The sequence below is a fragment of the Dermacentor variabilis genome, chromosome 4, assembly GCF_050947875.1.
Source record: "Dermacentor variabilis isolate Ectoservices chromosome 4, ASM5094787v1, whole genome shotgun sequence".
In the NCBI taxonomy this organism is placed as follows: Eukaryota; Metazoa; Arthropoda; class Arachnida; order Ixodida; family Ixodidae; genus Dermacentor; species Dermacentor variabilis.
The window spans coordinates 35708096-35852274 of NC_134571.1; the positions used below are offsets into that span (position 1 = coordinate 35708096).

The 144179-nt window shown below is 46.2% G+C and overlaps 1 protein-coding gene across 1 annotated transcript; it reads left to right on the forward strand.

Moving 5' to 3' along the window:
* Window positions 1–20762: 20762 nt before the first annotated feature.
* On the forward strand, window positions 20763–103910 carry LOC142578183 (cell adhesion molecule Dscam1-like). The gene is made up of 3 exons (XM_075687584.1): window positions 20763–21261; window positions 101065–101412; window positions 103849–103910. Exons 1-3 carry the CDS (start codon window positions 21186–21188, stop codon window positions 103908–103910), a joined length of 486 nt encoding a protein of 161 aa, XP_075543699.1. The 5' UTR covers window positions 20763–21185.
* The last annotated feature ends 40269 nt before the right edge of the window (window positions 103911–144179 follow it).

Sequence of the window (144179 nt, forward strand, 5' to 3'; positions counted from 1 at the left end):
TTTCTAATTTTAGCACTTGGTGCGCTACCTGGCAAATGACATCCGTAAAACTGTTGTTATGAATTTCACTAATAAAACGACGTCTTCGGCTTTCCCTTGCAAAGTTAATAATACTCCAATTCAGAGCATCAGTGAATATAAATACATTGGTCTTGTTTTCACACCCAGTATGTCTTGGTCGAAACACAAAGATTTAATAACCTCAAAAGCACTGAAAAAGTTAGGCTATCTGCGCCACACATTGACCACAGCCCCAAGGGATACTAAACTAATTATGTATAGATCACTAATCCGGCCTGTATTAGAATATGCTTCTCCCGTCTGGAATCCACACAAACAGTGCGACATTAATCAGATTGAGGCCATCCAAAAGAAACCGATCCGCTTCATATGGCGTAGGTACGATAGGGATTTTTCACCGTATACAGCGCTTTCATGCCTAGGCTTATAACCGCTCTCAGATGGCCGACGCACGGAATCACTGAAGTTTTTCCATTGCATTATTAACTCTTCTTGCCGTATATCTTCAGATAACTACCTAACTCCTGCAAAACCATCTAATACTGGAAGTCACCTTCACCTAAACATCGCACCTTATTTTGCCCGTACGGACACATTTAAATACAGGTTATTTCCCTGTGTAATCGAGTACTGGAATTCTTTGCCTGGTCGTACTCGTTCTCTTCCTTTAAGCTTATTCTTGGCGGCCACTAAATAGTTTTGGTTTGTATTGGTTTGTATTGTTCGTATTGCCTGTATTACTTATTATTTTCATCGCTCTGCCTTTCACACCCACTCCTGCAATAGCCTGATCGGGCTGCAGCATGCACAAATAAATTCATAAATAAAAAGCCTCCGAGTTTCTATGATACCTTAAAGTCGCTCCCGCAGTCAGTCAGTCATTCAGTCAGTCAGTCAGTCAGTCAGTCAGTCAGTCAGTCAGTCAGTCAGTCAGTCAGTCAGTCAGTCAGTCAGTCAGTCAGTCAGTCAGTCAGACCGACCGACCGACCGTCGACCGACCGACTGACTGACTGATTGACTGATGCTCTTGTTTTGAGAATGAAATGCACTTTGAAAAAACAAATGAAAATAATCCGAAGTTCCTCTGATGCCTTGAAGTGGCTCCCACCGTCAGTCGGTCGGTCGGTCGGTCGGTCGGTCGGTCGGTCGGTCGGTCGGTCGGTCGGTCGGTCGGTCGGTCGGTCGGCCGGTCGGTCGGTCGGTCGGTCGGTCAAAATCAAAGTCAAGCCAGTCAGTCAGTCAGTCAGTCAGTCAGTCAGTCAGTCAGTCAGTCAGTCAGTCAGTCAGTCAGTCAGTCAGTCAGTCAAACCTACTGACAAAAAAGATAAGACATGCACAAGGCGCTGCTGCGTTCGTGGTATCTTTGCGCTAAAATTGTTTGGTCGTGGAACGCCAATCAACCCGACTGGTGTTCGGAATGTAATGAAATCGAATTCTTTTCAGTGGCGCTCATGGATGCAGGTTGGTGCCCCTTTACTTCATCTCGCTTTGCTTTTGTTCGACTTGTTTAGCGATTAATGACGTAGGACGCTGTTCAATATTGATACTTTGTGACATCACTCAATGAGAATTATGTCTTACAACATCATAAATTTTAGCGAGACCCGAGAATACTGCGGAAGTTTTTCCAGACATGCAAAAACTACGTCACTGTGCCAACTAGGCAGAAACTGTGTTAGAGTTGATTATAAGCGGTTTTTCACCTTTGCCAAGGTACATTACTACAAGCACTTAGAAGTTTCACTAAGCGGCGAATAAATTTTCATTTTCTGTACAGCATAACGAAGCCTCTTTAACTAAATTCTAGTGAAGTTTCATTGCAACATGGCGCGGAGTTGTTACGTTTACCTGAAACCTGAAAGAAGTTCTCACATTAATTTTCGTGCACCTCGAGGAAGAAGAGCTTCAGTGGTTCGAATTTCTTTTAACATCCATAGCACTACATATAATTATTCAACAATATTGTAATTTTTCTTAAAAACGAAAAACTAACGTTCGTTTTAATATACCATTTTGTTTTTCTGTCACTTTACGTGTCGCACGACGCAGAAATGTTGCTTTTAATGGGCATGTTGTCACCTATAATAAGACCGTAGTTAATTAGTCTCCTTAAAGGCTATGTATTAAAATTAACTAGCTCGATCATGTCTAAAAAGAAGCTGTCACGAAGATATTAGAATGGTCTGAATCTTTGCGCTTCAGGAAACACTGCAGTGAAATGGTAATTTGTTACTATAAGTTTACTCAAGATATTCGTCGCACCATGCGAATATCGTAAGGCACGCTGCCAAACATTTATTGAAACAATAATGAAGTGAGCAAAGTACTACAGAGTTCGTGGACACACGACCTCATTGCACGATAAGAAAATTGATTTTATATATCTGGCTAAAGCGCTAAAAAACGTGCAGAAAATGAGCGCTCCTTTCCAGCGCCGCTAACACGAAACAGGGAACTTCCACAAGTGATGAATGTTCACCGTATAGACACAGGAGCCGTCCACTTAGAGTGCTTCCTAGGTTTTGTAATTTGCAGATCCCCAAGTCCAGGTTTCAACATCCACCAGGGCCACGCCAGCCTGATGCATTCGAACGCAAGCTTCCTCCGCTCAGGAGAGATATCGAGGAAAGGAAGCAGACAAGCGACCATATAAGTACACGTGTGTGAAGTCAGGAAAATGAAGGTCTGGGCTTGGAGAAGAACTTGAGGGTCAAGGGTAAGTCAGGCTATATGGTTTACAGATTAAGATGATGAGGGACCCATTTAGTCGGCCAGGTGTTGAACAGACTCCCACTTTGTCCCCGAATCTAAGGCACCGTAATGATGAAGTTTGACGACTTCTTTAGATTAAGTATTCGTTGGGAAATTCGGAGTGAGTTTGTACCTTTCTTCAGTTCCTTCAATGAAAGAGGGCGGAAGCAAGCACTTAGCGAGTATGTGTAGATGTTAAACTTTGTAACCTTTGTTAACGCGCTGACACGCTCGATAGCATCCCCTATGGCTTGTAGCTCAAGTGACAAGCAAGGGATCCGGCGTTTCAGTTGTTTATGTGCGTGTGTATAAATCTCCTTCTGGTATGACCGATCCATCCGTGTACATCATACAATGGCCAGTAGTTCTACAAGCTTGCTTATTATGTCGGCGATTACCAGTTGATTTGTTTCTTGTAAAAGGTAGTTCGGTGACTCCGGCTCATGGTCGGAGCGGGCCCACCATTGAAATGCTTTCAAGTTACGTGCGATAAATGAAAACTGTGTGAGTTACGTGTTAGATAAGTGAAGGCGGGAGATGAAAATTCAGAACGATTTTATTTTTATTTTATTTATTTATACATACTGCAGTCCTAAGAGGGATATCGCAGGAGCGGGGCACAAAATCAAGGGTGCCACACACACAGCAAACGAGGGTACACAAATCAAAGGTACAAAGCAGTAGTGTAAGAAATATGTTAAAAAAGAAAAAAAATGTCCCAATGTGTACATATAATAATAATAATAATAATAATAATAATAATAATAATAATAATAATAATAATAATAATAATAATAATAATAATAATAATATGAAATAATAATAATAACAATGTTTATTTCCCATCAAGAAACATGGAGAAGGCTGCAGGTAAAAGCTGCACGAACAGACGGCAGCTTGACAGGGGCCCGCAGCCCCCTCTACAAGGCGGCAGTAATAACGGTTACAAAAAGGAACGCCGAACACATACATAGGACCGAAATGGACACGAGAAATGAACACAAAAATCATCCAATCAGAAAGGCTAGATACCTTATACATAGTGTTGCCGTATTTCAGCATTAGATATTTTTAATATATCAGTGGTACTTTTGTTGTAATTATTCAGGAGAGTGGGCAGGGTGAAGGACAGTTTTTCTGTGCAGTAGTTAGCCCGAGGGGTATAACAATCCAATTTTCTTTGTGACGGGTAATGTGTACGGAAATGTTCTCTTTTAGGGATGATAAGTCGCGTAGAAACATTCTATTTTCAAGTACTTCGCGTTTGAAGGCGAGTTTTAGCTTTCAGTTATAAAGATTTCTTACTGGTTTAAGGTTAGTTTTTTGAAAAAAAAAGGCTGTTTGTATGGCTGTTATATGGTAAGTCATAAAGCAGTCTAACAATTTTTTTTCTGGAGGGCAAGAAGTTTCTGTAAGTTAGTTTGAATAGTTGTGCCCCAAACCAACAAACTGTAATTTTTATGAGAGTAAAAAAGCGAATTATAGAGAAGTTTGACTTTGAATGGCAGATATGTTCTTAGGCGAGATAAGACGCCGACTACACAGGTTAACTTTGTCAAAGGAGTGTCAGTGTGGTTGTCCCAAAGCAGATTATTGGAAAAAGTTACGCCAAGAATTTTAATGTGATCAGTTATTTCCAGTGGTTCGCCCCCATACGTTAAGTTTACTGAAGCGTTGAACTGCTTCGATTTCGGCCTAAATATAACAACTTTTGTTTTATTAACATTTATTTTCAGCTGGTTTGCTATTGACCATTTTTTCAGGTTTATAAGGAGGGAGTTTGCTGCACTTACGAGTTGATTACAATCTGGAGCTGGTATAGAAATACTGGCGTCATCCACATATAAAATATATTTTGGTTTTGTACAGATATTTGTAAGGTCGTTGATATAGATAATAAACAGCAGTGGACCCAGAATGCTCCCTTGGGGAACACCCCTAATAATATATTTTAAGTCAGATTGATATGACACAATTTTTACAAACTGTTACCGGCAACTAAGGTATGATGAATTAGTTGCAGGAAATGTCCGCGGATTCCACATATTTCAAGTTTTTTAAGTAGTGTATAGTGATGAATACGAAGACTTTAGAGAAATCCACATAAATATTCAGTACTAACGTTTGTTTTTCAATATGTGATAAAATAAATTCCTTCTGTTCAAGTAACGCCATTTTTGTAGATTTGTTTTTGCTGAATCCAAACTGTGCACGTGAGATGAAATTGTATTTATCAAGGAAGCTGGACATTCGAATTCGGATAAGTTTTCTAATACGTTAGAGAATATGGGTAATGCAAAAACTGGCTGATAATTACCCATATCATTCGCATCACCTTTTTTGAACAGTACAGTCACTTTTGCAATTTGCATTAGTTTCAGAAATGAGGCGCTCGACAAGCAGATGTTAAAAATATGTTATATAGGGACACAGAATGCGAAGAACATATTTAATTGGACGAATTTGCATAAGTTCTGCGTCACAGCTTGAACTATTTTAAGAGAGAAAAAAACTGACATCACCTAATATCTGGTTACTGGACTGAGAAAAGCACAGCATTGGTTGTGAGCAGGCATGTAGTCGATGAACTCGATAAGTACTCCACAATCAAAATCCTGAAGGCAGTGATCATTAAAGGAGTTGGCAAGTGCGTTGCCGCTTACTTCCCTGCCATCCAATTACAATTTCCAGATAAGTGGTGTCGATTTTCTAGGCTCCATAAAGGTATGTAGATTTTTCCACAGTTGATCACTTCTGTATAAACAACTCTCGAATTCAGAGTAAAGGTAACGAGATCTGCTCGTTTTACTCTCTTTGTTTAGCTTATTTCGATATGTTTTATATTTCTTGAGAAGATTCGCATCTTTTGTTTTAACAAAACTATGGTAAAGTGAGTTCTTATATATAGTTACTTTTGCTATGCAGTTCTGGTGCAATCCAGGGCTTATGAATATTTCTACCCAGTGTAAATGTTTTAGCAAGCAATGGTTCTTATAAATCTCCGTTATTTGATTTATAAACCTGTTGTATGCATCATCAGCATTTTCTATTTGCAGAAGCCATTTAAAGTCAGACTACAATAATTCGTTTCTAAAACTGTCTAGACCAGCCTTCGTAATGGGTTGACACACAACGCGCTGTGGCATGTTACGCGCTTGCATATTTTGGTTCTGTATAATGAGAATCATCGGTAGGTGATCACTAAGATAGGATGATACAAGTGCCATCGTGATGTTCGTTTTGTCAATGTTTGTTATGAAAAGGTCAAGTAATGTTTCACAGTCTTTTGTTACTCGTGTGGGTAATGTAACTGTATTCTCACACCCATTTGAGGTAATGAGCGTTTCCATTGTTTTTGCAGATTAGTATTTGCCAGCATATCAATATCAAAATCACCGCCCGAAATCACATAGTAACCCTTGTTAGAAATGAACTGCGGAATTGCTCAAAAAGAGGAAGAGGAATTGCTCATAAAAGTGAAAGAAATTTGCAGCATTTCCATCAGGAGGCCGATAGCAAACAGAAAATACGTGTTTGTTCACATGTGCTGAGAGTATTTCAAAGTCATTACAAACAACACAAAACGAATGAAGCAGTTCACAATTGACACCCGGCTTTATCAGCAACATAACACCACCACCACGACGCGTGGATTGATTTAACGAAAACGACTGATAAGAGTTGGATGTGTAGTTATTTTGGCCGTCTTTACACCAACTTTCCGTCAACATGACGACATCAAACAAAAAGGAAATGCTAGAGATGAAAGTTTCGACTTCGGTTTCCTTGTTAGACAGTGAACGGGTGTTTAAGTGAAGACATTTGAGGGAACTTTTGTTATAGCTTGCTACAACTGTGCTTACCTCATCAGGAAGAAGGTAACTGCGATTAGCCATGGCAACCATCAAATATAGCTTTCAGACACATGGAATAAACGTAATAGGGAGAATTATGTAGGAAGATCACGTGCACTCCCACTGCAATCACTGCATCACCATTGGCTTTCCGCATCAAAATTTTACCATTTCTGTGCCAGACGTACTGGTGCGAATTTTGCTTCGCCCAGTATTTTGTTTGTTGTTGCAAGTGAGGGTTATGGTTTGTCATGTTTCCTAAAATGGAAGCGCTACATTCTCACTCCTTCAGTTTATGCCTCTTTCCAAACCGCAGATTCCTCACTGCTTGCCTGGCGTATCTGACAATAATTCCAGGAGTCTTATCAAGTTTAGACGGTAATTTGTGAATAGCGTCACAGATTACTGTATTTTCAAGCCTGGGCACACCAATCACGTCGGCCACAGAATTCACTTTTCTTAACAGATCTTCATAACTGGATACCTGAATTCCGTGAAATTCAAGGTTTAGCCTTCTGCCTCGCCCCCCAAGGTCGGTAATTTCGCTTCCTAGTTTTTGATTTTCTGCTTCTGTTCTCTGTGCTTTTAGTTGAAGGGCCTCCAGTCTCTTGTGGATTTCTTCTGCGTCCTTTTCTTGAGTGGCGAGTCGCTCTAAAACTTCTTCATATTTTTCTCACATCAGCTGCACTTATCTTTTTATGTTTGGCACAGTCTCTTTCAGTGGCATCAATTCGGTGCCACTAAACGATTTTCGTTTATGCTAACTAGGATTGATCTGATGTCGGCTGCCTCCTCATTAGCCATCTTTTCATTCCTGCAGGTTCCCTGCTTTCCGCTTCATATTTTTGCACGTGTCGCAAACCCATTCCTGTTTTGCTAACTTTTTCTATTGTTTTTCTGTTAGCGCAGCACACGTTCCAACATGGTATGGGTGGTTACAGTCATCATATAATACAAAACTTTCAGCTGACGCGAACCTATCCTTACAGGAAAAGCAGACATCTGTGGTCATCGTACACTTTGGTTGCAAAAACAAATTACTTAAAGCACACATACAGCAGGAATATAATTTGGTTGCAAGAACAAAGTACTTAAAGAGAGCACACACAGCATGTATATAAGGGTGGCAGCAGCGGCAGCTTACACATGTTCAAAAACCAAGCGCGAGAGGAAACACCAGCCTACAAAAAGCAGAGTCGCAGTTTAGCGTGGTTCGTTCCTGCCGCTGCTGCCGCCAAGTGCGGTATGGTCCGCGCTGTCCACCTTTTATCTTGCCAGTCGTCGGCCTGAAGCGCCACGGGGGGTTTGGAGCAGCTGAATGATTTGGTGCGGTGTGATGATTCTGCGCAGATGGGTCCCAGGTACCGCTCAGACAGTTTCAATGAATGCAGCGATGCGGCAGAGTAGACGAAGCTGCAAAAAGCAAAGTCGCAGTTTACTGTGGTTCTTTCCTGCGGCCTCTGCCGCCAAGTGTCAAGCGCCATAATACATGGTTCTAGGAATCACAGGCATCAACTAGGGATTGCCTTAACAAAATTAACAAATATCAATTTTCGTATATTAAGGGGGAAGCTGGTTCCACAATTCAATGAATCGGGAAAAAAACTACATTCTAATTTGTCACTGCAAGCGTACAGTAGTGTTATATTTTGAGAGTGAAAATTTCGTGTGTTGGACGCTTTAGCAAACTTGATGTATTCCAAATATGAGCAACATCCAGAGTTAACAGTGGTGTAAAACAGTTTAAGACTTTCTACATTACGCCACTCTGCTAGCGAGGAGAGGTTGAACGAGGGAAGGTTAGGAGAAGGGGAGAAGTCCTTGTCGTAACGCGGCGATAATCAAGGCGACATAAAAAGACAGGTCTACTTGTCAAAATGCTTGCTCCCGCTTTTTTCTTGTTCTCGCTTTGCTCATGGTGGATAAGTGAGCATCATATGCCTTTGACAAGGTAACCGGCGCTACCTACTTTCATTGAACGTACTTATTGAAAATTCAATGTTCTAATATTTAAATTATTGCTATTTTTGTAACCTATCAAGGAATATAATACAGGCTATTGTAGAAACTTTGCTTCGTTAAAGTCAGCTCATTTAACATTTATCTGTATTGCAAGAAACTCAGACAGAGAGAGAGAGAGAGAAGTCGGTAGGGAAAAGTACGGAAGTTAACCAGGCTGAGCGCGGTACGCTACAGTGCACTGGACAACCTCCAGTGTGGTTGCCCAGCTGCCTAAGACAAGTAGACTCCCCTTGGTACAGTATTTAGGGTGCTTAAATGACCGGCCTTTCATAGAAGAGAAGAACTTGGAACCACGGCCTCGTGCGTCTGCTACCTACAAAGCCACCACAAAAGCGCTGCTGTGTTTCTTGAAATGCGCCAGCCTATATATGTCCGCTTACGATTGATTCAACGATGAACCCTCGATTGTGTGTGTACCAATGCAAAATGTTAAATTCTCTCTTCCTTCTCAACAAACTCAACGTGGGTGATGCTTTTACGTGTAAGGTTAAATCTTGGTAACGCTGTCTAGCCGCAGGTATGCGTTGAATATATTGAATGTTGAATATATAGTTGATGTTGAATATATTGAAGGGTTAAATAAAAAAAATCCAGACTTCCAGTATAACATTACTCTCTGGGAAAAGCGTCTAGACTCCTCCTTTCTCAAACGCGAAAATGAGGGATTTCTCGTTCTCGTGTCGCCAAGCAGTGTTGGAGTTAGTGAGCGTGAATGAATCTTTCTTGTGTTGAATAGCAAACAGGCTTACTTGCCACTGCAGTTCGTCTAGCGCTCTTGCGTCCATTGCAGTGCTGCTCTGTTAGTTCGGCGACCGTTTTCTAATTCAATATAAACAATTTAAGCGTCGTTCTTGTATTAAAAAATTTTTGAACTTCTATAAGCCGACCTTAATGAACCATTCACGGCGCAGTCGGATTATCTTGACCTATTGAAATGCAAATTCCTTATTTACTGAGCTCTTGCAGCATGACCAGCTTTCTTTGAAACAGCCATGTATGCTTAGAATTACCATTCACGAAGACCTTTAGAATTTACTCTTGCACGCTTTTTGCGCAGCAGATAAATTAGGGTTCTATGGTAACGAGATTAAAGTTTGTGTAGGCGACTTCTTTCCTCCCGTTCGGTATTCAACAACATATAATGGGAATAGAAACAAACAAAATCGAAAATTTCTTCTGGTCTAGTCTTGTGAAGCTTGCCACGTGGCTTCGTTGGCTGGTTGTCGCAATCAAGCTGCTGACCACAGATTGCAGCTGCAGGCTACATATTAAGCAAAGCGGGCTAGCACTGCAAAGTGTGTATATGACAGAAATACGAATATAAGAAAATGCCATAGGTGCCAGGGCCTGCTTTTGCAGAATGCAAAATCATATGAAAGGGTTCTTGTGAGTTTTGGCATTATACGTCGTTATTCGTAGCTGTACTAGCGGAATAGTTGAGAGAGAGAGAGAGAGAGAGAGAGAGAGGGGAAGGAAATCAAGGCAGGGAAAGTAAGTATGAGGTGACACGAGAGTGCCGTTGTTAAATGCTGTACTTAAATGATATTTGCGAGTTCTTACTGAACATTCGAGTTCTTACAGAATGACCTGGCAACATTATCTCAAATTTTGATCACGTGACCTCACTTGATGGCAATGCAAAGCAATTTTACTTGCTGCGCTAAAATAACGCCAATATTAAGCTTATTCCAATCAGCTAGTAAAAAGATACTCGAGAGCCCCTCGGATAAGAGTGAATATGCAGTCAGGGTTAGACAACGGGGCATCGTTTGTTCATGTGGCTTTTGTCATTGGCCGCGGGGTGGGTTAGGTTAACTGCCTCAATTTTTTCTTTTTTTGAAATTTACGACGCCTATCTTTTTTGGGGGATTATTGGCTGCATTAAGGCGATGATGAATATTTGTAATGGTGGGTGTCTAATTGGTGATGGGGGAGGAGTGTATATATATTGTATGTTAGGGTGAGTATTACGATGATTATTGTGATGATTATAATTATAGAAGTAACAAGACACAGAAAGATAGAGACAGAAGAAAGGGGAAAGGCAGGGAGGTTAACTAGTTCATACAGATCATTCATTTTTAAAAATATAAATCAAGCTGAAAGAACTCAACCTAACTAAGCAGTGACAAAGAGACTTTTACTGACATGACTGCTGCTTTTTTTGACCCTCTCAATTATAGCGCAATAATTGATGTAAAAACAATATGTGAGAATGTTCACGTGATGTCTGGCAGCCGAACGCATTGCGGCTATAGCTCCTGTTAGCTGCAAAGGCAGGAATGTTTTGTTGGGAGCTGTTGCAAAGAAAGCCTCAGGCGCAAGTCAAAACAGCGACAGCTCCTCCGACATCGACTACGACAATGACTAAGAAAAGTACAACGTCGGTCACGCCGCAAAATAAGGTAACAAAGACGAGGATTCCGTGATGACGGCGCGACACAACCGGACGATGGCGATGAAAACGCCGACAACGGTACAACAGGGCTTCGCGGATCCGATTTCAATTCCTTGTTAGTTACTAGGGAGCTCTCGTTGTGTCCTCTCCCCTTCCACTCTCTCTTTTTATCTCCTTGCCCCTTACCCGTCCAAAATAGCCAACCAAAACTACGTCTGGTTAAACACTCTGCCTTTTTATGCATCCGTTTTGTCTACCTCCTTCTCTTGCGCAGAAACCAAGACTGCGATAGACTTGTCTTGTGTACGTTTCTCGGCTTACGTTCTTGTTTCACTGCAATCATAATGAAGGAAGGAAAGAGAAAAGCAGAAGGCAGGGAGGTTAACCAGAATCACGTCCGTTTGGCTACCCTACACCGGGCGAATGGGAAACGGGAAAACAAAGATGACACGGAGAGAGAGGAGGGAGAGAAAGAAGGAACTTAGCGGTGAGTTCGCTGACGCGTGAGGGCTAATGGTATTTGCACTAGTAGTCACAGACGTTCCCACAAGTCTGTCGTCCTCAAGAAGCACAAAAGTGCCTTCATCGCTTTATGGGCCGACGAGCGATGGGGGCGGTGTTGCAGCAGCACCTGCACAGAAAGCGGCCGACTGTCCAGTTTTTGGAGATCGTTAGCAAGTTCTTGTCTTTCTGTGGCATATCGTGGACAGTGGCACAGCAGGTGGTCGATAATTTCTTTGGTGCTGCCGACCTCGCATGCTGCACTGTCGCTCGCTCCAATTAAAGTAGAGTATGCCTCTGTGAAGGCAACTCCTAACCAAAAGCGACAGAGAAGCGTAGCTTCACGTCGAGGAAGTCCGAATAGAAGTCGGAGTTCATTGAGGGGTTTAATCGATGCAGTCGTGTAAGTCTAAAGTTTGGCGAGTTCCACTCGGTCAGTGCAATCATAATGAATGAGATGATAACAGCGACAGACGCCAGCAAGTTTGCGTGAAGTAATCATAACCTCCAGTTCTGTAAAATAAAACCCAAGTAAATGCGAGTCTAGGTTAATCTCCTCAGAATAAATGGTCTCGGGAGCCGAGATGTCTCCAAATGGGAGAACGAAATGGGAGAACGAAATGGGAGAACGAAATGGTCGACATACAGCGAAACACGCGTAGACTAATAGGCGTAGAGAACATCCGCGCCCACTCGAGGCGCAAATGTGTTCTAGTTGACCCGACCTACTTTGTTCTTCGGCACGCCTCACTTTCGTTTCGGTGTAACACCTACATGCGACACACCCGCCATCGACCATTCTGTTCTCACGCGCCTGATTGAAAACTATTTGATAGGTGGGCATGGTAGGCGGCCTTCGAAAACATCAGTTCACTGCTCACTAAGTAAGCTTTCTCGATGTTTTTGCTTCACATGATTTCCCCAAATTTTGTTCTCTAATAATGTATACACTTGAATAAGGGCTGTCTTCGAGACCCGGACCTCCTCAAGATCGCGGTTCTTGCATAAGCCTAGACGACATTCGCTATAATTTGCCGACCACGAGAAATTAAAGATTGATTATTGATACGATTGAATTCTGGAGGATGGGTTGAATAGGGAACTGAACACTTCATTTACAGTACACAAAAGTGGCTTATTAGGTATAGAAACAATGGTTAAAATTCAGCGTGAGGAATCTTCCAAATTTTTGTGATGTTGGCTAGTACTTTCTATATACTCTTCCGTTAAGGTGAATAATAGTGCTAAAAACCAACCGACGTTCATAAACAGAAAAGAAATAGCGAGGAAAAAACAGGGCATTCGCACCACCTAACTCATTTTACGAGTAGGCATTATATTGTGTCCCTGTTGACTGCGAGCTTTTGTTGGCGGTGTGGCGGTGGCATTAAAGGTGATAGGAGAGCTGCAGGTAAGTTTAACCTGGTAATTTACGGCGGCGGTTTCTCCACTTCGACGTCTCTTGCATTATCTCTGAGCAATGATTCATCGAATCAATCGCACATTAGACATGAAGACATGATTAGACGATGTACTTGTCTGAGAACGAATTACGGCGGTCCTTTCCTGACACATTAGGTGGCGCGTAGATTTATGTGGTGTGGCCAGCCTCGTTGGCTATGAAGTGAATTTGCAGATGGTAAGATTTCTGCTGCGCGATATGCATATTTTGAGTGCTTCTCTGCTTGCTTCAAGTGTACGACAGTGAATTCGCTCCGTATCATTATTTATTGTTCACTCGAATGCTATTTGTGCTGAAGGCGTTCTGCGAAATTTCCTAGGAAATCACTTAAATACAGAGGCAAGCTGCGCATTCAGCGGGTGGAGAGATCGGAGTGCCATAACGCACGACCTAGGTGAGATTGAGTGATATTTGTTTTCAGTGGATTGTGCACGCCACTAATCACGGCTGGAGTGTAACACCATTGTGAGTGAATCCCTGCATGAGCGAACGACCACGCGGTTGCAACTAGTCGCTAGCCGAGCCACTGCCTGGACCGATCGCTTCAAGTGACTGCTCTGTTCCCCTCTGCTCTTGCACTGTTCTAGCATCGTTCTTGCTCTGCTGAAGGAGAGATGACTAGGCTCATCTTCTCAGCTTACAATTGATGCGCGAAGCGGTATGTATTTCTGTGCCTGTGATTTCTCCCCTCGGCGAAAATTTTCTTAGCAGGCGGGAAATAAAACGACGACGCTCTTGAGCTTTCGTCTCGCTGTGGTCAAGTGCGTCAAGTTGTCGCTGCGTGTGCTGATATACACACGTCGTGAGAGGGCCGAATTATGCTAAGAAGCTGCGTCATAAGCCTCTTTGAAGTTTTCTCTGTCTAACTGAGTAATCGTTGCTTCCATTTTCATATTCTATGGCAATTTTGTTTGCATGTTCTGAACCTAATGACACTCACTAACTAAGACCGATTGCTGAATAATTAAATAAAAACAAAGCCACGTAAAAGCCTACCGACGCACGGAAACAATTACTTTAGAAATACCATTCGACGAAGATAACATAAGAAGCAAAAAAATCACATGAAACTGATGAGGGAATGAGTGTAAAGCAGAATTTGAGAGGGAAGTCTTGCGACAAGTGTGTTACGTTATTTGGGCTGATACACAACTCGGATACCTTGCCGTCTTTTTGCTTCTTCATTTCTGCGCTTTGTCCATTTAAAATTCCGCGCCACGTCTGTCTTCCCAAAATTATTCTTCAGAATGGTATTTTTTGGTGCCTATAGACCATTGGCAGGTAAACAAAAGCTAATGTACTTGGGCTTTAACAACGCAATACTGCGGAGTGCGTTTTGAAAAACGTCGTCGTATAGGGCTTTGGAACAGTTAAGAAAACGTGAGGGTGTTCACGGGCACCAGCAGCACGGTACGCGTGCTGGACCGTTCTTACATTTCACCTCGACCAGAATGCGGCCGCTATGGCTGGGAATCGAATCCACAATCTCGTGCTCTGCAGTAGAACGCTATAGTCCTTTAAGACTAAGAAGTCCAGCGGAGCGGGACTCAATTACCAGTGGCTGAAGTGTCACTATTTCTTTTAGATTTTTTTCTTGACCAATTAGGACGGCTAGCTGAGCTTTCCCTTGATTGAGTCATTGCTCAATAAATAAAGATTCGCATAGATCACATCATATGCGTGAACAACTTGTATTATAAGCATAAGTTCAACCGCGACCTATTCCGAAACTGTTCCATGCTTTCTCACGTTTCCAGGTTCACCTGCCTTTGTATCAGAGGCTTAGGTCGGACTTCAAAACATACACCTGCGAATACTTCCTACTTGAAGACTGTCCAGAGAGGGATCGCACATCGCACTTTGATGTAATTACACCTGAAAATCATTGTGATAATTTATTTTTAGATCGTGTTTCAGCTTATGCTGGTGGAACACATACGTGGTCAGGGGCACAAGCGAATGCTTGCTATGTTCGTTAGCTTGCTGGAAACGTGCACTGCATTCAGGCACCACATTCCTTTAAATCTTCCGTAGTCAATGCTTAGTGGGCGAGTAAAACCCCGCGTTGCATTTTGTTTACTCCAGCTTATGGAGGAGGAAGAGGGGTGTTGCTTGCCGCAGAGGGCCCTAGCCATGCAAAGGTTGCCGGCAATTGCTCCGCCTGAACGCCACCTATGAACTGTGATATGGTATGAAACATTTCGTGGTACAACCAGATACGCCAGGTATCAAAAACAAGACGTGGAGCCCAATACGTTGCTCTTTTTCCGAACCACGATGACCCATATGGCTCTCCAGCCACTTGCCAGCCCTGTATCACGAATGAGCTTTAGGAAGAGTCAAAGCACCTCCCTTCTAACTATCCAATGCCCTCATGGCAACCAAATATCACTTGCATCTGAGTGTGGTGCCGTCTTGCGCTTGAGTTCATCTATTTTTTTATTCTTCCGTTCTGCTTCAAATTCAGGACACTTAGTATGTAATGTTCAATGCCGCCAAAAACTTGACGATGCACAAACGATGATGGTGGGCCAAGTCATGTCTTGCACCTCCAAGCTGTAGTTTGTGCTAGCCCTGTACGGATGCGATATCGGCTTAGCAGGCAACGAAGCCGCTGACAGTCTGGCGCGAATAGCGCTGCAATTTAAGCCAACGAAAAAGGCTCCACAGAGCGCAGAGACAAACTAGAAGGAGGCCATAGTAAGCCACTCCCGTTCGTGGTGCTCTCCACCGCATCAATTTTGTGTGATTAGAAGACTCCATAGAACTGATTCGGCCAACTTATATCACAGATTGCCTTGTACAACTCGCAATTAGATAACCATGTTTACCTTTCTATCCGCCTACACGGATTTCACAACCTGAGACATTGGACACAGTGCCCCCTATTTCGGCCTACTTAAGTCTCTCCTTTAACTCTCCCCTTTAAGTATTATTCATCAGTCACCACGTTAGCATTCAGTGATCCTTCTACTGCTTTCGTTAACCTGCTCGTGGGCCCTGGCTCACCCAATTGGCCCTGACATTTCAGAAATTGCTTTGCCGCAGTGACGCAGTTATCGCAGTGAAGTAAGCTTTACCAAAAGAAAATTAAAGGAGAGGTGAGCATTTTTTTTATATGCCCAGAGAAATTGGGACACTTTCGCCCCTTTTCGTAACTCTGCTGCTGTTTAACGTGGAACACGAATTACGTAACTCTAAGTAAAAACAGCTTTGTTTCTCTTGGCTTAAAAGACTGTCATAGAGCGGCCTTCAAATGGTGTTTTACTTTTTCATTCAGTAATGTCTTTTTCACAGTTTTCATTAGCCGCCCCATTCAGAAGTTGGCCTCAGTTTTCTGTTTCCTACATTTTCCTTTTTAAACGAAACAAAAAGGAACACCCTGACCCAAGAAGTGCTGCCAGAACCTGCCTTTTCAACTGCTATCAAGATCTCGCTCTCGATCTCAATGAGACGTTGAACTACCGAAAGGTTCTGATTCAGTTTCACTGTAGTTTTGTTCCGTTTGCCCCCTGGCCAAAGTTTAACATTGATTTACGTTCGATCATAAAATGTGTCTGTAAGTCGACGCTTCAAGCACGGCCGTGACGAAGTTACGCCGCACAGAGTTTGAGCAGTTTTCATTTTCGTCGACCGAATTAAACGACCGTGTCTAAGCCCTTGCTTGGACCTTCTGCTGCTCTCTGGCAGCTTCCTTTCCTTTTCCTATTTTTCTCCGAGAAAATATAAAAGAAACATTGAACGTCCAAGTCTTTCAGTGAGGGAGCCACTTCATTTTGATCCCGCTTGTTTGCATCGTGATGTCTGCTCATTTTCTCGGTGCTTGTTTTTATATCTTAGCCTGTGCTCGCGACAGAATGAGCCTGATAGCGACGCCTGCTCGCTTTGTCGTTGAACTACGTCACTAAGTGAAATTCTGTATCCGACATAGCAAAATTACATCGCCTCTGTTCTTTTTTCGAGCGTATCCCAGTTCCGCCATTTTTGTTCGTTCGTTCTTAGTCGCTCTATCTTTAATTTTTTTTCGCGCGTTACACCCGTTTCCCTCTAGCGCTTTTGCTGATAGCAAGGAACAGAGAGCCAACGTCGCTGTTCCACACAACAACGCAAACTGCTTCTACCACTTCTTTCAGCGTTCTTTCTATCTCGCAGTTCTCAACCGTGGCAGCCTCCCAGCGCCTCAGGCTCAAAGTCGAGCGCGCGCTCTCACTGATTTTCTTCGTTTCTTCGCTTTCCCGCTTCTTTATTTTGCTCACGTGGTTTGATGTTTTCGCTCACCAGCCTTTCATTCCCGTGGGTCGTACTCAACGCTCTTCGCTGGAATCCATTTGCTCCTTTTAGGCGTCTGCCGTCGCAAGTGGCAGGCCTTCGAATGCTCCTCCCTCGACCATCTCCTCTCTGCCTCCTCTACGGCTTCTTTTGCGCGGCAATTCTATTTTCCACTCTCGCCTCTCCACACTATAGTTGCTGGAAACGCAAACGTGTAACTTCAGTGTAACGTTCAAGGAACTCGAGCAAAAGAAACCACTGTGTTTTCTCGGTGGAACATCGAAAGCGCCCTGTACGGCTTTTCTTCCCAGCGCCCTGGGGCTGCTCCTGGTACGACCGGTTAAGGAGGTATAAAAGCGGCGTCTCAGGCGGAAAGTGGGATTTTTCTGCTTTTCGTGGCTTTTTGTTTCCGAAGATGCAATGCGTCTCAGGCAGTTTCTGAGTCGTGCGAATTGTTTTGACGTTTCTAGGCTTGAATTCTTCTTCTTTATCTAGGCATAGCACAAATTATGATTGTCTTCTGTAACGCATATATGCAAGATTTTTCAATCAAATAATATAACCGCACCCGTGACATATATGTGGTCAGTTCTTGGTTTATTTTATCAGCCCAACAATGGTGGGACAACAAGCCGCTGAAATAAAATTTGACAGAGACACTTAAGACTGCTTACGTGAGGGAATGCAAAACATTAGAGTTCCTTTGCTGAAATGTTTTCGATCGATATGTTCTGCATGCATTAAAGTTCTTTCTGGTGATTCGGTTTGTGTTTCTGCGTATATATTGGTCACAAAGCAGCTAATTTTTATACACTCACGACGCGGCGTCGACAGGCTATCGCAGTAAACACAACACCGATGAGAACCGAAGAGCAAGTGATGCGCGGCAGGCAGCGCGCTCATTATATACGCTCATGACGTGGCGCCACCTCCTCCCCATTGGCTGCGACGCGACGTGTGCAATGACGCACGTAGTAGGCGCACCTTTAGAGTCAGCCAGAACCGCAGAGACGCCGTGGAGTCGGGAAGCTTGCTCGCCTCGCGCCCACCTAGGACCAATTTGTACGAAATTTCTTCTCAAAGCCATTCATTACCTTCGTTTACAGGAACCTCCCAGAGAAATGTGACGTCAACCCGAGCATTTTTGACGTGTTTTTTGCTCTTTACGCCAGTAGCCCGTTTTGGGACCATCGATCGGTCACGCCGACGACGCTGACGAATTTTCGTGTAATGGGGCATGTAATGCTTTCGCATTAAGATAACTCAAAAATATATCGAACGGGGTTAAAAAATTAATTTGTTCACATATACGGGACTTAAGTTTGACATGTGCATTTCATGATCAGGCCCATTAGTGGGTCGCATGCACTTCAACGTCTTCATTTTTTTCGGCTTATAGCACACAAGTATGGGTTGTTCTTTATTCTTTTTTTTTAAATTCATGAAGCTACATTTGAGAACGAGCTTCCCTTTGCTAATTAACTGATCACCTTCACTATTTTATGTCAATGTTATTTTATTTTATTTCCGAGCGTCTCTTTGTTGCTATTTGAGCATATACGTGCCTTTTCGTTATTAATATACAATAGTGACAATTTCATTTCTGTGAATGGCCCCACTACTGGCCAATGCTTGGGGGTCAAACAATGCATGGAAACATTTGTACTTCAATTTGTAAATTATTTCAAATAATTAAATTCAAACAACCTTAATTTTCTTCCTATTCGGTCCGCCTACTAGGTCTACTTCACCAAATCGACGCTGGTATGTATGTAAGCAAGTATGTATCTATGTACGTGCGCATCCAAACCTGGTGTTCAGCCATAATTGCATACATACATACATACATACATACATACATACATACATACATACATGCATGCATGCATGCATGCATGCATGCATACATACATACATACATACATACATACATACATACATACATACATACATACATACATACATACATACATACATACATACATACATACATACGTACATACGTACATACGTACATACGTACATACATACATACATACATACATACATACATACATACATACATACATACATACATACATACATACATACATACATACATACATACATACATACATACATACATACATACATACATACCAGCGTCGATTTATGATACGTAGACCTAATGGACGCACAGAATAGGAAGAAAAGTAAGCGCGTTTGAATTTAATTATACGTATGTAAATACGTATCCAATTATGGCAGACCACCATATTTGGATTATTCACAATGACTCAACTTCTCACACGTTGCTCACATTAAACAAAAGCATTGAAAATGCTTGAGAAAGCTTTATCGCATGACAAGGTTTGGAACTGAAACATGCATACAAACTTTCTTGGAAAGCCCAAGCGACCAACGTGCAAATACAGCGGTACCACAACATTCTTTTTTCTTCTTTGTTCGTTTCTTTTTAACTTGAGCAAAAACAAAGGTGTGTACAACGCGCGAAAGTAGCCTATGGAGAAATGGAGTGGCATGACCAAAATGGTCATATTCAGCCATGAATAAGTTGGCCAGGGTCTACTTCGCTATTTTACGTTACCACTTGGTGAACATCATTGTTTGTGAATAACAGAAGGGGTTTAAAGGAAGGTTTTGGTTTCTGGGCGCAGTAATGAAGAAAGCCCTAAAATGAGCACGCACGCATCACAATATTGTGCAGTGGATTGCAATGTAGCACGTCTGCATTTGAGTACGACCGAATAAACAATTAGAGCAACGGTGACTTCCTTCACAAGCTAACTACAATCCACGACGATCACCCACGATCACTACGTCCACGTCTGTCTCACGATCCACCACTGCACCCCCCCCCCCCTCTTCCCTATAGGTCCCGCTCAAGTTCACTCCAGCAACACCACAATACGACATTTCATTGTTTCGCAGCATGCACGTTTCACAACACTTGCCTCCGTCTGCGCGTAGCTCAATGGTGTATCCGCGTGTTAGCATCTTCAAGAGGAGTCTCAGTGTGTTCCGCCGAGAGTCATGAGGGGGAAAGAAATGTTATGGGGGTTTACATGCCAAAACCACGGTCTGATTTTGAGGTACGTCGAAGTGGGGGACTCCGGAATAATTTGGACTAGCTGGGGTTCTTTAACGTGCACCTAAATCTAAGTACACGGGTGTTTTCGCATTTCGTCCCCATCAATATGCGGCCGCCGTGGCCGGGATTTGATCCCGCGACCTCGTGCTTAGCAGGCCGAGACCGTAGCCGCTTAGCTAGCACGGCGGGTAGTTATGAGGGAGAGAACAGGCGAGGAAGTGCTCTCCCGCGCGCTGTGGGGCTCGTTTTCGCCACAAGGGAGCACTCTGGGCGTGTTCCGAACGACCACGTGACGACGCCTCCTCGTCGTAGAGGGAAAGAGGGAGGGTCTCGAGACCGGAGCTCCTCTCAGAAGCAGACGACGTTCGGGGTCGTCTGCCACGGCACGCGGTGTTTGAACTCCAAGGCAGCGCTGCAAGCCGCGTGCGACCGGCGTTGTCCTCGAAGTGGTACCCCACCTTATCGACGACATGTCACCTATTTAAGCGCACTTGTAGGCCATCCCAGTTCTGTGGCTCCTTTCATTTCCTAATTTTGTTCTAAGTCATTCTCAGTCCACCTACCTTGGTGTTTCTGAAAAGAGATGCGTGCTCCTTTGCCGCGCAAGACGACTGAGTCGCGCTTTTCGGCAATGGGCTACAATTGCAAATAAAAGCTGTGAACTACTTTTGTTCTTCTAGTGGATTAACTGCATTGACGTCGTTGGACTTAGGTGACGGTGGAAAAGACCTGACTGTCAGTTTTTGGACGAACCACCTTGTGATGCGACTTTGCGTGTAACGTCTCCTAAAGGAAGCCACCGGCTAGGGAGACAGAATGGGACCACCACTATTCGCCATCAAGGACTGTACGCCACCTTCGAAGCTTCTTTGTATCACCCGGTTTCTTATTGGTGAGTCTATCAGTTTCTAGTCTCTCGATAGTCTGTTTTGTAATGAACGTTGTCGGCACGAGCAATAAATGTGCCGTTCTTGAATACATAAAGGTGCAGTTCCTATAGTAAACACTCTTTTTTGTGATGGAACTAGTAAATTAAACCTTATCTTCTTTGCTATATTGATAAAAATGTTTTATGCATATTGCAATGCTAGCTCTGCCTGCAGCTAGCAGCACAATTCCTACTCCTGATACGAGAAACGCGGTAACTTATATATCGTCTAACCTTGCGTCACATTATCTTGCTTTGTTTAATCTTCATTGCGTGCACAAGCCATACAACAATATGAAAAAGTAAAATTTAAATTGACATGAAACATTTTGTTTTCCTAGCAAGACTGAAAAACCTGCTGTCACTAACAAAGCACACATCTTATGTTAGTGTTCTTTTTTTTTTCAAACGCAAATGTAGGCGAGAATCAAGCGTTGTAACATTCAATTGATCACACACAACTGCTGCTCCTAACTGCTTTCGCGTTAACTTAAAATAGGGAAGCTGTAAGAAAGTGAATTACTTATAATCTAGATGACACTTCCTTATTTCAGTGTATAAGAAAAATGTGCTGATCTGCTAGACGGAGTCTATTAGGCACGAAATGCCGCCATAACAGTACTGAATAGCGGGGCAGCAGCTTAATGCTCGACGACTAAGTATTTAGAAAAATATATTGATGCTTAGCGTAGCGCACAATAACACCTACCGTCAACCGCAAAAGCTTACGAGACGCCGGACCTTCCAAGAAACTGGATTCTGGTGGTGCGGGCTCACACAGCCACGGATTAAATGTTCAAGCACGTAGTAGCCTTCGCCACCAACACAGGGATTCCGTAAATTAGAAGTGTCATGCCTTAACAAGGCAGTAATTCACATTTGCAGGGGAAACCGTATCCCGTAGAATTTTGCTGTAGACTGTCCCGATAACAAATATCATTTAACGCTGAGCAGATTACTCTGTGACTCTCATCGTACTCTTTGCTTGAAAGTGTTTGCTGCATATGTTTCACGATGTTTTAACATAGGCCATTCTGCCAGCCGAAACGTAGACAATAAACGTCCTCAAGTGAAGCGGAATATGCCTTTCATCAAGAAAAAGCAATATTTTGCGTACAGTAAATAAGGAATAAAAGAAAGCGACAAGACAAAGAACTTAGTCATCTTATTTCCTTTCTTGTGGATTGCGCCCAAGATAACCACCCGTCCTGTCATATGTGTTCCTATCGCCTTCTTCTTTAGAGAATTTTTACGAAAGAAGCTTTTCCTAGATGAAAAATATTTCACCAACCAACCTCTGTTACGAAATATACTTTTTTTTTTATTTCGCAAAATACTGTCGCAGGGACCAAATACAACACGATTTCATAATGAGACATACAAAGGGAAAACATTTCTGCAGAAATGCGCACTGTAACTAGCTTATTTCCCGTGCTATGCTTGACGTAGTCCTATGTCACTTTATGCTGTCTTACGAGCGTAGAAGAGCGAATAGTTTAATCCGAGAACGGTTAAGGTGCTTCCTTGAATAGCGCGATGCGCGCAAGATGAGTAACATGAAAATTATCCAACTAAGATAAGCACACATTGCTTACTCTGAACTAGTTGCTACACTAAGCAACCACCAGGCTCGGGCTATCGTGAAAAAAAAAGCAGGGTCATATACTCTGTTTCCTATACATCACTACCTTTGAGTGACACTGCCTATTACCGCTGGATTGTGTGCTCCGGACATTACATTGTTTGTTCTCCTCTCATCCCTTTCTCTATTCATCCCCTTCCCCCCGTGCAGTCTAGCCAACTAGAACCGCCTCTGGTTAACCTCTCTGCCCTTTTAAACACCCTTTTTTTTGTCTCTCTCTGTCTAAATCTTGAGTGCTTTAGTTTTCTACGTCCGTAATTGTCCATTGTAGAATATTTACAAGTTGGCACATGGAGTGTTGCGAAGCACACAAAGCAATGTGAGAATATCTGGATAATATACACTATTTCTTTAGAAAATGACTGATACCCAATCCGCAAAGCTATTTATTCGTAAATGTGGTCTGCTACTGCTCGACTGCCTTCACCGTTATGCCCAACGAGACGACTGATTTGAATCCACTCTTACGAACAGTTCTAGCGCATGAATATGTTTCTGAATACAGGCAGCGGATTTTAAGCATTGGAACACACTTCGAACCTAAAAAAAGGATGTTTAACAAACTACAAGTTTATTGTCAATATTGGTTTAGCCTATAGTCCTGTAACTTATTGATAATACTGGCTCGGCTGACGCTAGAGAGGCGTAACTGGCGATTTGTGAAGGAATCGTACGTACAGCAGTGAACTTTGTGAATAAGGCTCCCGTGGGGGAGCCAGAACGTTAACAAAAAATTTCAAATCTCTTTTGGGGGGTAGAGGGGGGTCCTGACTTTCGCCTTTAAAATGTTGACAGCCTTTATTATGCCGACCAGAGTTGGGCGCTTAGAGTGACGACGTAGGTTCCACAATATTTTTTGTGGCGCTAAGATTTTTTATGGTACTTCGAGCACTTTCCGGCAACTATCTTTCTTTATTTATATCTGTGTATATATATGTATGTTTGTATCTAGCCGTTATCGCGCCTACCTGGGTCACTGGGAAGTCTGTGGTTGAATGGATAGCTCACCGGGCTGGTGTCCTGAGGGAACAGGGTTTGAGACGAACCACCGGACCAACCATCGGCCGGAACTTAAATTTGTGGTTCATACGTGAAGACAGATAGTGTGCAGGCTGGAGATAATTGGATCCATTAATTCTGGTTTATTTGTTGTAAATTGAATAAAACGATTGAAGTGGAAGAGTTGCTTTCTTTAACTCAGCCAGCGCCATTGAAGGCCTGGCTTCATCTTTCGGGAACTTGAATATCAGTCGTACGTTCCCAGAACAAATATTCCTCCGAGAGTCTGAATACATAATACGCTCAAGGACATAAACATGTACCACGCGAAAAGGTTTCCACACAGGGCCAGACATGTTCGAGTATGGGCCTAATATACGCTAGATAGCTCGACCTCGCCAACCCAGGGCTTCTGGAGCGTTCGCGTTCAAATACGCTATCTGCAGCGTACGCTCACCCCTCATTAATATTTACAGGGCCCCTTCATCTGCATCGCTGATGTAGTCTGATGCATTGCAAGAGGCGCTGGTCTGCTCGTTGCTAACGCATAAAATCCATCCAGCAGCGCGACAGAATGCAACGACCGCAGAGTTAGTCTACACCTTTTGGTCGGATTGGCTTCGGCAGCGAGAAAGCAAGCAAGCGCTAAACCGCTTCACGACCATGGTTGAACGGCGGAATGGCCTGTTAAACAGCATGTTCCGGTAGTCCGTGCACTGAACGCTTCTTACCAGATTTCGAATTTTATTGAGAACTAAACGCGAAATAACCGGAGAACTGCTTTCATCGCCTAGTTGGCGTTTGCTATTGGCCGCCTTTGAGAGGCGCATGCAAAAAGGAAGAGACAGGTGTCGTGAATGCGTCTTCCTTTTCTTTTTCTTTTTTTGCGTCTGTCCTCTCGGCGGCGAATGTGTCGTTCAGCGACATGAGAAAGCAAACACTCATTCTAATACGCGTAGGTGAAATGAGACTGAATTCAAGAGTGCTTCTCACTTGCCTTGCTATCCTTGACGTGTATTCACGAAAAAATAAAGTTATTGCGCTTGAAACCGTTCGTGGCGGTAGAGGTTGTTTAATCCTGATATTGCGTATAATATAAGCGAAGTCGATCGGCTAGCGGCAAACAGATTTTACGAATTTGAATACTTGCGAATTCACACTCTACTAATAACATGTACGAGGTCAACATTTGCATGGCACCTGCTCTTCTCTGCTCTCATGAGGAGTTCTGTGGTAAAAAGCTTTTTGTGAATGCGGGGTACCGATGATTACGTAGAACTGCGCAATTGTTAGACACAAGAGGGGGGAGGGGGGCGCAGGAAAGGCGTCTATTCTGGCAGATGTGAACCACATTTAGCTTTTCGGACACAAGATAACAAGATTAATAAGGATTCCACGTCCGGATAACCTACTAGAAGATAACTTTACTAAGAGCTGCATGATTCTTTTCATTCTAGACTTTTTATACTTCCATTCTTTGTTCAGAATTGCCGTACAAAAGTCTCTCCTTTTTCGGCGACTGCAGTAAAATACGAAAGCAGAATTACAACCGAGCTAATCGCACAGTTTATGAAACTTTTTATCTATTTCTCTTCTGGGGCTTTACGCTCTGTCTTTTTCGTTCGCTCCCCTTACATCACTTGTTCGCCGTAGGGATTGATTCACCAAGTTTCAAAACAGAAAGCTTGTTGCCAGCGATAGTATGAAACGGAGCATGTCTGCAGCAGACCATCGCCCGCCTGATCACATTAAAATGGGTCTAGCGGTTTCTCTCTGGACAGTGGTCAGCGCTATGCTGTTTTCGCAATGTCGAATGGAGACTGCCTGTAGCGAGAATTTTGACTTTTGGTGCCTGCGGCTTTCTTCAGAAGGAGCCCGAAAGAGCACAGCGAACTCCTTAAAGTAATCGAAATGTTTTTCGAATGGACCGCCGACGTAACTCTGATGTACATGTACACTGTAGAAGTGGACTTTTTCTTTGAAGCATTGCTAACTTTAGCGTATCCTAACAGCATAACTTCTCAATCCTACCACTGGAATAATGTTTTCGTTCATAAAATTGTAAAGATGATATATGTAGTGTGATATTGCTTGAACTCTGTTGTTCCCACTGCAGTTTCGTTGCCACTGCAAAACATTAGTTGGTTTATCTAATATATTACATATATTTTTCTTCCAATTGAGCAAAAAGATGAACTCACGCTCCTTTTAGACAAAAACTTATATTTTTGGATCGAGAACAGCATTAATACATCAATTAACAGCCTTAAACTGACGAATAAAATATTCTTCCTACTATTCCCATAATGGCCATCTGCTGTTGAAGAGGTAATTATGTAAACTGCAACTTTTCGCACCACTGTCTGCAACACTGCATAAAATACTTATATTTGTAATGAAACTGACTTGCACCATAGGATTTTCTGCAGCTGTCATGAGTGCCAAATTCTAGCGCATAAAATAATATCACAGGAATCATGCAATTGCTTGTAACGACCTGACAATTACTTCACGAGAAGCACGTGTCCAAAGTATATTTGCATATATTTCTTCTAACAGTTTCTTATTTGTAAACATACGCATGTTTACCACGAACAACTATGACGAGGTCTGTTGAGTTATCCAGCGTTTGAAACTACTTCAGGAATTGCGCTGCTACTGCACACAGACATCACCAGCACCAGCCACATTAGCTTGTCTTCGCACATAAGCTGAGAACTGTAGAAGAGCGTTATAATTAGGAGTTAGGAGAAAGCTTGCAGTCTACCTATTTGAGGGTGCTGTACCATCAAATAGGTAGACTGCAAGCTTTCCATAAGGCTGAACTGAGATACGCGGTACCCATTTGATGTTGTGGTTCAGTTTCCATCAGACAAGAGTTTTCCAAAAAGTTTTGTAATGGCTTTAGTTTTACTTTAAAGCTGGAGTGGCGTTCATGCAACTATTTGAGTGTCGTCTTAAAAACACCGGGTGTCACCGCAGAGTTGTTCGAAAAAAAAAGAACAAATATGGAAGAGGGCGTCAGAAGCAGGTCCAGTCAAAAGCAAAATGGCACAAGCTTTCGGTCAATGCAAGTCAAGGTGAAAGTCTTCAAAAGCGCATCAGCCGCAAGGGTTCGACACTGAAAACTCGGCGCTTCCAACCTTTCCCACGTCGGCCACGCGCGCACGCTGCATTAAATGAGTTGTTGCGCTGTGTCGCTTCCATTACCGACCACAGCTGCGGAGAACAAACAAGGCGTAAAGAACGAAAACGACAACAAAACCAACTAGGGAGCCGCTCGTTCGCGTAGAAAAACGAACGCGATCAAAATACAAAAGGAAGAGGACGAAGAGGAAAGCCCACGTCTGCACTCGCACACATGCCTCCCCCCCCCCCTCCGCTCCCGTAAAGACGACAACCATGAGAGCCCACCACGCACATTTGCGAGAAAGAGTGCCCGGCCAAGGAAAAAGAAGGGGGTCTGGGGTGGCTGCGTTTGCGCCCTCCGCTTGTCGCTGCTGGCGAATTCGCGCGGCGCTAATCGAAATTAACGAGCGTCCATCGTGCCCGAACGCATGAGTGTGGCTAACCAGCCACATATTTGGGACCCCCGCCCACCCTACATTCCTCCGCCCCAGCACCCGGCCCTTACTAACCCACTCCCATCATGTTCCATCCCCACTACCTCTCAACTCGGTTCCTTACATTACTTGGATGGCCAGAGAATGGCAGAATACTGCTGGACAAGCTCACAGACTACAGGCGAAAAAAAATGAAGAAAAAGCGAAACAACAAAAGTTTTGGTAAGACCATGCAGGGGGCCACAAACAAAAGCAGAGACAGCGACAAAAAGAGGGGGGGGGGGGGGGGGGGGGGAATGACGGACATTACGCAAAGTCGCGAGCTGTTGCTTGAGGGCATGTAAGCGCTTAAAAGGCGAACGCTGTTATTTTAACTCGCGTCGACGCACTGAGAAGATGTGCGGTCGTCCGCGCGAGGGAGCGGCCGAGGGAGGAAAGACGCTGACGGCGGAAGCTGCCGTCCTTAGCGCTATTAGGACCAGCGGCGACGGCGGTGGTTGGGATGGCGGGCGAGTCGTTTAGGAGCGGGCCGCGCGCTTCCCTAAATAAATAAGGCGCCTAAGTGAACGTTGCCGGCCCGCACGGATTGAGATTTCGCGCGCTCTATACAGAAGAAGCGGCCCCTATAGGCGGAGCCAAATGAAAAGTTTAGGGACTGCGAGAGACGAATGCCTTACTTGCTGGGTAAGAGCGCGTCTTCGACTCGCTTTAGGCGAAGCTTTGTTAACGTTTTAGCAGGCACGAGGATATCAGTCTTGTTCATCATTTACAGCTTACGAGGTCCCCCCTCCGGCGTGCTCCGCGGTACGCAACAAGTGAAGAGCGCACTTTCCAGGCTCAGCGAAGCAGACTTCCCGCGTTTGAACGCGTGCGTTACGCTGTTATTCAGATTTGCAGTGATTAAGCTCGCTGGCTCGTTTAATTCTTTGACCCGGTTTTTTTTAAATCTTTTGACCCGGAGCGGCCGTTGATCACCAGCCAGGAGTCGCCACGAATTCCTGTAAAATCAGTTGTTTATGTGGCGTTTGCTGTTTTCTTAGTTCCTTACCCTACACTCCTGTACTTTTTAGCTGGGTAATTCTTGAAATGAAGTGTGTGATGACGCCTTGATTAGTTTCATTTCCTCGCGTCTCTTACGCCTATTCTCGTGAGCGTACAGGTATACGATACAGTTCGAAGCCGTCTTTCTATCGCGGCTGTTTCAATGAATTATGCTCTTTTAGCAAAGGCTCTTTAAGCGCCCCGCTTACTTCTTGGCTGGAACGCGACAGAATCAGTTATATGTGGTAGCAGTTAATCAAAACTCATGCCCGAAGCAATGCTTCAAGGTTCTTCGCTGAGCACGTATGCTCCTTGGCGTTGGGTAAAATCGCAACTCTGCGCTCCTCACGACTGCTGTGCCAACCTACTTTGGCGATAGCTGTATTACAGCTCGCTGAATGAATGCTCGTAAGCAGATGGATCTGTGGCCGCATTATTCGAGTACTTAATCATTCCGAGCCACCCGCATTGCCTCACTTAGGCGTATAGCGCTCAAAGTACGTCTCCTATTCCCGCTCTCTCTTCAATGTACTCCCTGGATGCGTGTTGCGCAGTGTAGGTGCACGTGAGGTGCAGAGCTCTTCCCTAATCATGTGTGTTTCGTCTCGCATGCATAACATTCCCGACTGCACTTATACGTTGTCCTACGCAGTCGGTTTCGTGTGCGTGATTGCTACCTGCATAGTCTCTGTTTGCTGCCATACCATGGATGTGGAAGGCTGGAGGTGATTTACCGTATACTAGCGCATGAATGAGGCCTTGCGCTTACTCCATTAAAGCGCACTTAATATTAAAAAGGTGCGTCGATAAAAACAACAATGACTCTAACGTACTACCAGGCAGTAATGGGCTGTATTGCCTCATATACAGTGACCCAGTAATCTTGACCGCAGTGTCTCCGACACTTTGTGCTAGAACCACCTTGTGTAATAGTCGTAGTCACTGTGCTCTGTCGAGCTTTTGTTTCTTTAGTAATATTGTTTAAGCTTTCGGTGCCCGAATATAACTTTGTAAATGTAAGTTGTAAGGAAATCGGGGCTGAGGAAAACCAAAAAAGCAGAAGGAGAACGACTGAAGCAGAAAAGCGGTCGTTGCCGGATAAATCTTCGAGCTTGTGCATTTTTTATTAATCTCGAAGCTTTTCTGAAGAAAATGCACAGGCTTCCTTTTTCAGCTTCGTGCTACTTTTTAGTGGATGAGGGTCTTCCCCTTCTGGAAAACTATCAGTGGTGTAATTAAGTGCCAACGAGTTATCGGCGTTGTTCTTTTCGCACCATGTCGCAGCTAGATGTTTTAATGCGGTCTTTTCTTTTCTTTTTCTTTTTTTTTGTGGGGGTAGGAGGAGGAGGTGTCGTACAGCATCGAATGGTTAGAATAAGATTGTTGGCGTAAATACAAGCCCTTGTTTGCTACAGGAGTGAAGTAAGGAACTACTTCACTTCAGACATACGTCGTCACAGCATCGTACCAAAAATTCTAAAACTAATTTGATATTTAATTTCAGATTTCGATATTCTGTCAAAAATTCTGACAGAAAATTAAGAGCAAGTGATTGACAGTTAGGTTCCTGAAGCAGTAGTCTGTTCATCTTGGCCAAATAGTCGCAGGAAACCCAGATTGTCAGACAACTCGACGGACGAATAGAAACCCGTTTGAGTGCACACAAATAGCAAATACTTCACAAACTGTCACAAACGGTGGCTTTCCAATGCCTTTGAAAAATCATATAATTCCTCTACGGGAGTTAAACTTCGAAGGCAACAAAGAAACTCCAGAAAATGCTGAAGACTACGCTACAAACGATGAAACAGAAAATATAGGCGTTCACATTAAGAAACATTGCTAACATGAAGAAAAAGAGAGATGGCAGTATATTGTACAGGGTGTTCAGAATTAAGCTTGATGGTTTTCTCAAAATAGGGCACTGGGAAGCACGCGAAGACCATCTGTGCAAATAAGTTACGTGGCCTGGGGGACACAAAGTGAGATGACAATTATCGCTGTCAGCAACCCAATTAACTCAAACTGAATAATAAACTTTTTGTTGACTGCAGTAAGTGGGCATGTTTCTATTGAAGAGTTAGAGGCAGTCGTGTTTCTACACACTATCAGTTGGAAGAATTCTTCTAGCGTTTCTATGCTCCGAGATATCCGACTCAAAATTTTAATTGTCATTCGCATGATTACGCGTGCAAGAGAGTTAGGATCGGCGCGAAGCTCCTCCCTGATGTGACGCGGCTGTTGCGTGCGGCGTTTAGTCTGACAACAAGGCAGAGGCATTGGCAATTAGATGATAACTGTCCCCCTTTGCCTCTCGGCTGGCGAAATAAATAATCGAAGAATGTGGAACCACTATCGTAACACGCAACTGCGCAGCCTGTAACGATGGCGGCAGCTGCCATGCCGAGATAATGGGGCGAGCGAAGAAGCCAGAGGGCAGTGCGCGTGCGTAATGGTGACTAGACGAGTGGGCGTGGTCCTTGCCTGGGCTACACAAATAAAGTGACTGCTGATTTTCAACTATTGTAAGTTTTTTTTTTTGTAATCAAGAGGAACAACTGCACGGCACACCGCGCTGCCATATCTTCATTTCGGCAGCCGAGAGGGGAAGGTGAACAGTTATCATCATTGCCTGTGCCTCCGCCCTGTTGTCAGACTAAACGCTGCACGCAACAGCCGCGTCACATCAGGGAGGAGCTATGTGCCGATTCTCACTCTCTTGCATGCGCAATCATAGGAACGACAATTAATATTTTGAGTCGGATATCTCGGAGCACAGACATGCTAGAAGAATTCGTCCAAGGAAAACTGTGTAGAAACACGACTGCCTCTAACTCTTGAATACAAACGTATGTGCCCACTGCAGTCAATAAAACATTAATTATCCAATTTTAGTTAATTGGGCTGCTGACCGCGATAATTGTCATCTCACTTTGTGTCCCCCTGGCCACATAACTCCTTTGCACAGGTGGCCTTCGCGTGCTTCCCAGTGCCTTACTTTAACAAAACCACCAAACTTAATTCTGAACACCCAGTATATTTGAGAGCAAGAGCGTGTGTTCGGCGTTCATAGTTGAGATTAGGGGGAAAAAAGTGCAGAAGTCGAAATTCTACCGAAATAGAGTCTGGTTAGAAAGGATATTAAAGAAAACAGACGAGCAATCGAGCAAAGCCAACAAATTATTAAAAGCTTGGCGTTTCGACCCCCGCACGGGGCTCTTGTTCGTGATAGAATGCGTAAGCACGACCGAACGAAGACGTAGAAAGAAACAGGTACACAGAGACAGTGCAGTCTCTGTGTATGTTTAATCGTCCTCGACCAGTCACGCTTACGCATTCTATCATGGATTCAAACCAGCTAGCCCGCCAACGTGTTTTAACCAAGTCTTGTTCACAAATTGCGCACAAGGCTGTCATGTGTGGACTGAAACGTCATGTTTTTAATAATGTCTTCAGCTTTGTCGGTGTTTGCTCTAATGTGTTTTTGGGCGCTTATATTATGCACCCTTTCCTGGATTGAGCGTCACCGTTACTCAACACAACCGCGCAAACGCGCTCCTGTCACTGCTCACGCCTACGTCGTCGTCCTCTTCCATAGCTGGCTCCAATGCCGCTCCCACAGCAACGTTCCTGTATACAGCTCCTCCCTCTGCCAAGGCACTGACGGCACTGGCCCGCTGCCAGCCGGTGTGGTGATTTCGGACTCAAATTATTTACCTAGATACATCACTCGCGCCTACGTCGTCGTCTTCTCCCACAGCTGGCTCCGATTGGATTGGATTGGATACACTTCATTAAAGGTCCTGCTGGACGCGCGTAAGGGCGCAGTGGGCATCCCCTACGCAGGGATCGCCAGGGAGTACCTGGCAGCTGCTGCGCGGTTCTGCTGGACGGCCCATCATTGGTCTTGGAGTAGCGGTTTTCGTCGGGTGCGAGTGTCACCGGGTTGCCGCACGAGGGGCACGCGTCGTCGAGGTAGACGTCCGGGTTGATGATGTGTAAAGTGACGGGGTTGAGATAGGTATGTGGCTGTAACAAGCGTAGCGTTAGCGCCTGCGGCCTGTTTAGTTTGGGGGTGCGGGGGCGGAAAGAGACGTCGTGCCAGGTAAAAGTGTTTAGTGCTTTCGTTTTACGCTACTGGGACGTCCCTGTTCGTCTCCAACTCGCTGAGACGTGGTTGCCCGGGGGCGACGGCGTGGTCGGTAAGCGCGCGTGCAGCGTCGTGGGCTGTCTCGTTGAGGTTGGGCGGGACGCACGGGATGCGACCCAGGCGGGCGGGAAACCAGATGACGGTGTGGGGCTGGAGGGTGCTCGGATCAGCGCCGCAGAGGACGCGTAATGCCTGGTCGGAGAAGACTCCTCTCACGAACGCTTTGACGGCCGGTCTCGAGTCGCTGAATATCACCTCTCGCTTGTCGTCGAGCATTGCCAGGGTTATGGTCACTTGCTCCGTCACCTCATGGTCGCGTGTGAGTACCGTGGCGGCGTTTAGGGGCTGCTGCAAGGACGAGACCCCGACAGCGGCGAAGGCTCGATTGCAGGGGTAGGCGGCGGTGTCTACGAACGTGACGTCATCGGCTTCCTTGTCTATGCACTTGACGAATGCGGTCGCCCGGGCTAGGCGCTTGCCCCGTTTGTGTTCCGAATGTACGTTTTGCGAAATTGGTGCGATCGAGATCAGGTCGCGGAGGTCGCGGGGAACAGGCGTAAACTCCGGTGGATCCAGGGTGGTCGTTGGGAATCAGCCGAGCTCGCGCAAGATGTGACGGCCCGTCTTGGTGATCATTAGTCGTATCAGCTGCGCTCTCTCCTGAGCCTCAGCGATCTCTTCGGGCGTACTGTGCACCCCGAGCGCGAGGAGTCGATGCGTCGGCGAGGTGATCGGGAGCCCGAGGGCCCTCTTCACTACCTTTCGTACCAGTGCATTGAGCTTGTCACGCTGCGATTGTTTCCGCTTGTACATTGCTGCGACGTAGGTAAAATGACATAGGACGAACGCGTGTACGAGACGCAACAGTTTGTCTTGATTGAGGCCGTGGTGACATTTGGCCACTTTTCGCACGAGTCGTAGCGCGTTCCCATACTTCCCCTCCTTCTGCGTAGGCGCTGACGACACTGGCCCACTGCCAGTCGGTGCCGTGATTTCGGTTTCAAGTTCTTTGCCTCAATATATCGCCAAATGAAAACACCTATACAGCTGCGCTGAAATTTCGCATGAGGGACTATCGCAATCGTCAGAGATCTTTCTTTTCGTTTTTTTTTCTTTTTAATATAGAAGTGCATTCGGGCAAGTCAAGCACTGCATGCGAAAGATAACCGCTTGTCTATCAGACAGCCTTAACGGGTTGCGAGTGAAGGGAAGAGCAGCTGGTAGGCGCCGCTCGCTGAAAGAGCACCAGCATCTGACCCCCCCCCCCCCCCCCTTTCCATTACCGTGTACTTCTCATAATCCCAGCGCACGCCGTTTCGTTTCGCATACTGTGTAGCTAACGGCAACTCCTAAGCGCGGACGAAAAAAAAAAAAAACAATTCGCTCGTGGTTTCACCGGGACGAGCGTCAGTGAGCACAGCCTCAGGGTGCGCAACCGCGAGGCGGTGTCCAGCCAGCGCTGTGCGTAAACAACTCGGCCACTCCTCCGTGTCCGGCGGGGCAGCACGGTCAGCGAAGGGAGTCGTTCGCGGCTTGAGGATGCGGATCGCGTCCTGCACCTCTCCAGGCGATGGCGAAGAGCCGGCGTATATATATTGGCCCTAATAACGCCCCGAGACCGCACGCACGGTGAGGCCCGTCGGGGGTTAAGCGAAAGCAATAGGACGCGGATACAAATGATGTGGGTGGTGCGCGCGCAAGGCCGCCGATATCTGTTTGCTTATTTATTTATTCCGCGCATTGAGATTCCGCTTCTCCTACTTCTTTTTTTTTTTCCCCGCGAAACTACTCACGCGCTCTTCTTGGGCCAATCGCAATACATCTATGTCGCTTGCTCATACGGCAACGAATGAATGAAACAGAGAAATAAATGTAACTCTCCCTTCCCGATTCATTCTTTCTCATTCTTTTTTCTGTTTTTCACTGATACTACGTTCTCTCTTCGGCTCAGTTCTTCCGATAGTCTGAGACTCACGCATAAGAACCAGATCACCGCTCGGTGATGGTTCGTTTGAGCGGGCCAAAACGGAGCATTGCGCTCTCTCTTTATTGGTCATTACTTGTGCTTTCTTTTTTTTTCTGGCACCCATCTTCGGGCCCCCTAATTCTCTGCCCTTTCTTTTCTTTCATCTTTCTTTCGTCATTACAAATCATGTTTGAATTTTGCGATGTCCGCCCTTCATTAAGAAAATGATCGCGAAGCGCCATATTCCCCCCCCTCCCCCCCCCCCCCCCCTCCTTTTGAGGAGCCGACCGCTGGTGTTGCATACGTAAGTTCGGCTCGCCATCTTTCGAGCGAAGAAATTGCGACTGTTTGAATAACAAGCGAGTATAGGCGGCGCATGCGCCTTCTCGTTATTTTCGACTCGGGCGGCTCAAAGTAAGAAAGGAATCTATCACGCGGTTGAACCTATATTTCTTCTTCCTTCTTCTTTTTGGCGTGCGCGGGAGATATGCGAATATTTGATTAAATTATTTAATGCGGCCTACAGTTTTGTTTTGAACTAATGTATTTGATTCCAGAGTTTGCTGGTCGAATTTGTCGAATATTCGATCTCGGCCAAATGTTGGGGTTTCCTTTGACTCCAGGAGTTCGCCCTGTTACGGAAGACGGTTTACACGTGTGCTCCACCGGCATTTTCGTGCGTTTCGCTCTGAACTAACCGGCAGCTGTCATGACACACCTCAGTGTGTTCGCGTAGAAGTTCGTCAGTCAAAAGCACTTCGAAATAGCTTTGCATACCTGCGTTGAAGGAGATAAGATAGAGACAGAATGATGAGGGAAAGGCCGGAAGGTTAATGAGGCTGAGGCCTGTTGGCTACCTCGCACTGGGAAAGGATATATAGAGGAAAGAAGAGGTTAGGAGAAGGACAGTAGAAAAGCTCACAAACGCACACACTCTCAAGTCCTTGTCGCCCTGTCCGTCATAAGTGCTCAGATAGACTTTGTAATGAACGAGAAGAAAGAGGGTTAACCGAGGGGTTAATCGTTCATTACATAACGAGGGTCTCGGATCCGGCAACATTGATGCCTTCAGATACCATGTGTGGGTTTACTGACCAGTTAGCTTAACCCAAAAAAGATCCCGTACTCGTGACCGCCTGCGGCAGAAAGGATGTTCCACATCCGCCGCCAAGGTTTGTGGATGGTGACGCTGGCTAACACTGCCAGGTTTACTTGTACTAGTAAAAACACAAATACCCAAGGAAGTGGACGAGGAAACGGCGCCGCGGTAGCTCAACTGGTTAGAGCATCACACGCGTAATTCGAAGACGTGGGATCGTTCCTCACCTGCGAGAAGTTGTTTTTTCATCCACTTTCATTGCCATTAATTTATCATTTCTTTAATTCGACTAGTAAGTACAATTTCCCCCATGTTGTCCTTGGCGTCTTTGTTTGTTGGCTTCTCAGATAGACTTTGAATAAAAGGAAAATCAGACATCCACCCGTTCGTAGCAATTGCTACAAAGGAAACCCATACGGGTTCCTCGAAAGAAAAGCCTCATAGTTGAAGAAAAATTCGTCCTGGTCCGGGAGTCGAACCCGGGACCACCGCCTTTTTTTTCTTCAACTATGAGGCTTTTTTTTCAAGGAACCCGTATGGGTTTCCTTTGTAGCAATTGCTACGGACGGGTGGATGTCTGATTTTCCCTTTATTCATTACTTCTCTCCACCTTGCGGGTTTCCGCAGAACTACTACGTCAATCAGATAGACTTTGTGCATCACAAATGCACGCTTTTTTGTGAGCCGCCTGTGTTTTCCTATTCTATTTCTTTTCTGCAGTTGATGCAATAGGACAGGTTCGTGCATTCATATGGAACCAGCAACCCCTTTATGTTTAACAAATTAAATTAAGTCACAAAATGTGGCAAAAGACACTGGATAAAGTCAGACAGCATGAACACAAAGCTCTTAACAAGAGCCCATCACGGTTGCGTAAGGAAATACACGTACTTCTATTTCATTTTTATTTGTTTTTTTTTATTTTTATTTGTCTACTTAAGAGAAAACATTTCGCCGGTCGAACTTCTCTAATTTCAATATTCATAGGCATGTGAAACGCAGGCATTCTCACACTACACAACCAATGAACGTATATCGAGAATTTTTTTTTTTCATTTAAGCGAGATGGCCGCCTTTTAGCCATTGAGTACAAAGCAGAATATTAGTAATTCTGATTTGTATTTTAGAAAATTAAAGCGATGAAATATTATAAATGAGACAGCAGCATGGCGTGAATTGTTGCAATATGTACGTGGGCTTTAGAAAAGCCGGGAGGCTAAGCACGAGGTCGCAGGATCAAATCCCGGCCGCGGCGGCTACGTTTCAAAACGGGCGAAATGCAAAAATACCCGTGTGCCGCGCATTGGTGCATGTTCAAAATCCCCTGGTGATCAAAATTACTCCAGAATCCCGCATTACGGCGTGCCTCATAGTGAAGTCATGATTTTGGCACGTAAACCCCCAGAATACTACAAGAGTCGGAAGTCCTAGTCAAAAATTAGTGCTAAATTCCAAAGCGGTGTGTAATAAGCATATATTAGATGCATGAATTTCGTCCGCTTTCCGTGTTTCAATCGCTCCAGTTTACAAAATTGTCATATCTTTTCTGGTTCCTGAGTCACTAAGCTGCAAGCTTGACGCTTAAGTTTTCTTAAATTTTGCAGCTTCCCACAAATTTTGCTTAACAAATCAAGTCCTAGGCAAGAAATATCCACTCCCCTGAAGTCCATAGATTCTATTTATTTGTTTTAAATGAAGCAGATCTCCTCAAACTGTCTGCAGTGACCACCAAGGAAACATATCTCCCCCTATACCATGCAATTGGCATTCATGTATTTGGTAGATTTGTGTCCAATTTATTATTCGAAACACATTGGTCCTTTCGAATATTTGCTTTCAATTCTAAAGTTTAGCTATTCTACCCCTTCTCGCTCATGTTTTCTTCTTTTTATCTCACAAAAATCAAAAAGCCACCACGAGTCAGATGAATGAACGCAAAAGAAGGGACAATGGTTCAAAAGACGGACCGTGCAAACTTGCACGCGTCATCGTGATGCAGGCACTAACGGGGCACAGTGGTCATTCTGTAGCGCTCAGCATCTCTGCGAAAAGATCCCCGCGCGAGTCGTGAGCCCAGGGCACATTTACGGACCGCGTGTTTGTTTCAGGGGCGAAGGCCCTCGGCCGCCGCTTAAACACGTTGAAAAACCTCTGTCTACACACGTTCGCGGTGCCGACTCCGCTCATTAATTAGACTCCCCCGCGAGCCGGCCCCAAAATCCCAAAGTTTGCGCTGAGGTAGTAATTTGTAACCGAGGCTTTTAGTGCGCTGTTTTTTACCGCGAATGTTTGACGGCGCTCCCTGGGACAGCGCTGCGAATGGGAGTGAGCATCTTACGCACTTTTTTTGCTTTTTTGACGGGTACGCTACTTACTTTTCTAGTGTCGAACACTCTCCTGTCATTAATTGTCCCTTGTCAGCATTTGTTCTGCTTGTTTAGTGTATGCAAAGGCAAATGTTATTAGGATAATCAGAATGAACATGTGACAGTACGGGGTGTCATTTGCAGTTAGGTGGTAGTGTAGTAATAATTTTCATAAATGAGACTTCTTGATCGACGAAAGTTAGGGAACATTAATTACTATTCGGCTAAATTCCTTGCATTAGATTACGCTAAAAGCATTTAATAAATTTTGTGCGTCTTGGCTACAATTCAAAGTAAACATTAAGAAGTCAATGTTAGCACCCTGCATTGTTCATTGTTTTCGAGATTGTACCATATATGATCTGTGCCATATAAGCACAAGTGTGATATATTAACCTGCGGCCGTATTCATAAACGACGGCTTCGGAAAGAGCGTTTCCTGGTTTATCAGAGCCTGGGCGCCTGCTATTCCCGATGGCCGTCTCCATCGACAACGCGACATTAAGCGGTGAGGACCATATAGTTATGTAAAAGAAACTTCATTATTTCTGGTCAAGACCATTTGCAACTTAACGTCGTTTCGCAAACATATGTATGCACCTGCAAAGGCAATTTGCGAACCCGAAATACTTGCTTGGAGCACTGCAGTTAAAGTTGTGAACACCTTTATTCAAATGCATCGCTTAATTCTAACAAGCCACAACGAACGCTGGCACAACATGCTGGAAACGCACGTCGTCAAACTGTCAACAACGCGGCCGGAACGCAGCAAAAGTTTCACCAATCCAGCTACTCGCACAAATCCAATTTAGTCCGACTGCGTGCAGAAAGAAACAGAAAGTGCGAAGAGCGCTATCTGGACAAAACGGTGGCAATACTTCGCGCGACAGGACTCGCCCGCGCCTCGCCCTCACCGAACGCACAGCCAACAAACCAACGAACCAACCGGGCGAGCTGATTAGAAGCGCCCCTCACGTATTCAGACGTCTCCTGGTAATACCTAACGCGGTTAGTGGACGAAAGATCTATAAGCCGGAGCAAACAAGCCCACTCACGTGATCCTTCTGGCCTACCGGGTCTCCCCCTTCACTCACATATGCGCACAAACGCTCGCCATCAGACACGCACGACCACGCACGAAAACACACTTTCACGCTTACACATACGATGAATACAACCACAAATAATACAGACGCGCAAACATACGCACACAAACACAGAGAGAGACAGACAGGCGAACAGGGTAGCCATATATACCCACACGCGCACACACAGCGCGCGCACACAAATAACAGGCACGCACACAAATAACAGGCACGCACACAAACAGTTGTGGAGCAACAAGCGTGCACGTACGCGCGAACCTCCCTTCTCTTTCTGCCAGCTCCGCACTGCATCAAGTTATGCATCACTCGATGTGACATCAACACGGCCAAGAAGTGCGTGTAGCGTCGCGAGCCGACCGGACGGACCCGCCCGCGGGCGCACGTACAGCGCAGCGCGCATGAATGCTGCGCCAGCGGACGCGCAGAAATGCGCGTGGCCTCCCTCGCGTCCGACTCGACGTTGCGTCGTCGTGATCCGCGCGGGATTCGTGACGGCCAGAGTGAAAAGGGGGGGGGGGGGGAGGTCGCGCGCACATTACCAGTGGGACAGCCTTCGTGGCTTGGCAAGCCATTTGGGACTCACAGCCGGAGACGTTAATTGCGGATCCATCGGACACAGGCACCCCTCCTCTCTGCGAACCGTCGGCCACCGTTGCACTGGGATTCCCTGCAATCGATTCGCTCGCACCACCCTCCCCCCCCCCCCCACCCTCCCATCTCCTGCCGAGCGCACGCGCCATCGCAAGACCTGCCATACGTATGTGTGTGGTCTGCCTTCTTCCCTCTCGTCTTTCTCTCTCTCTCTCTCACGTCTTTTCGGCCATACCTCTCCTTTTCCCTCCTTCTCCATACTGGCCATCCTTAAACACGCACGCACGCACGCACGCGCTCGCAGACAGTTTTCGCGGCACTCTATATACACAGACAGAAAGAGAAGCAGCAGAATGAAAGCAGGACCACAGAGGGTACGGCATGGCTTCCCGTCGAAGGTGTCGGGCCAGCTCCCTTGTGGTATCGTCCTGCGGGGAAAGTTTTTGTTTCCGGCCGAGAGAAAAGGCTCTCCTTGTGGAAATGGCCCCGGCGTTTGCCACCGAAAGGTCGTAAGGGGCCCGCCGAAAGGACCAATTTGGGACTCTCCTCGAATTAGGAGTGATTAGACCTCCAGTGGGGAAGCCAGGGAACGGTGCCCCCGCTCCTCGCGGCTCGCGCGACTGGCTGTCTGCCATTGACGTGGACTAGTGATGAGAATGGCTCGTCCGACCAGGAGCCAAGTGGAGCGTGCTTTGCTGCGCTTGTCTGTGCGTCCGCGTACGCCCTCTGCTTCACTCCTGTGTTATAAATGAATGTTACATGGTCCGGTATAAGTTGACGGCTAGCGTTATCAGCAGAGCAAACGCCAGAAAGCTCTTCAAGCAGTCATTAAGCGATGGAAATGGCGCATTGGTCTTAATGCTCTCATATCCGTTCTGTCTAAGCAGTATGCAACTGGGAAAAAGAAAGAAATGCAATGAAAAGAAGAGGGAAAAAAAACCATTTGCAAGATCCCGATTCTGGCAAAAGTACTGTCTCGTTTTGTTTCTGTGCTTTAGTTTAGCACTAACTACATGTTATTAATTATGCTCCACGTCGGGAGAGTAATTCTACCTCGAAAAATGTAACGTGGTGGGCTGAAGCTAGAAATCACACTCCATCTTTGTCAAATTAAAGTATCGTTCCTTAATTGCCGTATAGGAGACTCCGCTGCTCTAATGAGAGCTCACCCACGCGCAACAGGCACCTCCAACGTGCAGATGAACTGGCGTGCGCGCGCCGACGTTCATATGCATGCAGACTCGATGAAGACGTTCGGTATCGGCCGGGTCAATGCGATTATTCACGTAGTGTATCACGCGTGCACGCAGTATTCGAAAGCGCATAAGCGCGTTTTAGGGAACGAATAGGAATGCTCACATACCACGTTGCATTGCCGAATTGCGCGCTTTCATCTCACGGGCCATTGCGTTATCTTTATCACATTAACACGTATGTCCATCTCAAGACTGCTAATTACCTTCGTGCGAGATATCGATAGAGCAAATAAGGACGAAAATGCTTTGTTACATAATATGGCCGGACGCCCATATTCAAAAAGCAGTTCATGGTGAGACGCCCTGGATAGATGTTAAAGTGAATGTATCACTGACGATGCTGGCCAAACGAACAACGAAATTTTCCTACGCACAAAAAAAAAAAACGTCTAAGTTTAAGCTCTGGCAGCACTCAAGAAATAATAGAGAACATGAGAAATGAAGGCAGAGAGGTTAACCAGATTAATTATCTGGGCGGCTATTCTGCACTACGGGATTGGAGAAGTGCAGAAAAGACGAAGACCGAAGAAGAGCAGATACGAATAAAATGGGGCTTCACAAGCGCGATGAAAGAAACTGACAGCACCTATATTTTTTGCAACCAGTCGTAACGCTTTCATGTATGCGCTGGCACTTTCAGAACAACTCGAGCTGAGTTATTCTTGTATCACGGTTCAATGATTTGGTTTTCCATAAGGCGACGGTTGTCAAGCTTCTCGATAGTGATGCAGTGCACTTTTTTTTCTTTGTGCTCTGAAATATGGACAATAGCACAAAACGTGCGCAGTTGTCTTTTCGCACCCACAATGGTCCCATTCTGGACTTCTTGCTATTCTGACGAGGCAGGATTAGGTATTAGGGAATGCTTCTGCAAGCCAAAGACGGCAAAGGAAACTTATCTCCCGTCAGGCACAAGGCACAAGAAAGTCGTAATAGTATGGGGGACAAGCTTTTCCGGGGTAAGCCCACATACACAGCATAGTCTATGACACATGTGTTGCTCTCTGAAGCATGCTGACGGTGCACTGATGAGCGCGCACGCACCCTCTCCTGGAGGAGCCGCTGCTACGAGAGCTAGTGATTATACTGCTTACAAAGCTCCGCCGTTAGTTAAGTAGGCCAGTTTATTCAAGCGCTTCGTTTTTCTCGTCCTCGGGAATTTGATACTTATCGGCGATCCCATAGCGTGGCAGAAGAGCCCTTAAATATGGCGAAGTACACGAAACGAAGGCATCCGGTTGTCTTCGCTATTGACCGATTCTCAAAAGAATGTCTTCAATCAAAAAAGGAAGAAAGGTGCATCGACTGGACGTAGCAGAAAGCTACAAAGGAAAGACCCATACGGGATCTCTGTAAACCAAGCAACCACAGTCAACAACAAAAGCAAAAAAAAAGAAAAGAAAATTGGCCTTTGTCATAAGATGAAAGTCGGCACTAGACATTTCCTGGAGCAGAGCCTGTGATTATCAGTGCGAGGGCCCATCAGTCGACAACTCAACGTCCGCTAACCTAAAGTAGCGACATAATTTACTGCGGAAGCAAACTGCACATAAAGGTGAATCCATTACATGAAAGTTGGCACTTAACATGAAACATATTATGTTCCTTCTTTTCTTCTTGCGAACGTCGTCAGAGGCTCGAGCGGCGCTCCGCCTAAGCATATCACCAGGATCGGCCAATCGCGAGCGGTGTATAATAATAGCGGAATAGAATCGAGCGAAAGGATGCCGTGTACCAGTCCTGCATTTGGTTCTGATGCAAGCTTTATCTTTCATGAATGTCAACCCACTTTTCGGGCGTCCACGAAATTGGTTTCGCACATTCGCACCAGATGCGCCTCTTATTGAGCATGCAAACGCGCACGGAGACGCACTGATCCCCCTCTCTACAGAGGAGTGACGGAGGCTGTGCTACATTGCAGGCCCGAGTAAAGGAGAAGGCAATGCAACAGCAGCTGCGACCGGAGGCTGCATATGCTCTAATTTATGGATACTCGAATGGCTGTCCGATCAGGTTTCCTTTGATGAATTTCTTGTCTTCTCTCATTTATATTCTAGCTAGACAGCGTTTACCAACATAAAACAAATAACCACATTCTATGCTACACGAGCCGCACGATATCTAATGGAGCACCAACAATAGGCCACTTTGGTAGAATGCCTCTTATATATTAGAAGGGAACAAATAAATTCGGCCGCTATCTTCTCAGTGTGCCTTTGATTGGCTGTTATGAGCAGGGAAAGTGTGCTGTGGAAAAAAAGAAATACAACAACAATCTATTTATAAATTTATCAGAATTAGCTTGCATAAACAATTAGGTCGCGTTTCCGCATCCACCATCTTGAAACATCTGAAGTTTTCCTCTCTGTACGTGTTAATCTTAGGCAGTCATATTTTTATGTTTACAGCAGGAAGATCCAGCCTTAGTGACACTGCCCTTAATGAGCAGCTGTAGATAGGAACTTAAAAGAGAGAGAGAGAGAAAAGAAAACTGGATAAATTAAATGCACGGAGATTAACCAGGTCTGATTGGCTACTATGCACTGGGGAAAGTAGAAAGAGGAGGGCAAATTAAAACAAGGAATGAAAGTGAACAGTTTATGTGCACTTGAGCCGCCGGCACAATTGAATTCTCAGCGCTGTGTCGCAGATGGTTTCTCAATCTGGATTCATCCATTCATTCACCCATCCTTCCACCCACCCACCCACCTAACCAGCCATCCATTCGTTCGCCCGTCCGTCCGTCCATCCATCCATCCGTCCCTCCCACCCGCCAATCAATCAATCTATCTATCTATCTATCTATCTATCTATCTATCTATCTATCTATCTATCTATCTATCTATCTATCTATCTATCTATCTATCTATCTATCTATCTATCTATCTATCTATCTATCTATCTATCTATATCTATCTATCTATCTATCTATCTATCTATCTATATCTATCTATCTATCTATCTATCTATCTATCTATCTATCTATCTATCTATCTATCTATCTATCTATCTATCTATCTATCTATCTATCTATCTATCTATCTATCTATCTATCTATCTATCTATCTATCTATCTATCTATCTCGCTTTGCAACCCGTCCGCAACATTGCACCACTTACAGAATGCCACAATGAAATGCGAGAGCACATTGCATAGGGTTAAGAGGCAGGGGGACAACATTGCGAGGGGGACAAGATGCAGTAGGAAACTCGTTAGCAATACAAGTAGTAACTATGTGAAATCAAATGGAAAATGAAAGTTTATTTAAAATGGAATGCACAGTGCTCAGCAACTCAAACGTGATCTTAGGACGCATGGCTTCTGCCGTTTCTTGCGCCACCGGTAGTCGCAGGGGATTTCGAGGTGATGCATGTTGGTATACGATATAAGCGAGTTCCTTTGTGGGGCCTTTTCACGGCGTTTGGCCTCCAGGTGATCACCCAACGCTCTTCGGTGACGGAAACAGCGCCGGCCTACATGTAGTCTAATTACCGTGCTTAAATTGCTGAGCACTGTACATAAATACACAAATACATGTGAACGACAAAAAAGAAAAAGAAAAGAAATAAAGAAACGCCGGCTCTTCAGTTCATTCGCCATACCGCCCTTCCTGCGTTGAACCACACATCCGCTCCACTCAACAGAACTCAGCCTGACCTAAAGAAGTGGCGAATGTCAACCGAGTGACGACGAAAGGGCCAATATAGTGAGGGGGGAGGGCAGGGGTAGGAGGCACTCCGCACGAACTTGCCGTCTCATCGAGCGCCGAGGAAGGTCCAATTCCAGAGGCTCTCCGAATTAGGACTGATTAGGTTTTTTTTTTTTCCAGAGTAGGGAGAGAGACGAGGCGGTTGCCGCTGACACGCCGCTAACGAGGAGTCTGTCGGACCTCAGCTCCCTGCGCGCGCAGTGCTGTGGTGCTGAGACCACCGGCCCATGAAGACGTACCGCGGGAGGGGATTTCGCGCCGAGTCCCGAAGGGCTCTCTACAAGGGCCATTACTGGTAGAGCCGGCCATGCATTATTTCCACGTCGCGTCGACACTTGCCCCGCGATATCGGCCAGTCTGGCGCGGGCGGTGGCCGAGGCCCGTGATAATGTTCCGGAAAACAGCCACTGCGCAACTTGTCAGAGCGAATTACTGGGAAAATGTGACCTCAATGCAGTTAGAGAGCCGGAGAAAGTTCACCGGAACACGGAAGTACTAAGCATTCGCTTGAATGAATGAGCGAAATATTGTTATGTATTCATGCCTGAAATATATATATATATATATATATATATATATATATATATATATATATATATATATATATCTTAGTTGTCGTTTAGCTCGCCCTTTATAAGGCAACTGAAGGTTGGAGTAATTAGAACATTGCAAAGGTTGTGTAGCAAATTTATCTCAAAGCTTACTACTATATATATATGTGTGTGTGTGTGTGTGTGTGTGTGTGTGTGTGTGTGTGTGTGTGTGTGTGTGTGTGTGTGTGTGTGTGTGTGTGTGTGTGTGTGTGTGTGTGTGTGTGTGTGTGTGTGTGTGTGGACGGGATAGGGACAGCGGGGAGCTTAAACGGATAAGATTCTGGTTTGCTACCCTGCATTGAGGGGAAGGGTAAGCGGAAATAAGAGGCGCATACAAAAAGCAAAAGAACCAAAAAAAAAAGGAAAAGGTGAGGAACGTCCATGATAATTACAGTCTCTCCAATAGCCACTTGAACGTAAATGTTTCAAGAGTGCCTTCACTGTCTTGTAGTTTGACGACTGTATAGGTCGGTGTTCCAGGACTGTCTTCTCCGAAAACGGCCGGTCGTCAAGACGCGCCAGCGTGGTCGCGAGTGACCCCCTGTGTGCGCTGTAGCTAGAGCATTTGTAATTCTCTAGTGATGAAAATTTTACCTGGGATAGAAAATGACACTTTCGTTCGAAGACGAAGTATTGAAAGCGAAAGCAAGGTTAAAGCTGCAGTGGAGTTGCCCTCACGGTGTACGAATACGATGATGGGACATGACGTGACCCAGCGTAGTTTGCAATTGCTGCAGCGCAGTGGGAAATGCACCCTTGTAGGTACTAGGCGCGTCAGAGTGTGGCGTGGCGTTTTACCGATGTTGCATCCCGCTTATGCATGAGATGAGAGCGATGGGAAAACGCCGGCGTTTTTCAGCAGCCAATGAAAGCATCAGATAGGCTTCGCTTGGACGTTTACGGCCCGGACTTCTAAGACCAGCGTATGCACCACGGCGTGATAAATGCACACGGCTGCTCAATGGGAACCACACCGTGGCGGGAATTCACACTAATGTGTGTGTGCAAAACACATACTGGCGAAACGTGTGTGCGTGCGTGCGTGCGTGCGCGCGCGTGTGTGCGTCCTTATTGTCCTCTGAATGTCGGCTTTATCCAACTCGGAGCACGTTTTCTTTTAAAGCGAAGCTTCCTTTGCCTCTTCTCCCGACTTTCCGGGAGCTGATGCTGCTGCTGGTGTGAAATTGCTTGAGCGCACCGCTGGGTTCCTTGCAACACCACCAGATGCCGCTGACCTCCTCGCATCCCGGCCGGAGCCGCAGCGGCAGCGTTTCACAGTTTGTGTGCGTGGAGCCGCGTTTACATGAATGGTACAACAGGCGCGTCGCATTGCATCCCATCAAATTTCTAGGGCATCGCATCCATGTAAACGGGGCTAATGCACTAGGAAAGCGCGTCACATTAATGAGCCAGACAGTGGTGAATTGAGACGCGTAAATCGACTTTCACAGTGCATGTAAACACGATTACATCGCATTAGGAAATATGGAAAATTCCTATGCGACAAAAATACAGGTGCTGGGCTAGGAGGATCTACCCTGGGCTGTGGAGGTCGAGTACTGGGCTGGAATCGATTAAACATTACAATCGTCATAGCCTGCAGAGAGTGCTAGGAACTGGCGCCTCAACAGCGTGCTGGCCACGTATGAAGAAGGCGTGCGTAAACGTGCGCCTGAAAAATGGTTGCAAAGCATGCACGCAGAGTCGAGGACACCCAGGCCCGAAAGAATCGTCGGGCGGAACAGGGTCGTCTTGGCTACGCAGCGAAATGTGGGGCTGACCACGAATGTATGTATGAAATGCACATATGCAATTACAATCATTAACTTATTTACGTACAGCCCCATAATTCAGTTAAAATCTAACACTTCCGCCACGATGCGATGTGCCATGTGAGGCAATGCTAGTGCTCAATCCTCTCAGAGATTAGGAACAATGAGGTATAACCACGCCTCAAGCGCAGGCACATCTCCCTGTGTGTTCTGGGGACTATGCAGACAAACAGCTGCGGTGCACACAAGGTAACCTTTCGCACCAACTCACCACTTTCGTATTCAACTAGACGCTGAAGAAATTACACATTCGCCACCAACATCGCCGCTAATTATCGACAATCAACGCAAACAGCCTACAAAGCTTTGCTTACATCGATTAATACAGTGCGTGGGGCCCACAGATTTTTTCATAATAATTTACTAAGAGGATTTTTTGGGGCTCTCCTCCACTTATTGCCGCACTCTTAAATTCTACCCGAGTCTACGTTTGAGTGAAATGGAACAGGCATTTCTAAAATTTCCTAGAGTAAGGGCAATATAAAGTAGAATATATTCCCGCGGAGACCTTCAACCAAGTCAGAGGGCCAAACTATCCTCCTTCCCTGTTTGACTCACTAGTATGGGCAGAACACGCCTTCCGGTAGTAAAGGTTTCTGAGTAGAGCGCGATAAGGAATTTGCGATTGGGAGCGGGCGATAGGAAATTGGGAAAGTGTACAAGAAATGCTGACCGAGGTCCTAGCCATTCTGTGAGCCGAAGTACAAATGATAAGTATAGACAGTCTGTTGTCTCGACTACCCTATAGAAGTGGAAGAAAGAAAAGGGAACGTGAAATGTCTCATCTTGCTTTCGACATACCCGAACTTTCGTTCGCTCTGTGGCGACGCGCTAAATTTGCTCCGGGCAAAGACTCTGTAATCGCGGTTCCGATGATCTTTGACTCTGGACGACCGTTTATCTTTGGCCGGAAAAAAAAAAGGAAAAGGAAGGGAGTGTTCGGAGCGGGTGGAGAAAAGCTTCTTCTTCAGCCAAGCTCGCCTGCATCCCGGCGTCCTCTTCGGTCCCGCCCTTCTCTCTTCCCCTAAGAAAAGCACACTCCATTAAGAAATCGAACCTCGACGCTCGCCGTTGCTGCAGCCTCGATTAGCTTCCCAGGGAGCAGCCTTACGCAGTTGCTTTCGTACCACCCACTCTTTCTTTCTTTCTTTCTTTCTTTCTTTCTTTCTTTCTTTCTTTCTTTCTTTCTTTCTTTCTTTCTTTCTTTCCGTCTATTTTTCCCGACCGGCCCGGGGCTGTGTGGCATCTGAATTGCTTCCCGGTCTGCTTGTATTTGCGCCGTGAGACTTCCTTCTTAAGCACTTTAACGTTCAGCTACACGCGGAGCCTTCCCGGCGCGCCTTCGGCGGCCGCGCCCGGCCGTTCCCTTTGTCTGGTGGAGAGCTTCGTGAACGAGATTTGGCTCCCGACTTCCCCGCTGAGTGCGGCCCGTTTTCCCCGGCACTCGTGCTACAAGTCGCCGCAACGCCAACGCAGAGAAGCGAGAGCGCCGCATTGCGGAGTCGCGCATGTATACGCAGCAACTCAAACAAGCGCCGAAATGTTATCTGCCTGCGGCAGTGCTGCGCTATATCGGCAATTCTCGGGAACGATGTTTCGGCGGCGAACCCACTGTATTGCTTTCCTGACATTTAGCCATTGTAGCGCCTCTTCCACCTGAGTTAAGGAACAAAAGAAAGAAATAAGATACGACGGCTCCCACGCTTTACGAGGGGAGTCCGTGAGCGATGCTTTCTTCGATATTTGCGCAATTCTTAGAGGATATGTTATGCGCACACGTAATACTAGTGACGAATATATTTGCACAAAATACACGCACACGGAGTGCAAATTTATGCAAGCGCAACGCTAATGACCCAAATTCATTGCAGTGGTTTTTCGAATGTATCGCGATAAAGCAAATGTTATCAATGAGCGTTCTGTTCTGCTAGTTCTACTTGTCTATTCGGGCTCCTATTTAGTGGCACATAAGTGAAATTCGTTGAGTGAGTGTCAGATTTGATGATGAATATCATCTCGTAACAGAAGCACTCTTGGAGAATCAACGCAGTCTTGAAATACGGTTGTCTTAACGTTTTAAGTATATCATAATGGCGAAAATAGTAAAGTTATAATTAAGAAGCTTTTGTTAATTATGTGTTTGATGACTCGGACTTGCTGCGAAAATTGTGTCCACCAATGCACATAAACCATCTGTGCAAGCAGCCTGTTTTTTTTATTATGATCATTATTGTTATGTGATGCTCAGGAAATATAGCATCTTTAATCGGCACCTGCTACCCCTTTTGACATAGGGTTGTGCTAACAATGAAGTCCACAAATATGTAAAAGAAATCACTTAAAAGTACTAAAACTGAAAGTCAACTCCGAAACACAGGGCACTAAAGTCAAAACAACCTTTTGTCACATAACTCCACTAAAGTTACGGAATAAGAAAACACTGAATAGGTTCAAACATAGGCACATGAATCCAGGCATTGAATGGGCCCACAGACGGGCCAAAATAAAAATGAGTGAACTTATCACAGATGAATACTCTGCTCAATAGTTTCCGAGAATGTCGCGCTCTTCGATAAATTTTTCATAGGCATTAACACTCGTCTTTGGAATGAATATGCAGGCCATGGACCTAACATCGTCCTGATACTGCTTTTAATCAAAATAGAATTAGTTTAACTTTGAAGACCTTGTATATCACACTGTGATTATGAATACATCATAGCAGATTATGTTTGATCTCTGGGGTGTTATACGCGTCTGATATTTCTTGCTTTCTGATTTTTTATTCATTTGACAGTGATTTGTCTTCCGGGTTGCCTTTTGATGTTTGGGAGAGCGGCGTCCCCTACCGCTCAATCGTATACGCGCTTTGTTCGTGATTGTCTCTCTTTCGCTTTATCTCCCCCTTCCACTCTCTTTCTCTTTTTATTCCCCTTAACCCCCCCCCCCCCCCTGCGGAGTAGCCAACCGGATCTACCTCTGGTTAACCTCCCTGCCTTTTTCTGCATTCTTTTCTCTTGGGAGAGCCGGCCCTTCCATGACCCACTTTTCTCAGTATCCAATAATTTATTAAAGAACAACATAACGTCGACTTCAATTATCATAGCTATGATACTTACATTTCTTCTTGTTGTTACTCGCCGACGAATAATTATATATAACGTTCTAATACAGGTACATGGTATTGCTGCTTGACCATATTTTAGACGTTACTTCGGCACGTTCTTTTTTCTTTTCTTCAAGTGTTCACGGTAAAGTAGCTAAAAAAGCATAGACGCATGTGTTTATAATGTACAGTGATGAATAAAAGCAAATAAACTGAGAGGTAATTAAAATGGAAGCTCCTTAAGTTTTCTCTGTCTAAAACAATATTTGGCTTAACGGGCTGGACGTCTAAAGATTGCCTATCTCGCGCGCTCCTTCTTGCGTTATCGAAGGGGCGCGTACTCTAAATTCTTAATTCGGTCTTTGTTTCGGTGTTATTATTCTCCTCTAAACACAAAAAATAACTATGGCATATGCTCGTAAGCAAGCTCAGTTGATTAAAGCACATGTTGCCTGTCGAAGGAGATATTATAGACAGGCAAATATGCACGCCATCCTTATTGCCTAGATGATTAGCATAGCTTATTCACCACTGCTTCTCACCATTGAGATTCCAGTAAAGTGAAAAAGTTTTTCTCGCTACGTGAGGCATAATAGACAGTTTTGTGTTTGCGTGCAGGTGTGTGTGTGTAAGTTCAACGAAGCTACTGGTGTAAGGACCTAACTTTTTTTTTTTCTTCATGATTTCGGCAGTGTGCGGCTCTACACGAATAAGCCACTTGCACTTCGATTTTCCGCCCGCATATGCAAAAATAAAAAGCTTTATTTCCGCCATTATAACGGCACGCTATATGACGTCTGTTCTCATATGCGCTTGTCGCTATTATTCATTCGTGTTGCTGTCCCCACTGCTAGCACTCAGCGCGTCGCCGTATTCAAAGAGCCAGTCGTCTTCAGAGTCGTCTATAAATGACAGCTATTGTCAGTGCTATTGCTTTGGCGTGGATATTAGATGGTATCTATTGTCATTCCGTAGCTGCATCCATCACGAAGATTACGCCACCGTATGCGATAAACAACTATTTGCCAGTTTTCGTATTCTTAACCTTTTCTTTTTTCGGATATTGGATCGCCAAATGTGCTATTCAGCCCCTACACGAGTGTGACTCTTATTCTACCATCGTCTTCACTAAAACAATTGAGCTCACTCCTGTTGTACGAGAGATGCAGTAGCCACGTACACATATACATTGACGGATTGACAACATGGACCAGTTCTGGCGATGCTGTGTTTATACCGACAAGAGGAAGAAAAGAAGTATGGGTTTTACGTGCCAAAACCACGTTCTGATTGGAGGACTCCGGAAATTTCGACCACCTGGGGTTCTTTAACGTGCACCTAAATCTAAGTACACGGGTGTTTTCGCATTTCGCCCCCATCGAAATGCGGCCGCCGTGGCCGGGATTCGATCCCGCGACCTCGTGCTCAGCAGCCTAACACCATAGCCACTGAGCAACCGCGGCGGGTGACAAGAGGAAGAATACTGCGATTCAAGACGTCAAATGTCATGACATCCACGGCTGCAGAACTCCCGGCTCGGCGCAGTGCGCTTCAGATTACTGACACAGAGAGTCCTGCTACGTGGGCCGTATTTTCCGACTCGAGACCGGCTTTACGCAGCATGCAGTCAGTTCTCCGACAGGGAGCTCACGAACAGCTAACATACGAAATAATCAAACTTCACCACGATGTCAAAGAGGAAGACCACGAAATTATTTTCCAGTGGCTGCCTGGCCATTGCGGAATCAGCGAAAATGATGAAGGAAACAAAGCTCCCCGAGAGTCACATGAAGAACCGACACCACAATCGCGTTCCTGTTTCCGGAACAGACACTGTAAGGCAGCTTCGTCACCTGGCGCGCGAGCTCTCTTTAGCAGAGTGGAACACCCCAAATAGAAGACGCACCTGTTGGACGAACTGAGCCCTTCGCTCCAACTCCGGCCTCAACGCGGGTTCACCGACGTGAGGCATCGCTTCCGTACTCGCTGTGGCTGGGAGTGGCTTTCCCGAAGACGTGCACTACTTTGATTGGACTTACCGATAGCGCTGCATGCGACGTCTGCGGCGTCGAAGAGAACAAACAATTACTGTGCCAATGTCATCGGCTTCAGTCGGAAAGACAAACATTATCTATCGCATTGCGATGACTGGACGATCGTCCGTTGTCTGTGCAGGTGCTGCTTGAAGTCCGTCCCCATCGCTCGTCGGCCCACAATGCTGTGAAGGCACTTTTGTCTTTCCTGCAGGCGACTGGCCTATGTAAACGCCTTTGACTCACTCAGGCCTTCCGTGTGCGTGCGCGATCGCATCGCAGATTTCTCCCCCTCCCCTCCCTCTATCTCATCTTTAGAGTCCCTCTCTCCTGGCCCCCAGAGTCGGCTAGCCAACCAGACGCATTTCTGATTAACATCCCTGCCTTCTCTCTTTATTTCCTCCTCCTACTCGAGTATGTACGATAGTCTTTTTCGGGTAGCCGCAAACGATTAAGAATAAAAAAAAGCACTTGAACCAACTTTAGTCATTCCTTAAACAGGATGTGCTGGCATTTATTTGCGAACCGAAGTATGCGAAAAGGAACACAAGCCCACGAACACAAGCTCTTAGCACGAGGAAAATTCGTATGAGCAGTCCAGTGTCAATGAGCTCTTTTCTCTCTCTCTCTCTCTCTCTCTACTTTCCTATCAATTTGCCTCTTCCCGCGTTGTTGCACGCGTAGGGTAGCAAACGGGATCATCCATGCTAGTTTGGCTGCTGAAAAAAATTTTTTTTGAGTGTCCCGCAGATTGATGACGCGGGCTCAGGTCTCCCACGTCGGGACGTCTAGGCCTTGCCTATAGAGTCAACGCTTCGCGGGCATGCTGCACAGCTCAAATTTGGTCAGTGAGCTTCGAGCGGTGCAGGCGGCATCATCCCGCGCTCATTGAACCTTAACAGGCCAGTACCTTCCAAGTTTGGCTACAGCGCCGTTGCAAAGACTGAGAGGCTGTTGCTTCAAGCGAGGATACAAGACAGTATTAGGAAACTTGAAAACGAGGTGTTTTTTGCACGTCGCCGCCTGGAGGACCACTATCCAGATCATTTTGCAAGCATCTAGCTACACGCCAACTTTGAAGCCAACATACGTGCCCATCATGCGTAGTTGGTGCACAGTGTCAAGCTTGACAGACTTTCGGAATCTACCAGGCCATACCGGCCGTACAACCCACGAACTACAGTATACAACCTTTCTTCGCACAGCGTTGAACCTTCTGCCCTGGAGCTAGGTCTGAATTTCAATTTTGCACCTGCACCTGACGTCCAAAAGGTTGTGTGTGCGGTGGAATGCGCGGTGGAGTGAGCCTGTCCTTGTTTGTGTCAACCTCGAGAGCAGTTCAGTGACGGTCAAATATGTCGCATGCAGCGGAGTATGCCGTCTCATTAAGGTTGCTAAGTTTATGACCACCGGCCCCCATGTGGGCGGGGAACCAGGTCACAGTTAGCGGGGTTTCCCGAGCTTGAGTTGTGCTTTAGAGAATCTTCAAAGCTTCCGGCAAAATTCTTTCCTTGTCGTAACTGCTGTGCGCGAGTCGCTCAGGATAACTTGTGTTTCTATGTCAGTCATAGCAAGGGCAATGGCCACTTTCTCAACCGTGTCAGGTTGTTGGTCTTGATACTGGCTGTGTGCATAGATTTTCCGTCGGTGCTGGCGACTACCTCTGCGAATTGTAGGCCTCCCGGGTAGCCAGCTGCGTTTGTGCATCTTGTCTCTTTGTCGTTATGATGGTTTCTTAGCAGTATTATGGCCCTGGACTTTCTGCGTCCCTCGTTGTAAGATGGGTGCATGTTCCTTGGTATCGGGGCCACATGGATCTTGTCTCCTATCACTCTTGGCATATCGACTTTGTCGCCGTGTTGTTGATGTTTAGCGATGGTAAAATGTGTCTTCCTGTGCTAGTGGTAGTCAGTCTTTCAAGGTGCGAAATCTGTGCTTCTGCCACCTCACATAGGATATTATGTAATCCAAGCTGTAGTAGTTTCTCAGTGCTAGTGGCTTCGGGCAGTCCAAGTGCAATATTTTATACCGTACGGATTACTATATTGATCTTATCCCTCTCGCATCTGTATCAGTTGTTCATAGCGGCCACGTATGCAATATGGCAAATGACGAAGGAGTGCATCATCCTAGTAAGGCTGTCTTCCCACATGCCACGCCTCTTGTGAGTGACTCGTTTAAGGAATCTGACAGCGTACGTAGTCTTATGCATACGTCTTTTAGTGGTCTGTCCGTTAACCCTGTTATTTTTTCTGCCAGCAGGCCGAGGACTCGAATCTGATCGACAATCGGGACAGTGCCTCCGTTATTCGTGCCTGATTCCTTCGTGCTCTCTTTCCCTGACGTAGCCCTTGGGTGGTCTGCCCTTGAGCGTGGGTCGACATAGTAATAATTCTGATTTCTTTGGTGTGAATCTGAGCCCGGTGTCAAGATGTTGCTCCACTGTATTGATAGCTTCCTTTAGTGCTGTCTCGATCTTGTCGCCGCTGCCATAAACGGACCAGATATTGATGTCGCCTGCAAAGATTGTATAAGTACTTCTTGTAATTCTTTAGCAAGACCAGTCATGATTAAGTTAAAAAGCATCGGTGAGATGACCGAGCCATGTGGGGTTCCTTGGCTGCCTAGCTCCTGTTCTGCGCAGGTTATGGCCCCTGCAACCAGAAGCGCTCTTGTTCTAGTGAGAAAATATCTGATATAGTTATATTGTCTCTCAAAAAGGTTGATTCGGGCGACTTGTTTGAGGATCGCCGAGTGTGTGACCTTGTCAAAAGCTATTTCCAGATTGATACCCAGGATCGCCTTGGTATTACGTGTCCTGTCATTAAGCAGCTGATGCTTCAGCTGGAGCATCGCATCCTGTGTCGAGAGGAGTGCCCGAAAACCGTTCTATTCTAGTTAACCTCCCTGCCTTTGCCCTTTGTTGGGTATCGCTCTCATGAATTGGACCATGTAGAGTCTTTATCGGTACCATGGTGATGAGTGCCACGACAGGCGTCGAAACCAGTCGCAGTAACACCACTTCTTGTCGCGGACTCGTGGCGCATGTTCCCCTCACTAAGGGCGGCAGCGTCGCATATCCACTATAATACGCATACTTCAAGGCATACCGTCATGACCCAAACCACACTGTGAGGTCTACAACATTCGACGGGGTAGCTTCTCGCATGCCACCACACATCGAAGAGATTGAAAGCTGAAATGATTCAATGAAGCCTCTTTATTCGATCAACGAATGATCCCCGCATGAGTGCGAAGCGAAATATGACCGTTTAGCATATCTAGGATTTTTTGTATGAAACATTTTCCTCTTACTTTTCAGCTAGCTGTTGGAACCGCTGAAAAAGAGTGCGTGTGGCTGCAAAATAAAAGCGCCTGTGTCACACTTTAGCGTAAGCTGCTTTTCCACGCCATTAGGTAATGAGGCAGATTACCTGACCGCATTAACAATGTCAAAAATTAACCGGGGCTTAAAGACAAGCCCTGTTAGCTAAATGGATGCGCAGGTGTTTCTACATATATTTTTTCTTAATATTTATTGTCGTCTTCACGACAGTATATATAATCTGCTCCCTCTCCGTACTTTTCGACAAGTATATATTAACGCCAGGGCTCCCGATGTTCACAGGCACTTCGCGGCAACTTTCTCATGGGCCCGCAGTACCTAGGCGATGACCCGTGAAGGATAGAAGTTTGAAATGCCTTAATAAAGATACCCACACACATCTCGGGCCAAATTCAGAAAGCTTTTCGCTTCTAAAAGCCATTTGCCATTTGCCCTTGGCCAGTCCCCTTGGCTAATATAATGTACAAGCTAAACAATGGCTGACAGCTAGCAGCTCTTACAGACAGATTTAGCATAACATTTTTGTGAATACCAGCTTTTATCTCCAGTGCCTAATTACGCCATAGGTTTGTTTGGTCTTTACATTTATAGAAACCAATTCGATCATACCGGATTACATAGGATATGGGCGGGACGTAAGACGCGCGTTTCTATTATCTTTTTTTCTTTCTTTCTTTTTTTGTGCGACATGACCGTTACATTATTACGTTGCGCCGTGAAAACTCAATGTGAAACCTGAAGCCATTTCCATTCCCTAGAATAAGCCGCAAGCAGCGATATCTAAATTCGTGATTACAGCACATAGCCACGAGCGGTACAGCGTACCGTCTTGAATTTCGGATTACGTTTGCCCCGCAGTATGAGGTATTTACTTATTATAAATATTCTTATTTTCTGGCCACGCTCATTACTCACCTTATGACGTCACGTTTTTGCGAGCAAATAAGGCCCACTGTACGCCAGCCGCAAGCATCTTCAACATATAAACCACAGCACGAGTGGCGTTCAGAAATGTCGCAAGGGCCACTCCTTTGATCGAGAAAGCGCTCGGGCTGAAAATGTCGCAAAACATTTTATTATTTGCCTTTTATGATACCGTCTTGGCCGCTTTTTATGTAGAGCGCCGAACGCGGCACGTATAGAAGCCATTGCGGAAAAGAAAGTTACATAAAGCTGCAGCTTGCTCAGCGCGTTCAACATGTTGCTTCTGATGTGACGGGGCGGCTTATGAGCGAACATGAGCGCAGGATTACTCTAAGGCTGTCCCTGTTCGTGTGGTTTGTAATTCCAAATACCAGTCCATGTACTTTTGAATAAGCCCTTATATTCCATCACGGGAGGTTAGGAATCTAATAAGAAAAAAAAAAGAAAAGAAGAAAGGACATATTGGGCGCCGACTCTTTACCGCTTTCATGCGTGCTTCTCGAAGGCAAATGTTAAGTCGGCCGGAAGACGTTAGTGACTGCCAGTCGTTGCTTTTAGTTCGTCCTGCGGGTTTCATGTAATTCTTTTCAAGCTTCCTGCTGCGGAAAATCAGACCCACAGAAAGAAAAGCGATGCGCATTCTTGTAATATATATATATATATATATATATATATATATATATATATATATATATATATATATATATATATATATATATATATATATATATATATGATGTTTCTACGTACGAGAGTTCTTGCCGACACCGGGGGAGTGCATGTAACGGAAGGAGAAATTGTGCCATCCCGCTATGCGCGGCTGCTGCCACGAGGAGAAATGTAATTTCGCGGCGGAAGACGAGACGACTGTTCTGGCTTGCACTTCCGAGCTCGACCCTTCCCTTCTCGTCTGCCTACGCCCTTTAAGTCTCCTGCTTTTTTTTTTTTTTGGCTTTCATCCCAACTGAAGTCGCCCAATGTTGTAGTCATCGTCTCTCAAGGTGAACAGATTGAAAAAGGTGAGCCCCCCGCCACCACCACCACTGCTCCAAAATTGAAACCCTCGCAATGATCAGGACGTTTAATGCGCTGACACGTGGGGAAATTCGGTTCTTTTTCTTTCTTTCAGTCGCTGCCGTGCTATTCTGTGGCATATTTATTCCGTCGCCAAAGTGCATAGCGTGGTAGGGGAAAAGAAAAAAGAAGTAATAGCTTTCCTTGCGTTGAAGGAAAACGAAACGAAACGAAATCTTTCATGCATCTCCGTGAACGCTACGTTGTTTTAACTTCCACACTGCGTTTGACACATCGCGTGCAACGATGTGGATGTTAGTGAAACTTTTTGAGGAGGCTGCGTTCGCACCAACAACCAACAAGTAGATCGTTGTTACCGCCAGCAATCAAGTGAAACAATTCTTGCTATAGATTCAATGCTATATCCAAGAAAAATATATTTCTCAATATCTTATGCAGATGGAATCGATGTCATGTGCAGCATTCTTTGCCCGTAGCTGGCTATCCAGCACCGCTTGGAGTTCATCGAAGAGTTACCAGATGGGCCATGTTGTTTGTGTACGGCAAGAAGTTGCGCGAGTGACGCGAGCCGGTGTATGACGACACTATCAAGGTGGCGACGACGGCAGCGACGACGGTTGTACGACAGCTACGGCGTTACGACAGCTCTATCTCTCCCTCTCTTTTTTGTTTTACTTTGGGTAGAAACGTTGAAACCTGTTTCCCTTACGTCTAAGGCAGACTCCGAAGGAATCGCAGCCAACACAGTGTCTCAAAGTGTTGACTCCCACGAGGCACGGGTGAGAGGAGAAACTGACAGGCACTCGCTCGTGGCGCAAAGGTCAAGAAACGTGCGTGCGATCGTGCCCTTAGAGCATGGGGCTGCTGTGCTCGACGCCAGAGGTCCGCTCACACAACCGGGCACTGAGACTTTCTTTTATTACTTATCATTTTATTATTTGACCCGACGAGTGTAAAGCGTGCGGAGCCAGAGCGACGCTGCAGCACATGCTGTGGGAATGCACCGGTAGCTAGCAGCAGGAGCCCCGGACGACCGCGGTAGACACGGCTGTCTCGAACCGAGGGGCGCGATACGAGGCGGCCCTGCTCAGCCACGACCCCGCCGATCAACCGTGGGCCGTCCCGAGTACGCCGCCCGTGTCCAAGGACTCGAGGCCGTCACCTAGGCTGGGGTGCTTATGGCCCCACCCCGCCCAAATCGTCGGACCATTTCAAGTAAACTTTTCACTCACTATAAAACCAGGCGAAACAGGAACCTGTATCTACGGCAAAGCGTCTGGGTTGACCAAAATAATGCGTTGCATTAAAGGAGAAACAAAGCTGTGTTATGCGAGGGCTAGTACGCCGTTTTATATCAGTTTACTGCTTTTATTTGTTTACTCTCATACCCACAGCGCCATTTAGGCATAACAGTGGTGGGGGGGGGGGGGGGGGGTTACATACATCAATGTAAACAGCTTATGACATCGAATAAACAGCATTAAACTATAAGATACAATGAAAGAGAAAAAGAAAATAAAAGAACCGCAAGGGGACAAAAATGGTACGTCAGGACATCAATGTACAGCACGACCAAAAAAATAAAAAAGGCAGGAAACGGCATCATACAATTAAGTAATATGGATGGATGGATGGAATAACCTTAATGAAAGTAATACTGTATACTGTAAAATAAGAACTAATAAATGTAAATAAATGTAAATATATGTAAATAAATAAATAAAATAAAGTAAATAAGAATAAAATATGGTATGCTGTAAAATAAAGAACATTTCAAAGAGCATTTGCAATATGCTCATTATTAAGTATACCAACTACGGCAGCAGGCAGTCGATTCCATTCTAAAATGGTCTTGGGGAAAAAAAGTGCTTTTGAAAAGCTTAGTTGCTTTCTCTTTTAGTGTTTTTTCTCTCTCTCTCTCTTTTCTCCTTTTTTTTTTTTTGAATACCGACGCGTATAGCCTCGCTCGCGGGCTCGCTCGAGCTGACTGTCTAAGCCCATTGGCCTCTAGGACTTCACCATGAAACACGCACAAAGATATATTTCGCTGATCGAGTTTCTTGCGTAGCTATCACACAGTTACACACTAAGTAGGAAATTAAACATTTCTTTTCTCGCTCCTCGAGAGCATTGTATCGTAACGGTTCCTTTCATATATAGGCCAATGTCGTCATTGCGCTAGGAAGTGAAACTAGACTTTGCTCATTGAGGGTGCGACTGGGTTAGGGTCAATTATTTCATGCTACAAAAAAAAATTAGAGAAACGACTTGAACAATACATAAGAGAGAATAGGCGTTAACGTATCTAGGCCGTCCATATACACTATGCCTCGTTCTCCTGCGCGAAATACTTCTCTTTGAATGAAGATATTCGGTAGACGATGATGCGCTCTTAAGCATGCCACCTTATATGTATTCAAGAAGCTCAGAATAGCTTAGATTTTGCACGAAAGCCAACACATTAATCCTTGATTATCATAAATATACGCTATATAGGTGGTGTATCAAATACTTCTTTACCCTGAAGTTGCATCGGACTGAATGCTAATGATACATACGGTCTACAAATGCGCCATCGCTTCGCTTCCGTAATAATTTGTCATTGGCCTACCTTCCTCACGAATTACAAGTATGTTGCCTTGGTTAGCCAGCGCCTACAGTCTACATTTAGTCTACCACCGGGTGAGACCTTCGTTAACACCCCTGCCTATCCTTCTTGTCTATCTCCCACTAGCCTACTAACGAAAGGTCTATGAATAATAATAATAATAATTACAGCTGCCTTGCTTGCCGCATCGCGCCAAGATGTCGCACCCACGTATATTTAGGACACCGTTTAGCGCAATGCTCAACCCTGCTATCGCTGTCATTGCTTCGACTTTATGACGAAGCAGCAAACTTTTGGAGAAAAAAAGCACATCTAAGGGTTCCGAAATTGAATATATATATATATATATATATATATATATATATATATATATATACACTACTCAACAACGAATTCAAAATGGCGGCTGAGAAATTGAGAGAACTTGACTGAAATTACGGAACCCTTATATCTGCCTTTCTTTTCCTAAAAATTTGCAGCCATCTCTCTCTCTCTCTCTCTCTCTCTCTATATATATATATATATATATATATATATATATATAATCTGTTTGCTTCCACCACCATGACTAGTACCGAATGTTTTTTTTTTTTCGTGCAACAATCTTTGATAGTGCTTCCTTACCGTTCTTTTCTTTTTTTCTGAATGGGAAATGAAGAAGGAAAGCGGCTGGTTTCTACATTCACGAGTGAATTTCACGTTGTCCTTGCATCATCGAAACGGGTGCGCGATAGTTGCCAGATCCCATGTTATTCGTGCTATGTAGGATTGCAGCTTTCCAGAAAGCGATGTCAACTTTCCTTTGTCACGGTGCCCTTGTTGTTTTGCGCCAAGCACTATGCACCTGTCCGAAGGGCTCCGGACCGGCCGTCACTCCGCCTCCCAGCAGTTGCCACACCTACCCCCCCCCCCCCGCCCCACACACCCTCCCCGACTGACATATTCCCTGTCGCGGCAACAAAGTGCAGTCTGCAGTGACCAGGCAGCACTTCTCGGCCACTAGTCGAACGAAGGCGTACAAACCCGAAGGACTAAGTTGCGCTGGCATTATCGCGACTCCATGATGTCTTCCTAGACGCACCACGTTCGCGTGAGGACAAAAGCAGAACTTGTTCTCTGCAGTGCCGTTAGTTACATGCAGCGCTCTAACAACGGTGAGTGTATGGGAAGAAGTCGCCTGCACTAAACCAGTCGTCCTTTGTCTAAGGGTTTACGAGTTGATGTTTGTTCATTTTTGTTTTTTGCTATATAACGGAGAATTTACGATGCGGCATGGTAGAAGTTCGCGCCGGTGTCACATAGAAAGAGACTGCTTTAAAATCAATAACGGCAGAAGAATACCCGGTATTTGTAGCATTTGCTCTCTACCGTTAAGGCGCCCTTTAGGCTATAATGTGCGCAACAAGTGAGTTCCTGATCCCATTAACTTTCTTAGCCAACTGGCATCTATACAGCTTGCGAATAAAAGAAGCCAGCCTCAGAAACAAAGCGCCAGCCCATCCTAAACTGTTACTGAACGCTAACTGCTCAATGTATAAACTGAATGACTGCCTGTCCAGTGAATGGCTGGCTCTAGATCTAGTTCTATCTTTTGATATGCCGCCCTGTTTGAAAGGGATACAACTTGTGGGCAGGCAGCGCAAGAAAAAAAAATGATTTTTCAGCGTATCGCATGGTATTCCGAACATTCGATACATCACCGTTCGGCATTTTGCGGGTGGCAGAAATGTGGAGCACGCATTCGCAAAAAAAGTCCTTCCGTCAAAGTCACTCGGGAGAGGAGAGGCAGGCTGATGGGGATTATGGACATATTATTAGCGAAGACGGCCGGCAGCAAATGGCAAACAGGTCTTATACGAATGAAAAACTTGGCTCCAGCTCTTTAGGCCTACCTAATATTTCATACGCCCTTTCTCACACCGTCCCACGAAGGATGTGTCGTTGTAAAGGCTTTTCCGACTAAAGATAAATACACTGCAGTAAATGTCAAGTCTAACGCGGCAAGGCGTTCTCGGAGTCATTAGCTTCGGCCGTCTTCGGCTCATTCGCTCGGCCCCCCCCCTTTGGGCTTTCTTACTGCGCTTCGGTGCACGGATTTCACTGAGCGGACTGGACACGGCCATTGGTCACAGTGGCCGCTGCGCGACGGCGCTCCGTATCCGAATGGCTGCTTCGAAAGCAGTACGTGATCGAAGGTTCTCCTAAAGAACACCAGCGGCGCCCCCCACCTCCCTTCGGCTCTACCTTCAGGGCCCGAGGCATGCTTCTCTGTCAGACACTCGCTCGCGCTCGCGGGCAAATAGAAACAGATCTGCCACGGGCCTTGGATCGAATCCGTCTCACGCACCCGCCCTAGGCGAGGCTGCACAGAACAGAGGAAGGTGAGAGAGAGAGAGAGAGACTGCGACCTAGCTCTGGCGATGCAGGCAGCCAGCAGACCCCGTCTCCTTTTTGGCCTCCGCCAACTCCTCGCTCCTGAAACGCCTCCTGCCTAACGTGGGCACGGAAATCTGTCAGAATTAGGAGTTTCGCCGCCACCGCGAAAGCAGGCTCAGAATCGACCAAGCGCGGCTATGCGAGAGAACATCGGCGCGCACGCACGCACGACACATGCTCGGCGTGGCGCACGCACACACATACGCAATCGCTTCGAACGGCAAATCTCTTGCCCTCTCTGCAAGGTATGCGTAAAAGGAGAACGTGTGTAAGCCAGGTCAATAATGGCAGCTGCGTTTCTCCCTCTTTCGCTCTTTCTTCGCTTAATTTCTTTGTTTGGCTGTTCAAAGTTTCGTCGCTTTTGCGTAGTAGTACTCGGTGCGTAGCTTCGATTCGCGCTGCCGATTTGGGACAGGTCTTAACGTGGCTACATGTATAGAGTACGGCTGAAACGGCTCTTAGAGCACCGGTGTGTCGCCATCTTTGCCGATATTGCCTAATGTTGCAGCCAGTAGCCAAAAGAGAATTACACGTACAGCTTGACATATGCCTACGTATTCTGATACATTCGTACATCGTTTAATTAATCGGATGAGCAGTGTCCCGTACGGCACGTTCATTTCAACTGCTGAGTCATTTATAAATTACAATGTTTGACTGCTACATATAGAAGCGCCTTGCTTTTTCCAATTACAGACAAATTTACTTTAGCCTCATTAAGCTATTTTTACTTATCCCAACAAATCAAACGTATTTACCAAACCAATTGTCTTTGAGTCTTCGGGAACGAGGCATCATACTGCTAACTTTGCATCATCAAAATTGTATCTGATGATAATAATGCCTTGAGGTTGACATCGCACTAAGTAACAGGCCGTGAGGCTTTTCTTGTCCTTCTCTTTCTGCCCTGTTGGTTACTGTAGGCTACTATTGTGATTAGTTAGAACTCGCACGGTTCGCCGGCTTCGTATACAGACCACAGGCTGGAAAACGTAATTTCGTTTACTAAACAAACAACCACGTCGGGTATAGGTCAATCACGCTATTCAGAGGTTAGTATAGTGTTAATATAACGGACAAGAAGTGTTAGCAAATGAACTATCTTCAAGTTTCTTTCCCAAGTGCGTTACCGAAATAAATTTTTTTTTCGAGCTTGACCTGTTTTAAAAGAATTGACTGATAAGTATACGATGTCTATGGGTGATTAATGGTAGATTTGAAGATACGGAGTGCCCTTCACCAGGGTAGCGACACAATAAAACTAGATCCAGCATAATGGTACGACAAAAATTGACGCTATTTTTCGGAAACCCATGCGCCAACTTTGTTCTTCACCCTCAGGCTGATGGTTGCTACTCCTGCTGCTTGCTTCGTCTTACGCTACGTCATCGTTAATGAGCGACAATATTCAAAAAACAAATTTAATATTTGCTATAATGGTAACATAATAAGGCTTGGTATTTGATAGGAAGCCTCTTTAACCTCTGTAGTTGCGCGTTTTTCCAGACCAAACAGTCACAACGGAATCGGATCGTGGGAAGGGAATCTCCAGGGCAAGCAAAACTAAGTTGGAGAGCATGTGCCAGACGCTCACGTCACAAACGGTAGCGTTACCGATATTTTTGAAAAGATAAATAAATAATCAATGTATTCTAATAGTGCAACTCTATCATGCTCAAGCTTTTAGGACAATAAAAAGAAACTTAAGACGCTAAGAAGGGCGCAAATATAGCAATGGAACGGAAAATAATGCACATAACGTCAACAAACAAGAAGATGGTAGCCTGAATGAGGGAGCAGACCGCGGCGGCTAGCATAAAACGAGAAGGAACGCCGGTGATGGTGAGCCTAATCCGCTCAACGACACTACACGATGCACCAACTGCTCCAACAGTCTACGCTTCTGTACGGTATTACAGTAACCGGGAAAAAAGAACACCGTAGGTGATGCCATGCAGGTTGTGTAATAAGATTAGCAAGCATTGGATGAAGTCAGTTGGCATACAAGAGTGATTGGAGATCGCTGCTGTAGGAGGAAAAGCAAATCGCTTATTCTGATAGGATTGGCACCATAACCTAAGGGGGAGGCGTTTGTGAAGGAAGTAATACGCTTGTTTAGTGGCGCGATCCACATGCGAGCAGATTCCCTGGCCACCAGGGGCCAAATTCAAGAAGATTTTGGTTCGTAAGTGCTCTTCGCCATTGGTCAGCCGGCTTCGCTAAGGATATGTCTAGCATAAGGATTGTCTGAAACTTTCTATGACGAACAGTTCTAGCATAAGACATTTTTGTGAGTAGATGCCCAAGTCCACAGATCCTGCACGGAATGCGGACTTGACTGCAAAGGCCAACATAGTAAGCAAGGAGCACTTCTTGTCCTCAGCGGACCCCGTTGGCCGAATACACTCATAATTATTCACACCTGCAACGTTGAGGTGTTCCTGCCGTAGGACGGGGTGTGCCGAACAGCCGCTATAATATCTGTCTATTCGGAATGGATTCCTCGGCACAGTCTACGAATTTTCGTAACGCTAGTGTTTTAGTCTAAAATTCATGCCTCGTTACTCGTATGTGCTTGTGGTACGTCGCCGGTAGAAGCGTATTCGTGGCTCTTATGCGGTGGCGGGGAAATATTGCTGGGTCTCTGCCCTTTGGGCACATAAGACCACCACTTTTCTAAGACGGCTTGTGTGAGGGCGGACTCCGTCCGACTTTTGCGCATCGGCACTCGACCGAGGCGAGAAATTCCGATGGGTAATAGTTCTGGGTCGGCAGGTATGAGCTGTCGAAGCATCTGCTGGCGTTCCCGTTTCCACGTCCGGGTCTCTTGTCCCGGGTGGCTGCAGGTGCCAAACGCAAGCGCTTCTTGCTACAGATATCGATGCAGGGAGAGAGAGAGAGAGAGAGAGAGAGAGAGAGAGAGAGAGAGAGAGAGAGAGAGAGAGAGAGAGAGGGAGAAAGCAAGGACAGGAAAGGCAGGGAGGTCAACCAGACGAGCACCCGGTTTGGTACCCTATGTTCGGGGTGGGGGATAACGGAATATAAAGAGGAAAAAAGGGGGAGAGTAAGCACTGAGTGCATGTGGGAGGATGCACAGGCACACTATAAACGATCTCTAAAGCCGGTGCACTTCAAGTATTGTAATAGCGCACGAATCGCTTGTCGTGCCAGTGACAGGGTGTGGCCACGGTCCGAGTGTGTTTGGCTCGGAGAACGGTCTTCAGTCGAGTCGGTTTAAAGTTGCCCGCAGAGAGAGGCGCTCATATTGTCCCGCATACAGCGGTGGTCATGATTAAGAAGCTCGCGCGCAACGTCATGAGCCGATTCGTTCATGGAGGTATGATAGCACTGGCAGTCGACAGTGAACGCTCAGGTCCGCGAAATATACGGATGCGGCTGAACTGCCTGTGCAGGAAAACACGACCTTCTCTTCAACTGTACTGTCTGGGTATAGACCCGACAGCGCTTCCTGTATAACGGTCAGTTCTATAGTGGTCACATCCGTAGCGGTAAATGGGTTCTTCAGGCTTGTCCCTCGTTTGTTCATCGTGTCGGAGCGGCAATGTGCTGTTGCGGTGAAATCATGCTAGTTTGTCATCTTCGCTGCTTCATCCGTGTAAATGTATATTCCGTTGATATGCGCAGATCGGTGTCTGTCACGAAGCAGACCTTGAAACATTCTCCGACCGTGTTGTGCAGAACGTGTCATACGACCGGGCAATGGCTGGGGTTCGAGGATCACGCAGAATGTGCCACGGAGTGAGTAGTGGTGGAAGTTGAGCAGAAGCGTCGTATTCAGCTCCTGCGACGTCGAAAATATGAAAATATGGCAACCTTGCGGTGACAGTAGACATCGAAGGTCATGGTTCTCCGCAGTGGCGGCAACTTGGAGCAGCGTCGAAATTCGACTCGTCCTGTGTGTCCGTGTAGATCCGTTATCACCCTCACTGACTCGTCATATAGTGTCTCAAGCTTTCGCCACTAGGTCTAGGTCAGTTCATAACTGACTGCTCTATATGTTTCTTGAGATATGTTGAATACATGTATGTATTTATTACATAGTACTTTTTCGGCGACGTTAGCGCCATTGAGGGATGCAGGCTGCTCCTTTTCTCATAGAACAAGTATACAGTAAGGATGACATAACAGGCCGGCGCTTAACCAAAAAAGGTAACAAGGAAGAAGTCAGACAGTCAGCTAGGTGACGTAAATGCCCTGAAACAGGTTGCGCCGCAAATCGAATAAAAAATTAATTTGAACATAGAGTCACAGTTCTACGTCAATGTAGAAAGAACAACTCAGGACACATTAGAGTGGAAAGTCAGCTCACATACAAGTAACACAAATCACAACAGATGTCATATAAAATGCTCCAAAACTTATAGTCAGCTATAATAGACTAAATACAGAAAATACGAAATCTGATCACAGCATTCCGAATGGTTATTTACGCAGAAAGAAATAGAAACTGCAATCAATTATTTCAATTATTACTCTCTTCCAGAAATTTTTGGAGGGTCCCTAGCGCTCGCCTTTGTAGTGCAGCTGCTGGCCGTGGGCTTAGGATCTTATAATTGTTATGGGCCTCTCGTCTATTGCCATTAAGACGTGCTTCAGATGGCGTATTTCAGTATCATATCGTGGACACTTCAGCAATAGATTGTGTATGTCTTCATCCGCGTGGGCACAAATGCATTACGGTCTTTCTGCACGGCAAGTTTTATGCAGAGGGTATGTTCGAAAAGCGCTTTAGTGTGGCTTGTACCAAATTCCATGCTACGTCCGTACGAGATCCTCCCAGTCGATGCGAGAAACGACTGATGAAGTACAAGAACCTCCACCAAGCAGTTTTCATCAGATGCAGCCATGGTATCCCGGAGCTTTTTACGGTCAATAGGCGCACTTAAAATACGAGGCTAAGCGTTAGAAGATGACGCAATGGGCTGATCGTCCGATGTTAGGAGGATGGCTGCGTCAGTAGTGGGGTTGTCGGCAAAAGCGCGGCACTCTCGTGTATTGCTTCCTGCAGGATTATTCTTTGCTCTTTCGATGTGTGCTCATGTGTGGTCGATGTCACAGAGTTTCCTACACCTACTGGAGAGAACTCTGACGCTGAGATCGTTCAACCATCATGGGAATGATGGGTATAGCGCATGAGATTTACCTGATCTTCGGACTAGCGGAATAAGGCGTTCATGTGGCTTCGTTTATTACCCTTCATCTCTGATCGTTGCCCGAAATTTCAAAGCAATCAAGCATTTTAAATGCAGGAGTTAATCTGACTCTGAAAAAACGCATGATTGTTGCTAATTTCAGTAGTTCCACTTGTCCATGCGTCCGTCACGTAATAGCTTCGATATTGGGCTTCTGTACATAAGCTCCGGTATTCGAATGCTGCCGTCGGAGAATTTTATTATTGTTTGTTTAAGTATTTATAACGCAGTACTTTCTTAAGTGTCATCACTTGGCAAATTCACTAAGCCATTTCAAGGCAGGACGAACTTTAGGCAAATCCGTGTACTGCCCATCATTCCCATGCTGGCATTCCCAAGCGTTTTCTGGAACGACGACTGAATTGCGCTACGCAATTGGTTCATGCGCGCTCATGTCGATCTTGATTTCAAAAGTGCGTTTGCGTACAAACGGATTAATAAAGTTCGCATGCGTGTGGTTAGACAAGCTGGTAGAAGCCTTCATCATAGCTGTGGACATAACGGATGATGATTACTATAACGTTTGTAACGTCATCACGGCTGTGGACATAATGGATGATGATTATTGTAACGAAACGTTGCCTTTTATTTGTTCCGTTACATTACGCCCTAGGGAGATGCTACAATGGTTGCAATGAGAGTGAAACTTCACTTCAAGTGCCGATACGCGTCATACCAGGTCATGTGGCGCGCTTCGGCCATTCACGTTGAAGCTCCATATCATTATTAAAACGCTAGCTCTTCATAAATTTACTTGATTTCAGTGCGCGCCATTCCTTTCCGTGGTTTTTCACTACCAGTTCAACTAGAAAGCAAAGCAAAACAGGGCACATTTCCCATAGGAAAGATTGCTAGTCCCGGGGAGTCAGAACGGGCGTCAGTAATAACTCCCATCTGCTGCTCTCACATTATTCACGTTCCTCTAATATGCATGAGTACGTTCCCCAACTTTCTGTAGGCGACGTCTTCCTTTTTTTTCGACTAGGTGGCCCAGACTCTCTGCGCAAAAGAGAAGAATGCGAAATGCTTACACGACACATTACTTTACGACTGCGACGCAGGAGTCGCTTCCATTTTATGGCGAAGGCGCACCAAGTTTTGAACTTTATGGGTGAAGCGAGACGGGTACCTTGGGAAGCTGTTATAGCGAAGCTATATTCCGAGCATCTTTCGGCACTGTCGTATCTTCTCGAGCAGCACGTTAGTGGGTAAGAGCCCCGACGTACAATCACCGCACTGCGTCAAAGCCAGTCTTATTGGAAGAACGAGATGAAAAATCTTGTCGCTCTACCTTTCTTTTGCTTTATTTATTTTTTCTTTCTTTCTGGGAGATTGATGTGATTATATTGTGCTACATCAGCGCTAGTGTGTAGTAGTCATCTATCTAGCCTTTGCCATCAACGGATTTCCGTTTTGCAAGCCTTCAACAAAATTAGGTCTTGAATTAGGCAAATTACTTGCGCGAGAAACAGAAGCGAGTACAGTAGGTTCATCGAAGACGAAGCTGACATTGATGTCGATGCAGTTCAATGCTACAACTTTGCACAATACCCTTGTAGTTTCTGTAATTTAAAGCTTGTTTATAAAATTTGGCACCTCATTCGATGTCGGCTGCTCAATGTCACGTAATTTTAGAAACATTTATTATACCTATTGAGCACCGACAGAAAGAAGAATCGAATAAACTGAGAGTAATGTATAAAGATAAGAGTAGAAATTAAAACGCACGAGCGTGCTCGTAGTTCTAATGTGCAGACAGCAGAACTTAGATATACGCTAGTCGAAATGCACTTGTTCCACAGTACAACGTGTTCAGAAGTATAGCACGTCCTCACAGACAGCTCACACATAATACGCAACATCTCCTGCTATGATTCGTGTTTCTATTGTTACTTTGTCTCTCTTATTCCCATTATTATTACCCGTCGTCATGTATACCTTTTCTGTACCTGCTTCTGCTCGGCATACTCCCCCTCACGAGAAGCCCCCCCCCCCCCTCCCCATTTACAACCCTGCTCTATATTTTTATTTCCCCAACGTAGAGTATAATTCCAGAGACATTATCTCTCAGGCCAATGCGCTCAAATTTCCTTCACTCAAATCATGCTCGCGTTCTCGCTCTCTCTCGTTCTGCTCTAGCGCGCACATAGATGTGAGTTATCAAATTAATTAAACTGAATAGCTTTGCGCGCCAAAAGCACGATCTTATTATGAGGCACGCCATAGTGTTGCACTCTAGATTAATTTTGACCACCACCTCAATAGAGCTCAAGCATTAACGCTCCGTCTACTACAAACGAATACCTATCCGAATCTGTCGCTCTTACATAAAATCTATCCGGATACTTACCCCAATGCTACCTGCCACGATTATGGAGAAGTAGCCACGTTAGACCATATGCTCTGGCGGTGTGCCTGGTCACGCTCTATCATCGCTAACAGCTCGGCCAGATGAGAGGCGGTTCTCCGCAGCCCTCTTCTGGCTGACCAACTCTGGGCTGTCCAGCAGGCCCACGATGCGGCCGAGAGGCTCGGCCTTCCGGTTCCCACGTGGGAGTGGCCCGCTTCGTAAAGACTCACGATCTGCAGGACTTCATTAAAGTTTTACCATACCATACCATACCATACCATACCACCTGTGGCTCCTTAATGGGCACCCTACGCGCTGAGCACGAGCGCCTTAGCAGTTTGCTTCCATCTGAATGCGGCCACCCTGGCCGGGATCGAACCGGTGACCTCGTGCTCAGCAGCCCAGCGCCATAGCCAGTTAGCTACCGCGAAGGGTGATGTGAGCAGTTTCGTTCTTGAGGCTAGAATTTCTGTAGACCTTTCTCTGTGCACTTCATTAATTCCTCGCGCAGCTCAAGATGTTGCGAAATGGCTTAAATTAAAAAAAAAAGGGGGGGGGGCGCTCGGCGTTAAAGCGGATGGGATCAGACCCTCATGGTGCAAAAAATTCAGTGCTGCTTGCACCTGCGAAGTGTATCACCTAATCGTACCGGTAAGAACAACATCGAGCGGAGCAAAGGAGCAAGGGCCCTGGCAGTTTGTAATGTCAGGCTGTTCAACATTTCCGGCATAGTTTCATGCTGTGTCAAAAACCTGCTCAAATGCGATTCGACTCTTTTCCTGTTATTCCCAGTCAGTGCAACCAACCCTTGGACAGCGTACGCAGCATTAAACAGCAGGGGCTTCCAGATTAAGCAGACCAGTGCCAAGGAGTCCCCCCATACTGCTTCATATGGCTCACAAATTGACACATAGTCAATTGTCCCCGAAGGTTTTCCCAGTGTACTTCTTGCAAGCACTGACTCCAAGAATATATATTCTCTTTTACGAAACCATCTTTCTCAATCATACGAGCTGAGTGTTTGCAGGGGCCTCTTTAAGTTTACATCTATCTCTCCCGCTCTAAAGGCAATTGTGACGCTACTGTAAACATGAAAATTTGCTTTTAAACACCGTGCAATGAGACAGCTCGGTTACGGTGGGAGACGTGTCTGATAGCAATCTTGCGGCATTTACAAAAAATGGTTCTCTGTCTGGCTTGTCTCACGGACACCGTGAAAGGCTTAACATGTGTACCACTCCCCCGCTCAGCAATTTTCTTGCAGGCGAAAAACTACGATGTCACGAGGCAGGCGAAATTAGTAATTGCTGTTAACATAAAAACTGGCTCCTATCCCAAAAGCCAGGTAGAGTGGTCGTTCGAGATGAACTTGGAAACCATAGCCAAATATGATTCACTTGCAGGGGCTGCAAATTATTATGTTGCCACTTAAGCGCTTTTTTTGTTATTATTCAGGAATAAATTATTTTCTGCTGATAGTAAAGACGAGAGGGGGTGGGGGTGGGTCGCTCTTCATATGCAACAAAACAGCAAGTACGAGATTGTCGGCGAAGTGTAGTCTCGATTAATCGGTGCAATAAAAGTCCGTTTTCCAGCATGACACATGGTCATTGGCTGATGCGAAACATCCTTTTAGAACGATGGAACGATACACGAATCCTAGAGCGATATCACATTTAGTGTTGACGCTCGCCAAAATTGCCTGCAAGTAGCGGTATACACGTACTTCGGTTATTGCGACTGCTCTGGACGAAGTTGGTCCCGCACGATATATGCGCCGAAGCTTCCGGGACGCCGCCCTCTGGAGAGTCTAGGAGTCGTGATGCGTGGCAATCCAATCATCGAAGCTGTCCGAACTGCTCACGGTGCGCCACTACAGTGTCCGCAACCGCTGTAGTTATTGTTCTGGGAAGTCACATGTGTTGTCGTTAGAGGATATTGCTGGCGTGCGTTCGCGTGCGCGTACATGAGTGAGCGTGCGTTGACCCGAAGTAGGAGTGCAAGTTGGAGGTTGGATGGATTTGCTTGTTCATTCATATGTGCGCGCGCAGAAAAAAAAGAGGGGGGGGGGGGGGTCTACTAGCACGCTACTGTACTTGTTTGTACACGCAGTGCGCATGCGCTCTATTCAGTGAACAGACGCCGTAAGGTGCCACAGCCATAGCGTTTCCTGCAAAAACTACTAGAGGAAATTGGCGCCGCGATCGTTCAGCCACCATGGAAATTATGCTTAGTACATGGATTTGTCTGATATTCCTGCTTGCGGCTTCGTTTTTTACGCTTTGTATGGCTTCCCATTGGCCTAAATTTCAAGTCAATCTATGAATTCTTTATATACAGAAGGCAGTAAAACTCCGCGAACGCGCATAATCGCTGCTAATCGCAGCGTTTCCGTTTGTCCATATATATGTGAAGTAATGGTTTCAATATCGGGCTTTTGTGCTAAGAGCGCTGTGTTCGACTCCTGCCATCGGACAATTTTTATGACGTATATTCGATTATTTATAACGCAGCGCTTTCTTGAAAATGATTAGTTCGCAAAGTCAGGAAGCCATTTAAAGACGACGTTCAGGGGTAAACCATGTAGTGACCATCATTCCCATGCTGAATGAACCGGCCTGCTTGCAGCTCTGGTAGACACTAGCACTTCCAGTTGCCTTTAATAACTATATATATATATATATATATATATATATATATATAATGTGTGTGTGTGTGTGTGTGTGTGTGTATGTATGTATGAAAGCCTTCCAATTGGAGTGAGCTTCGACTTTCACTGGGCTCTCTTTGTCGAACGCAATGAATTCTTCCGTATAAACCGGAGTATTCGGCCCAGTGAAGGGTCGCTGTAGGTCTTTTTGTTTTGCAGTCGTCGCTTACCGATATATAGGCAGATGGAACAAACGCGAATTAATGATTTGAGGGCCCAGGAAAGAAAGACTATCTCTTTTTAGCTGTTGAATTGTGTGCCTATATATTATATATATGATCTTGCGGGATTCTGCAAAAAAGAAAAGAATCAGGCCATAAAGATAGGGAAGAAAAAGAGAGTGGAGAACTTCATCTTAAATAGAAAATCGACACGTTGGCGTTCCAGCAGCTTAATGGATAGTTTCAGAGTTAAAACACATAAAAACGAAAGAATGGAAGTCTCCTTACAGCTTACAAGCATCCTACGTTGATCATTCTATGCGTCCAGTGCATCTAATGATTAACCCTAAGTCCTATGTTGACGGAAGGAAGCAGGGAAGCGGAACGATAGGAAATGAATCGCCACCCAGTCAACGGTGCACGCAAAGGCGCAGAATTGCCTAGATTGACTGGTGGGCCTGCGAGCCAGACAGTACTACTCCCCTCGATTGGTTGGAACGTACAGAGTGGGTTCGTGCGCTACTGCGGAGGCACTGGATGTCCTGGAGTAGGACCTTTCTTTTCAAACTTCAGACGTTTCTTACTCCCGTATTCTAGAACGTCCCTCCACTGAAAATTCCACCTCGACCCAAGAAACTATGCTACATTGCAATGCCATCCTTCGATAGATGTATCACTACGCTTCATTGACACTCCGCCTCAATTCCTGAGAGGCGTAACGTCTTGTTATGTTGAGGGATGGTGCTGTGCTGAACTCTGTGTAGTGGAGCAATGTCTTCGAGTCCAGGATGGCTTGAGAATACGGGCTTTAGAAAACACCGTTTTGTTCCGCGAAAGTTATTTACTAAACGGTTGGCAAAAAGGAGGAGACAGCTTACGCTTCGTTAGAAGACTTCCTGACTCCGCTGGTAGAGGTAATAACATGGAAGGCACCACCCCATTTTGCATTGCACGTTAACACTGTTCAGACAAGGAATGTTGCTGTAGCCAACGTTTCGACAAGGCGATTTGTCTACGTCAGCGCTGCCCTGACGGAGACGAGTTCCCTTGTGAAACGTTGGGTACAGCGACATTCCTTGTGTTAACCACGGTACACCACTTCAAATCTTCATTTTCCTAATAACTTCTCACTCGGTTGCACATTTGACCTTCTGTCATGTTTGCCCCCGCACATTAATAGGGGACGCTGAGGCTAAATAATCGAGGGCATCCATTTGCATTCATTTACTCGCGGACAATTTTCTGTGGCGATGACGGAAAAGCTACGGGGCCGCTGCTTCTGCGCATGTTTTACCGTGCCGAGTAGTTCGACAGTGTTTGGCCGTGCTTCTTGGGTTATAGGAACAGACACTCGATCGACGCAGCTCCCACGTGCTGCGTTATCGCGTTTCCCTATACGCGAAAGGGAAAGGCTACAAAACAGGTAATCATACAAGTCATCATTAACGATTTTTTATTCTTTCGGAAGTTTGTCCAACGGCACAAGCTGTTAAATATGTAAATGCGGTCCGACTTTGGCGATGTACATCAATAGTGCTCGATGGTAGGTCCCGTAGAGCCAAGAATCATAGCCCAGTTGATCTCGTGGGAAGAAGGTCCACTGTTTGCAGGTACCGCAGTCGGATCAGTGGTGTGTTTTGTGTTGTTTAGCAGTTCTGGATAAGTTGTTCATGTTTTCTCTTCCTCGCCTTAAACTAACATGGGCGAAAATGTGGGAGTACTTTCAGAAACGCTCTCGCTTGCGCGCGCTCTAGCTGCTGCCCAGCTTTCCTCTAATCGAACACAAGGTTGATCGCGAGTCTAACAGAGTCCTCCTCATTTTATTACGCCTTCGTAAGGCGAGGGTTCAAATAACGTCTGCAGGGGCAGTGGCTGATAGTCTACTAACCCATTTATGTTGGGCAGAAAATTGGCTCTACACGCGAAATAAAAGGGGGGGGGGGGGGGGGGAGTAGAATGGGAATCTTGGGCCCATATTCACAAAACACTCTGGGGATAATATAAGTGTTCGCAAGAGCGAATTCCAACCAATCCTGATGTTGGCCATACTAATTAGCTAACGCGGCTGGCCAATGGCAATGAGAATTTACGAACGGAAGTCATTTGTGAATTCAGCCACAGATTCCGTATTTCCAAAGCTTATTGTTCGCAACATAACCGTTTGCCATTGATTGGCTGTTTTTTCTAAAGGTATTGTTACAAAACCAACTCATCCCGAGAGAGACATTCTGCCTGAAGCAGACGACGAAGAAGACGGGTAAGTATGGTGTGCAGGCTGTCCACCATCTTGGTTGTTGCTTTGCACCTCAGTGTAAATACATTGTAATTAGTCACGCGTAGCGTTATTCTACGTAAAAATATGTTCGCTACTACAACTGAGTGACATCGTATCTTACGTCTCACTCCAGCGTATGAATTGCTTCGTGAATATGGGCCTTAATTTACATAGTTATTGAGTGCGAGGTATTTTCTTGATTAAAAACCGTGCAATCGTCAATCATTAATCGATCCGTATGTGACACCCAGGCGCACAAATCTCTCAACACTCAGTAAGAATGCCAAGCGCTCCCTGGTGGGTCTCTAAACTGGATCGTTCTACCAGAGGTAACTGTTGGCTAATGATATAACATTATTTACAGCTTACCCGAGGCAGATTTGAAGTGCGACAACGAGGCCGCTCCACGCACCCAATATAACGATCCTCTTAACCAACTCGTTTATGTTCGTACCGCGAGTTCATTGAAAAGAACATGACAGAAAAAGAAAAAAAAACGTGGACAGACAGCAATAGCGGGCTCTCGCAGACCGTGCACGTACTTTACCCATAATCATGCCAGGGGTTTTGAAAAGACGGTGTTACGATTACAAGAAGAGCTGCTACTCACTCTTCTTTGCAACGCTAGCGAGAGCATTACGCATTTACATAAACCATGCATGCCTGCTTCAACGAAGTTCTCTTCTTCTAGGTGCACGTATAGAGCACAAGTGAATCGTATTTCTCTGTCAGCAGTTCATTCGGCTTCAGAGCCACACTCGAGAGCAACAGTTGCGCAACTACCGGTTACTGTATGGGCTGGAAAAGCGGCAGGCAACCAGCTGGTCATTAGCACTCAGCCGACAGAAGGCTAGAGAACTCTTCTATGCTACACAATAATTTTGGAGCTACGGCATAGGAGCTGCCAGTTTGTGCGAGAAAAGCCACTTTTTTTTTAATAAATACTCTCATATTGCAGTGACGGAGGAAGAATGAGACACTACCAACAATTTGAGTAAAGTTAAACACTAACTTTGATTGGGCCAGCTTGCACCCATAAAGTCAATCAACACTCAAATCACAAGATTAGCTGTAAGTATGTTCGTCGCTCGTCGAGTATTATCTCACTGGTAAAGCGCAAGAAGTATTTTTTATTGAGATGAATACATAGGGAATTTATAGCACTAGGAGGTGGTACCGGCTGCTCCTTTTTCATACTTATAAGGTAGAAATATGTCATACAACATCGCGATGGCAAAGAAACCATGTTATAAAAATGACACATTAAAAATGACAAAATATAAAGACGAGTCCACTTGTCGAAACGTTGGCTTATGCTTTCGCCTTGATCTTGTTTTGCTCGTGAACATAACAGATGTCTATCACGTATAATGGTACATTCTAGAATAATTGCTCCCACTGGCTTATACTGGAAAATGCGCGCCAATAGTACACAAAGCTATTTCGCTATCGAACGGACGATGACATTAAAGAAATTACGGAAACCGTGCAGGCGCCTTTGACAGCAGTGATAATCTGGTGAAAAAAAAAAAAAAGGTCACAGGCAAAAAGCTAAACAATGTATGCATGACAATGCCTGCATACGTTCACGTTCTCAGGACACACTTACTTGCCCGAACGGGGAATTCAACCAGCATGTTCATTTTACTATTATAATTACGCCCCCCCCCCCCCCCCCCCCGGTATTTCGAGTGCTCCATACGATACCTGTCATACGAAGTCATACTTGGGACGAGTGGTTCTCGAAAAGTCTCGGTCGCCAGCGGTACTTTTAAAAAAAATTGACTTGCCGGCCCGGCCATGCGCTGGTGGTTGTCCAGCGAAGCTGTTGCAAACCTACCCCTACAATTTCTCAAGGGGGTGTGCAATGCTTTATTTATGGTTCGGATGCTTGTTTTGAGCTTGTTCTCTATTGAAACGTATGCTGTTCTGTGTGTTGTATCGATGGTTTCAACGAATGTATGCGCTGTTCGCTTCAATTTTCTAAGCGCTTGTAGCCTCTGCGTTGGGGCAGCATGAGCCACTGCATTATTTGCTTGCTTACAAAATTTGTTGCTGGGCTAGTTGGTTCACGCTAATGAATGAATACTGGTGAGCGCCAGTTCCTAGACGGGACAACAGAAAACACCGACGCATCGCGGGAAAGCGCTACTCGGAACTAATTTTTATTGTGAAGATTTCGCCTACTTAATTACGCAGTAGACCAACATCGTGCAAGTGCGCTGACCATCAGTCATTGACCATCAAATGCATCATATCAAGGAACATACAGATTACAGAGCTTGCAGATTAGGGCCTCATTTCTAAAAACTGCTTTTCTTTGCTACGCAAAACTACCGACGTATCACTAATGCAGACGCTCTCTTTTCTTTTTTTTCTAATATGAAATTCCTCCATGATTTTTCTGTCCAAAGCATTGCCACACCTGCCTATAATTCGAATACCGGAAAGAATTGGCTAACAGGGACAGGACCTACACTGCATAGGCAAATGAAATAAAGCTTCATTAGCTACAGATCGCGCGTATGTTGCCGTGCCCGATCGTTGACGCGTCAGCTGGTTTGACCGACATAAACATTTCCGCACGCACGCGGAATCTCGTGCACAACGCCAACGGCGTATGTGACATGTGGCGTGGTATGTGCTTTCTTCCACAGGCGGGTTTCCTCAGAGGTACCGAAATGCGTGTGCACAACCCAGCAAGTTTGCGGGGCACAGAAAACACAATATTTGCCCGTGCGTTGTAGGTCCTGTCCCTGTAAGCCAAGTATTTCCGGTATTCGAATTCTAGGCGGGAGTGGCAATTCTTTGACCACAGAAATCATGGAGGCGTTTCGTATTAGAGAGAAAGAGAGCGCCTGTATTAGCAATAGGTGGGTTGTTTTGCGTAGCGAAGAAAGGTAGTTTTTAGAAATGATGCCTTAATCTGTAAGATCTTTAATCTGTACTCTCTTTCAACCCTGGCGCAAGTGGGTCACCATTTAGCTGATAAGCAATAGGTACTTGTTTTGGATATTGTACGTGCTAAAAAAAATAAAGCTAAGTGAGTTGAGTGAAGTTAAACTTTTATTTTCATCAGAGCGTCTAAAGTGCTATTTTCGCACTGCGACAAATGTATAGGCAAATGTCTAGACTGCAAAGAAAAGTAAGCTGAGGAATAATCCTACCATGCTCCTACCATGGAGTTAAGAATAAATACAGTCGAGTGTATCATAAAGCAGTGTAACGTAATGCCTAATTTCATAATGGAATCACCAGCACCGTATACATTATGTAGGCACATTTTCGCGCAAGAATTTTATACAACCGTCGACAGAGCTCTGTTCTAGGAGCTTTTCGTATTCCTCGCCTTACTTTGCAAGAATATGAAAAAGCAATATAATTCATGGTTACGAAATGACGAATATGGGGGCCAAGTTTATAGCACAGCGGCCACTTTCTTCTTTAGTAATAGCCGCACAAATACCTTCAAGGTATCGAAGTGTAGCCGTTTTCGCAATGGCGCTTTGATGTCCGTCGATATACAAAAGCACCCGTAACGACTGTGTGGCAATGGTCGGCCATTCTGGCTTTATGGCTATCGATAAATCTGTGGCACGCTGCAGCAGGTCACCTTTGTAACAACTGAAGAAGGTTCTAGGTCTCGCTGTGCAGCAACAAATGTGTGGTCCTCATCTTGCGTTGTTTATACAATGACGAAACAGCTGAATCTTTTCTGCGCTCCCTTTCGCACATGGCCTAGTTATACGATCAGCTCAGTGGAGCGCCCGAAATCTCCACTCCTTGTGAAACATTGTAAATTTTCGGCGAGCCGAATGCAGCGACAAGCCAGGCAGCTTTTGTTATGAGACCGTGATGTGATCGTGTATCTCGAAAGACGGCGTGCGCACACGCGATATCTTGCTTCGTATCGCGTAGCTGCAAAACTGCAAAGAAAACGAAACCAACCGAGGGGCAAGCGAGGCAGAGCGAGCGCTCGGCGCACACGCATCGAGAATGAAATATCGAGCCGCGGCTGGCGCGCGCCAACGTGCTGCCATGGTTTACCTAATGCTACACAGTTTTGAGATCCCAGAACGGCGTGCGTTGAAAAGTCCGGCAGTATAGATCAACGCATTGTTTCGTAACGTCGACGTTGCATAAAGCAAGCGCGAAAACTAGGCTAAAAATGGACGAATTGGAAACGTAGAGAGCGGCGGGCGGACAGGCGGGCGGCGTACGTTGCGACGCACGCCGCGGTGCATTTCAGGAAGGGCCGCTGGCGCCCATAGTTTACGAGCGTGCGTGTGTGCATATGTCTCCGTACGTGCTCGTCCCGTGTGTGCGTGTGCGTGTGCGTGTGTGTGTGTGTGTGTGTGTGTGTGTGTGTGTGTGTGTGTGTGTGTGTGTGTGTGTGTGTGTGTGTGTGTGTGTGTGTGTGTGTGTGTGTGTGTGTGTGTGTGTGTGTGTGTGTGCGTGCGTGTGCGTGTGTGTGTGTGTGTGTGGCCCCTCTCAAAGTCTGTTCTGTGTGGCCTGCGGGAGTGTGTGCGTACGAAACGATGAGGCAGTGAGCAAGGGAGAATGGTTGGAGAAGGGAGAAGAGAGGGGAGGTGGCGTAAATGTTTGATTCGAAAGACGCAAAAGGACATCGCTCAATGAAGATAAGAACGCCTGGCCGACTCTTCTGTCCACGACAAGCGTGTGGCGCGACCCGTCGCCGCCTGCCATCTCTTTCCCATGCTGTACTGCCTGCTGCGTTTTTTTTTTTTCTCTCTTTAGTTTGTCTTTCCGCTCTTGGAGATTTACTTGGCCTCACGTATCTTTCCGGTGGTTACATTAAGCCTCGTATAAATAAAATAAAAGAGCACTGACGAGAACTGAGCGCGCATGCGCAAGGCACATGGGCGACGGAGTCAATCTATTATGAATATGGCGTTGACATTGCGTTCAAAGCGCTGGAATGACAGCATTGGCAGACCTGCTGCTCGCTCCGGGATGTATTATTAAAGAACAGGCTTTCCTTCGCTCGTTTCTCTTCGCACGTTTTGTTTACTGTTATTTGCTTTCGTCACCCTCTTTTTTTCTTCTTTCTTTTCTTTCTTTTTTATTTTACTATTTTTTTCTCTTACAGCATGCGAGCGCTTTGCTTGCTCTCTTTTTTTTTTGTATGTTTTAAACGTGACAGATGCAGTGCCGTAATTTTAAAGAAAAGATTGCATATTGGTCGCTGGCGTCATTCCGTCTTTTCAATAGTGTCAGTGACAGATGGCGTGAGAGTTCTAAGAAAATATCTTTTGGGCCTAGCGCTCTTTTCTTTTTTTTTTTAGCCTTTCTGTTAGATCATTGGACACATACGCACTGCTGTCCGTGGAATTGGTCATAATTTCATCGTAGGAAATTTTTTGACCTTAAAGTAAGGTTCCGTAGAGATGTCGCAAGATTCATTGACAGATGTCATCCGCAGGAGCTTCAGTTACTCGAATGTAATTGGCCTTTTTTATTAATCCCAACGCCCGAAGGTTCCCAAGACTACGAATTCTTTGAGGAAATTATGTTCTCTCTGAAACCGTGCCGATAGAAACGATGTTAGATTTCAAGGCAAGCCCCAGCTAAGGCAAGAACACAGCCTGCAAAAGAAAGAAACAATGAAAGAAAAGGTGCGCGTTTTCATACCGCACGGCATAGTGATTCCACGTGTAGTGTTTGTTCTGCATTTATCCCAGTATCTCTCTTTCACTGTTTCTAAAAAAATTCCATCTGACACACCAATTTGCAGCGCCAGCTTCTGTAGCATATCTTACATCACTTGACAAGCTATTAGTAAAGTATTGCAATACTCCTTTTCTTCGACCTCACTGTAAAGTATTTATTCCCGCTATGCAGTTGGCGTGCTTGACGAGGGCAATTCCAAACTGACGAGCACTGATTGAGCAGCTGTATTCTGCGTTATAGGACACGTCGGTGTAGGTCCCGTGAGTACATCACGTGCAAGTGTCAAGCGCTTATATATTATGTTATATGGCTCCCTGCATGTTCGTCTCAAGGATAACCACTGATGTCATTAGGTGCGAGAATAAGTGCATTGGGGGGGGGGGGGGGGAGGGTGGCGATGCAAATTTTTATATTTACTCCACCAGCTTGAAAGAAAGTTTTCATTCTGACATTCCTAAATTTATTCCTACTTCTTTTCTTTTTTAGGAAGAAATTAGAAAGTTCGGAAACTAACATGCCACGCTTTTCAGTTATTTGAACAAGTAAAAGAAAAGTTGCAGTTTCACACCTATTATGAAGTAGTAACGCAATCCTTGGTGCATTATTATGCACAGTGAGCTTTGCACTATCCAGTGCGCTATCGGTTGCATCATGCAGAAGCGGGCAAGAGAAAAAGAAGAACATTTAATGCAGTGATGATTTAGTCTGAGTGTTCCCCGTTTATCTGGGTGGTGATCCTCGGTGGTTGTCCTGCGAAAATGTGGCATGCGAGATGTGGATCAAATGTGGCTGGCTCATACCCGCAGTGGGGGAATGCCCATAAAAGGAGTGATTATAGATTTATAGGTGGTGTCTAAAACATGGCGGCTATGACGTGTTTACAGCTACGCGACTATTTCAGGCGTATGTAGCCTGAAAAAGCATAGCCTTCGATATCTACTTCGGTTACTCAGGGGCAGCGGTCGCTGGGGCGTGGATTTGGACAATATCTATTCCAAGTTATAAATACACATAAATTTTAGGACTGCTGTAGAGTAACTGTTGTTGACAGGTGAACTTACGTGTTAAAATGATAGCAGTATCGAAAGTAAAAATATATGTGAGAGACACGACAATTTCTTCCTTTTTTTTTCATATGTTCCTTCTAATATTTTACACTGACTTCATTTATATTCTTTCACCTTGGCTCCCGATGACCTCTCCGTTTATACCGGCCTCTAACGGAGCGAAACAGACGACATCCCTGCGTTCGGTACCTTGTAACTACACTGAAAGAACGCGAACGAGCTTAATACTAGGCAATGAATAGTTTGCATTCAAGCTTATCGATTCCGCTGTCGGATTATTCCCACCTATATCGCGACAAAGACTGCGCATTCACGCTAGTTACCTCGAAGCTACCGCCCGAACAATAATTCTTTCTTCTGAAGTGCGAAAAAGTACTGGACGGGCGACCGGAGAACTAAGGGAGGTGGTTCAATCTTCGACTAAGCCCAGAGCGCAGTCCTTACGCGAACACAACCAGCATAGCGCTGGTACAAAAGGTCTCCGCTAGTTAACGAGCGAGCCAGGCGAACTATAGCGACTCGGGTCCGCTGAGCTTTGTCGCCGCCGTCTCCGATATCCCAACTGCGGCCTCCGGCGAGACCCAGGGGACGTCGTCTCGTGTTCCCGAACAAAGATTTACGGGCACCTAATGATCACGTCCTCCGCCTCGGCCGCCGCTTGCTTCGCCAGCCCTCGCTAGTTGCGCGTCGGCGCCGTCCAAGCGCGCTGTGAAACGAACGCTTTGCGCGCCTTGATGGCGGTTTAGAAATGTTGCGCCGGCCGCCAACACCACAGCAGCCAGCGGATGCGCGAGTGGTTAGAATGGTCTCATCCTCATCCTCTGCTTCGTTGATTATTCTTTCTCCTCCTCCCAACATCTTTGTCTTTCTCCATCCTCGCGTGTTCTCTCACGGCACTGCGCTGAAGCGGGCCAGCTCGTGCTCGCGCTCTTTCGGGTCCCTGCGCAGCGCGTCTCCAACGCCTCGCGAACACGCTCCTCGTTAGCGTCGTTGTCGTCGAGGTCCCCGGGGTCCACGCACTGGTGCGATTAAAAAAAAAATTGAGGCGGGCTACGCTAGCCCAATAGAAAGCGGACAAGAAAAAGAAAAGGAAGCTATCAACAGGCACCCAGAAAAGATGAACGATTCATTTTATCGGCTATGCAACACCGCTAAGAGCGATCTAAACTGATACGAGGAGTGCTCTTCTTGGCGCTTTTCTTTCTCTTCAAGGCATTTCATTCAAGACCGTTCGCCCGAAGAAATGAATGTGAGGCGCCTATACGACCGGGATGAACTTCTCGTAAAGTACTCTAGGTAGTCGTTTACAAGTGCAGAACTGCAAAGTCATTAGGAATGAGCTCATTTGCTATCTGGAGCGGTAATCGCTGCCAGTTTCAATGCCGCCGTTGGTCTTTTGTAGTGGGATAGAGACGCTACGGATGAATTCGGTTTGTCTGTGCGGTGGTTAGGAAATTAAATTCGTAATTTAGAGACTGGCATCGGCTCTAATACATCCAGGCGTCGTTGAGCTAAAGACGTGTGGTAGCATCAATGAATGACGCATAGAAATAGGTCCTGACCTGGACGTAACAATATTCGTCTATAGGCGTACCTGTAGGTGTCTTTAAACACCAACAGTAATATTTTCACATTCAAGTATTTTCTATACAGGGGACACGTATTTGATGCTGGAGCAACACGAAACGTGCGCGCTCTCTCTGGAGCCCCATTCTCGCTTCCTCTCTGTGGAATAAACAACATTGTGTTGGTTCTGTTCTTCACTGCAAGTCGGCAAGGCCTTTCATTAGGATTCACGCTGTGGTTAACAAACAAAACTATTTTTTGTCTGGCGTTTGCTGCTTACGAAGAGAAACTGTTCTCGGCGTTAATTCTTCAGCGAGCTTTCGTTAAATATACTTATGATTGAGAAAGAAGCTTTTTCTTAGAAAGCAGACATTTTCGCCAAGCGTACATATATGACCACTGACATGCTGCTCTGCGTAAAAAGGGGAAAGCGCATTAAACAACCCCAGAGAAAAGTGAAAAGTTATAAAAATATGTATTTACTCAAAAAAATGTGTGACTAAACCTGACAATGATATCTGGTTTGGATAATGGCGAAAAATTCTGGCCTTTCTATATGACAGGAAGTGAACCTCGGTTCCTTATAGGGGCAATTTGAGAGAGATATGAGAACTATCAATCCAAGACCCGCCACTTGTTTGCAGGAGAGGGCATAGGTTTAAAATGCCACTTCACTTACATGGAACATGATAAACCATATCCATTTGGCGTTCAATACGAAATCTCTCGTCGCAGGCCAAGGGGCATTCAAATAATATGTGTTCCACTAGAACAAAACAAACTCCATGCATAGTTTGCAATAAGATAAAATAGTGCACGTCGTCTCGTTCCCTTCTTCGTTATCCTGATGTAGTCGAACTAACAAAATACTATCTTGCATGCATACTAACGTACAATGCATTGAATATGTGGCAAAGAAAATGTCCTTGGTTTCGTTTTCATGCACTTCATCATCCTGTCTTAAAAGACAGAGACGCGTGTTTCGCAAAGGGTTTGAACCTTGTTGCGGCACTAGATTATCTTGAACGCAGCTTCGTATGGCAGCGTGGCAGAGGCTTCGGGTTAAAGAAGTCAGAAGCTCGGAAGTTGGGAAAAAGATAACCAACAGGCTTACTGGCACTTGAACAAAACTAAAGCTGAATGAGCCTCGTTTCTATAGTTCAGAGAAACTTGTTTTCTCTCCACACCGTCATTATAACACCTCTGTTCCAACTCACCTTCGTGGCGGTAGCCAATCACACAGAGGTCACAACCCACCAGGACGACAGCCAATCAAGAAGCACAAACAACGTTGTCGCACAGTGCATGTCGGACCGGCGATCCCCACCAAATTCCAGTGGGGGAAAAGGTGTGGTAAGGGGAGAGAAGATCTTCTACTCCCAACTGGTCTTCTACGTATCTTCTTAGTATAGGGCAAGTATCAGTTCGTGGCGACTTTCTTCCGGGAAACGTCCATGAGCCCTTCGCGTCGTATTTGCCTCTTCAGATGACAACTATTTCTTTCGTTTGTGGCGCTTCTTCTCTGACGAGGAGAACTCGTTACGGGAAAGTTAGCAGCGCCCAGCTTCGCATGGTACCTGTCCTCCGACTGTGTTGCGTGGCAAACAGCGTGTTGTCTACTGCAGTCATAACAGCCTTTATTCTTTGGTTGATTTCTGCTCGACGCTTACAGTTCTGGTAGTAGCTATTTATTCTAGACAATCGTGAAGGTAAAGACGATGGCTATGTAACAAAGTAGACGAAATGGTGCCTCATATGAAGGCACAAGTGTGATCCTTTATTATATCTCTTTCTCGTCAAGCAGCTACGACAATCATTGTGCAAACACAGTATATATGGTCATCCTTCTAACTTCACACAAAGCTCTCACACAGATATATTAACACGTACCTTTTGTCTCAGTTGTTTGTCATTAATATATGAAGTCTCCGTTCTTCGTGAGTTCCACGTTCGGTTATTCATTTGCTTCATTTAGATTGAACGCAAAAAAAAAGGGGGGGGGGGGGCACTGGTTCCTGTTGCGGCCTCATGGGCTTTTTGCTTGTCGCACAAACAGTTCTGCACCACTTCGCAATGTTGACTCGCTGCGCCAAGGCCGCGTCCGCGTTCGCTATCAGGCAAACTGAGCGCAACCTTAAGCTTGACAAAACAAACGAACTATACATGATTCTGCGTAGACAGGCCCGTCTATTATGGAGGCTCTATTGCCGACCATACGTCGTCAGAATTACGAAACCTATTATTTACTTCGCTATGTCTCTACAGAGCTTTCCTCTTCTCCGTGGCTCTTTTGTAGTAACACAGCCCGCGGTGACAAACGCTTATGGCGAACCGGCTCATCCACTTCCCCTGAACCACGGCGCGCCCGAGCTGGCCTCGTTAATCAGTGCAGTCGCGGCGCTCGATACTCCGAGTCATATATTATGGCTCACGCATCCTACACTCGTATACCACTTGCCCGCGGGGACAGCCGCACGAAATTGTCTCATATCAGCAGTGAAAGTATCACTCGGGGAACGCAATCTGCATATACGCGGTATCAGAGGTCTTAAGGTCTCGTTCGCCTTTGCGTTTCGCTTATACAGCGCTGAACCACGGAATTAGCATCAAACACTCGTCTGTTTCAATCATCCACGCTAGTCCGACTGCGATGCGCTGTTTTCTTGCAGCGCCACTCTATACCTGCGCTAGTTGCTGACGGACGAGGCTCAAGGTCCCGACCGTAAATTACGACGTCGCTTTTTCTTTCGTGTTCTCGCTTTCTCTATGCATATTTCTCTGTCACTTCGTCTAAATGAATATTGTCTATAACGTTTCGAATGGACTTGCCCCCGGAGCCTGCGACCGCTATCTCCAGTACATATTCCCTACGTACATAATGGAGAGCAAAGTTTTGGATACCAAGTTTACGGTGAAAATAAAACTTTATTTTATTTCTCTTGTTGTCTTTCTTTTATTGCACATGCGCTTATATCAAAATAGAGAAGTCCGATGTACCTGCAGCTTGTTCAGCCCATGCAATGCGTGTCCCAAAAGCAGGCTCCCCATGGTCGCGCCGAAATAAATTTGAAACTTTTCGCTGCTGCCGAGGGCTCCAAACTTTCACACGCGATAGTACTACAAGGCATATCTAATTTACTTATGCTATAGGGAATGCCTGATGCATTCTGTATTATTGTCCACTACGGCCCTCTTCGACTTCTGAACTAAGGATTTTTTTGTATTCGAGAGCTGCTGTTCCTTTTCCCATCGCCATAACAAGCTCTATAAGCACTCAGTATCTCGCACCCTGTTGCCTCCTATAACGTCAGCTCTGCTACAAGCACATAGAATTTATTCCTTGAAAGTCCTGTATCTAACTACATTTAAGTACAATTCCTTGTCCCAGTTAAATAACATCAAAACAACTCATATCAAACATGTTCTTTTCTTTATTGGCTCATTTGTTCCTTTTCCGTCTCGTTTAGGTTCTTTATGCATCTATAAAATATTTAGGGTGTGTTTTGACAATACCGTTATATTCATTTGGTTCTCTGTTTCTTTCCTTTCTTCTTTCTTTCTTTCTTTATTTCTTTTCTAATTGTTTTTGGTTTTTGGTAAGAATGCATCTACGTGGGTATCTAGTCAGAAAAAAAGAAAAACTGTACATTTCTTTTTGTTTCCACCACAGAAAATTTATTGGTATTTTCACGCCTTCCATTCGCATTAACGTATGCACAGAGAGTTTTTTCTTACGCGTCTTGTGTTTCGGATAGTAGCTGGCGGCCTACAATTTTCAAGAGCCATCTTGAAGCTTCTCTAACAAAACTTTACAACATAGCCGTATAACGTCAGTTATTCCACACGTGTAGTTCAAGAATACCTCCCTTCTGGCAACGAAAACTTTTCTCCATACGTATATACGTCCAAAAACGCGCTTCAGTTCGCCTTCGCGATTTCTCGTGGCAGATCTTCCCAACAAATGAAATAAAGAAAAATGAAGAGAACGCGCTCTTGCTTGACGGTGCCCAGTTCCTTCTACACGATAAGGAAGACAGATTTGCTTGTCCCAAGGTTTCCTTTTGACAGAATTATTAACGACTGCCAGATCTGAGATTTCGTGACCCACGTATAGGTGGCTACGGTGACATGACTAACATATTGACTTCCCTGCCTTAGAACAAAGGGGAGATTAATCGAACTGCCTGCTATGCTTTCGTGACATTTGAGCTCTTCAACAGCATTTCCTGCGCCCTTTAGTCCCACCTCGACCTATAGCTAAATAAATGGGCGAACCTATTGCTTGTGCTACAAGAACTTCAGTCCGGTAGCTTTGTAGCAGCGGAGCGACGCGTTCCATCGGAATGTTTCTGACGGTTGCTTTCCGTATTCTAGTTACAGTCTTCTGACTGCAAGCACCACGGAAAAACGAAGACTGCCAGAAAAAACATGATTATAAAACAGCGCCAGGGATGCAGAGAGCCATAAGAAACAACAGGACACTGGGCTGACTCTAAACTGCAGTTTATTTACGAAACGCTGAATATAAACCTTTCAGAAACGCCACCTGGCGGGCAGATAGCATAAACGGCATATAAGCAAAGTCAGGAAAAGAAAGAAAGGCATGAGTAGGAGCAATATAAACAGTGATTCATGCGGTTACATGTACTACAGGATTAGGAGGCGCGAGAGTGTAATAGATATTCGACTTCTTCACGTGTTAGACATATCGATGGTTGGCTTATAAAATCAATTTGAAGTTGACAAATATGGAGAGCCTCTATGATTTCTGGATTAAGCTCAGTATGGCTGCAGGCAAGAATCGTGGCTTAAGTGTTGTGTGGCAAACAATCGCACTTTTTGCAATGGTCTGCTGAGTAGGAATAAGGTGAACTGGTCAGGGCGTGCTTGTATTCTTTTGATCTCAAATTGACGCTTCTGCCGCTCTGACCAACGTACACCTTTCCAAAAGATAATGGCAGCTGGCAAATACCACCGGCTTTTCATGGTACAAATGAATGTGCCTAACAACACAACCACTCACACCGCCACCTTACTGTGTTAGATTAAGTTTAGCAAGATTTCGTAGTCTCGATACATCGTAACCGGTGAGGAAAACAATGTCAATGTTGTACCTCTTAGCAATATTCTTCAGGTTCTCTTCAAGTCGTATAGCAACTTCTGTAGGTAAGGCATGACAATCGGCTTCTTTTCATGACGGCGCCCTGCTCTTTCTCCCATCTGCTTGACCTATTTTACGAGCGGGTTATAAGCCAGCCGATAAAGCAGTTGGGGTATCCCGCCGCATGCAACATGGAAAACTGATCCTGAAAGCACGCACCAACTAACGCAGCATCGCACAATTCGGTAGTGATAATATTTGATCACTTATGCTCCATAAATGCTGCGTAGGCCGTTTTCGACCATTGTTATGACTGTTCTTGGAGTATTTCACGGTTCACTCTTCTTAGTTATTCCAGCTGGCGCACTCTAATGGAAGCTGCACAAGCAAAATCATCTTGTTCGATGCTTCATACGAGACGTTATCGCACCAAATCGCTCACAGAAGATTCTCGAAGCCACAGCATCACTCGCTCGGCATGTGAGTTCACATTCACAACGCAAGCAGCTCGCAAGCTGGAGCACTTCATCGACCAAATCGAGACAGCGTCACTCTTATCCACCTTTAGTCTCGGATATGAGCTTTTCTTCTTTTTTATTTATTGAAGATAGAGTGTAAACGTGTTAATTCAACCGTTACAAAAGCACCTGGTCAGCATAACTGGCTCACCCGAACGGCAAGGATGGGCGTTAACCTTAAACTCAAAGTTAGCGCCCGTCCTTGTCGTCCTTCCTTGACCGCATCACTTAAGCGTTATGGTTCCAACAACTGTATCAGACCAACTAGTACAAAAGTCTGTAATACTACTAAAATAGGTCCACAAACCACGAAAAGAAGCATCGAGAGAGAAACAGGTTACCAGAGCACAAAAACGACCGAAAACAAAAAGTTGAAGTAGAAACGCCTCTCGAAGTTGCCTAAGTATCTCGTATTGCCTAAGTTGCCTAAGCTGCTTATCTCCACGGAGCTCGGCGTCATTATCAATGTTGTGGAACTTAATCCGACCAGCATAAACCCTTATCAACCCCTCATCGGTTGTTATCAACCTTATCGAACACTCGCTCATCATGTTCGATAGCGAACATGATAAGGTAGGTTTAACTAAAGTAGAGTTTATTAAGACACTCGAACCCACAACCGTTAATATAAATTAAGGTGAAGATAATTTGTCACACTTAATTAAGATATAGTTAATTAAGTCACTTGAACCCTCGACCTTTGGTGGGAGTAGAACCCAGGACCTTTGGTGCTAATTAAGGTGAATTAATGTTAATTAAGCGAAGCTTTTGCAAAACCACCATTACACATCTGCTGATGGGGATATGCAATGCTTTATTAATGATTCGGATGGTTGGTGTGAACTTGTTCTTTATTGAAACGTGGGCTGTTCTGCGTGTTATATGGGAGATTTCGATGGATGTATGCACTGTTCGCTTCACTTTGCTTAGTGATTGTAGCCCCCGTTTTACGTGGGCATGAGCGATTGCATTTCTTGCTTGCCTGGCGGGGTATGAGCCATTCATTGTTTTACGTGACGGACCAATTTCTCGTCTGGTAGGCATAGAGATGCCTAAAAATTTAAAACGCACATAAATTGCGGTTTTTACAAAGAAATGATCAGGTCGCTATCCCCCAAGATATCCCACATTATTTTAGCGTACGGACTGCTTTGTAAGCAAGGACCCAGAACTTCAAACTCACCATCTGTTATTCCTTGCAAGCTCGTAAGGACCCTGCACATTTACACACATGAGTCGGGGAAGACGACGAAGTGTCTTCTTGACAGAACGCTTGTTTCTGTGCTCTCTGCATTTTTGGTGAACTCTTTGCCTTTCGGGGTGCCTCACCTCCCCGTCTTGCGACCATGGACGCGGAGCATGCCACAGGCCCGCCTGGCCAGAAGTCATCACGGCTGTCAACCGCAAGGAAGCGAGTTGGCTCCCCCAGCGACACCGAGGACACCGAGCTGTACTCTATGTCGGAAGACGACTCCTCCGACGACGGCTTCATACCCGTCCGGAGTAAGAGGGCGAAGAGAAAGATCGCCAACACAGCGCCGTCACCTCCTGCGAGCACTACGACTATGAAGTCAAGGCCTGCGCGCTGGCCACACGTCATCATCTTTATGCCGGAAGAACCGTCAAGCAACCTACGGTTGCTGAACAGGCAAGCCCTATCCATTTTTCTGGAACGTGCGGTGCCGGATCAAATTAAAGACATCAGAATAAACCTACGCAAGAATATACTCGCCATAGACGTGTACAACGCGAGTGCGCTTGGAACACTTCAAGAAATCACGGAGCTTGGCGGAATCAAAATGCGCCCCTTCATCCCGATCGACGACACATCGATAGCTGGTGTAATTTATGACATTGACATTGCCATTCCCAATGAAGATTTACCTAGCCTCATCAAGCCGGCAAACGAGGGCACGATCATTACGCAAGTGCGCCGTCTTGGGAACACGCGCTGCGTAAAAGTAATCTTCAAGGAGGATTGCATACCCTCCCACGTTAAAGTCGGACATTTTCGACATCCAGTTCGACCATTCATCCAGAAGCCGCTTCAATGCCATCAGTGCTTCAGGCTAGGACACGTCAAGGGCGTGTGTCCCAACTCGCTTCTGTGTCCCCGTTGCGCTGAACCTCATGCAGAAGTGACCTGCGGTGCCACAGTTCTGAAGTGCGCCAACTGTAGCGGCCCTCACGCAGCCTCGTCGAAAGACTGCCCCCGCATCAAGAGGGAGCGCGCGGTTCTGAAGCAAATGGCCAGAGACAATTCGGCCCACAGGGAGGCAGCCGAAGTAGTCCGGCGTCGGCGTCTACGTCGGCACCGTCGTACGTCTTCAAAGAAGGCGCTTGAGCGAAACGATAGTACCCGCTCCGCTACGGAACCATCTAGTCGCGACGCGAAAGGGCCCACCACTTCCACGAGGGCATCAGATAAGACTCTTTCTTTAGAGGAATGGCCTACGCTACCGAGCCGCTCCCTGGCTAAGGAACCTCAGAAGGTCACGGCGCCACCGGAGCCTTCTCCGGCCATTGATGATTCACCTAAAACAGATCAAGTCATCTCGGTGCTACGTTCCCTCATGGAGGCCATCCGAACGATTTTAGTTGAGGTGGGGACACCGTCTGCTCGAAGCGCACTTAAAGTGCTGGACGCCTTAAGCCCAGTGCTTGAATCCCTCAACTAGAAAGATGGCTACCCATACCCCATCCTTCCGAAAAGAAGTCAAGGCAGCGTCTGTCATGCAGTGGAACGCCAGAGGGCTAAAATCACGAATTTCAGATTTCCGTCAGTATGTGTACACCAATGTGTTTCCACTCATCGTCATTTGTGAGCCCAACTTGTCGAAACCAATCAGACTGTCAGGGTACGAATGTTTCATGTCATCAACAAATAGTGCATGCAGCAAAATCATCATTTTTGTTCGTCGGGAACTCACCTATGTTTTGCAACCGATTGCACCACACGACGACAATCAGTATATATGCGTCACAGTTAAAAAGAACAAACTCTTGTTTACTCTCATAGGCGTGTATATATCGCCTTCCAACAATTTCGACACTAAAAGATTAGCGGATATCTTGAGTGTTTGCCCCGCCCCATGGGTCATCATAGGAGATTTCAATGCACACCATCCAGCATGGGGAAGTACAAAGACAAATGCAAGAGGACGAAGTTTATCAAGCATCGCCTACAACTTTGGCCTTACTCTCTTGAACGATGGTAGCCCCACCTTTCTTCGAGGCGTGACATACGGCAGCTGCCTCGACCTTGCTTTTGTCTCCAACTCTCTCGCCAGATATGTGAAGTGGTTCCCAGATATTGAGACACATGGGAGTGATCACATTCCCACCTATCTGACCATCAAGGGCTTGTCGTCTAGATCTGGCCCACGAAATACCATTCGGACGATTCAATGGGCCAACTTCAAATCTGATATGGAAGATGCCTGCAGCGAGGGCCTACCCTCTGGGTTAGAACAAACAATAAAACATACGATGCGGAACGCCACTCGCATACTGACGATCTCTCACACGCGAAACGACTTCGACATAGAATTAGAGCGTCTTCGCGCACTTCGTCGCCGGGCGGAACGTCGATATCGGCGTACTAAATCAATCCATGACCTTAGGACAGCCAGGAGGATACAAAAGAAGATTCAGCGTTGAATGGATAGATTAGCGTCTGAACGTTGGGCAACGTTTTGCCAGACGCTCGACCCCCGCAAGCCGCTGTCTCACATTCGGAAAACGGTGCAAGGTCTGCGTTGCCTTCCGGAACAGCGTTTTCCATTCAAGGCACTCGCGCTTTTCCAAGGGCGGCAAGACATCGATGTCGCAGAAGACTTTTGTGCGCGAATGGCAGACCAAGCGACACGTCCAGATCCTCCAGCCCGAGATGATGTCCCCCATTCCCGGGATTGCCGCATGGACCTTCCCTTTACAATGGAGGAGCTCGAGGCGGCACTAGCTCTCTGCAGGCGCTCATCATCTCCGGGTCCAGATGGTATACCATACCGAGCCTTGTGCTATCTCGGAGAATCCGCACGGATAGCACTATTGAGTCTCTACAACACCTCATGGCAGGAGGGAAGTGTTCCTGACGAATGGAAAGTGAGTCGCCTGGTGCCAATCTTGAAGCAGGGCAAATCCCCGCTAGAGCTCACCTCTTACCGCCCGATAGCGTTGGCCAGCTGTGTAGGAAAGATAATGGAACGGATGATCCTTGGCCGCCTGGAATGGTACCTTGAACACTACAAGATTTATCCGAGTTCCATGGCTGGCTTCCGACGTGACCGCTCTTCCATCGACAATGTAGTTGATCTCGTTTCATATGTCCAGCACGAAAGGTCCCGTAAACGCTTATCTGCAGCTTTATTCCTAGATGTGAAAGGGGCATACGATAACGTATTACATGAGGCTATTCTCGACGCTCTTGTGACGGTTGGCTTAGGTGGTCGAGTATTTTTATGGATTGCAAGTTACCTATCTGCAAGATCATTCTATGTATTAACTGACGATGGGCCAACTACGCGACGCTATACCAGCAAGGGCGTTCCTCAAGGCGGTACTCTCAGCCCGACGCTATTCAACATCGCTCTTATTGGGCTTGCTGGACACTTGCCAACTACCACGAAAATTTCAGTATACGCAGACGACATCTGTCTCTGGACTTCGGCAGTCACACGTCCTCAGATACGTGCACGGCTTCAGAGAGCGGCTACTTTGACAGCGAGCTACTTGTGTGAACAAGGTCTCAGCATATCGCCAGAAAAATGCGCCCTAGTGGCGTTTACTCGCAAACCAATGACGCCTTATGTCATCTCAATCAATGGGCGGACCATTTCCTATGTCAGAACCTACAGATTTCTTGGCGTAATTATCGACCGAGACCTCTGTTGTAGCCCGCACGTAGCTTACATGAAACGACGCCTAACAGCAACCTCCCAGTTGTTTAAATACCTGACAGGAAAGACATGGGGGATGTCAGTAGACGCAATGCTGAGACTCTACAGAGCTCTCTTTCTCGGTTTTTTAAGATACAGTCTACCTGTACTGAATAACACCTGCAAGACAAATATTCGTGTTCTGCAAGCAGCGCAAGCTCAAGCACTCAGAGTTTGTCTTGGTTTGCCGAGATGCACGTCAACTGAGGCAACTATTGCGATTGCTCGGGACCATCCAATGCAGAGTCACATCACGGTGGAAACCCTGAGAACGCATATCAGACATTTGGCACGGGCCCCCTATCACCACCTTGCAACACTACCTTCACACAGGCACCAAGCATCATTCTCAAAAACTATTGTCAAGTACAACGACAAACTTCCCTCGGGCTTCACCGCTGCATCTAAACCATCGATGCCCCCTTGGTGCCTTGTCAGCCCCACAATCCATCTCAACGTGCCAGGAATCGGGAAAAAGTCTGAGCTGTCGTCGCCTGTGCTGAAACAACTGTCTCTGCTTCTTCTGCACGAGCGGTACGCAGACCGTGCACATATTTATACTGACGGTTCCACAAGCATCCAGTGTTCGTCCGGTGCTGTAGTCGTCCCAGAAAGAGGTATTACTATCAGCTTTAGGACTGACCACCCAACGACATCTACATCTGCGGAACTAGCTGCTCTTCGAGCTGCACTTTGTTTTGTCAATCGGGAACCACCTCGACAATGGTCAATTTTCAGCGACTCAAAGGCAGCCCTACAATCTGTACTATCAGCTCTGCGTCGCGGGCCATTCGAACAGCTCGTCTTCGATATTAGATGCCTACTCCATACATCACATGAGAAAGGACATCACGTGACGTTTCAGTGGTTGCCAAGTCATTGCGACGTCATCGGAAATGAAGACGCCGATAAAGCCGCTCGGACAGCTCTTGAAGACACACAGGAAGAGGCCATACCACTTTCACGGTCCGACGCAGCCAGCAGACTTCAAGTGCTTGCACGGGAGATCACGCTCTCTCTATGGTGCACACCAAGCAGCCAGACCAACCGCAGCAATCATCAACACGACCTGCCCTCCTTGATGCATCTATGTATGCCAACCGGACTCCGCCGAAGGGAGGCCACCCTGCTTTATCGCTTATGGCTAGGGGTGGCCTTCACGAAATCTTACTCGTTTCGCATTGGAATGGCCGACAACGCTCTCTGCAATGCCTGTCTTTGCGAGGAGACGCTGGAACACATTCTGTGCGACTGTCCTGAATATAATGTTCAGAGACAGTCCATGGCGTTCGTTCTAGCGCACCTTGACAATAGACCATTGTCAGTTGCAACCATTTTCACATATCGCCGACTGAAGTCATCGCAGCTGAAGGCGACGAAGGGACCACTTCGGTTTATGAAGGATACGGGCTTGGACAAGCGGCTGTGACAGTGATGTCACGTACCGCACAAGAGTGACAGACTGTAACCAACTATGTGTGTGCCGTGTTATGTGCCCTCTATCTCTTCTCCCCATCTTTCATCCCCCATCCCGCTCCCATGTGTAGGGTAGCAAACCGGTTAGGCAAAACTGGTTAACCTCCCTGCCTTCCTTCTCCACTTTTTCCTTCCTTCCTTCCTTCCTTACACACATGAGTCAACGCTCTCCGACAACATACTGTCTACAGAAACGCTGCCGCCTCCTCATCAACCGTTACACCTCGGTGCGTCACCACCAGTTCCGCATTCTTGCACGCTTGCGTCGCCGCTTTCTCATACTCTAGTAATTTTCCGGTTAATGCGATTTGTGTCAATGATTTGTATCTTTAGACGACAGAGGCACGTTTTCTCCGCCGCTCTCGAGCAGCTGGAAAATCGCAAAAGGTGGTTCGTAATGGTGTCGCATTAATGTGTTCCCGCCAGGTGCTTCTGTACTCTCAAGTGGGCGACCTCATACAGCTACAGTGTCTTCATAAGTAGCCTGCAAACGAGGTGGTAGTAGACAGCAGGCAATGCTCCAACCATCGATACAATATGCAGGTACTCGGCGCATACCTGTCCTAAAACGTTCGCAAGAAACGCTAGAGATTGACCAAATTAGGCTAGATATGTTGCGCTTTGAAATAAGAGCACTGTCTGTCCATAGGAGCAGCAAATAAGAGCATTAATTATACCGTTCCCATAATGTGAATTTCGCCCGTGATTGTGTGTTTTAGCGTAATGCGGCGGATGCCACTTGCACGAGGCGTGTTTGAGGTAGCTTAATTTTGTTATGCGCTGCAATATGGCCCGCCACGCTATTTGTGTGCCTACTTGTGTAGTTCCCGCCCCTGTCTTGCCCTTCATCGATGACCCCTTACCATGCGAGTGAAGCCTTAACAGTAGTCGAAAGGCAGATGCGTTCACAGGCAGTAAGATCTTCACCATAATGCCTTACAAAAACAGGTCCACCAATGACGACGGCCACCCTCAATGATGCACTTTATCCCCGTTTATACAGCTTCTAACCGCCAGTGCGCTTCTCTTTATTTTTTTACTTGGGTTGCCACGTGGCATCTATCTGTGGCTTACCATCTTGACTTTAGTCCAGGTCCAGATATCCCCGCACCATCGCTTGGTACTGGGAGCCGTCAACCAAGTGAGCTAGCCAGAATCTATGCTACGTATACCAGTTACTAGCCGGAGAAAGAATTCATAGACTACAAATACTGGAATATTCATTGACGAAAGTCAACCCGACTACCGTCCGGTTTGCTACCCTACGCAAAGAGAAAGTGCTTAATTAATTGAAAGAACAAAAAAAAGAAAGAAGGGAAATCACACTGAGGTTATGTTCATCCGGAAGTGCACATAGAGAGTGCAGTCGATCACTGACGTCTGTCGACTGCGGAAACTTCGTCAGCGCTCGTATTGATTTGTGAACTTGGGGACGCATGGGGTCGAGATTCATAAATCTGCAAGCTCCTAGGTAGAATTTGGAATGGGGAAATTGACATTGATATGAATATGGCACTAAACTACGCATTCAAGTGAAAGTCACCTTTTTCTAGTGCACCATGTTTCTTGCAAGTTGGGCTTGGGTCACTCTTACGGGCAAACCGAGCTTTTGCATATATTTAAATATAGGTGCGGACAACTTACGGCATGTTCTTTTTTTTTCTAATTTTCTTTTGCGATCCCAACTTATTGATGTTTGCGTTGTTTTTCTACTCTTTTGCCCTTTTGAGCACAAATATAAAACACTTGGTAGTTTTACTTACTGTGCGCGGGTTATGTGCTTTCCTCTTGCCTGCGTACGCGCGTGGTTAATACATATATTGTTTTCTTTATCCCAGTTTTCTTATTTAATTTTTTTACTTAAATTTCATGGTGTACTGTCATATCCTTCCAATTTTTCTTATGTGTGTGTTTTCTACCAGTGAAGATTTTGTACTAGACCACGGCCGCCATAGCAGAGATTCGATCCCGCACCCTCGAGCTTAGCAGCGCGACGCCAACGCCACTACGAAACTACGGCAGCGGGTGTTTCTTACTTCAAGCGCACGGAAAATAGTTATCATCGTAACATGAGGCATAGTGCTTCCGCTATGCGCTAAATTCATACCCTTCCTCTGCAAAAAAGGAAAAAAAAAGAAAAGCAGAACAGAATACACACAGATAGACGTCCGAATGGTATAAATAAGCGCTTACATCTCCGTTCTCTCCTTTGTGATTCTGTTTGCTTTTGCGCAACTCTCATTTTCAAGACAATGTCGTACGCACTATTATAGCAATAGCGGTTTTAACTACAAATTCTCACTCGAATAACTTGTGTACGTTGGCGACTTCACTGGTGGGACTGAAGCCCTTTTTAACGAAGTTCTTTGTTCTTTTCGATATGATACAAAGCCTGATAGTAAAAGTTTTTAATCTGGCTGTACGACAACTCATGCAAAGGGAGTTAAATACGACAGAAGACATCGCTCCTACACGGAATTGTTGTCAGTGCTACATTCTTTAGAATATGTTGGCACCGTTGTTTACACGCGCCTTTATAGAGGACTACTTTGGACCCATAATGATGATGACGGTGGTGCTGATTGTAAACACCGTTGAGGGATGTGCCACCATACTGTAACATAATATTCAAGTTCTTTATGCAACGGTCATGTCGATATATAGTTTTCTATTAGCAATACTTCTTGTTCGTAAGGCCATATTGATTCCATGGAATGTGCGGCTTCATATAGCCAGTTGTTTTTCAATTATGATGGGAGCAATTCGGGTAAAGCCGTCGAATGGAGTACTCACTCTGTCCTTGAGTTTTTTTCTTCCTATTCCACCTTCCCTTGCCCCCACTTTAATGTAGCGAATCAGACTCCCAGCTGATTCACCGCCTTTCATCTTCATACTTTCTCTCTCAATCATTGCAGCTGCCACCTTTATCTGAAATTTTGCAATGCGACTATTGACCTATACATTTTCGGTTCAGAATACATAAGTAACAAGCGAAATTCAGTTAATGTCAACGCTTAAACGATGATGCATATGGGAATCATATGCGTTTCACTAATCATAGTCGTATCGCAAGACCGAGAACAACACCGCGTGGTTGTTATGTAGCAGAATTGATAATGGTCGAAAGTTACCTTGCCGGAGGTATACAATGTATGTTGGAACGTCTTCGTGTATGTGACGGTTAAACTGATGGCTATTCTTGCTCTATTTTATTATTCAGTATGTGTTTGATTTGTTAGTTCGAGCATTATTTGTAGTGTTCGAGCTTTAAAACAAAACTAATATGGTCCGTTTTCTTTGTGATCACAAGAAGCGCCAGCATTTCAAGGCAGTAAAAAAAAAATAAAAAAGAATAAACAGGTCCTCAAATATCTTACTGCATATTCATTTGTTTCAACAGAACGCAACTTGAACGTTCATAGTCTACAAATACATGCCAGTTCAATGACCTGGAAATGTATTTTCCTTACATATGTAACTGCAGAACCGGAACTTTTCAGGGGTGTGGGCGCTTTCGAAGTAACCTTGCCCAGCAACACTCTACACTTCGCAGCTTATTTCTTTTATCCTTTTCTCTCTCTCACCTATCGCATCCCTTTGCCCCTCCCCCAGTACGGAGTAGCCAACCGAAGACAAACTCTGGTTAACCTCCCTGTCTTTCGTTTGCTTTTTTCTCTCTCTCTCTCTCTCTCTCTCTCTCTCTCTCTCTCTCTCTCTCTCTCTCTCTCTCTCTCTCTCTCTCTCTCTCTACTGTTGCTACGTGGCGTTGCGTTGCGGAGATTGTTCCTGTCGGCGGGCTACGTTGAGGCTATGGAGCAAGGTTACCTTTTATAACATCATGCCACGTATGTTATAATATTCTCTGATGCGATAAAAGCAAGCGAAAGAAGGGTACCATACTGACAAATATGCCCGTAGGGCTTCGTTCTGTAGTGCTAAATCTGGCCGCGTAATGAAGGCTATCTTAGTTTCACGCCTTCTTCGCCTCCTATACCCTAGTTTCTATTTATCTTCTTAATTACCTTCGTCGTACCCTTGATCTTTAATTATTTTCCTTCTATTCCTTACTTGGTTTTTCTTTCGTTACAGCGTTCACTCTTGCTATGTTTATGTGTTTCTACTACTCGCGTCTTTTTTATTTGTCTTGTCTCGAGCGTTTCGCACGATTCTGCACAAACTCAGTTCTATTTTCTCTTCCTCATCACTCATTCGTCCACTTCAGCTTGTTGTCAGGAGCAATAACACCTTTGTCCTTGGCGCATTATAGTCTGCACGGCTGCTGCGCCATAAAAATCCCAAATCATCATCATCATCACCTTTGTGCCATATAGGGTTGTTCACATGGCACCGCGAAAATGGCGGTGCCCACAGATTAATGAGCGAGCTGTACCGCATGTTCTTGTTGTACTATATACTTCGCCTTACTGCAGGCTGGCAAGGCAACATGCAACGTCATGGTCTTCAGTGTTTTTTATGCTACCTTTTTATCCCGGCGGCCGATATCTTAGGTGCTCTCAAGGCACACGGAAGATTAAGCTTTACAGGGAAGTCACAGTGCCACAATCACAACCTCCACAAAAAATCATCATCAACAACGACACTAACGTCTTATTACTCTGAACCACAGAGTTTAATAAAATATTACTTAAGTGAAGTCTGGCGCTACAATCTTTCAGTGACCATGGCAACTATGGGCAGTACACGAATTTGTCTAATCTCCGTGGATTTGGCTTAAGAGGTTATTGTGGCGTTACTTTTTTAGTTTTCTTTCTGTCGTTTTTTCTAAACACAGCAAAACAAAACGGCTCTGCACACATGTACTATCATCGCGAATTACTGCAATCATAGTACAATACTTTATTGGCAATTATCACTTTGAAATTATCAATTTGCATGTGGCTAAAGCCGTTTGAAGCCGGAAGGCCGAAGTCCAGGCAAATCCATGCACTATACATCATTCCCATGCCGGCTGAAGCGTCCTACTTTTCACTTTACCTTCCCCTCCCCTCTCTCCCCAGCGTAGGGTAGCAAACCGGATCTTCCCCTCTGGTTAACCTCCCTGCCTTTCCCCTTTCCTCTCTCTCTCTCTCTCTCTCTCTCTCTCTCTCTCTCTCTCTAGCCTCCGGTAGACGCCAGCGCCAAAACAGCCTCTAATGTTTTTGTTGGCAGCTTATGCTCTGTACCGTGCCCTCCGAAATCGCACGAGATCAAAGGGGTGTGGTTGCGATCTCCGAGGCCCCGTCCAATACAATGCGTGCACTGCTTAAGGCTCGTCCTTTCTTCTTCCTGCTCTCCCGCAGGACTGGCCCTAGCATTGGCTGCGAGACCAGTGGGTGCGATCTCCGAGCCCCGGGCGCCGCACTTCCTGCACGAGCCGCCATCGCGCGTCGAGTTCCTGAACGGCACGGGCGCCGTGGTGCCGTGCGTCGTGCACGGCTCGCCCGCGCCCCGGGTCACGTGGTCCACGCGCGCGGGTCAGCCACTGCACGAGGTGCCGGGTCTGCGCCACATGCGCGCCGACGGCTCCCTCGTGCTGCCCCCGTTCCGAGCCGAGGACTTCAAGGAGGACGTGCACAGCGCCATCTACCGCTGCCTCGGCACGAACTCGTTGGGCACCATTGGCAGCCATGACGTGCGTGTCCGCGCCGGTGAGCTATGTCCCAATGCTTTTCTACCTTGCTCTTCAAAAAAAAAAAATAATAAAATAAAGAAGAAAGCACAATGTCACTCCTTAGTGGTACTTGTCAGATGCCTTCTTTCCAGTCGCTCATCTTGCACACGTGCGTCTCTGACGTACCCGAACGCGTCTGGTCATATGAGGCCGACGTCTGCTCGGTGTCTTTGTTTGTTTGGTTTGTATTGTTTTTACCCGCATATATATATATATATATATATATATATATATATATATATATATATATATATATATATATATATATATATATATATCGTGTCGTGTCAGCCGTTCGTTATGGAAAGATTCATGGACGGACAGTTTGCCGAGGTAAGTAGCCCTACAATGCTTACGCCTTAAAACCGACCATTGGTTAGGATACACTGGCATCATATATTTTGTCACCGTCACGTACATCCGCTTTCGTAAGTGATTGACTACACGTAGTCCGTTCTCATGCGCGTCTTTATGTGCGTGAACGTTGCACCTTCTTCCGTTCACTTTTTTTGTGTGTGTGTGTGTGTTCCTTGAATAACCCACAGGATGGAAAAACCTTTGGTACGATACCGCAGCGTCTATACAACTTCGTCTACTTCACGGAAATAGTCACCATGCGTCGCAGGTTGTAAAAAAAAGTAAACAGCAAGTACCAATTTATTTATTTATTTATTTATTTATTTATTTATTTATTTAATTGAACTAAGGGGCTGTCCAGGCATTATATACAAATGGGGAGGGGTAAATAAGAACAGTCAAGTGTAAATGCAATATGTACAACATGAATGATATACGAAGACATCAGATGCAATCGAAATGATCTAAACGTTAAATAGTGAAAGAGGTGAGAGCCAAAGAGAGAGAAAAACGGGTTTTATAAACTATCTTATGGCGTTAAAAATGCACAAAACTCGAAACGCAATGCTGGCGACCAGTCCACATCAGAACATCAGTTTAACAATACAATGTAATGAACTAGATAAACAGCCTACACAAGATACATGCCAAATCTACGTGCCAAATAGCAAGGCAAACATTCTATACTGTACTACGCACATGAAAACACTGTTAAAAATATTCAGGCGTATGTGGGTTACGAAATGCTTATAACACTCACTCTAAGAAGATTAGCAGTGCTGCATGAAATGATGATTCCGTAAGCGCGACAATGCTTGAAGGTAAAAAAGTTCCATTCGAATGTAAATAATACTCGAGGCGAATTTAGATACGCGTTAGTCCGGGCAAACATAGGTTTTAATTTATGAACATGGTCGGTGCGGGTCCAAATGTGAGGCCCAGAACAAAATGGGCTCGACCGAGCGGAATGTTACTGTGATAAGGAACATGAAAGAACGGCAACCAGGTTAATTTCCTGTCCGTGCCAATTGAATGGATATTGCGGGATTTCTTTAAGGCACACAGGCTTTCATAGCGGGAGTATGAAGGTAGGATTAACTGCGCAGCTTTATTTGGGACTTGTTCGCGGAGATGCGAGATATTAGTGTGATTGGGGTGCCAAGTTATGAAGGCATATACTAAATACAGAGTGATAAGAGCATTGTATGCAAGAAATCTGGTATCTGCTTCCCTAAGGTGTAAGCGCCATTTGACATGACCAAGTGTTTTTACGTGCTTTTGTGGTAATGTGTTCAATGTGGGTATTCCAGCTTCAATTGAAAGTAAACATAACACCCAGGTAGTTAATTGAAGATGCTGGGCCGGTAGTAATAACTCGTATGTCATACTGGTCACAGGTAAGTCGAGTATTAGAAGAGCATATTATTTGTTTTGCTACGATAATTTCCATGCGCCGTGCGTCGCTCCATTCAGTTAATTATGTTAGATCTGACTGCAGCACAGTGACGTTGGCAAAGCAACTTATTTCTGCATGTGACACGCAGTCATCTGCGAAGACACGTATTTGTCAAGGAGCATTAGTTGTGATGTTGCTGACATGAATTAAAAATAGCAGTGTACCGAAGAAGGACCCTCGAGGAACTCCTGAAGTGATATGAATATGGTTCGAAAAGCAGTTGTCTAAATTAATTCGAAGCAAGAAGTGCTTTTTTTCTGATGGCCAGCAGTTGGCCATGGGCCAAGTATCTTTTTTAGAGTGAATAGTCTATTGTCGAAAAGCAACAAATTTGCTTTCAATACCCTTCGTTCTGGATTGTATTCAGTGCACTTTAGGAAGAGATGATACACATCTTCGTCTGGATAGGCACAAGAACGCTGCGGACTAGAGACACGTTTTATCCTGTACAATAAGTGCCGCGTAATTGCAGTACCAAGGCGCAGGCGGTGCACCAATGTTTCGAATTCTCTGTTTTCTCTCAGATTTCACGGAATTGATAGGTTTACACATGGGTCTATAATGTATAGCTCTGAGTTCTTACATTGCTGATCAAACCAGGTAGTTTTTCTGAGACGACAGGATATCTGTCTCAGGAGCAGACGGACTTCACTACGCAATAAGGGAAGATTGATTGTCTCTGCGTTATTGTGCGCCTGATGTAGTATTACCGGCAATATCGCAGGGCCCGGGTATCCACTGAAATGCATTTACGTGACTCATTGCGCTTGCTTTTGTATGTTTCTTGAGGGTCTCATACAATAGCAAAGTGTTCAAAGAATTTTTTTTTTTATTTCTTCATAGTAATGTGAGAAGGGCTTGCGAATCTCTCAAAATAACCATTTTTTGCGCACTATTTACTGATATTATGAAACGCAAAGCGCACAAGGGGGGGGGGGGGGCGGCGATCGGTCTTTTTACTATTACAAGTTCATAACGGACTCATAAAACAAAAAAATACTTATTCGGCACCTGTTCTCCATGTTTTATCACAAACTTCTGCGGGACGTCTTCAATGTTTATTGGCGAGGGGGCTGCGAGTGTGTCTTGGGGTGCCGCAGGCTACCTCGAGTTCTGGATAAATTGCTGAAGCTCGTCAGCCACCATTTCCAGTCATACGAACGGTTGAAACCTGCCGACATATTTATCGCATCTTAACCCAACACGAGAAGCATCCATTAAACCTCGCGCTTAGCGAACGAACAAAAGCGAAATTGGTGATTTTGTTCAAGAACATAAAGCATTATTACCAATATTTGAATTATGCAAAGTGGATGTTCGTTGCCCTGCTTAGATGTTAACAAGTCCTAAAATTGAATTATCGGTCGACGGGATTGCATCTGACACAGACGTGTTCATGGTATTCACAGAGCAACTGGCACTCTTCCAAATTTACTCACTGTATCCCCAGTACATCTACATGCGTACAGATGGTTCGCGTCATAAAAATTCCTCGGCTTCAGCATTCGTCATTCCACATTTATCGCTAGAGCAAACATTTAAATTATCCCGAGAGACATCTTCCGCCATAGCAGAACCGTTTGCAATCCTGTGTGCTTTGCATTTCACAACATCAGAATTTGCCTTCATTAACGACATCTATTGGGTAATTTGAGTGCTCCCCTACTATCAATATACATTTTGGGAACTGAGATATAACTTTTTGTACAGCATCATAAAAAAATAAACAAATTCCAACCTCTTATCTTGTGGATGATATCATGCACTAGCGACACATTGCGCATGCCCCATGCGTGCAATCACCCAGACTATTTCAAGGGGAGAGTGTACTAGAGACGCTTGATAGTAATTTTTCATGGCTATAATAACTCCACCTATTCGAAAACGTATCCATACAAAAGATTAAAAATATGTGTCTAGTGTAAGTTGGCCGTTTGTGATAACACCGGAAAGCCACGATTCCGTACCTATTACTGCATCTGTGGTGAAAGAATATATGAGGGCTTTCATAGTCTTCGATTTTATGATAAATGCTGCGGAAACTTGCCAAGGGCAGTGAGAGAGCGTTTGTGGACGTAATTGCATGCTTTTCTGTCAGTCTTCGTCAATTACTGGAAGGTTGGCTCCATGCAACAAACATTTCTAGTGTCCTTGTCATACAGATAAACAGCGCTTTTGAAGTGCAGAGAGTTAAAACGAAAAGATGAACGTTCGTTTTCTCCACGCTTGCTCTTAGCGGATTCGCACACTTTCATGCGAGCCAAGTGTAGCTTAGGCAGAAAAGTATTCCTCTATCTGCGCTTTAGAGGGGACTCGAGGTCTTTTTCCGGTTGTGGGCATTTCAAAGCACTACTTTTTTAATTGTTATTTAATGTTGAGGAATTTAATGATACTCGGCCACTGAAAGGCCACCACGGCGCTGACCAACACGACAGGCGCGTTCAGTGTTACCAACGTTGATATTCGTGTGAGTGGAAAAAAATTTCTTCACGGTGCCTTCGGATTCAACATATCCTTCATCGCCCTCTTCGATCCCATTCTGTTACTTATGTCCACCCCAACTCACAACGTCAACGAGTTCTTCATTTTATTTTAATATGTTCATCTTGACTTCCTGAGTAGGGCTTCTTGATTTCCGGTACACTATTAGTTATTTTTTATAATAGCGGTGACCCGGGTATTTAAGCATGCAATTTGCTGGCTCAATTGGTTTAGGTCGGATCATATTTCTTCGCGAAACTCTTTCAGAAAGACCGGGCCGTTCTCGATCCTGGGCCCAGGGTCACTTTCCGCGTATCCAGCCCTCATTGCACGTACCTGAAGAAGAAACTGTTGTCATTTGCCCAGAAGCTGAGATCCATGTGCGGGAAAACATGGGGCACAGCTGTACGCTCCATGCTTCAGTTGCACAGAGCTCTGTTCCTAAGCTATTTACACTACAGCCTTCCAGTGCTGTTCAGTACGTGCAAGTTAAGTATTCGCTCATTGGAGAGCTTACAGGGCCAAGCATTGCGCACGTGTTTAGGACTTCCTCGCTGTGCATCAACAGCTGCAGCAATCATGCTCACCAAAGATCATTTCATCCAAACGTACGTTGCTGTGGATTTTCTCAGGACGTATATCCGTCATCTTTCCCGCATCCCTGATAATGAATTGGCTGGCTGGATAGATGGATGTTATGAGCGTCCCCTTTGGAACGGGGCGGTGGGTTGCGCCACCAAGCTCTTGCTATTATACTGCCGTTATATGGCGTTCTTGCCATCGCAGAGACCTCGTGCGACGTTTTCTGAAGTTATAATCACCCATACAGATTGTCTTCCATTAGGATACATACCAGCAGCAAGGCGTTCATTGTCCTTGTGGTGTCTCCAACAGCCTCAGGTGCGCTTAAGTATTCCAGGTGTAAAGAAGAAGACCAGACATACAACAATAGCTCTGAAACAAATGACGCTGCTATTAATCAAGGATACATATGTGGCCTGAATACACATCTATACTGATGGTTTGGTCTCACCTACCAGCTCTTCAGGTGCCGTTGTCATTCCGGCTACGAAAACCCCAATGAAATTCAAACTGTCCCACATGACAACATCAACGGCGGCAGAGCTTGCTGCCTTGCATGCTGTTGACAAATATCTCCTCCAAGAGACACCTCAAAAATTCGGTAATCTTTTGCGACTCTAAGGCAGCACTTCAGAGTCTGCATTTTGACCTATATCATAGAAATCATGAGCAGCTGACATATGAAATGAAAGAAGATCATCATCAAGCTATCGCTAAAGGGCATGAAATTATATTCCAGTGGTTACCTGGACATACCGGCATTGCTGGTAATGACCTCGCCTACGAAGCCGCCCGGTCTGCCCATCTGGAGGTCCGTCCAGTTCCAATCCCCTTATGCAGAACCGATGCAGAAACAAAGCTTCATATCGCGGCTAAAGCTATGACACACGCATACTGGTATTCTCCCAATTTCCTGAAGTGCTTTCTTCATAGGCTGGATCCATCCTTAAAGCTACAAGTGCCATCAAAAGTGTCCCTCTTTGAGGCGACAGTATTGTGCTGCCTCTGGCTCGGGGTGGCATTTACGAAGGCCTACTCGTTCCGCATCGGAATGGGAGAGACGCCCATGTGCGACTCTTGTGGAACCACAGAAACGATTGAACACATCCTAGGTCTCTGTCCCCAATACGACGTCAAGCGTGAAGCTCTCCGGACAGCACTGAACCAGCTGGACTCTAGACCATTTTCGCTAATGAAGAACCTTGGACCATGGCCGTACGCGTCGAAGGCATAAAAAGCCACGAAAGCGTTGTTGAAATACCTCAAGTCTACAGGTCTTGGCAACCGTGTGTAGACTCGGTGCGAACCTTCAACTGTGCGTGAAATTGTGCTCTCTCTCTCTCTCTCTCGTTCTCTTCATACCCTAACCCCATACCCCATCGCCGGGTAGCAAACCGCACGTGCGTCTGATTAAGCTCCCCGCCTTTTCTGTCTTCTCTCTCTCTCTCTGTGTATCCAGCTCGAAGCAAGAGCAGAGCAAGACGCATGCCGAGCAAAGTTTATGAAGTTCTAGGGCAAAGTACGCGAATAGAGTGCGAACTCTACTGTGACTGGGCTGGCGGCATGCAAATAACAAGCCGATGCGCCCGCAGTATGTGCGCAGATCAACATCCATTTGTACAACAAAAATAAGTTTTCAGAAACATATACGGGGGATAAATGGCGCCAGAAATTGCTCAAGGCTAATTGAACAACGAAAAAAGTGCATAAACATGGCAGGAAAACGCACCACCTATGGTGAGAAAGCACAATTAGCACATGCTGCTTGTCACAGCATATCCATCTTGTACAAAGCTCTCTTGTGTATTTTCGCTCTTGTAACCCCGCTCCCTAAATGCCCTAAATGCCCTCCCTAAATGCCCTACACAAGGGACATATTTAACGTAATGGCATAGAAGCGGACTTGTTTCAAAAAGCGAACTTGTTTCAATACCAGTTTTCTTTAGGATTACGTAAATATTACGATTAGTTATTAGATATTAAAATTATTATTATATTAATTAATCAATAAGAGACATACAACTATATTACTTTTGAACTTCCCAAATGCTTAACATAGTTAATCGAAAGACCGAGAGTTCAAAACGGCTTGGAGGTTTGTTGCTTCAGGCGTGCTGTGGGCATTGAAGCGCCAAATTAGAGAGCATAGGGAAAGAAACGAAAGAATCAAATCGTTTATACGTATATAGACAGATACTTGCACGTACACACCAGACAAAAGAAAAATGAAAGCATCACTGTGCATAGTGAGCAGTCTTTCTTTTGAACTGATCATGACACGTCGTCCATTTTCACATGAATGCTGGAGCGTTCACGGTGCGTACACCTCTTTTTCATTCATTCCACAAGATGCCTAAGCCAATGTCTCAGACAACTCGAAGAGCTTAGACATGAAAACCGCGGGAAACGTTCTTCGTGTGCCACGTATCTGGTGGCCCAGCTGCGTGCTTCGCGCTTAATGATCGAGAACATTCCTCTATTGCCTATTAACTGCGCAGCTATGGTTACGAAGCGTCACTTACAGAGGCTACCATTATTTCAAAATTCATCTGCTGTTTCCCTTTTCCTGCGTGCTTATACTATTCTGGTTCTGTCGCAAGAATAATGACGTCCTCGCCCGCATGAAAGCCTTGGGAGCTTCTACATGCCTTTCACTTCCGGCTGCGCTGGGACGTACGTTCAACGGCCAGAAATCGTTAGTGCGACCACTTGGGAGTGCACGGAAAAGAAGAAAAAAGAAACGCAACATAAATTTGCTTGCCCATTCTTTCCGCTTAACGCCGCTTTTGGATCTCGCAGGCGTATATGATAGGAGCGCGGGCTCACGTTTAGCAACACAACAACAACAGACGCGGTAGGCAGAACTCCATAGCGCGGCCAATCAGAGAACCATTAGCGCTGTCCGGTAGCACATTTACTTTTCTCTATCCTTTCTTTCGTTCCCTCTCGTCTTTGATTCCTCTCGAGAAGACAGACAACTCGCTAACGAGTAGGAAGACGGAGGCGAACGCAAATAAGAGAACCGAGCACCGAGAATCGACGAAAGCGACTGCGACACTATTCGAGACTCACGGTGATCGGCCGCATTGTTCCGAGATGTGTGACCAATACCTCGTAACGAGGGCGAGGAAGCCGAATGCGCCCGGCGCGCTAACGAGCTCATAGCGCCAACCGCAGCGAGTGCCCCGTCCTCACTCCTTAGCCTGCGGTCGTTGCGAGCGCTGGCTGCAGCTATACGACTGGCGCTGGCTGGAGAGGACGTAATCTGCGCACCGCCGGTACTCATCGATCCCGGTGTACCGCGCTGTTCGTTCGAACACGCAGCGGAGAGCCGGCACCAGCCTCGGCTGTGGCTCTCGACGAAGGCGGGCAAAACTTTTGCCTCAGCCCGCTCGGCGGAGGCGGATCGAACATGCAAATTATCGAAAGGTGCCCGCGAGCATTACGTTACACCACGCGCCGTATAACACAACACGGCCGGCTTCCGCTACACACATTCTATCTCTCTCAGCCCACGCGGCGAATCCAACCGCACGCACACTCTCTGCGTATCCGTTCGCGTCCTGCACTCAGCGTGAGCTCTCGGAAGCTTCAGACGGACGGAGAACAGAGCTTCGGCCACGGAAGAGTGGGCGGCGGAAGTGCAGGAAGGGAAAAAAAATAAAGACCCGGTTTTGGGGAAAGGAGATGTTTCCCGGTTCCCGAAATCGGCCACAATCCGGGACTCTGGAGCGTGCCGTGCCTTCTGGGCGGCTTTTCCCCGAGACGTGCTTTTTTGGAACTCCAGCCGAGCGTGAAATGCCTCGTTGCTGGCTTCGATGGCGGCAGCCGCGGCGACCGAGCAGAATCCGGATTAGACGGCCGACCCCTTCAGCCACGGGCAAGCCGAGTGTCTGAATGCCTGCTCGCGAAGCGCGCACTAGCTCGCCGAGCTTCCCCGGAACTTTTGGTCGGGCGCGCACTGAACGCGAACTGTGTACGTCCTGCGGTGACGCCGAGTCGAGTAAACAGCTCACCGGCAGAATGTCGATGGATTTCCCCCCGTCCGTGGCCCTTTTTTTTCTTTTCTTTTCTTTTTTTGGCTGCAGCCGAAGACGCTTGCTGTTGCCGATTCTTGTGTGGGTACGCTTCTCGCGCATTTGCATTACCCCTATCCGTTTGTGTTGGTAATGTACGGTGCCGAGGAAGGTATATATATATATATATATGTTCCTTCCTTGTGCTGTGCACTTATGTAAATCGTTGGCGGAGTGTTCTTTGCGGTCGTGGTCGTATTTTGAGCCACAGTATGGCATGTGGCTGGGACAAGCAAGTGTAGTGGTAAGGTCGGCCGTGTGATGACGGCGCAACGTCGACGAATACATCTATTTACCAAGAAGAAAAAGATACAAACAAAAAAATGAATCATCGGATTTTATCTCTGGCGAGACGCTGCCTTCTGTGCGTCCGTGCGTCAGAGGTACATGTTTATTTTCTTTCGTAATAGCAGTGCCCCTAAAAGCATAGCTGATATGCAGAGTCTGGACTAACGTTGCCATCCTATTATTGCCAGTTCATTCATGTATGCTCAACGGTACTGTACAGTAACGGAATCCTTTACGAAACTAAATAGCGGTAGATGACGGGAGAAAAGAAACCGCGTTTAGGAATGTAGTACTAGCATACATATGTTACAATAACATGGCAAGGAAGACAGTGCTGTGTGCAAATTGTATAGCGTATAGCAGACGAGCGAGCAAACTAAAATGATGTCGCCTAGATATCAACAGCGCTGGCTCAGCACGCGAAAGTAACGCTCTCATCGTCACGCATCTCCGATCGACCACCGCCGCAGCTGTATTCGATTGCGACAATTGCCTGCAGGGGTGCCTTAAGGTACGTTCTCACTTGCGGTAATAAGCGCGCGCAAGGCGGCGCGCTTAAAAACGCACGCCGCGTTCTGAAGGCCACACCACTGCACGTTTGCGATCGCGGTGAGCGGCAGGCAGGCGAGAGTTCTCGCCCTCTCTCGAGATGCCTCGGGAGCCCGCGAGAATTCCGGCACGTTTCAGTCGTTGTTCCTCCCTGGCTGCTGGGCTCGCCGGCTAGAGCATTGACCTCACCGCCCACGTGACGACTTCGGCGCTTGTGATTGGCTCGCTCTGGTTTGCGGAAACGCGGCGCCGCGAAAAGAAAAATGGATTCTGATAGATCTAGATACTGTCAAGAAAGGGCGGACCCACAACATATGGTTTGGGCTTGTCCTCGGACACCCACACAGTATATAATAAACAAGACCAGAGAGCAACGGGAGACCGCGTTGCTCAGCTGTGCACCGGAAGACCAACTCAAGGCAATCCAGCTGGCGGAAGATGCCGCCAGGCCCCATGGGCTCGAGGCCGTGATCTAGGTAGAGAGGCCTAGGTCTCAAACCTGCTGTGCACACATAAAGTTTATTCCTTCTCCTCGGGACCTATCCTCGCACGGCAGAGAATTCCTGACGCGAAGGCGGCGCGCGTTTTTAAGCACGCCGCCTTGCGCGTGCGCTTATTTCCGCAAGTGCGGACACACCTTTACAGAACTGGCGGCACGAACTCAAGAAGAAATTATCCAGAAATAATTTACTGGATTTAACAAGCGAAGGCAAGATATCGGCTTTAAAACAGGCCGTATAGTGGAGGCGCGGCAGATTGACGTTATAAATGCAATACAATGATACACAAGCGTTCGTTCTTTCATTTCACCAACATCGAAATGCGACCGCCGCCGCCAATAGTCGAACCCGCGACCTCGTGCTCAGCAGCAGAACGCCACGGCCACTGGGCCACCGTCGCTGGTAACTTTACAGGAGTAAACCTTCTTGCAGAAGGCGCAAGCACGCGTAAGATCAGACAGCTCCTGATCACTGCAGGCATCTGTGCAGGATGTCTTTCATTCCCTTTGCGATGAAAAGGGCCGATGTTAGTGCAGAGCGATAAACGTCGTGGGCTTCAATCAAGAACATAGCGATGCTCTGGACCAATTCTGCATAGAATTTTAGCAGCTGAATGGCGGACAAAAATTGTGCTTGCGTGCGAGTATGTGGCAGCGCCAACAACGCGGAGAGAGACGTTCGGTGCATAACGAGCGAAAATCTGGAGCCGATGCATGGCATCTTATTCTCACTCGCATTACTGCGCTTCATATCGCGAATATCTTCTTTTCCTTCTGTCATATTTTCTTACAACAAGGATCTTTTCGATAGGTTGGTGAGCTAGCCCTCAATAAAACTGTTAGTTGATGGATAACACTCTGTCCTCTCCTGTCTCGTTTGGTTTTTTTTTTTTTCGCTTTGGATCTGTTGAACCACTGCAGTGAAGAATTCATCGCCAAGCAACCCTCTAGAAAGCATTATTGAGGTTCCTCTGTGCCGCATGTAAATTCGTAACTGGTTGATTGATGGAGTTTTGCGCACCAATATGACACCTGTGCCATGACCGAAGATGTAGTGGTTCTTAATTGCTTGTCATTAATGGCCTCTGTGCTGCTCAAATGTGGACCAATACCTCAACGAGCGATTGCTTTTTCGCGCTTAGTAGACCGGCGGTTCCGGTCAGCGGCGAAACATCATAAGCACTCAGTCGCCATGTCGGGTACACGCGTTTTTGAAACAGGGATCGCTGCATTAGAGAGGGAGAGAGAAATAATGATACATTTTTGTCTTTGTTCGCGTTCGGTGCAGAGAGATAACGTGGAACATTCGTACTGAAATTTGGCAATATTAGGAAACAAGCACTATACACTCGATTAATGGTAACTTTGAGCCTTAACACAAGGAATCATATGAGGCTTCTTCGAATCCATTCAATCCCCCTGCCCTCTTGTTTCGTTGCGCGTTTTGATCATCAGCATAAAGCTAACACATAGCATTACATTACCGTCCCGCATTCTAACTCATTTATGCCTGAAACTTCCAGCGTATGAAATAAAATGCACTCTTCATTGACAACCAGTGACAACATCCTTTACAAAGGACTTTATGCATTGCTTTTCTTGCATATCTTAAGAATAGCGTAAAACGAATGCCATATTACCTTGCCTTATTACACGTTTCTGACTTGTTCTTCTTTATGTGCTTTAGCGACATGTTTGCCTCTCCTTTTACGTCTACGCCTTTTTATGAACTATCTCTCTCAATATTGTTCCCCCGCATGTCTCTATGATGTGCTGATCATCTTAATGTCACTTCCAGGCATAAATGTATCGATAAATAAAAACTAGGGTAGCCATGCTCATAAGATGTGGCGTTGATCTTTTGCGTTTGTCAATACCAGAAAAGCGCCAAGTCGTCGCGTGGTGCGCGCTCTTTGCTGATGCTCTTTCACCACGTCGGAATAATACATTGACCTTCTAGCTAACGGTTCCTTGAGCACGTAGGAAACAGGCTGCAGCCTCACATTGTGAAATGAAGCTAAAGCGTGACGCCGCAAACCGCAAGCAAAGTCTCCAGAGTTTGCGCTTGGATTACTCGCTGGTCAGGTGCTCAAGCACCGCGCAATCGCTTAAGCGCCTTTTGTTTTGGTTTGTATTTATGTCTTGTTTGTTTATTTTTAGCGCACTTGTTCTGGGGATCGCGTCACTCTTCATATCGGTCACCGTACATATTCAGAACGCTCATAAGAAAGGAAGTTTAGAAGAAGCAGATGCTGGGGGGGGTGTACTGTGTAACGAGCGGTGGACCGAAAACTGATGGTTGCCATGCGACACATGAAGGCAGTGGTTTAGTTAGAGATAGCGACATAAATAGCCGATATCCTAGTTGAGATTAAAAAGAGCAAATGCAGTTGGGCAAACAATGTAATGACGCTGAGGTGATGAGCGGTGCTCTGCTAAGGTAGCGGAGTTCGTGTTAAATGGCAGTCGCGGACGAGACGGCGCTGTATTAGGTGACTTGCTTGAAACTAGGAAGTTTTGCAGGTGTAAAGTGAAGCCAGATGACGCACAAAAAGGTGGCTAATTGGAAATCGCAGGAAGACGCTTTGTTCCTGCGGTGGGCAGAAATTAGGATGATAATGATAACGACGATAATGAGGCCGATGGCAATGACGCCGTCGTCGATGAAGATTACGAATTACTTTCTTGTCTCTGGGTGCCCCTCTTGTAAATTTAACGCTTTTGTCTTTTTAAAGCAAAGCTTTCTTTGCCTCTTCTCTCCACTTTACGGGTGTTGGCTGTACGCTGCTACATTGGCGAGTATACAATAACTTAATCAAGGGTTCAGCGAAAGTTCTTCTGGTCAGGCATGAAAATGAAGGGGATCACGGTCACTGACCAAGTGTGAAATCGTCGTCACATAAGTGACGACGATTTCCTGTCTAACTCAGCGAACAAGGAACCCGTGCGCGGTTCCGAAACGTCGGATTATACATCAGACTTGGTCAGTGACAGTGATCCCCTTCATTTCCATGCCTGACCAGGCGAACTTTCGTCGAACCCTTGATTATGTTATTTACCGGAGTACATATGGACAAGACGTCGTTACGAGACATAAGTAACGACGATTTCCTGTTCAACTCAGTGAACAAGGAACGCGTACGTGGTTCCAAAACGTCGGATTATACATCAGACTTGGTCAGTGACCGTGATCCCCTTTATACAATAACTTGCGTCGCTGGGTATGCGCCACTGAATATGTTGCACTGGGTACGTGGACATTGATGGCCACACATGCATACCATCATAACGGGTATATTCTACTGCACGGATACCCGGATAGACAAACAGAGCACTTGCGACAAGCGAAGAAGTCGGCAAAAGAAAATCGGAAGAGTGGGCTGCAAAGAAGCGCGGATGGAATCGACAGCACAAGCAGCCGAGTGTGGAGACAGAAGTGAACGTACACGCAATGGGGCTAGAGCATGCATTGAGCTAAGGGCGTTGTACGGCATAGAACAGAACAGAAGAAGGTAGAGTCAAATGAAAAAAAATTCAGTAAACACGGCAGAGCGCTTCCGCTATGGCCGATTCTCACAAATGCGTTGGATCCATCCATTGTTATTTTTTATCCCATAAATGTTTTTTATACAAGGTAGACATGCTTTCACACCGTCGTACTGGCGTCACGTGAAGGGCAGAACTTCAACGCAGCTTGGCCTGGAAAGATGCAAGGGCCGGCCATCATTCTGCTCCAGCACATAAGGCTCCATCGAGTCAGCGAATCCCAATTAGCGCAGACACGCAAAAAGACGGCGTGGGGCCTGGGAGCACGAAAACGGGAGGAAGCCCGCTTGACGTATCACTTTGCAGATGCAGTTACCAAATATAAAAGAGAACAAGTTCTTCGATCTGAAACCAATACGCACTTATAGTCTCTTGCTTTTACCTTAAAGTAAAAAAAAATAAAGTAATGTAAAGAGCTCTAAAAGAGAAGGACGGAAGCTGAGGATGTTCGGCCCGACCTCCGTCATTTGAATTCTGCCTTCATTGAAGTGCGCAAGGAATATCCTGTGAGATCAAAAGCCTTCCGAGGTCCAAACAAGGGGTCCCAGTATAATTGAGTTTGGATGACGAGATCAAAGGTTGGCGGCGAAGTCGTCTCCTACACCACGCGTGAGCGCCGTACACGCGTATTAATCTATTTTGAGCATTTTCGTGCCTGAATCAGCCCTCTCGGGGGCAAAAATGAGCGCCTCGCCCATTTGAAGCGCCCGGACTGGTCCCGGAATCGTCGCGTATACCTGAGGCTGAATGCGCGCATTCCGCTCGAGCGGGATACATTAAATCTCTTTATTCCGAACGTCAGAGTGCGTGAAACCTTTTAAATTTGTTTGAAAGAAATGCAATAAGGGAACACGGGATGAAACTGGCAATTTAATTGTGTCTCAAGTTATGTCGGAGCGAACCTCCCAAGCCATATAGAAGAACACAAAAAGCGAAAGGAAGAAGGTGTTTGCGAAATTTTAATAACGTTAGGCAACGAAACATGAAGACGTGCCAGTGAATTTTTTTTAATCATTGCAAAAAAACAGTATTGAGACCTTCGTCGCTCTAGCCTTTAGAGTGATGAAGTGGGGAATATTACGTTCTGGATATCGGGCATATTGTCTACAGCCAGTTAAATACTTCATGAGAAAAGAAAGCTTGCTATTCACAGTGCTTGTAGTGGTAAAACTTTTTCTTATACACAATTGTCAAGGCAACTCGGTTATTGTTCTTTTAATTTTTTAAGAGAAAATACTGAAGCATCCTACTGCAGGACTAAAGGGTTGTGTAATTTGGACGCGCGGCCCACGTGGTATTAACACTATCAAGTTTGATTGATGATGTTTAACTCTGGAGTTCAACACAGGCACATTGAGAAAGGCCGCATAGTGGAATGCTTCGGATTAATATTGGACTCCGGGTGTACAGCGAAAGCTGTGTGCACAAACGTGTTCTTTTTTTGCCTCCCTAAGAAGCAGTCGCAGCTGAGCTGAATCGATCTCATGACCTCGTGCTGAGCAGTAGAAATGCCTCAGCCACTAAGCCATAACAGCAGTCAGCAGCTGTGTGGCCTTTGGTGCCGGCATTAATAAGACGCCTGCAGCGTTAAAACGACACCATCTCCTATTTTTCTAAAGGCTCGGTGAAACGGTCGTGTTGGCATCATTGGTACGCATAGCACACATGTCTTAGTTAAGAATACAACTACTGCCGATCGTTGGAGAGATCACTGAAATAAAGTGGCTACAGCGAGCGCGTGGCAAGAACAAGTCAATACGGAATAGCTACAGCATAACATAAAGTACTGCGGTATAAAAAATGCTGTGTTATGCAGCAACAACTACACAAACTACAAGGTATGAAGTGGTACACTTATGAAAAAAAAAATTGTTTGTGGTATAGTTGTAGCCACGAAAATAACATCAGTATAGGGGTAGTCAAATGATATACAGAAGCGCAAAATGCAAGATGGTGTACCCTTAGCATAAAACTCAACAATAGATTACAACGTGCTCTAGCAGGAGTTAGTTTCGATTTATTTTTTCAGGGATCGTGCCTTTTATTCAGTATGATTATCATTATTACTTGCCTACCAGAGTACTTGTTTTTATTATTCTATGTTAACTCAATGAAACGTGCACGCTTTTGAAGTTCAGCCGAGTACAATGCTTCCACCCTATGAATGATGCTTCTAACATGGCATTGACGACACCGTTGTTAGTATTCCTCACGGGCTCTTTGTCTTCCTTAACTGACGCATCCTCGAAGCACTTAGATTTAACGCAAACAGTTGTTCGGGGTAAACAGAACCTCTCATCAGCGCCGTCACACGGAGAACTCGAAGTCAAAGTTAACTGCAGAGGCCGCTCAAAGAAATGGGAAAAGAAAATTAAGAAAGACCATGCGCAGTTTGGTTGGCAGTGCGGTAAGGCATTGAGTAGTGCCTGCTGGCTTTGCGGTGCCTAATCGCAAACTCGTCTTTTGCGCTTGCTTCTCCGCAAGCGCACATGAGACCAGCTGTGCGTGAAGCGCGCGCACTGGGTCACGTGCTTCCGATGGCGCGAAAGGCATGTAGCGTTAGGAACGAGAGCCGAGAAGAGAGAGAGACGGTAGAAAGGGGGCAGAAGGGAAAGCCGTGTGAGAACTGGGACGGAATCGCAAATTGAAGCCCTTGTTTGGCGAGTCCCATGTTTGTCCGAGCCTCGCCCGGGATGAAAGGTGTTTGCACTGCGCGAGGCTCAGCTTCGGGGGAAGGGGGGCGCAATCACTCCGAAGAAGCGAGGCGCAGCTTTTCTCTGAGCGCTTTCGTGTTGCGGGGGAACAAGCACGAAGGCCGCCGACGCCGGGCGGGGTCCTTTGTCTAATCACACGCGCCTATGGGGTATCGCACTGCCGAAAGGGTCTCAGACCTTTCTCTAACCGCCGGCGTTATATTGCGGAGTGCGTTTCCAATCAGAGATTTAGTGGGTAATAAAACAGGTTGTAATAGTTTGGCAATAAGACTGGCGGCTCACTGTTGGCTATAACAGGGGATTCTGTTCAGTTAGTATGTAGGACTTATTTTCTTCATTCTTCCACCCGGTACTCATTAGAATGTTGCCATCGTGGTAAAGATTCGGTCCCTTTACCTCATCTTTAGTAATATGACGTTATAGTCACCGAGCAACTTTTCGGACGGAGATTGAGTAAGCATATGTGTTTCTTGACGGTGCTTTGAATTAGTGACTGGATGTGCTGGAAGCAATTTCATTGATTGATTGATTGATTGATTGATTGATTGATTGATTGATTGATTGATTGTTTGATTGATTGATTGATTGATTGATTGATTGATTGGTAAGTTTGATGCAACTAACTGAAGCATCGGATTGGTTCGTAGCATTTCTTGCTCTACATCTATACGTGAAGTTAATCATTGCTACGATGGAAACCGGAAGTATTTAACCATGACGCGAAATTGGTAGAGAAATAAGAGTTCCCACGCAGAGAGGTTAACCAAAATAACTGTCCGCCCGGTTGGCTACCCAGCACTGCAGAAAAGGGGGAAGAGTGAACAAGGTGACGAGGAGAAAAGAAAAGATATGAAAGGAATGTGACCACGCTAGCACAAAGGTAGCATCTGACAATCACTGCAATCTTTCAAGTATTACCGGTGCGTTCAGAAACATACATTTGCTTTTCGACCAATGGGGCTGACGTCAGCTGGAAAAATAGACTAGAGAAAGCAAATAAAAGTAATGAACGCAACCTCCATTTTATTATGTTTCCTTCTCACTGTTAGAAATACTCTAAGCTGTTGAAAACTTATCGCTGGAGAAAAGGAGAATGAAAAGAAGGTATTCGCAGAGAGCACCAGAAAATAAATTCAGCTACAAGCGCGTGTTCTGTTATTTGCAACTTCCGATACAAAAAACGTCATGCGATTGAGTTTTACCGTAGTTTGTTACAGCAGTCTTCCCACAACTTATTATTCGAGGACATAGAATTAATATGGCAGTCTCCGCAACTCGACTATTTTCTCTTGCAGCGGTGAATCATAAGGCCGTTATGCGCACGCCTTAAACTATAGAGTGCGTGAAATTGGCCAGATACAAGGATTGCGGGCACTGCAGAGTCTCAACGGGAGAACATATTTATGGAACAGCGCTGAAATATAAAGAGGAGCCCAACTTAAAAAAAATAAAAAATTTCGTCATATCATCAGAGGGCGCACACTGCGCAAGCGACTTTACACACACCAAAACACGCACAAAGAACCACCGAGCGTTTGCATTCATAAACTCTCGTCCCAGAGCAGCCTTTCTCCGAAGGAAATGAACCATTGTTGCTGGGCCCGTAACAGGAAAGAGGATAATGCAGAAAGAGAGATATGTAATTTATTGCAAGAGTAAAAAAGTGAGGGGCGGAGAAGCGAACTGATCAAAATGCGGAGAGTATAGGGAAGATGATAGATGATGGATGGCTGCCGGCGTCAGGCATTTACGTCTTTGGAGATGTTGTAAGCTTATGGCCGCTCTCAGTTCATGAGCGCTCCGCGCTTCGAGCTCCGGCGGTTGGTCGGTTGGTCGGTGAATGTGTTATGTAGAGGTATAGATGTGTGTGTAGGAGGGGGGGAAGAACGCGCAGAAGGGTCAGGCACACGCTTCCTCACTCTTTCCAGCACGCACGCACACGGGCACATACACAAATAGATACGCACATGTGGGTGGACCAGCTAACACACACAGAATTGAGGGCGGCGGCTGGTGCCGGGCACAGCTGCATATCGCGCCGAGGGGCTCGGCGTCCATTCATCAGTGACCAGCGCCGCGGCGCTTCTTTGTCACCTCTCTTCAGAACGGTCACTTAATATTCTGACGCCGCGCGTTCACTATAAATCAGCTTCCTCCGTCGCCGGCGCCGACGTTCCTATCTTTCCCGGCGAGAAGTTCCGGAGAAGATCGCAGTAGGGGAGAGCGCGGAGGAAACAGGGAAACGCGGTGTAGGGAAACGGGGAAGATGCCTGCCGCGTTGCTCCTTCACCCAAGCACGACTCCCCACTGTGTGCTGCAGCGGTAGTGCGTGGCGTTCCGATGGGAAAGGAGAGGGTTGCGCGGGAGCGGGTGTCGGAAAAGGCTGCGGACGTATCCATTTTCTCTTCAAAACACGCCGTGTGTTTATGCCGGATAGACCGAACGTTCCCGGGATTTTGCGAGTGTGTCTGGGTCTGCCACTGCTTGTGTTTTACAGCAGGCGCTATCAGCCTTCCCATAGCGGCCGCACGTGAGGCTATGCGCCGAAAGAAGAGCAGAGGCAAAGTTTTCTTTTATTTTTTTCAGCTCGCTTCCGCCGCCCCGTAATCGGTGGCATAAGTCACTGCATCGACTTGTGCGGTGCATATGCAGAAAAGCGAGAAACGGGGAAGTGAGAGAGAGAAGAAAGAATGCGAAATGTGGGAGAGGGGGCAATCGAGAAGAGATGGCCGCCTGCTGGCTCTTCAAGATAAACGGTGGGTTCACTGACCGAAAACACAGGTCCACAGTGTGCGCTTAAGACGCTAAGCATACACTCTCAAAGCACCCCCCCCCCTTTTCTTTTTTTTTTTTTTTTTTTGGGGGGGGGGGGTGTAGCTGTTGAGAAAGTGTGATCCTCAAACATGACGCGTCCTCGTCCTCGTCATCGTCCTTTAGAGATACACGGCCCGTTTCTGCGGCACCTCATCTTCACAGCCTCGCATACTTGAGACTACCGCGGAGGGGAGAGCCTGGCGTGCAAGCGTTCATTTCACTTCTGAACTTTTATTTTCGTTTATTTCCTCGATACTTTACTCCTTCATCCACTTAATGAGAGTAATCGACTTCGGTTAACCACTCCCGCCTTCCCCCTTCCCATCTTGCATTCCATTCGCATTTCTTCTATTCATTAAATGCAAAAAGAAGTGGCAAAACCTTGTCACTGAGGTCGATATTCAACTTTATTTAACCGAACTAGGGGCTGCGTTAGCTACTTTCTGCGAAGCTTTGATGCTATGTTTCCCTGTCATTTACTTCGCTAACATTAGAAGAACCCGCTAAGTAGGCATTGCATAGTTTCCCGTCGTAGCCGTCGACACAAAACAGTTATCGTCCGCAACGGTCAAATAATGTATCTAGAAAACAATAGTCAACCGCGTTTTAATATATGCGTACTTTCAGCGCTACACCACTGCGCCCTATCTGTCGCATGATTACTTCTGTACTAAAAGTACCAGCACTTTCAGCGTGTGGCACTAGTTGATGCTTTGATCGAGAAATCGAAGACGCACCGGTCCCGTTAAAGAATGAATCAAGAATCGAACAGCGTTAATGTGCCCTACAAAAACAATGGAAAAGAAGAAAGTAAAACCGATGATCATAATTGTAGTGACACACACGGAGCTACATACGGAGCATTTGTTTACGTATGAAAACCTAACCAAAGTAAGCGTGGGCTCCCCACTACAAAATATATTGCAGGGAAGCAGGCTGTAACAAACGCCAGAAAGCCGCACACGCCTATACATGAACACATAGAATAGCCTCTTAATTGCGCCGCTGGTACCATTGCAGGGGCGAATTTACAAAAATTTTGGTTTTAACCAGCCCTGCTTGGCTTGGCTCGCAGCATCCACCTGTCGAACTTGCAACTTGGTCTGCGCATAGCACGGATGGAGGAATGCTGGATAGATGCTATGAGCGTCCCCTTTGGAACAGGGCGGTAGGTTGAGCCACCAAGCTCTTGTCATTATATTGACTGATTCCCTACCTACGTTAAAGAAAGAAAAGAAAAGAAAGGGGAAAGACCCAGGAACAATTGCCAAACTTTCTGAACCCCTATAGGGAACTTTGTCGTTTGCCTGCTTTTCTTCCACCAATCTTCCGATCGCCTCTTACTAATCTCCATTTTTGGTGAGTGGTGGCGTCGTTGCACGACATACACGCAAAGACGCCACCATACCCAGCGACGCGGAATGTAAAAGGAGCGTTGGTGCGCATTGTCCTTGTTTTTCCCTTAATTCTTTCTTTTAATTTTTAGGCTGGCACCTAAATTCACAAAGTTCACTAACGTTCGCTCATGAAGCTTTCCGACACGCAGTATAGTCGGTCGCTGCCTCGGGCGAAATACAGGAGAAAGCGTCGTAGACACCGCGCCTAGCATAGACGCGAAGTCATTTTCACGCGTTTCTGGCCACGCCGATTATTCGCCACATTCCTCGCGGTGACGGCGGCGTCGGCTTGCGACGGCATCAAGGGCCTCCTCTTTGTACGCGTCTCGCAGCCCCGGCCGTACACGCTTTCCAACCAACACGCACGCTCGGATGCTTTCTGTAAAGCGCTTCGTAATATGTGAGCCAGAATTCCCTCCTCTGGAGGGCGTTTTTTAGCGTCCTAGGGTGGGACAGACGGCTGCACACCTCGTTGTCGCAATTATGCTTTAAAAAAAAGAACCCAGACAACTATTAAAGAGAAGCAGAGTATCGTACAAAAAAGAAATTGAGAAAGGTAGAAGTACGAAGTCCACTCGGGGGGAGCATTACACAGAAGAGCATATTAGGGGAGCGGGTTTCGACAGAACACGGAATTCGGGATGGAGGAGAGCCGGTATACTCCCCTATAAGGCATTCTTGTCCTCTAATTTCTAGCTCCCTGATTTTCTTTTCCAGCGCTCTTCTTTTGCAATCTCGGCGTGTTCTCGTCGCACCTTTGAATTCGCTCTCCGGGCCTCCTGCTCCGCGTCCCTAAGCGAGGAGCGCCGACTTTCAGGTTCGAAAAAGCTTTTTCTCCCGCGAGAGCCATTTCATTATACTCGGGAAGAGAGAACAAGTAAGAAAAAAATACGAATGAAGGAGAAGGAGGTTTATTGGGAATCCCTAGAGAGGAGGGGGGGGGGAGGGGTCGTGCAATTCGCAGCGCGGAGAATGCGAGAAGATCGCCGCCTCTGCCGTTGTAATGACTCGCCGAAAAGAATCTGTCTCATGTCGCGTAGAGCCGCTTCGCCGAAGCGACCCAGTGTGCAGGCAAGCATAGCTAGACTCCGCTGCGGCTGCGACGACGCTATGCCTCCTATACGGCGCGTGCTCTCATCGGAGACGTGAAGCGCGCCGAGATTTTATTCCTCGTTCTACAGATATACTTTTCTTTCTCCCGCCTGCTCCTTGATTTCATTTTTTTTTCTGTCGTTCGAGTATACAGATGTTTTCGAAAGGAAAAATAGCAAAGTGGTCCCCCTTGCTCAGAATAAGCAAAAGAAAAGAGGGCACTGTATCAAAAGAAAAAGAAAGAAGAAGGAAATGGGAACGAAAATGGATCAAATAAGGGAGCTTAAGTCGGCGCTGAAAAAGCTGCAAGCGAGCATCTTTTGAGGTCGACTGCTTCCTTTTACAGAACCTCTTCAATAAAGGTTTCGCATCCGCTGTGATGGAAAGAGCAGGCAATGCAATGTATGCATCGCCGTTGCACGCAGAAAAGCCATTTTGGATTAGGTTTCGATCTGTCGCCCCTAAAGCTAAGGCCGATGTTGCACTACAAAGGAGGTCAAGTCACTTCTTTTTTTGAGGTCGGGTGGTTCTAACACGACCGCAAGAAAATGCTGAATACGCTGAGAAAAACAAGAGCAACATACTTCTTTTTTTTTTTTTTGACGCTGATTTGAGGATGAATGGAAGACATTGCGGTTGTGTTATAACTTACTTGCGGGTACGTGAGCGAAATCTGTCGAACTGAGGCTGTGTAGGACACGATGACGGAAATCTACCAACGGTAGTCTTGTTATTTTTTCAGGAAACGGTATCGTAGCGTCATCCTTTTAGGATTTCCCAGTAGCGAACCATCAAATAGGCGATTAGTATTTCCCCCACTGCCTCCTCCCTCTCCCACGGTTTGGGAAAACAAATTTGGCAGCCGTATAACTCTTCGTACTGCCACTTTGTAACATCCTCGCTCGTGATACGTTGTCAACAAACGCCCTCAGCTCTTTTCTCTTGTGTACCAACCCATCCGTCCTTTTTCTCTTTCTTTATTAAAACCAGTATTTTGCTCCACAACGCCAGTTACATAAATATGTATCTGCCAGAAGTAGTGAGGTAGAAGTAAAGCCAACAGACAATGACGCCAAGGAAAGCATCGAGGATATTAGCTGTAGTTGAAATTAAAATGTATGAAATAATAAAGAAAGGGAAACGAAAGTGGACGAAAAGATCATGTGTCGCCGTGACTTCTTCGTCCGTTTCCATTTCCCTCTTTATTATTTAGTACATTTTAAGTTAAACTACACCTAATTTCTCTGATGCTTTCCTTTGCGTCATTGTCTTTACCGTTACATTGTCATGATGAACAAAACGAGCCCCTCGGTTCCCCTTCTTCTCAGAGACAGATGTACTAACACGAGCACGGTCACCTGGCAGACACGTAAAATGCTGATATCTTAGACGAAAAGAAAAAGAAAGGTCGGCTTCTCTTAGAATCATTGCTGCTTGAAGCGAGGAAACGCACTTTATCAACCGAACAGGTGGTGGCCAGTTTCCATCCCTCAGCAACGACTTCCTCTCAGTAACAAAAAAAGAATCCAAAAACTATGCTTTTGCTGGTTGCATGCGCTGGAATTATTTTCAGGAGACCGAAACACTCCAAGGAAGCCATGTTTTGAACGTCGCCTATCGGAGGGACCTTGCCTAGGGCATGCATGCAAGCCCACGCTGCGTCACACTTTAGCTTTCAACGTATGACGGCAGGTTCACCTCGATTGGACAAAAGAAAAAAAAACGAAAAAACAAAGCACTATGAGCACCGCAATCGCATGGGCTACGAAACAACTTTCTTTTTTTCGCTTGTTGTTTTTTTCGAGCTTTTGACTGCTTCGTACCATAACCGTGAAATTGTTATTAGCCTACTACAAGGGCAGCATATAGCGCATTGCGCGACAAAGCTTTGTTTGTGCAATATACCATCTTTCACCGTGTTTATCAGTGCCGTGGAAGGTAGAGATGCAGAACGTCTGAGTCTTTTTGCCTGGCACACTTTAAAAAAAATTGAACATGCACTAGGTGTCACACTGTCCGTTACAAATATTTGTAAGGCGATTCTGTATACTTTTCACGTAAGAAATATGAACAGATTGTCAATTTAATTTATCCGCTTGACTATAAATGCAGGACTAAACGGATATGCTGCAGCCAACATGTCATCAAAGCATAAAGTTTGTACAAAGTGTCAATGTTTCGTAACTAAACTACGTAAAACTAAAAGAAAAATCAACATAAACCATCTCCACATAATTGTCGACGTTAATGCGGTTAACATTAACGTTCTTCTTAGGCACTTTCCCTTGTGCCGAGCTTCAAACATCCACTCACAACCTGACATTGTCGCGGCAGGCCAACTCGCCCAACTATGCGCACGAACTTTCATAGTTCCACGAAACTGTCTACCCATTCCCGTGGGTCGAAGTGAGGAATCCGGTGCCGCGCCGCTCCAAGACTGCTGCCGCCACGAAAGCGGATTGCGACGCAGGTGACGTCAGCATCCGTCCCGCCTCGTTCCGGCCGATGGTGGATCGCCCAAGGGATTTAAGGCAGAACCGGCGCATTGTAAGCCCCATCGGTCTGGTGCGCTCTGGCCGCTACTCGTACGCTATTTTCCGCTATATCTGTGCATATTGTACAAAGTTCTTCGTTTCCTCTCCGTCTGCTCCAAGCGTCCGTCTGTCGTCCTCGACCCCGATGTCACGATAGTCCTACAATGCAACCGGGCTCCCCTCTCGCCCTTCGCTCCGGACATGCCGAGACCTTGCTGCCGTAAAGCGTGCGCTTGGCGCGTGTCTGAACATCATCATCATCATCATAATCATCATCATCATCATCATCATCATCGTCGTCGTCGTCGTCGTCGTCAGTATCATCTTCATCATCATCATCAGCCTGGTTACGCACACTGCAGGGCAAAGGCATGTCGCATACTTCTCCAACTACCCCGGTCATGTACTAATTGTGGCCATGTTGTCCCAACAAACTTCTTAATCTCATCCGCCCACCTAACTTTCTGCCGCCCCCTGCTACGCTTCCCTTCCCTTGGAATCCAGTCCGTAACCCTTAGTGACCGTCGGTTATCTTCCCTCCTCATTACATGTCCTGCCCATGCCATTTTCTTTTTCTTGATTTCAACTATGATGCCATTAACTCGCGTTTGTTCCCTCACCCAATGTGCTCTTTTCTTATCCCTTAACGTTACACGTCTCTTAACATTAACGTGTCTGAATATATATTTAGATAACTTGTATCTCTTGTATATGACGATGGTTCAATTCCGCCCAAACCCGAATAAATTTTAAAGGCTGCTTATTTTTTCATCATTGAAGACCGGCCCATACACAATGGCATATGCCCAGCGACCCGAATCGGCGTCAGAGAGGTCCACTGAGAAGCGGTACATAATTAGTTTCCTTTGTAGCAATTGCTACGAACGGGTGGATGTCTAATTTTCCCTTTATTAATTACCTCTTTCCGCCTCGCGGGTTTCCGCAGAACTATTTTCGTCAAACTCTTGCCTTTGCTTCGGCTTGTAGACAAATTTGACTTCGCCCTACCATCTGCTAGCCGCCTGGTCAGCTCAGATGGCAGAGCGGTTGCCCCGGTAAGGCGGTGGTCCCGGGTTTGAGTCCCGGACCAGGACGAATTTTTCTTCAACTGCGAGGCTTTTCTTTCGAGGAAGCCGTATGGGTTTCCTTTGTAGCAATTACTACGAACGGGAGGATGTCTGATTATCCCGTAATTAATAATCAGTGGCACATACTCAGTGAGACAAGTTGGCGCGAGCGAGCTTATTTTAAGAGGGTCACAGACTAAAAATTGCTTATCACACTAGAACTTTGTCCGACGGTTGGTTTCGAACCGTGTTCCCTTAGAATAGCAGCGCGATAGTCTATGCATCAAAGCATGGACTACCCTATCACCTAGGTTGGAGTTGAAGAGGTTAGATGTGGACAGACAGAGAGACGAACGTACCGCAAACTGGGTGAAATTCCCGGAAAATAGAAACTGCGCTAATAAAACAGAAGCAGTAAAGAAACAATACAAGTAGAACAAACCGGGCAGATAAACCGTATGGTTTCGGTTTACCTTTTGTTCCCATTTTAGCCCTATCTTTTTAATCTTACGCTTTTGGGGGCTAGAAATATGGCAATTTTTTTAGGTGCTTCAGGGGAAAAGAACACAAGTGTGCTTTTATCGCAATTTGTTTTTTTTTATTTCATCTACATCTGTAATAGGAGCTTGAGGTAATGGCGTTGTTTGAAGAAGTGTGCATTGACTTTACTCTCTCTCTCTTTCTTTCGCTTCCGCACGTGGCTTGCCTTGTATAGCAATTAAGCAACTCCCATACGTAATCGAAAACGAAAGTTTAGTCGTCTAGAACCTGCGTTTTCATTTCTCCACGGTCCAAGCTGCCGGTTCCCGCGCGCCTACTTATTACGACCAGCACAATCAGGACCGCCCGTCTAACGCAACTTAAAAGTCATTACGTTTGTTCGCCTCATAACCCGCGAGCTGTTTTTAATGCTCGCGTACGCTCTCAAAGCTTCGCCCTAAATTCCACTTGTCCTTGTTTTTGTTCCTCCTCGTACCGACGACCCGACTAGAAATTAGAAAAGTTTTGCTTCCGCACTCCTAGTGTTTCGCTGCAAACTTCGGCGCGCCGCGTTGCCGCTTCGCCCAAACGCCAGCGAAAATCAAACGAACAGCAGCGACGCACATAAACAAAACGCCCGGTGGGGCATAGCGCGAGACGGGTTCCTCGCTGGTGTGCCCATTGCGAGTTCCATAGCGAGAAGGCGGGAGCGGGTGAGGCGCGCAGGCACGTGCGGGCCGCCGGGTGTCGTGTTTATTCGGCTCGGTCACGGGAGCGAGCGAGCGGTGACTTCTGTGCGGGAGCCGCCGCCTTCGTTCGTGAATTGCCCGCCAAGAGCTCTCCTGTCTCGTGCGCCGCCGTTCTCATTGAGCTGTGAGCAACAGCAGCGGCAGCGCTGTAGCGTCACTTTGTTGGCACTGGCGGGGATCCGTTCCCCGTTTCTCCCTATTCACTTCTTTTTTATATACCTCTCTCTCTCTCTCTCTCTCTCTCTCTCTGTGTCTCTGGTATTGCCTTTATTCACGGGCTCCCTTCCGAGACGGGGAGTATGCACGCCGTTCGCATTCGCCATCGCATTCCGAGCGACGCGTGGTAATTAGCTGCGACGACGTCTCCTCCTTCCTCTCCAAGCGCCATGACAGCGAGTACCCACGCTTCGGCTCGCGTCACTGTCCCTCGCCTACGTGCCAATTTTCGCCTTCCAGTCCTGGAAGTGCGCTTGCAAACAGAGGGAACGAAGAAGAGCGGCTACGGTGGCGCCGATGCCTTGTTTCTTTATGTTCTTCTGGTCGAATCGGTACAATTTAGCCGTGTTCAGTGACGCGCCTCTCAAGGATGATGCCTGCTCGTTCGCGGAAGCGAATCTTAAAAAAAACAAGCACCGAAATCGGAAGCGTTCTCGTTCGTTAGAGCCGTATCCCATTGGCCAGATGCCTAATAACGTAGCAGTTGTCTAGCATTATGATTGACAGGCACCTGCTCTTACGAACAGCTTTAGCGTAAGAACTATGAATACGTTTATGGGTACCCTTAGGTGAAGTTGAAGCTGGAATAGTTAGTTCACGATTCTCCGTATACAACAATCACACTGAAAACATAACACAGAAGCACTCGCCGTTGTTCACTTCATGCTCATTTATCTCTGCTTTCAGTCTACTGCGTCCGTATTCGCAAAAAAAGTTGTTAAGCTAGAACTGCTCTTAAGAAATGGCGTCAGCCAGTCTTCATATTGGACAGATTATTAGCTTAGGTGACCTGCCAGTGATAAGCAGCTCTTGCGAACGAAAAGCATTGCGAATACCACCATTGCTCCATTTAACTAAACACCAGTTGAACACAAGCTTGTTTTGTCGGCATTCGTGTTGTAACAGTGAAAAGAACACGATGTATCCGCTATTTGAAACCGTGTTTATGCCTTGTTATTGGGCCACTTAAAATATTTGCTTAGTAGTTATACATTCGCAGATAAAGCGAGCGCTTGATCGGGGTGTTGGTTTGTTTGCACAGTGTCTATAAAGGCACAGAACTATGCAGCCTGTCCGTAACATGGTGCAGTTACGGACAGGCTGCCTCGGAAAGCTTCAGAAAAGCTGGCAAACCTTTAATAGAACTCCCTGGGCTTATCTTGAACAAGAAACGTTACAGAAATAATTGACTCCTTCCAAGATTATCTCGAATAAAAACAACTTTGAAGAACAACAATACGAAGAATATCTTAATTATTCAGCTGGTTAGATGGGCTGAAGGCATTGTGTTTATTTCTCATTTGCGAGGCGGTTATATTTTTTGTCTTTTCTTTTTCTTTAGCACCGTTATCCACGCCACAAAGGGGTCTCGCGTTCTTCGTTTGGTCGGCCAGTCCGTCTGTGACCACGAAGTGCACCTAATAGAAGAAAGAATCCTGGTTTCTGGGCCAAGTGCGAACTCTCGACATTCGGTAGCGAGCCTGGCGTTCTACTTACTAAATCACACATATTGTTTTATTGGACCACAGCAACTCAATTGAAACGACGAAGTACTAGTACCATGTTATGTAACTCGAAGCACATCAGGTGAGACTTTACCAAACGTGGGCATGCCAGTTTGCACGCACTTCAAGCGAAGGCCTAGAATCTGGCGTTGCGAAATTGTCGTGCTCTGGCGTGGCAGCGAAAAGGCAAATTTCTTTTTTCGAGCAGCCAGTTCCCTGCGTGTGATGAATCATAAACTCGAAGTGCTTGTTGAAATAAATGTCAGGGATTGAGCAGTCCGTATACATCTTAATATGGTTTCAACACATTGTAGATGAGGTAAACACGTTGGGAAGTGCCTATATACGTGACGCATTTGTAAAAAAAAAATTGCTTTGTTTCGGTTATCGCCATTACAGCTATTGGGGGCGAGCTCCACCACTGAAAAAGCTGGCGCCACCGTCGGCGTATCGCGGCATGAGGGATCATGTGGACACTGCGGCCGCGTTGGCTGCTTCGGAAGCGCCGAAGCGAGCTGAAAACGAAAGTTTAAGGTCCTAGCTGTGCTGCGGTTCTGATTACGTGGTGAGGCTTTACCGCCTTGAGTGTCTGCTTGACAACATTTGAAGGAGGAAAGAAAAGTAGAAGGCAGGGAGGTTAACCAGAATAACGTCCGGTTGGCTACGCTACACCGGGGGAATGGGAAAAGGGAAAACAACGAACACAGGAAACATTTGAAAGTACTATAATAGGTAGTAGCTGGCTTTGGAGGCGTGCATCATGGTAGGATATACTGCTCGGTGCCACAGTGCCAGACGCACGCAACGGAGCCCGGTGTCAGCCTTATTCACATGTAGCCGCAGGAGGAGGAGCTGCGTGAAGCTTCGCTCACGAAACTTAGAACCGGCAGACAGCCATCGGCTACAACTCAGGTATGCAGGAAGCACACACGCGAGGAAGATTTCTGCTACGGCGCCGGGAATACGCGATGTTCGGCGAGTAGCAGAAAACGCGTAAGCTCTCCGGCGCCCGCTTCCCGGCTGTCATGACGGTTTGGCCTATGAACTTGATGCTAGATACTGGCAAGTTCAGCGGAATGGAAAGGGAGCGGTAAGACGCAAATTTAAGAAAGTCATGGCATATGGTCATGTTTGTGTTATGAATTAATGCACTGGCTTACGAAAAAGAAAGCCGAAGGAAATCGCTCGCTGAGAAGACAGATAAAGATACAGTGCGACCCAACTTGAGAAATAAAATACTGAAATGTCCAAGAATTTACAAGAAAAAAAAAAAGATTGATTCGTCGCGACGGCACATCACAGTCGCCGTAGGCGTCGAAGTCTCTATACCGAAATTATTTTTGAACAGTTCTGATAGCGTCCACGCAACAATGGTTGCTAGTGTACTGTGATATGATCATATGCTGCGGCCTGAAGCTCACGGCACGGTACGAGAACGCACTCACAGCGAAATGCAGACGCGCAGTCGGTCGCTGCGAACCCGTGCGATCGCTGCATTGAGGCTTCATTCTGTTATGCTCCATTCGGTTATAGAGACAGCCCACTATAAGGACATATTTCACATAGTTTTCTATCAGCGTTTGGCTACCTTTCACGCAAGAAGCCGGTTCGAGAGACTCCATCGCGGCGTCCGCGCGGAGTGGCGTTCGCTGTACGTATTCCGTAAAGAGATAGCGTCTGTAAACAATTCTGTGGTTTCGGTTTGCCCAGGATTATTATATCAACAGTCAAGAACTGACTTACATAAATGTCCAGGGGGCTGCCACGGGGTGTTTTTATTGAACGCCGTGAGCGAAACCTGTGAGGAGCGCGCCGCGTGATCCCTCATATTACGCAAGGGAGGCGCTTCCGACAGATGGCGACTCCGTAAGTCCTCGCCCCAATACTGCAGTCTCATATGTAGTTTGTGCTGTATGTACATGTAAAGGTCACCTACGCCAGTTACTACGTTTTCAGGTCTATCGCGTCATCTGTACCAGTGCACGATACAGTCACTGATGAGAGGCTCACGCAACTGATTAATGATGCCACCTGAACGCGCACTATATTAATGCTCATTAGGCAGGCTCAATATCTGTCTAGCGTGCACTACACATCTATGACGTTTACGCTGTATATATGCCAAGCCCTCTCACTGAGGACGCAACGGCTCCAGCAAACCGGCACTTCTCATTTGTCGTGCCAATGTCGCACCTCAACAGGCCTATAAGCCTCGCTGAAGTGTGAAAACTTGGTCTACCGCTCGAGACAAATCTGGTAAAACATTATATGGTGCTCTGAATGTGCAAATTGCGCATTTCTGACTGGAAACACTCCGTGCATGAGCACGCATTCTCACTTACACCCAAACTCTCATTCAAGCGCATATACACTCACCACAAGAGCACTGGCACTCCTTTAATCTATATAGTTTCTCACAAATGGCTATACCCCATTCACGCACAATCATGGCTGTTGTATTCTTCTGGCACCGCATTTCGTCGACAGGAAATCGGAGTACCTTATCGTTTGTCAGTTTTGTTAAGGACGACAAACAAGCACTAAAAATGTAATACGTCAAGAACCATCTCGGCTTTTAACTAATGTGGCCAAGGAAGTTGCGTTCACCTGAGCCTAAACGACTCAATTCATACACGAAGTTCATTATTTTTCTTACCGCTCATAGAAGTACTATGTAGCTCTTCTTCACGCATGAACAAGGGTTTGCCTTGAAAGGAAACACGATCTCAGAGCATTGTCTTTCCAGCGATCCCGGTAAGCGGAAGTGAAGCCCGTCCCTGCGAAAACAAACTGTCAAGGAGTGGTTTACGACAGACTTATTAAATTTTCCAACGGGCGCTTAAGCTGAGACCGCAATCGCCGATTTTAATTAAACTTTATTCTAAAGAGCGCGTCACGCGAACCTTCCCTCCTCCCCCCACCCCCCAACCCTCCGCCCCGGACGCTTCCTTTCAGGCGAGATGAGAGCTGAACCGAAAGAGGGTGGCTTTAATTTTTGTCCCCGGTCTTATTTCACCCAAACAGGATTTTCGATTGTTGTTATTTTCTCCAGTTTTTTCCCCCTTGTCATTCTCTCTCTCTCTCTCTTTCTCTCTCTCGCTCTTTCTTACTTTCCATCGCGGTCTTGAAAAACGAGGTACAGCACACACGCGCCGAGTTCTCACTTTCTTCCCCTCGCATTTATTATTAACCCCGCGGTCTTCTCGTCTAGTCCGCGGCTGCCACGTCTCCCGCACTCACTTTCAGCTCTTTTAATCTGGGGGATAAAAAACGAACGCCAAGCGCCCGGCACCGTTCCTCACGTACATGTACGGCCAGGCCAGCCGCCAAACTCCGGTCCCTCTGCCATCGTACTCCCCCTTTCTGTTACGCCCCCGCTTTCCACTTTGTTCATTCGTCTTGACAATGTCGGTGCAGTTTTCTGTGGCGGTGGACAACAGGGTAGTGGGTGTGCGGATGAGCGAACGTGTTGTGAAGATTGAGAAGACGCGAAGAATGTCTTAGGTGCGATGGCTGCTGATGAAAGGAGAAAAAAAAAGAAACGGAGTGAACGAAGAGGAAAGCATGTTCGTGCAGCCCCTCGAGAATATGACGACGAGAGAGACACAGCAATAAGCGGGAAGTATACATATGTACAAGACAAGGGCCACACGAGGCGGCAATAAATAAGAGCGTGTCAACGCAGAGGAGGAGATGATGAGAGATGAAAAGGCCTCAGAATGGGTCAGATACGAGGCGATGGCGTCGCGTGAATACACATTTCTTTTCTGCGTTCGTTATTCTTATTCGGTTCTGCTTTCGTTCGTTATTTGCCCTCCGTTTCCACTTTGTTCCCGGCATGCGAGCCGAGTCGGAGAGCGCGAATGCGATCTAATGAAATTCGCGAAATGAAAGGGACCACCTTTCGCCCCCTCCTCCCCAGAGGCAGAATGGAGGGAAGGGCATGGCGGTCGAGCCGGGAATCTCATAAACGCGTCGTTCCCCCGCACAATGCGGGCTGGCCAGAATGCCGGAAGAAGGATGCTGATAGAGAATTTGTGCGTGCGCTCGTGGGCTGTTAGTGCGTGAGCGCGCACACGTGGGCCTCGCAGGCATAGTTGTCTGAGCGCGCGAAGGGAGAAGGTTCGCGAGCGGCACCCGCGGTATTCTCCTCCTCCCAGGCAGGACGCATACTGGACGCGTGCCTTGGCTCTAGGGCGCGAACAAACCTCCTTGCGGGGCAGCCGCAAGGGGTCAGCAAGCCCCGGCCGAGAACGCAGCAAGCCTTCGTCGTGCCATAGTTGGTTCCTGTCCACCTTCCCCTCCACATTTCCGCCTTCCAGTCTTCCTCACCTACCGTCACCCCTTTCTTCCCCAATTTCTTGTCATCCAACTCATTCAGACCCTCTCCCGTTCTCTCTCTCTCTCTCTCTCTCTCTCTCTCTCTCTCTCTCTCTCTCTCTGTTTCTTTCATTTCCGAGCGTCCGGCCTCTCCGGCGCGCGTCGGGAATGACAGCGGATGGCTTTGTAATTCCGGCCGGAGCCCAAATTTCGGCCGAATCCTCGACGGTGGCCGGCACTGCGAGGATTGCGGGGAAGTCTTGCCGAGACGGAGCAACGGGGGTGGTCTGGTCGGCTGGCGGGTCCGCCGGGGTTCACCGGTGCTCGTCTTATGAAGGGGCGCACTTTCTCGACTCTTCGGCCTCGAGCCCCCAGATAGCACCGCTTCTTGGGGCTCGAAAAAAAATAAATAAAAAAAAAGAAAGAAGCCAGCCATCGGCGGTTGAAAGAGGCAAGGCGAGAGTAGGGGGGGGGGGGGGGGAGGACGTGTGACTGGCTCATCTCTTTCGACAAATGGGGCCCTTACCGGGAGACGACGTGCAATATTGACGCCAGGATGCACGCAGTTGAGCGCGGAGCGATTGGAAAAGCATGTCGGCCCTTTATACGCGGGGGAAAAAAACGCGCCTTTTCCCGCCGCCTCTCGGCTGAGGACACGCCGCTTCTGCAGGCCTACCAGTCCTCGAGTCTTCCGACTTTTCTTTGCCCCTTTTGTGTACGCGGGTTTTGATCCGACTGTGCGTTCAAGAGTGCCGATGCAATGAACCACGTACCTGACATTTAGCCGTGTTGCTCGAAACGCTTGGATGCACTTTCATTTCGGCAATTCTTTTTTTTTTGTCTCTCTCTTTATCCGCCTTCTTTGTTTGTTCACGTGCGTGGGCGTCCACGCTCGGACGTCGAAATATGGTACTGGCTTCTGTACGACTGAATAAATATAAACTTTGCAGTGCACGCGCAACTGGTGACTTTTTGATGCGGCTGTCCTCGGGAAGCCCGGGCCGTCACCGTATGAAACTTTCATGGCTTCCCGTCCACCGGTGGCAGGTTGCTCACGTAAACTATTTAAGGCTTGTAATATCTGAACCAAGAGGAAGCCATCTAACGTTATACTGACAGCCAAAACGACATTTTAACGAACGAAATCAGGAGCTCATACTTTAGACTTGTTGCATGCACTGAGGTTCGGGCCTGCGGTAAAATCTCATCGATGAAAACGTAAGCGCGTTTTTTGAAATATTGGTTCCGTTTGCTGGTAGTGATTGATGGAAAGAAGGCACAAAAATGTTCTCAGATTCCCGCGAAAGCGTTCTTGCAAACGCTGTAAGTTCTGTCATATTTCATAGCTATTGTTGTGCGATGAATTTGTTACACTTAAATAATGATGTTCACCGTTGTTTGATGCGTACTTACATATGTTTGGTTGATATGTTTATTTGGTTCGAGGTCGTGTAATATCGCCAGTAATGTTGACATCAGGCGGAATTGGTGCGAAGCCATGTATTAAGGTGGCACATGAGACAAGAATTGAGGCGCTTGTAATAAGTACAGACACTGAATGCGTTTCTTCAGATTTGCTTGTTGTACCTGGTACTTCGAGTTTGGGTTTACCTTCGCGGAAGCTGTACGGACGCCGATGAGAAACGCAACATCCAAAACCGATTACGTTCATATGGTACGTGCGAAATGTGTATATCCCAAACCCCGCTACTGCTACTCAGCAGTTGCTTTGTACTTAACCCTTCTAATGCTCAATGTATCACATATGCTACGACAATTTTCATACCCGAAAATGCTGATTTGAACGCGGAGAACCTAACGCAAGGCCTATAGTAGCGTTTTGATATACAGCAGTGAAGTTTCTGTTGTAGATGGTTCAGAAGTCCTTATATTAAATAACGGATAATTATTCTAATTTTGTTGTAGCTAAAACAACCAGATATCATCTTTCTTTTTTTTTCTTTACGAATGTGCTCTCTGTGGCCAGAAATGAAGGCAACAAAGTTGTTGAACTTGTCCTGGATTTGTAACTGTGGTTGCGCTTTACCGAGTTAACTAGTACTTTTACAATACTTCATTTTATTTCATTGCTTTACTTTTTAAAGTATTTCTATGATCGGACGCCTGGAGTGCAACGTTCTTTTCCAGTAAAGATTTAAAAAAGCGAAACGTAACTTGAACCATATTACGAAGTTACAAATCCATTGCAAAGATTCCTGGACGCGTATAGAAGGTGTCAGCTTAAACAGAGTAGCACAGATGATTTATTGCATTCGACACTAATACCTTGAATCCGGGAGCCTTCTGATTGCGCAAGCTAAGGCGAGCACGCGCGCTACTTGGAGCGAACACTAATAGAACCGTGTTCCTGACAGGTAAGAGCCCTCGAGCTCAGGATACATACGAGAAGCAAGCAATATACACGGCTTTCTCTTCGGTGATGAATACTGTTTCGGGAGAGCGGCAGAGCTGGTGCGGCAGTAAAGTCCATCAACGCCTCTGCACGTATCCCCGGCAATCTCTTTGTTAACGTGGCGACCAGCGGGCTAGGACCTCAAGCCCGGGGCTTCCTCTGCCTGAGACCCCGGCCAGGCATCTCGAGGAAAAGGAAGGATGCCTCTCGCGAGGAGAGCGAGCGAAGCGGGGCTGCGAAAGCAGCTCATTTTCGCAGCAAACACAATTGGATCTCAGGTCGATAGAGACACCGGATGCGACAGCTTGGTCCAATCAACTGGAGCACACACGCACGCGGGGGCCCAAAACAAGAACACGGTCCTACATCCGGACTGGAAACACTTCCTGGCTCTCTCGGAGGAAGTGCCCGCGAGCCTGGCTCGAACACTAAGGGGAAGCGTTCGCGAGCTCCTCGGGCCCTCCCCTCTCCACCCGCCCGTGTCCTGCTTTGCCTTAGCGGGTCTCGCGAAGGCCGGGACTAGTGCACAGGGCAAGGGGATGTACGCGAGCCTGCCCGGTGTCCCGGTAATAGCGTGCCAGGAAGGCTTTGCAAAGGCCTTCGTCTCTCTCCCGTAGGCATGTGTACCCGCAGTACAATACGACAAATATGCTGCGCATTGATTCAGCACCACTCACGAAGACGCCGACCAAGAAGGCACTCCAAGGAAAGGGGAAGTGGAGAGGCTGTTGCTTGTACACTGCTGCTCGTTGTTGGGAAATATTGTTGTCACCCTAGAAGATAACAGAAGCAGCGAAAATGTTCTTTCCCGAAAGAGAGTTTCTCGACGAACATCCGAGAATCGATATTTTCTCCTAACGCTATACGGGAACGAAAGATACTTAGGAATTGGTAATACATGCGAGTCTCCGATAGATGCTTGCTGTTAAACGCGAATTATCATTTATGTCTCGTATATACTGATCGAGAAGCGACGTTGGCAAAGAGCCCCAGGCAAATTTAACCATATAGCGCGATATCCATTGTCTTGGTCATAGTAGAACGCTAAACCTAAAGACTATCCATCAGTTCACCGAAAATCATGGTATCCGACCATGATAACGCTAACAAATGAAGAAAAAAGCTATTGCGTAGACTGGTTACGTCCACACAGTAACTTCACTCCCGTCCATCAATTATGCAACGCAACCTCCTTTCATGAGCTCCTTAAGTTCTCCAAACACGATGTATAGATTGTCGTACAATTACACTTCCCTAAGGAAATGCTAGAGAGTAGAGTAACCACGGCAATTAATTAATCATTCAATCTTAGTAGCTAAATGCAGTGGCGTATGAAATCCATGACTGAGGAGAGAAATTCGCTGCTTCAAAAATATATGAACTGCGCGCTGTAAACAGTGTGCCAGCACAGCCTCAGGCACAGCCTCAGGCACAGCCTCAGTCATCTATAATCACTGTGCTCGAAGGCAATGCTTGGTGATGCAGAGCAACATTGGCTGCGACGGTCTGCAGCAAATCATTTCTTAACATAATACTGCCAGACCCAGATACAATCTTTCGACATGATTTCACCGCAGCTCTCCGTACGGGATAGGCGAGAACAAAGGAGAAATTGGTCCTCGTTTCCTTTCCCGCAGAAACATTACTTTTGCATATTAGGACATTAGGTATATTTTCGATGCATATTTATACATAGTTGCGTAAGTACATTCTAAATGATGCGGTTATCTTTAGACAAAACCTTCAGAAGGATCTGTTCGAGAGGCGCTGTCGTATTCCTCGAGGCCGAATTATTTTGTCGGTCCTTCCCGCGATTTTCGCGCTCTCTAAGTGACTCCGTCGTAGCGAAAGTTGTAGCGGTTCCACCTGCGTGTATTCGCTTGTTTGTTTATTGTTCTTTTTCTCGGGAGTACTGCAGTTCTCGCACTTGGAAGATTCTTGCGCTCGGCGGCACTGCGCGAGGCCGAGCTCGCGTGCGACGCCCGTGTAACCTCCGACCGGCTCGCACCGTGCTAAGCACAGGCCCCTTCGGCGTCCCGTCGTCTATCTTGGGTCCCTCTCTATAGCTGCTTGGGCGGCGGTCATTAAGCGACCGGTGCAGCTCAGGTTGGCCGTGCGGGCACGCTTCCCGCTCGTGTATCCGTGTCCCCGCGGACGAGCCGCGGTGTTCGAGCAAGAGCGAGGAGGAGATGGAGGGCTGCCTCGGCGACGTTCATCAGCCACTTTTTCATCTAGCTCGCGGCTACAAGACTCCACGCTCAGCGGCCACCAAAGCTCTACGACGCTTCGGTGATGCTCTGCTCATGCCAGGAGCCACGCAACGCTCTCGCGGGTCGGCCACGCGGGAGATGAAACGCAAGCTAAAGAAAGAGAGCAAGAGAGAGACAGAGAGAGAAGGGAACCGTAAGGAGGCAGCCCCCGTTCTTGGTGCTGCCATAACTCTTCGATCGCGTCCTTTCGTGCCATATTAGTGGAGCTTTTGCTGGTTCGCCTGCCTAGTTCGGCGTGGCCAGGGGCGAACCGAGCCTGTGGTGGCGTTGATGTTTATTAAGACCTGCGGTGTCCAGATACTCGTGATAGACCGACAACGGGTCATTGCGGTCGTGGTCGACAGCGGGTTTTGCTCGTTGGATCTCCTCAGGCCTCCGGCGCAGCTTACTGCTTTTGTGCGCCGTCGACTTGCCTGTTCCCGGGGGAGGTCACGCTTTGCCGCTGTTCTTCTCCTTCGTCTCGCGATCTCGATTTCTTTTCTTTTTTTTTCTCACCGTGTTGTGCACACGATGCTGCGGTGCCACCATGCGTCTTTGTCCCGCTTTCGGAGGGGAGCGGCTGGAAATGACGCCTGAACGGTTTGACGTATATAATACACGCTGTTTTCTTTCATACCGGCGCGGAGAAGAGCGAATGTCAGGTTGATAATGACGCCCACACGTTTTCTTGCTTTCTGCATCATTCGACAACACAGGCCCCCAGAAGGATATACGCGTATGCTCTATTCCGGGCTTTGCTGTGCTCTAGTTATCGCGACTTGGCAAATGCAAGCCGGCGTCTTAAGCATTATACCAGGTTCCCGTCTTCTCCCGCCAGGAATGTTAGGTATTACACGCCCCTCATTGTTGCGTGGAACATAGCGTAGATTTGGCCTTTCACATCGCGTTAGTGCTCTTCACGAGTGCATTGTTTGTGGCTTAGCTAAATGCTTGTTCCCGAATCACGAAACAGGGATATAAATATCGCTGTCTGTAGCGAAGTGAAGAGACACTATTTCGTCAAGCTTAAGTCGTCAGCTACTGTTCCAGGCGGGCTTAACACCTCTTTTATCGGGAACTGACATTCGTAAGCTATAAAATGACACAAACATATGACAGTATTCGCGCTGCCTCCGTGAAAGCGTATCATCGGCTCGCATGACGTTAACTCGTCCCGTTTATGAAGGTATAACTTATAGCCGCCCACTGATAATTTCAAAATATTGTTTATTGCAACAAAATAGTGTGACATGTCAAAATATCTTTTGACATGTTATTTCAATGTAAACGAAAAGGCATCTTGGCCGATTTTTTTTTTTCTTCATCAGAGCTCGCTGTCACTGAATCTTCATTGCTAAATTTCGGTGCTATTTTCGGTTATGTAGTACCCTCTTCGTGCGAGCTTTTGATCCAAAGGAAACAGTAGCAACTGGCTAAACACGACCTCCAAGATCGAAGGCGCAGCTAAGGGTACCTACCTAACTCACCCGTGGTTAGTCAAATTAAATTGATTAATTGTGGATCTCTTCATCTGTTATATTTCGGCAATTCACTGATTTCTTGTCAGAAATCAAACGTTCCAAGGTTTCTAGAATGACGATCGATAATTCTGTATCGGTTCACTGTTTGTCTTTATCGGCCCGACACAATGACGTCAAAGGGTTTTTAAATTTAACATGTCCTCTATCGACGACGACGCCAAAGTGCCATCTGCATCAATATGTTGTTGACTACGCATCTCTCGTTTGGAACCCTTATAAGCAGTGTGAGATTAACAGGTTAGAAGCAATTCAGAAAAAAGCTGTTAGATTTATATGTCATCGTTATGATCATCGTTATCATCCTCTTCTGCACTTCGTTCCTTGAGTTTAACTTCGCTCTATTCACGTCGCCGCATTGCATCGTTAGATTTCTTGCACAGCATCGTGAATTCTTCAGTTAGAATTTCAAAAAACTATACTAACCTCGCGCCAGAGTCATCGACGAGACGACATCACAACTTGAACGTGATCCCCTACTTTGCAGGCCACTAATATGTTTAAATTCAGCATTTTTCCCTCGTTCCATAGAAGACTGGAATTCCTTACCTGGGCCTATTCGCTCATGCTCACCCCGAAGTTTTGTATATGCCATCTAGGATAGATGGTTCTAGCACATCACCCTCATCGTTGTATCGTACTTTTCTCCGTATAATTTTCTGTTAATCCACTCCTGCTATAGCGCTTATTGTGCTGCAGTATGTGCAAATAAATAATAAATAAATATCAGCACAAGAAGGCAAGGCCAACGTGTTCCCAACGTTAGCCCGTATCAAAGCCATATCCCAACGTATTCCAATGTTAGCCCGCATGGAACACGCAGGACATTGATCCGTATTAAACCGACGATGAGGCCGCATTTGGTCATATAAAACCCATATTGACAAAACAGTGGCCCATATATATACAATGGTGCGCCATTTTCTCATATTACCTTCACACTGACACAACGTTGACATATGTTGTACTCATAGTGGCGCGTCGTCGGTCTCTGTTGAACCCACCATGGTATTAGGTCCATTTTAATCAGCCCATGCAGGAAAGCACTGGCCTATGTTGAACCTAGAATGACACTATGTTTGCCTACCTTTAACCCAGAATTGCACAGCGCTAACTCACTTTGCTCACACAATAGCACATCATTGGCCTATATTAACCACATCTGGACACATGGCATGACCCGGCAAGAACTTAATTAGGGTCCTGAAGAGTTCACGTCCGGGGGGGACCCGGGATGAGCCGATGGCTTCACTCATGGCGGGACTGGTAGGCCGAGACCCACAGCAACAACGCTGAACCCGCATTCACACTGCGTTATTTATATAGCCCGCGTTGAACTCACATTGGCACTACATAGGCCCTATTGACTGCAGTAAATTATTGACTCCATTTATCGCGCTACTTCTGATATTTTGCCTACGACATGGCAAAACGAAACAGTTGACTCGACAGCTTTGCTGCAGGCATACCTTCTATTTTTGCCTTCGTTGAACGTTGCTATATGCACATCAAGTGAGCCGTACATGGCAACGCCGTCAACAAACTAGGACTTTTTTTTTCAGCAATGGACAACTTTCAGAGTGAGAGCAAAGAAAGAAAAAAACGCTTTCGGAACAGTTGCCGATGCGGTCAACATTGCGTGTCATGTTCGTGCTTTTTTCCGTTTTGTAAAGAAAGAGTGGTTATGTAACTTTAGATCTCGTTCCCCGTTGTTTGGGATTTTACTAACAAGTCCTTAATGTCCTTAAAATATTCTCTGTCTATTTCTGTTTTTTTTTTCGCTGCTATAGCAGTCAGCATTTCTTTTAAGTTCCCTCTGAAAAGCCAAGTGGACATTGCCTCGTAGCTTTGTGGCGCCGTGTGCAAAAAGTGTGGGCGCAGTCTGGGAACCATGACGTAGCTATAACAAGATTAGTGGATGACACGGTATAAAGAACAGCTTTATGACAATGGAAGTTCTGCATTATTCAACTGTTAAAATTAAAATCTGTTTTTTTACGTGCCAAAGTCACATTATGAAGCAAGCGGTATAGTGCTGCTCTCCGGATTAATTTTGAACACCCGTAGTTTTTTAACGTGTACCTAAATCTAAGTACACGAGCGTTTCACGCATGTCACCCACATCGAAATTCGGCCATGGTAGCCAGGAATTGAACCCGCCACCTCAGCAGCGGAACGCCATAACCACTGTCCTATACCACAGCGGGATAAATTGTACTTATCAGGCATGTGAAAACCAGTGATTTCGATTTTACTTTCAATCTGACGTCTCTACGGCGCCGGCGCATATTCGATGACAAAAACGGCGTTATCGAAACTACCATGCACACTGCGCTGGTATTTTCTGATTGAACCAACAACTATACGGACTACACATCGAACAAGTTCGCACAGAATTACGGCGCACTGGTCATTCAAAGTGAAATGGTCACGAAAGATCCGGTTGATGCCATGCCAACCTTAAGCAGGAAAAAATTTTCCCACTAGAAGTAGTTCCAACTGGTTCAATGTAAACGCATTTTGTTATCTATAGGGGTGAGGATGATACATCCGAAAGCAATACATGGGATGTGATACCGGACGTAGGTGGAGCACTACAGTTTAATTAGGAATACCACGGGGTTATTTAACACGCACTGAACGCGCCGTTATGAGAGCGTTTTCAGATTTCGCCCTGATCAGAATGCTGCCGCTGCCAACTGAGAATCGAACCCAGGACTTGCTTCTGAATGAAAGAGCGCCATAGCCACTAATCCACTGCGGGGGTTTAAGGACGTCATGTACGGAGTGATCATTTTCAAGTTTTACGGAATATTCTTTTAAAAATCACCCGTTTAAGATAGCATAGTTGTGGTCCTTGAACTGGATTGTTTAGCGAGGTGGACATGACTTGCACGAAAATTCGAAATACATATGAAAATAATTACAAAAATTTACCAATTAAGTTTCTTAATTTATTACTTTACGGCACACATTGCAATTTATGAATTGTCGCCGGTTAGCTTGTCCCGCGTATCCACTTGGAATAAATTTCCAGAGCGAGACAAGTTTGTAAACATGCGCCTATCGAACTCGTCGTATATATGCACTGTTGCTTCGCTTACTTTTTATACAAAACGCTCTCTCGTGCATTGAAGCATGAAAGTAACCCGAACGCCCGTGTATTTCGTCTGACACATTGAGAAATAATATGTCGATCGAAAGTGGTGACATCCTCGAAAGGTATCGACGTCGCGGTCAATTCTTCACGATGTCTGCACGCACCGAAACGCTGGCCGCCGGCGAACAGGTCGCGGCCGAGGCAGTGCGGCACTACACGTGGCGCGATCAATGGCCTGAGGGTTGTACACGCAACCGGAGTGTTGCTATTGCGGCAGTCGTCTGCACAAATGCACCAGTCAATGCGTAGGGCGCAACAGCGTAACGGCATGCCGCTTTTTGTCCTTGGTTTCATTTTCTATTTTCCTTCTTTTATTTTCCTTTTTTTTTTGTTCGAAAAGCAACATCCGTTACGATTATAGTCATCACCGCTAAATGGATGGATGGAGTAACTTTATAGAAAGGTCCTGCGAGCTACGGGGCGCAAGGTCCCATAGAGCAGGCTACTCCCACGTTGGGACCGGGAGATTGTCCCTTCGGTTTATCGCAAGCGCATTGTTGCACAGCTGCGCAAACACAAGGCGAAGCGGGCTTGTTTTGTGACTGCATGCCGTATATGGCGCCTTCTTTTCTCTCTCTCTCTCTTCTGTGCGCTCGCACTGCTAACGGTGAAAGCAAGATTCATCAAGTTTTTTTAAAAAACACATTCGCCCTAAATAGGCA

Bases quoted from the DNA above. Each gene is read 5' to 3' on its own strand.
- LOC142578183 (XM_075687584.1), top strand. From the start codon at position 21,186: ATGGGACCACCACTATTCGCCATCAAGGACTGTACGCCACCTTCGAAG. The intron at 21,262-101,064 runs GTGAGTCTATCA...GCTCTCCCGCAG, and splicing joins TATCACCCGGTTTCTTATTG to GACTGGCCCTAGCATTGGCT. The intron at 101,413-103,848 runs GTGAGCTATGTC...TGATCAAACCAG, and splicing joins TGACGTGCGTGTCCGCGCCG to GTAGTTTTTCTGAGACGACA.